At 44.4% G+C, this 142383-nt stretch overlaps 2 protein-coding genes and 1 long non-coding RNA gene across 9 annotated transcripts; 2 read left to right on the top strand and 1 right to left on the bottom strand.

The window, feature by feature from the left end:
* Positions 1–23278: 23278 nt before the first annotated feature.
* LOC128812897 (uncharacterized) lies at positions 23279–24492 on the bottom strand. The gene is made up of 2 exons (XR_008438871.1): positions 24376–24492; positions 23279–23547 (listed from the first exon to the last, which is right to left on the bottom strand). It is a non-coding gene; the product is annotated as an uncharacterized LOC128812897 (long non-coding RNA).
* A 34238-nt stretch (positions 24493–58730) lies between these two features.
* On the top strand, positions 58731–95920 carry CBFB (core-binding factor subunit beta). 4 transcript variants are annotated; one of them, XM_053987685.1, is made up of 6 exons: positions 58731–58831; positions 59053–59139; positions 63537–63617; positions 77161–77277; positions 81043–81138; positions 93629–95920. In XM_053987685.1, the coding sequence occupies exons 1-6, from the start codon at positions 58754–58756 to the stop codon at positions 93695–93697; spliced, it is 528 nt and encodes a 175-aa protein (XP_053843660.1). In that variant the 5' UTR covers positions 58731–58753; the 3' UTR covers positions 93698–95920. The 4 variants fall into 4 exon arrangements, with proteins under 4 accessions (XP_053843660.1, XP_053843656.1, XP_053843657.1 ...); XM_053987681.1 differs by having other exon boundaries at positions 63501–63617; XM_053987682.1 differs by having other exon boundaries at positions 63501–63617; positions 81043–81169.
* A 10330-nt stretch (positions 95921–106250) lies between these two features.
* PHAF1 (phagosome assembly factor 1) lies at positions 106251–140913 on the top strand. Of its 4 annotated transcripts, XM_053987401.1 has the most exons (18): positions 106253–106443; positions 111157–111239; positions 115037–115120; positions 119737–119780; positions 120073–120152; positions 124654–124748; positions 127220–127317; positions 128898–129010; positions 131004–131137; positions 131757–131840; positions 132539–132621; positions 133376–133419; positions 135349–135392; positions 136741–136799; positions 138372–138444; positions 138869–138954; positions 139213–139335; positions 140658–140913. In XM_053987401.1, exons 1-18 carry the CDS (start codon positions 106380–106382, stop codon positions 140671–140673), a joined length of 1407 nt encoding a protein of 468 aa, XP_053843376.1. In that variant the 5' UTR covers positions 106253–106379; the 3' UTR covers positions 140674–140913. The 4 variants fall into 4 exon arrangements, with proteins under 4 accessions (XP_053843379.1, XP_053843377.1, XP_053843376.1 ...); XM_053987402.1 differs by lacking the exon at positions 140658–140913 and having other exon boundaries at positions 106252–106443; positions 139077–139298; XM_053987403.1 differs by lacking the exon at positions 138869–138954.
* The last annotated feature ends 1470 nt before the right edge of the window (positions 140914–142383 follow it).

The following is a 142383-nucleotide window of genomic DNA, read 5'->3' as shown; positions in this document are numbered from 1 at the left end:
AGGAGGGTCCATGGGGTCTAAGCCACAGGGCTGGGCTCAGAGGGGGAAGGCACCCCTACATCCCTCTGCAGCTCAGCTCTCCCCAGAGGGCATTGCAGAGGAGGGAGAAGAGTGAGTGGAGAGACTCAGATTACAAATGTACAAGCATAGGAAGCAGAGATATATATTCCCTGGATATTAATTACCTCTAAAATGTCATCTCTTTTTCCGGTGAGTGGGTACTTTAGGCAACTGGATATATGATGGGAAGGAGACTGTGTCAGGCAGTGGGAGGACGGACAGGGCGGAGGCAGCTGGACACCACTGAGGGGCTGGGTGCTGCATGGAGCACTGGAGCATCCCAACAAGCCTCAGAGCCAGCCAGGGACATTGCCCTCACACACTGCCCCCTGCTATGATTGTGGTCTGGCTTGGTCCCTCACCGGGCACACTCAGCTTGAGAGCTCAGTTCAGAACAAAAACCTGCTGAGGGGAAAATCCTTGGGTTTAAATAAGAATAGGTTCAGAAAAAGTGTCATAAAGCATTGTGCTCTGCTCTGAACTGGGAAGGGGCACCTCTGATTCCAGCATGAGGCAGAGGCAGGGAATAGCCAGCATGATGTGAGTGGAGATGTTCTTCACATCATCAGCCTGTCAAATTAAAATACAGAAGTCACTGAGGAAGATATTTTGGGGACTACATTGAAAATAAGGGTTAGGATTTTTTTTCCCCAGTGGTTTGAAGTTAATTCTCCCCATGGATGTTACTAAAGGGCTCAGATGCCAGCAATTGGGCTTTGGGGATCAAAGCTGCCTTTTGGGAGGCTTAATATGGTGTAAACCTGCTTCTGCATGACAGCTAATGCACCAGCTGGATCCAGGCAATGCTGACACCTCCAGTGGGAGCTGCCTTGGCCTCTCCTGCCATCCAGAAGAGCAGGAAGAGGCAGTCCTGGTATGGGGGATTCTCACACTGATGCTTTAGCACAGAGCGGCAGCAAAACCAGTAAACAAGACTTTATTAAGTGTCAAAACCTTTTGTTTCACCATTTTCTAAGTGAAGCACTGCAAATGTTGGCTTTGAACTGACCTTTGGTCACAAAATTACCTTGCCTCAATTAAATATTAAAACCAAACAAAATGTCCTGAGTGTGGAATGAATTGTTTTGCTCCTCCTACAGGGATTTTTTATTTCACTTGAGTGGAAAAACTGAGAACCCAGTGTCACATTGTCTCACCCTGAAATGAATTTTTGTTCTGGCTTCCTATCATTAAATGTCAGCAAATGAAGAAAAGCAATTATTTGCAGAGTATTTTTATGACATGAGAATGTACCTCCCTTTCAACACCTCTGCTGGGATTTGGGTGGTTATTGCTTTTTGCTGGCTCCAGGGAAGACTCGTGCCTGATGCTGGGTTATAGTTGGACCCACAAAACCAGTTGGGCTGATGTGCTGGGGTCTCCTGCTGAGGCTGTAGAGCCTTGCTGTTCCCTGCTCTTTGCCTAAGTCAGTATATTCATCAGTATTATTGTCTTATTGTATTATTTATTCTACATAACTGCTTTGGTGATTTTTCTCATTGGAATGTTGAAAAATCAGCACATTTAAATGTCCTATGAAATAAACTTGAACTGCCTACTGACCTTCCAATCATCCTGACAGGAATCATTTCACGGAATCACAGAACAATAGAATGGTTTGGGTTGGAAGTGACCCTAAAGGAGCATTTTATTCCAACCCCCTGCCTTGGGCAGGGACACCTTCCAGACCTTCCTTCTAGACCAGGTTCCTCAAAGCCCCACCCAACCCAGAACTGAACACTCACAGGGATGGGGAATCCGCAGCTTCTCTGGGCAAACTGTGCCAGTACCTCACCACCCCCACAAGGAAGAATTTCACCCTAATATCCCATCTAACCTTGCCCTCTGTCAGTCTGAAGCCATTCCCCCTTGTCCTGTCAGTCCATGTCCTGTCAGCCCAGCCCCTTTCCAGCTCTCTTGGAGCCCCTTTAGGTACTGGAAGCTGCTTTGAGGTCTCCCAGGAGCCATCTCTTCCCAATTTCCATGAATTAGCCTCCAATAGCCCAGGCTATTCCTGGCATAGCTACTGACCTGGTATGTTGTTGATGCTGAGCAGTTGGCTTTCACAGAAAACTTTTCCTTTCCCTTCAGTCCTTCTGCTTTTGGGGATGGACAGAATGGATGGGTGGGGTGGCTGTGTCCATCTGCCTCATGCCCACCTGAGATAGGGATGTTATGCTCCAGCCTGGGTCACCCCAGGTTAAACCTCACAGAGCGAGCTGGCCTGAAGAGAGATTTACAGCCCCAAATCCCATCCTGAGCCTGAAGATGGATATTCATATTTCACTCAACAGGGATATTTACCTACTTAGGAAAAAAAAAAAATACAACACTAAGTGCTTTCTTCCCAGGCATGTTTTTGCCTGACAATGTGTGTAATCCTAATCCCCTGGCAGGGCTAAGCCAGCACTGGCATGGGCAGGTGCCTGGCACAGGGAGGGAAGCAGGGTCTGATGGGCACTGGGTCTGAAGAAGGGCTGGAAACATCGAGCAAAGTGGCTGTAACAGGAGAAGGAGAGGAAGAGTTGGCATAGCTCAGAGGAATCTGGGTTCTCCACCCTGCTCATGCCAAAGGCATCATTACGGACCATGAGTTTTGGGGCAGAGGCTGACATGTGGGGAAGCTCAGGTCTGGTTCTGAGGAAGACCACAGTGATTTGAAGGTGGGTGGAAAGGCCTGAAGGATGCCACTGTATCATGTCTGGGATCTGGACACAGGATCCTCCCCAGTACTGTCCTCCCCAGATTCTGAGCTTGTCCAATTTCTAATTTAGAAAAGGAATGCCAAAGGAAGAAGGAACTGGTTTATATTTTCCCGAGAAAAGCCAGTTCCTTGCACTCTTCCCCCAGGCAGGCAGGATTAAATTGCAGCTCTGGGTATGTACAAACATTCCCTTGTTTTCCCAGCACTGAGCTGGTCGAGGGGGCTCAAAGGTCATTACTGAAGTTTGGGTTGATTTGGTAGCAAAAGGGTGACTCAGAGAACAAGTTCAGGTTATGTTATCACAGGATTATGTAGAGTTTTAGAATAAAATCTTCTTTAGAGTCCTTGGGCCTTAGCCAGATGTCAGATTCCCCTCTGAGCATCCACCCGATGGGGCTCAGCTGTGATAAGGCACCTCTCCAACAAAATGGCTTTTACTGTGGACAAATGTGCTGAGCCCTGAATGCCAGAGAAATGTAAAAGACAGTAGCTGTGTGTAGCTCCTGACTCTGCTTGAGAGGTTCCAGGGCAGAGGGATTTTTTGTTTGAAAACCCATTAAAGTCCTCCAGTTTGAAGGGGTGTCATTTGGCCCCTAAATTGTTAAAACTTGCTGAAGGATGAGCAGCAACTGGTGGGAAATGTCTGCTCATGCTTAATGCAGTGTCTGGGAGCCTGGGAGCTGGGCTCTGTGCACTGTCACTCTAGTTTGGCAGCAAAAAGCATCCTTCACATCCCTGACAGTGCAAGGGTGGGGGGGAGGAGCACTGCTCTGCTTGATCAGGGCTCTCCTCCCAAAATCAACCAGATCAGCTTCCCGCTTTCATGCCCATCCTCTTTCTCTGCCTTCCTCCTTTTCCTGGAGCTGAAGCCTTCCAAGCCTTCTCTGAGATCAATAACCCCACGGGGATCATGAATAAATGTCTTTGCATTTATGCAGAGCACCCAAAATTTCTGCCTTTCCTGGCAGTGCTGTGATGGGGAGCTGAATCTCAGCAGTGGCTGTTGCCAGCATCCCCTGTGCTGTTGAATTCTTTAAAATGGCTTAATCTGGGAAATACTGTAATCCTCGTCTGACTTTGCACGCAGAGGGATCCAGGTGGCATTTTGCAGTGCCAGCAACAATCCTGTTATCCTGGCTGTGTGTTTTACACTCCCTTCAGTGTCCCTTGGAAAAATGAGCCCATCAGCTCAGCAACTAGCAGTGCTAAAGCAATAGGAACTTTTAGAAAATCAAACCCTTTGCAGGGAAGAAGGGAAAAAGCAGTGCACCAGCCGCTTTGTAAGGTCTGGAATGTGTTGGCCCAGGCACAGGGCAGCACCAGGGAGCTTCCTTTCCCTGGCTGCTTGTGGATCCTGGTGGGAAGCAACCTGTAAAAAATGAAATATCCATGTAATATCATGGCTGTTTTGGTGGGCGGAAAGCAAGCTAGCTCCTCAGCCCCCTGGGGAGATGAAAATAGCATCTCTGGATCTTTGCTCTGAAAAATATTTGAAATATTTTCAGAAAAAAAAAATAGGAAAATTCAGAGTTATGTTTAGTAACAGAAGCCAGTTGTGTCCTGAGCTAGAAGACAATGTGGGTTAAGATTTCAGGGCTCTGAAATCACACGTGCCATGCACCAGGATTTGTGTTTGAGCTCCACGAGGAAGGGTGTGAGGAAGAGAAACCTGCAGTGGATGGGGATTTGTGCTGGGCAGTCCAGCAAAGCCTGGGCCCAGGGGGGCTGCAGTGGGGGCGCACGGTGCTCCTGGCCCTGGCAGCAATCCCAGGACGTTTGAGTGAAAAGTGGGCAGTCACCAGTCAGGAGAACGTAGCCTATCCCTCCCCGGTAGCCAAGAGAGTTCTCAGCCCTTTGATTCTCGTTGCCATCATTTATATTTTATGCCTTTTTCAGGCCTAATGACACAGGAATGCAGGAGCCTCATAAATAATGCCTGTTGGTGTGAGGCTGTGTTAAAGCTTACCCAACTTCCTTCTGGGTCAAGTGAGAGGCCCCAGCCCTGGCCCTTGGTTGTTTCCCACTCAACTTTGCTCTCTCTTCATCACTGCCTTTTCCATCACTCATCATGCTCCTTCCCATTCTCCATATTCTCCTTCTCCATTCTCTATCATTGTCCTTCCCATCCTCTATTCCTACCCTCTCCATCCCCCATCATCATCCTTCCCATCCTGCATCATCTTCTCCATCCTTCATCACTGTCCATGTGGTGGTGGCTCTGCCAAATCCCAACATCCCCAACGAGCCAGCACAGAGCCTTGCGAGCCACCAGCCAAGCGCCTCTTTGCACATGATCTGAAATTCAGGGATTTCTTTTGGACTTCTTTAGGAAAAAAAGGAGTTGAGCAATCATGTTCGGTTCCCTAGCAACACTTCAATTCCTGGTTATTTTTCCTTTTGGGAGGATCCTTCACATGGTGTGCCCTGAGCCACAAAAACTCTCCATCCCCAGAGCAAGGAAGAATCCAGGCAGGAGGACAGTGCCAGAATGTCCATGGCATGGCCAGGGACAGAGAGGGCTTGGGGACAAACCCCACTGCGATGGGTTCCCTGACCCACAGCCCTCCTTTTGCCCCAAATCCTCAATTTTTTAAAACAAATGGCATTTGTGAGTGTAGGGAGATTCCTGCCAGTGCCCTCCCCGGTCCTGTGGGTGCTGGGTGCTGATGTCAAGCCATAAATACTGGCAAAATGATGATGGTGAATGGAGCAGCTCTCCACAACTAATGGATGGTTTTCCTCATGCACTGAAGTTATTCAATAAATCAGCCATGACCATCTCAGAGGAGATTACTGCAAGTAGAAACAATTATGTACTTAAACATGGAGGGAAATAATTTTAAAGGCATATTTGAAGTTAGTTTAAAGTGAGCCACTGCTTGGAGGAAAGTTTTCCTCCCACTGGTGGGGTAGGAATATGTGTCATCACCGGTTAAGGTGGCTTTTGGCTGAAAATTGAGACTTTAGGCTTTGTGGGTTTGGATCATGCTGATAATGCTTTCCACAGGGAAAATAAAAAATAAAGCCCTGACAAGGAAAAATGTTTTTTTGGGTCTTTTGGGTCAAACATTAGGAAAATTCTCCCAATATTGCTTAGAAGGGAATATTACAAAACCCAAAGTATTTCAGGGCTTTTCAGTGTGGCATTCACAGAAAACCCCATCTCTCACTGGGCAGGGAGAGGAGATGAACCTATCTCCCCATGGCCCTCACATCACTGCATTCACCAGCACCACTCCATCCCCTGAATTGCCTGAAAGTAAAATTAAATTGGCCTCAAATCAAGGGGCAAATGCAACATGCACATGCTGTAAAAGTCAATCCACAAATGTCAACTTGGGACCACTTTTCCGGCAGGGAACACTCCCAGGTCTGCCTGGTGCAGCTGCAGGATTAGGACATGTCTCAGGAAAAACACCCGGCTGCATTTTGCAGAGCTCCTTTGCTTTTCCATATCTTTTATATTTTTCTTCTAAACAACATAATGGAATTTAGTACAAAGCTATATCCATGCTGGAAATTTCTTTTGCAAGTAAAAGCCTGCCAAAAATGTATGATTTAGCTCTTTCAAATTTCTAAATATACATTTGCATGCAAATTTGTAACTTGAAATTATAAACTGAAATGTGCATTTCCCCTTTGCTGATGTTAGGAGTGTTTTCCTGAAGCCAGAAACATTATCCTCATTATTTGACCAAAATGTGTAAGAATTTTATCGCCTATAAAATAAATGTTCTTGTTATTTAAGGCGTATTTAAAAAAAACCTCTCAATACTACTCTCTTGGCTTCATTTCACAACAAATGTATCATTTCCAATGACTGACATGGAGCAGGAGATGAATTTAAAGTGTGTCTAAATCCAGCTGGTTTATTCCCAGCATTGGTGTGGACGTGGCCAGTCAAGCGGAGCGGAAGCGGCTGCTCCCCGTACTGGAGTCAGACCCTGGTGTAGGACAGATCCTACTCCTGGACCTCCTGGCTCAGGCTTTATATTTGAGACCAGAAGGGGTGAGGATGTCTGGCCCTTCATCCCCTGCTCCCATCCCACCATGGGAATGGTGCAGTTTGGCACCCACCTCTACCTGAGCACGTGATGAGTCGTTTATGCCCACGTGCAATTCTACGTGGCTTTAAAGAAAACCCACCCCCTCCAAAGCTTCTCCTTTTGCATTTAACATACCAGAAGCTCCCATTGACCCTTTTTGAGAGCAGGGGTATCCCACATCCCCAGGCTGTTCTGTGTGTCCAAGAGTGACGCTCCAACCCTCTGGGTCCCTGCCCCAGGGCTCTGAGCTATCATGGTTTGCAGTTCAGCTCTGTCTGTCCTAAAATCTCTCCTCAGCCTGTGTAAAATCATACATCCCCTGGGGCATATTGCCTGATCTCACCTGCTCTGTTCCCACCTACTCCTCCAGGAGCCAGGATCAACCCCTTGGGAAAGGAAAGTCTCCCCCTGTCCTAAGGGTGGTCGCTAGGCTTGCAGCAGCAGCAGCATAGACTCCTGTCTGGAGCTGTGCCAGGCAGCAAGCACAGAAGGATGCTCCAGGTGTTAAGCACAGCACTATTTTGATCCTTTCGTTGTGGGGAAATTGCTTCAACAATCTTTTTTTGGTGTAAGCAAAGCTAGAGTAATTACTGGGGAAAAAAAAATTAAAAATCAAATGTTAACATTTCTATGAGAAAGGTCTCATGATGATTAAATATTTCAATGGGTTCCTCTTTAGTAATGCAAAACTAATCAACTTCCAGATGATATTTAAAAAGCAGAGAATGGTGTATGGTTTAATATCCTAGTTTCAATAGGCCAGGGTTTAGAAGACAGCTAATTATAAAATAATCCTTTTATGTTGTATAAAACATCATTTAAAGCAGATACTCACTACAAACACAGGGTTTCCTTATTGCTGGAGGTAATTAGCTCTGTGCTGATTAAACATGTGAATGTGCATGTGGAGCAGCTCTCAGGATGTGCTGAGATGATGGAGATTATTTTGGGGTGAAACATCCCCTCTTTGGGCTTGTTACGCAGGTCACATTGGTCCCAAAGGATGCTTTGACAGCATGGTGTCTCACTGCTCAGTACACCCCCATCCCTCCTGGCTGAGGAGAGGAATGGAGAGGTACCTGAGCCTGGAGCTGGGGCACAGCTGGTGACAAGAGGCGTGATAAATGCCACCAGAACAGGCAGCACCATTGCCCAGCAGGACACACAGCCAGGCAGCACCTCTCGAACCACACAGCACCCCATGTTTGGGGCAGGAGATGCCTGGGTGAGGGGGTAGGTACCTCATTTCTGTGGTCTCACAGCCAAGGTCTCTCTCCCTTGGAGCCCCCTTCAACTCCAACAACAACAGACAAATAATTGGAGCCATAATTAAGGCCTGCTCAGGGGCATCCCTACTCTTCTCAAGGGCTTATCAGCAAGAAATTTTCATCAGATTCTTCAGCTTTGCAGCTCCAGTTTTGCTTCCTTAGAGTGGCAGAAAGCACTGGGAACCAGTGGCAGGAACAGCACCTAGCCAAAATAAATTAACCTGGAATTTTTCCTCTGGAACTGGTGTGAAAATATCCCCAAATGATGCCAAATATCAAGTCAATGCAGGGGTTTAAGGGTCTGGATGGGATTTGCACAGGGAAGAATTGTGAAGGGCGTTGCACACGGTAAGTGCAGCGGCAGAGCGGCTTCAACACGTGCCTGGAATATAAACACTGTGCAGTGCATTTAGGCACACTTGGCTCCTGCCAGCCTGATAAGCACCACAGCAGGACGTGTTGGCAGGGGGCTGCTCCCCAGGAGCACGAGGAGGGATTCCTTCTGCATCCTGGCACACAAAATGGGGCTGTCCCAGGGGCGAGGTGTCTGTCCAGGGCCTGTGGCAGAGGCTGCAGGGACACCACCCCTGCCCTTCCCATGCAGTTACAGCACATGTATATTTCATGGCCAATAATGGGATTTCGCTGTCGATACCACTCCCAGATTTCTTTCCACCCTGCTGCGTTTTCAGGTTAAATAAATGTAAGTCTTTAGGATCTCTCTAGCTCCAGGGGAAGGAGCTTTCCTGGTGAGTTGGCAACGTCCCAACGTAGTGGCCAGTACTGGCCAGAAGACAGGCATGTGGAGGCTAGGGCTTGCCCAGTGCAAAATCCAGTCCCAGCAACTCATCTCTGTGAGCCAGTGGAGGGCTCTGAGTGCCAGCTGCAGCCAGACCAGAGGTCTTTGCCCTGCACTTGTCCTCATCTCTGCAGGTGGCCTTTGGCTGAGAGGGATGGGGAACAGAGATGGGGAGCCTTGGGAGCACCCAAGATTCTGAGCATTCCTTTCTGAGGAGTAGGAGAGCAAATTTTTCCAAACATCCTCCCCACTGTCCCAATCCACTAATAGCCTGGTAATCCTCTTATGGGGGTCAGCCTGGGGCACCCACAGAGCCTTTGTGTAATGCCAGGGAGGAGAAATGTGTTTTCACTGCAGCAGTGAAAGGCTGGTGCCTGTTGGCTGCCACTGCCCCAGGACAGGGATGGGGCCCAACGCTGCCCCATGCCCATGGGTGCTCCCAACACATCACAGCTCCAGACATGCTGGTGCTGCTGTTGCCAGCCTTTTGGGGAGCTCCCTGACAGAGCAGCCCATTTGGGCATCCCCTCGCCTCAGCAGCCTATTTCGGGACCCGTAAGCGGTGGTTCCGCTTTGCCTCTATTAATATCCTGCCCAGCCTCTCTGGGTGGTTAAGCTCCCATTTAATGCTGGGCTGGAGCCAAGTGAGACTCCAGAAGGGTAAGGATGGTTTGGTCTCCAGCCTCAGTGCAGCCTCAGGACATGTCCAAGCCCCCTTGGTCCCCAGGGCTGGGTGCACATGGTCCTGCCATTTGCTCCCTGACTGTACTGCCAGCAGTACAGCATCCTGCAGGATTAGGATTGATGATCTGCATGTTAAAATATTTGTAATTTCCTCCAAAACTGGCTACTTTTCTCTGCAGGTAGTGGAAAATGAAGTGCAAACTCCAGAGCAACAAAGATTTTATGGCAACATCAGGCAGCAGTCTGGTGTTGAGTGCCATCAGATGAAAAAGAGCCATTTTCCACCGTATGTCAAACACTGCCAATTGGTGACGTTGCTGATGAGGCTCAAGGAGACACTCAAGGACCATGGTGGTGCTACCACAGCCATGGCCACGCTCTGAGGCATGATCCAAGCACATGGGCTCCCAGACACAAACCCATACCCAGCCAGACCTCTTCCCTGGGGCCAGGAATGTTTTTCTTGGGGCTCTTTTTTTAATCTCCAAGACCTTGCAAGTGCTAGCCTGAGGCCTTATTTACATATTTTGCAGGAGCTGTGCTGGTTACTTGTCCCTCCTCATGCCCTTGGGCCAGCAGACACAATGCTGCAGCCCAGGAGAGGGTCTGGGGAGTGTCAGCCCCCCAGGAGTGAACTGGGGTTGTCACCAGCTTGAACGTCCCCAGCAAATGAGCTACTTCATATCAACATATTTATTTCTTTTTGGTAATGAGACAACTTCATTTCCGCGGGTTGCTCGAACAGTGCACAGCATCTGATTATTAAAAATGCTGCTGGAAGCCAGCCCACAACCTACTTAGGCATTAATCTTCCCTGACAGATGCTGACGAGGAATCGCTCCAGCAGCCGGGACCAGCTCCCCTGCCCAACCCGCTTCATCCCTTAAAAGCCGGGTATTATCCCCGCTACCGCCGGCAGGAGCCACGGCTGATGCCACATTGCAGGAGAGGTTGAGCTGGGCAAGCAGCAGCACAGACATCCAGGGGGAGCTGCCCGCCTGTCCCATGGCTGCTGGAGATGCTCGGGGCTGGATGGAGCTGGGTGAGCTGGTGACAAGTGGCACAGGAGCTGCTCCGGTACCGGGCAGCGTTATTGAGTCACAGCATCACAGAGTTCCTATTTTTTTCTCACACAGAAATAAGCAGAGTCATGTCAAGTCAATCACTCAATGAATTCCTGTTTTGTTTATCACGTGTTTTTTAGGAGGGAAAAAAACCCAACAACATTTCTCTCCCAAGTCAGACTCTTTCACACTGGTTGTCTCAGAAGGATTTTACACTTTTTGTGCTGACATTTCCTCACCAAATGTACCCCAGTGCAGTTTAAAGAAGCAATTCAGGATCCAAAATTAAACATTTTACCCAATTCAATCACCATTTTCTCATACCAGTCTCTACTGAACTTTTTATATCTCCATTTACTCCAAAAAACTTCTTTCCTAATGTTTTTTCTTGGCTCATGGTTTGGAGAAACCCATCCTTGTTGCTGCTCTCCTGTAAACTCCACAGTACATATATTTGGGGTGCAAATATAATACATGAGCAGCCAAGTAATCACCCAGATAGAATTTTTCAAAAAAGCGTATTTCATATTTCTGGTGCTCGCTGGGACATTTGGACATTTTGAGTATTTGAGATGTCTCAGCAGTTTCAATAAGCTACTGTTAGAGGCAGAGGAAAACCCAAGGAATGTTATCCCATGTTTCAGCAGAGCTGTGACACCTCCCAGGGCAGGGAGGGGGGACCACACCAGGTGTGGGCAGGCATGAGCCGTGCTCCCAGATTGTGGGTGCTGGCATGAAGGCTCAAGCACGGATTTCCTCCTCCCACCTGCTTCCTGAGCCTTGATAAAAAACCCAAAACCATCCAAAAAAAAAAAAAAAAAAAAAACCAAAAGACAAAACAAAACCCACAAAGGAAACCAGGCAGGTATCAGGGCAGCACTTGCAGGGATCCTCACCTGCCAGGATTGAGCCAAGGGTTCCCTGGCTCGCGTGGGCAGAGGAGGTGCAGGGATGTGGCCAAGGCCACTGCGTGAGTTGGTGGCAGGACCAGCTCCATCCTTGTTCAGTGTCCCATTGCTGGGAAAGCTGATGGGAGGAAATCAGTCTGGGTCTGGCCCCTCGGTGGAGTTCTTTCTCCCTGATTGCAGGGTGGAGGAGGGAAGGCAGATCCCTCCTAGGACAGGAGAGTGGCCACATCAGCCCATTCAGCCCTTTCTGCCAAAATGCCCCAGCACTGTGAAGCGAAGCTGTGAAGGCTTGGGTGCTCATTGCATTCTCTTTGCTGCCTCTGAATTATTTTTAGCAGCTCAATACTGGGAGAATGGCAAGAAGCCAAGGTGGACACGTGGCGAGGTCGGGTCCATCCAGCCCGAGGGCTGCCAGTGCTGCCGTGCACCCAGGGGCGCTGAAGAAAACCCTGCCGGGGCTTGAGGGCCGGTGGCACCGGCAGGGGTGGCCTTGCTGAGGTACAGCAGGCGCCAGCCAGACCCAGTCTGGCAGATAGAGCTGGAGCGTCGTGTCCCCAGGGCTTATCAGACCTTGGGAAACTTCCCTCCCTCCAGCCGGCCGCTGGCTGGCTGCGGTTTTTCCAGCCAGCCCCTTCACCCGACACCCACATAAGGTTACAGGTCACTATAACCCCCTGGGTCTTAACTTCCCAACAGATGAGACTAAATTAAACCAGTTTTCCTGCTTCACCCTGAATTACTATGATGTCCTCACAACCTCAGCATTGTCTCTATGTGATTTTTCTCAGAGAAAAGATGAAAGAAAACCAAGTGTCCCACTCGTGGCAGGTCCTCACTGTCCCAGTGCCCCTCCCCACCACCTCTGCAGATGCTGGGTCCAGCAACTACTCCAGGATATCCTGCAGCCTGGCCGGATCCAGGGAACAATGAGCTGGGCATCTCCTGGCCATGAGCATCCGGCGAGGTGAGAAGTGCCAGCCAGCTCCTTCCTGTCTCCCAACCCTCGCCTCTGGCTCAGGCTCCTTCCCTGGCTATGGAGGCACCTGAGCCACAGCTGCAGCTCCTTCAGCAACCAAATTTCCATCCAGAGGCTCTTGCTTCCCACTTCACTGAGCAGAGGCAGCTCTCCCTCCCTCCCTCCTGCTTTGTCCAAAAACAATTGCAATTAATTAGGAGGATGGCTTTATCCTCAGCCAATCTCAGGGAAATTACCAGATGCATTGCTTTTCTTTCACTCTTTGCCCTGTTTGCAATGAAACCTTGGGTGCTGAGGGGATGCTCTGGTCTCCCCAGGTTCCTTCCTTGGCCATGCCTCTGCTTCCGGCCAGAGTTCCATCCCTTTGCAGGAAATCACTGCTTGGCTTCCAGTTTCTGTAGTCCAATTTCCTCCCTTTCTCCATTATCATGTGCCACACAATCACTGAGGTGATTATAACATCAAGTAAATGCCCTCTACCTGCCCTGGGAGCAAGGGAATGATAGAATCCTGGAATGGCTTGGGCCGGAGGGGACCTTGAAGCTCATCTTGTTCCAACACACTGCATCAGGGAGATCAGGTGGAAGGAGCATTTCTTGATGGAGGGCCAGGCTGGGGAGTGGAAGGCCCTTTTACAGATGAAACGGATGAATTTGGGGTGAGTGTGGAACTGCCCTTAGATCTGCTCCTGGTCCTCCCTGGCGAAGTGCCAGGGATGCTGCCAGCAGCAGGGCCCTGGGAAGTCACAGTGGGGCTGCACAGCCCATGGAGGAGCAGCGCCTTCCCAGGAACCTCCCCTCCAGCCAGCTTACCAGCAGATGGATGAACAAACCAAAACAGTAAAGCCATCCTTAGTTTTGGTAAGTGAGCACAGAAATGCAAGTGGGACCCTCCTTGCCCAGTCTCAGCCAGGGCTGTCCCCTGAGCACGGCCACTGCCTGGGCTGTGCTGGCCCCCAGAGGGGTGGAAGGTGTTAATCCAGGGGGAGCAGTGAATAGCAGCTCTAATGGAACTGTTGGCAATTAACAGCCTTTCTGTCCATCAACTCCTGTTGGGTCATGGCTCTCCCTACCCACGTAACTAAATCTGGTTTTACAGAATCCAGATTTTGCATCCTCATGGTTTTGCATCCTCAGGGATGAGGAAGCATCCATGCCTGTGACAGCCACAAGAAATCAGCACTGTGCATTGCAAGAGAGGCTCTCCTGAGGGAAAATCACTGACCTGCTGCTGCAGCCCTGTGTGCCAAGCACCAAACCCACCCTGCAGCGGCCCGTGGCACTTGCTGTGCCTGGGATGGCTCTGCTTCCCACCCATCCCTGCTCCTGGAGAAAGCCAGGTGAAACATCTCTAATGAGCTCCTGAAGCCCAGGCATTTGGAGCCACCTTGAAACTGCATATGAGGTGGTTAGAGATAGCTTTTGGTCAGGTTTGATTTCTTCTCCTGAATCCTTGCACTCTGCAGTTGGATTTTAGGGTGAGCTTCTGTTGACTGGTGTTTAACCTCTTGGTGTTCAATCTCTGCAAGTATTCTCCCTGTATATGTGGTGGTCAGGAGGTGTCCTGAGTGCCAGGAGGCTCAGAGCTGTCATAGATGGGCTACTTGAGGATTTTGCAGCACTTGGAAGAGCTGGGATTTGGGCATGTACACAGCTATGTCACACCAGAAATGGTGCCTCCCTCATAAGTTTTTGTGAGGCACATTTAATTTTTTCCATGTTCTGGGCATCTGTACAGCTTTGTTGCTACTTCCCTTGGGGTGCTGGGTCATTCCTCTTCCCGAGTCCTGGAGGATTTGATCAACAGCAAGAGCATTTTGTTCTGTGTAAGACAGAATGAAAAGTGAATGTGTCACCTCTGGAGCATTTAAAATAAGCTTCTGAAGAGACTATTTTTTGTCTTCATTTCAACTTTCTAAAGTGCCTTCACTTCTAATTTTCCTCCCCTTTAAAACGCCAAACATCTTTAAACATTTCAGAACTGAAAACAATTCTTTCTTAAATAAAGCACTACCCATCTGACAGAGCAAATCTACTGGGTTTGAACTTAACACTGTAAGGAAAAAAAAAGCCAATTCCACGCCCAAACCATATTCACCACAAATTTTGCAGCATGGACATTTTCCATTGGCCTGGCAGGAGGAATAAAACCACGACTTCACTGTGTACCTGGCTTCTTTGCTGATTCCTTGCAGATGGATTTATGGGCACTTCTTGTCACCCTCTGTCACCTCATCACCCACTGAGCTCAGCCAACAGCTCCCTGGTGGCATTGACTCTGTGGCTGTCCCCCTGTCCACTGGGATGTAGGGTGCTCTCCCTGGCTTTCCCTTTTGGGGACACTCCCATCACCCAAAATCTCTGCCCACAAGTCTTGTGCAAGGGAGGGAGCAGCTGGGTTGAGCAGGAGCTACCACAGTGTGGTACAGAGCAAAGCCTCTGAAAGTCGCCTGGATGAAACACTCCAAGCAAGAAGTATATCCAAAGAATATCCAAATATTTTCCTAGGAAGAGCAACATCAACACAAGCTCTGCACGTGGCTTGCTCCTGGCCTATAGCAAGATAAATTTTGAAGTCGGGATGTTTTTGTGCAGGGAGAAGAGGTTCGCTGCAGGCCGGGCCGCTTTTGCCGGTACATGCTGCCACCTTCAGCATCTCGCAGGAGGAGCCGCCTCTGCCTGAGCCCCGCCGGCCCCACCGCTCGCCTTCTCCAGCTGTAGGAGCGGCCTCTTCGGCTTCTTCTGATGCTCAGCACCACTCGCTGCTGGCATGTTAATTTAGTTATTGAAGAAGAAACCCCCTCTGGATGTACACTCAGCTGTGTGAGCTGGGGAGGGGCAGCGGGAGCAGCTGATGGTGGCTGGAATAGCAGGAGCCAAGGGTCAGTGTGTGACAAGCACAACACAGCCAGGGAATGAATTTTTTAAAATTCCCAGCAGATTACTGTGACATTTCTGGAGTATTATATATTAGACGGAACATCTTCTAAGCTAACCAAGCATCACAATGTCTACCCATGGGGCAAACCAAGGGGTTTTTATGATAGCAGGAGGACACAGGTGATGGTGTGGGACAGACTTGCGGTGTCCACAACAGCTCCAGACCCAAAGCTGCCATATCCCCAGCACCTCTCCATTGACTTCACAACCCTGGGAGCAAGCCATGGGGCTCTGTGGCTGGAAATTAATTTCAATTCCTTTGCTACTGAGAGCAGATCATGGAGTTGGGAAATCACCAGCAAGCTGGGATCCTACATCCATTCTCCCTGGTGATGTTCCACACTGCTGCTGCTGCTATTAATCACAGCTGCAGTAATGAAGTTAATGATCTGGGATCTCTTCTAATTATGTCTTCCCCAAACACAGGTCTGCCTTCACTGAGGGGACTCAGTGTGGGTGATTCAAACTCCACATGCTGCAGATGGCTCAGATTTCTAAATCAACTTCAATTTATAGGATGGCCTTAGCTGAACTCCTGTGTTTTCCCCAAGCTGGCTGACTGGGCAGCAGGACACCCTTGGTCACAGAGCATTTCAAGGGAGACTTGTATTTTGTCAAAGTTTTAATAGAGTGGATTTCAAAAAATAATTTCATATAAACTGGGTATCTGATTAAAACCCAGAGCCTTCTGCAGCTCCTTTCAGTCATAGTCTTGAGTAGGGCAGATCTACCCTGGTGTTGGGAAGATTTGGGGTTGCACTGCTCAGGAAACCTTGTCAGTTTAATAGCCTGGAGCCTGGCTGTGGGGTGCACTTGCTTTGCTAAGAGGTGACACTCAGGTTTCTAAAAGAAACCAAAGTAGGCTTCATTTTTATCTTTAGACACCAGCCCTGGGACTCCTTCCAAAGGATGTTTCATTTTTGTAGCCATAGGAGGTGAAAGGTAGTCACAGAGTGTTGCATTCCCCAGCAAGACCAGCTCTCACCAGATCCCAAACACACAATTTTTAGAAAAAAGCATGAGGATTTCAAAAGTTTCTGAGGGAGATGCTGGCCCACACTTCTGGAAGCTACCAGGTGCCTCAAATGACAAAAGCATCATGTCTTGTGGGGAAGAGCTGAATGGCGTCATGCTGAACGACGCTTTCATTTCCTTCACCCTCACCAGCCTCTTACAAAGCAACGTTGAGCTGCTCAGACGTTCAAGATGCCACAAGAGGTGGCTTTTAATAGAGCTGGGGACTTTGTTCCTGATTTGCCGGAACCAGGTGAATTGCAGCCCGGAACGGGTGCGGGGAGCAGCACTGTTTCCTCCTTGGGGTAAAAGCAGCGTGTTTGCACAAAGCACCTCTCTAAACTCCTGGGGGGTTGAGGTTGGTTTGGCATTATTTTCCTCCCTTTCCCCTATTCTTCATACTTGAGTACTAAACCAACACCATATGATGGCTGGTTCATTTTCTCATTAGAGCAGCTCTGTTGACTGTGTAATTTCCCAGCGTCACATTGCAGCACTGCTACTTCTCCAACAGCCAGAGCTTGTGTGCTTGGGCATCTGGGCTCTGCTTTACACAGGCAAAAGAAATAACTTGTCTCCTGGGGGTTTCTCTGGATCCCCAGAGGCTGAGGGAGCATGGCATAGAATCAGAGAATTCTAGAATGTTTTGTGTTGGAAGGGACCCTAAATCCCTAAATCATCCAGTCCACCCCCTGCCATGGGCACAGACACCTTCCACTAGACCAGCTTGCTCAGAGCCCTGTCCAGCCTGGCCTCGGACACTTCCAGGGATGGGACAGACACAGCTTGTCAGGGCAACCAGTGCCAGGGCCTCACCACCCTCACAGGGAAGAATTTCTTTCTAATACCCAATCTAATCCTGCCCTCTGTCAGTCTGAAGCCATTCTCCCTCATCCTGTCACTCCATGCCCCTGTCAAAAGTCCCTCTCCAGGTCTCTTGGAGCCCCTCTGGGTACTGGAACAGGCTCTAAGGCATCCCTTGAGCCTTCCTTTCTCCAGGCTGAACACCTGCAGCCCTCTCAGTCTGTCTCCAGAAGAAGAGGTGCTCCATTCCTCAGAGCATCTTTGTAGCTTCCTCTGGACTCACTCCAGCAGATCCCTGTGCTCCTTATGCTGGGGTCTCAGAGCTGGGCACAGCACTGCAGGTGGGGTCTCAGCAGAGCAGGGCTGAGTCTCCCCCTCTGAGGTGTCGGGGGCCATCCCAGCAGATGCTGAGGTGTAACACTGCACATACTGAGGCATAAGCAGTGCATGTGTTAAATCCAGAGGCAAACCCCTGTTCTGATTAAGGGCTGAAATCAGGATAGAACATAAGAAAACGGTGAATAAAATATTGAGACTGAGAGGATACAATGTTTTGTTTCTAAATGGCAGAGTTTCACTCTGAATATGGTAAATTAATTACAAAGATCAGCCATTGAATGCGGTCCAGAGCCCCAGCTGAGCTGCCGCCATCCGTGTCCAAGCCACATCCCTCTTTGGAAAAGAAGGCCCCAGTAACGTGTTAGGAAACAATATTCATGCTGGAAAAAATTATTTACAACTCAGCGGGGAGTAGCCCAGACATTAAAGAGCTTCTAAATGCTGATGGACGTGGCAGAAAACCTTTTCTGGAGGGCCGGCAGGAGCACTGCAGGCGCTCGGGGCTCACGGGCCGCGGGTCGGAGCCGCCGGGCCCGGGGCGCCGCCGCTCACGGACCGGGGCCGTTCCCCGCGCGGCCGCCAGGGGTCGCGGCGGGGCAGCGGCCGCCAGCGGGGCCCGGGGCAGCGGCGGGCACGGCCGGGCTGGGGGGTTAATTGATTTGGGGGGTTAATTGATTCGGGGGTTAATTGATTTGGGGGGTTAATTGATGTTGGGGTGTGTAATTAACCCCTCTGCCCCGAGGACTGTGCTCGGTGCGTGCTGCATGCGTGGGGCAGAGCCCGGCTCTGTCCGCGGTTCTCTCACTTGCCGGACGAGGGGTTAGGGTTTTTGGAAGCTGAGTTGTGCTGCTCTCGCACCGCAGATCGAGTCCAGTCCCGGAGCGGTGTGCCTCTCTCAGCCCCTGCAGCAGAAGCGCTGCTGGGTCCGTATTCCTGCCTGGAATCTCTTTCATAGCTTTATTCTTCCTCACTGTGACTTGTGAACATGCAGACCTTTGGAAATGAAACCTTCACTTTCGGACAGAAATGTCTTTGCAGGGATGAGCTCACTGAGGTTCTGCTGTTGTCATCAGAATTCTGGGCTAGAGGAACATGTTCCTTTTTGGAATTGCAATTTCCTATCAACAGGCTGTTAGTTCAAGGTCAGGGCTGCAGCTGCCCCATCATAATGTGGTGGCTGTCATTGTTGGATGGGATCATTTCTCATCCCAGGCTCAGATTTTGCTCCCAATGTGGTTTCCAGGCAGAAGCAGCAGCTGTGCCCAGGAAAGCCAGATGTGTGGTACCCACAGCTGCCTCATGTGATGGGTAAGGGCACAGGTCTGCAAGTCTGTCCCCAAATAAGAAAGATATGTGGCCTATAAATCCTGGATCAGGACAAAGTCCCAAAGTGAAGTCATCAACAGAACTTTATTTCTTCATCATTCTTTTTAATTCCTGGATAAATATTGCTTAGTTCACCTCTCAGCTGCTTTTATTCCTCCATATTTCTGACAGGATTTCCCACCTCATCGCTTTGAACTCATTTTTGGATTCTCTTCCCAAGCCCATAGATACCTGGGGTGTAAATCTCTGCTGTGGGATCAAATGTCAGGTTAATCCTCCCAGGAGACCTTTTCCCTTTCCTTCTTCAGCTCACTGATAATGTTCTCCAATTCCTTGGCCACTGTTCAGAAGTACAGAAGCTAATTTTCCCCTACCTGCAATGAGATCCCAGTGTGCTTACAGCCTGTGTGTCAGCCTGCATCCCAGTGCCACCCCAGTGCCATCCCAGTGCCACCCCTGTGCCATCCCAGTGCCACCTCAGTGCCACCCATCAAGGGCTGGCACATTCAGCTCTCACATTATTCTCTATCACAGCCTGACCGGCCACCTCTGGTGTCACTTGGCAGAGAGGTTGTGACTGCTGCAGGTTTATTCACTGGGATAAGTGCCGGCATGGCTGAAATCATCTTTTCTGGCCTTAGGGTGTGGGAACAGCCACAAGGTTTGGTTTTGGTGGAGGTCAATGATGAGTGAGCCTGTCAGATGCAGCGAGGGGGGTAAACCCCAGGAGAGGCCAACCATGGATAGTGGTGACAGGGACAGGGCTTGCAGATGTCACTACCCCAGATCTCATCTCTCTTTTATTCCTGATGCTGCTGCTGTGAGTCAAGGCCGTTGTTACCCTTGTGGCCATCCCCAGTGCTGCCAGGAACAGGTACCAGCTCCTTCCAGAGTGTGGGGCATTTCAACAACAATGAACACTGCCAAACCGAAATGAGAGAAGAGGACAGGCAAGGGGATGAGCCTCCTCTCAGGAAGTGCAGGGGCCAGCTCTCCTGCACACCTCCTATATTTATGGCATGTCTCTACTGCCTTTGAGCCATACATTTTGTCAGTGACTCTCCCTTGGTGCCTCCCTGAGATCCTCTGTCCAGGATTTACTGCTCAGCTTTGCCACGGAGAAATACAGCACTGGCCACAACTCACGGTGCCGCAGCTGCCAGCCCCGAGTGCTGCGGTGACTTCCCAGCTCGCCCTCCGCCGGAGCCTGGCCTCGGGCATCATCGCTTTTTATTTAGAACTCTGTTTGCTGCTTTGTCGCAGCTCTTGGGGTCAGTATCTCATGTCTTGGAGCTAAGCAAAGAGCTGGTGCAGTGCAGGCAGGCGGGATTGGCCTCTGGGGCTGCTGGCAGACGCCGCGGGCGAAGGAGCGTGTGATGGTATCGCGTGTTGCTGTTGGGTTTCATGCACCACGTACAGGTCCGGGCTTCCTGTTCTCCTTGATATCGCAGAGCCCATTAAAGTTTCACATCTCATGTTATGAAATATGGCACACGTCAGGGCTTTTTCCCCCCTTCCTGGGCTCGTCTCAGCTTTCAGCTGACAGCCTGTGAGAGCCAGCAGCCCTTCCGCTCAGCGTCCCACTCAGCATCGTCCTGGAAGGGCTGGTACCCACCCCATCATTCCTAGCCGATGGTCTGCTGGGAGCTGTCTGTCCTTTCCATCCCTTCTGCCTCTTCAAGATGCTGCTGAGCCTGGCTGAGGCCAAACAGCAGCTGAGGCCAAACTCTCTCACTACATGAGTGGCCACTCTTTTTGCATAACTGCTCTGCTTTTTCTCCCACGTTTAATCCAAGACGATTTTGCCTGTGGAGTGATCCACCCTCAGGGTTTTATGGGATCGGCCTGGCCCACTGCCACCCCCAAGCGGGGCAGGAGGGACTTTCCCAGCTTCTCCCCGGGAGCAGGACAGCCCCAGTGTCAGCGCAGTGGGCTCGGCGGGAGATAAGGCGCTCCCACGACACGCTCAGCCTGGCGCTATCGGCCTTGCCATCTCCAGGCGCGCCTTCCGTGGGGGATTTATCTCTGCCAGATCTGCAAATCGTAGCATGTAATTTTCCCTCTTTCTAGTCCGGGGGAGGCTTTGTGGCCGAAGTGGAACAGACAGATATTTGAGGCTGGGAGCAGGGAGCCTGCTGCGCCACGTTCGCAGCCAACCCCACAGGGCAGCCTTGCCAGTAACAGCCACGGTGAGATCAAAGATGCTGTTTGCCACCAGGATCTGTCCTTGACAGCAACGGCTTCCTGCGGCGAGCTGGGTATCTCATCTCAGAGGGGAGTCATCTGATGTCTGGATGGAGGGCAAAGATGAGTGCTGTGTTTCACCAGGCCTTCCCAGCCTGCTGCATCAGTGCAGTAATTTCAGGGCTAGACCCTTGCTGCCCACCTGGAGGCCCAGGTTTCTACACTGAAGTCCCTATTTTTCAGCAAAGCTTCAGCTTTCCACAGGCAGAAGAGGAGGTTGTTTTGTGCTGCCCAGACTGGTGTGCAGAGATGGGTTCATACTTGTAGTTTTTAGTGATTTCCCCCTTTTTCAGGTCTCACAAAATGGCAAGTTCAGAAGGTGACATTAACAGGTTGTGTCATGATTCTGTTTAGCTAGAAGTTATGGAAAATAACATTACGCCAGACACGGATAAAATAGGCTTCAGTATAACCAAAACTGTAAGTATCTGGCCTCAAATGCTCGGTCAGAGCATTTTTCAGAGTATTTTTCTTCTTCTTGCTGCTGAATCTTACCCCTCTCCGGAGCTGGAGCTGACAGTGAAGTATCACCTTGGTAGCTTACTTGCTACAGAACCTCCTTCGGGGAAGAGAGTAAATGCAAATCAGAAGCCCCTGGGGACAGGCAGCCCCAGCTCCACGGAGGAGGAGAATGACCCTTATCTGCTGACCTCCCCACTTTCCAGTCAACGCTACTTGGCAGCAACAGGGCCAATTAGTGCAGCTACCAATTGTCACCCCGCTGCAGCCAGGGTGGGCAGAGCGGGGCGCACATGGCCGGCACCGTGTCACTTCCCCCCGTCCTCCCGCGCCGCAGCTCCCGGCGGGATAAAGCCAGAGGTGGTTAATGAGTGTCCCGGGGGAGGGGAGGGCTGGGGCTCTAATTGCTGCTGCCAGCCGGGGGTCACCAATTAAGAGGCAAAGCGCCGGCGGTGCCGCACAGCCGAGCGCGCTGCAGCCGCGCCGTGATGAGCCGGAGAGGTGCCGGAGCTGCTCCCACCTGGCTGCCCCTTTCAACAAGTGCTTTTGTCTCGTCACCGCAGGCCCTCCTGCTGCCTGGGCGCCCGGGGGCTTCGTTAGCACCGAGCGCACGGGAAGCCGGTTCTCACTCCCAAGAAGAAGGCTGCTCGCCCAGCGCTGTGTGATGGGAATTGCAGTGTCAGCCCCGCGGTGCCAGGGAGCATCCGCCCCTCCGCAGTGGCCGTTTGGCGATGCTCAGTTTAATAACACTCTCCCAGTCTCGCAGGTATAAATAAATGCTCCCAGGCCATCAGCTGTGTGATGCCTCGATGCCTGCCCGTGGATGGGGCAGCAGGCGGGCACAGAGCGCGGCAAACCTGGGGGCGTCTCTCACCCCTCCGCTGGTGTCAAAGGAAGGATCTTTCAAGGGGAGGGCAGTCCCAGCGGCCCTCCAGCAGAGACCTGGCAAAGCCGGGCATCCCCAGCTCCCTGGCATTGCTCCTGCGTGCGGGGGTGCTCCCATCCATTCCCTCTGATGTGGATTCTCTGGTGTGTGCTCAGGGTTGGGTCCCCACTGTAGTTCCAGCGCCCTGGTCCCCGCGAGGAAGAGGAGAGGGCACGCAGGGTGCACATGGGGACAATCAGATACAGCCATAACAAGCCGCGGCCGCTCAGCCAGCAAGGCTCCTGGTGCGGCTGGGTGGGCCAGGGCCACCCAAACCACGGCGGGTGCCACGGCTGCCCGCGCCCCGGGGAGCAGAGCCGCATCGCCGCCTCCCTGCGGCCTCCTGCCGGCAATCGCCTCCGGGCGGGGGCGGGGGGCTTGGGGGGGGCCCACAATGCTGCCCGCGGCGGACGACGCCTTGGGCTGCCCCTCCACCTTGGGACACGTAGCTGGGGTGTCCCTGCCGCGGTGGACTGGGCTGCGTTACTCTGCACTGGGATTGATGGGGAGCGAGCACATCCCGGCTTGCAAGGGATGGGGGCAGCCTGGGGGAGCTGGGAACGGCTCTGGGTGCTGATGAAACTGCGGGGGGGAACAGGATCTTCTCTGGTCCTGCTCCGCCCTGGCTAGGCTTTTAACTCCTCATCGCCCAGCGCCGTGCCTTTTGGTGAGTATGGCTGCCCAGCCCTGCGTGCTCATCGCCTCTGGCACAGGCAGCATCAGGAGAAGGCTTTAATTCACCCTTCAACCCTCTCTTCCAGCAAAACGCTATAGATTACACAGGACAGAGGCTCAGGGCACTCCCGGGCTCCTCCCTGCCGGCTGTGCCGAGCCAGGGGCAGCACCACCAGCAGATAAACCCCTGGACGCTTCCCAGGGCTGGCAGCTTCTTGCTGCCGTGGGCCAGGGTGCGGCTGTGCTTCGGTGAGCGATGCAATTGGAGACCGGTGCGAGGGCCAGACTTACCAGCCAGTGACTTTGTCATTGCCTAAAATAAAATACACAGGGGGAAAAAAAAGAAAAAAAAAAAAAAAGAAAAAAAAAAGGAAAGAAAGAAAGAAAGAAGCCCGACTGGATTAATAATTCAGGCTGGCAAGAGAACAAACCCATCCAGAATCCACCTTCCATTATATGCCCACAAACCACATAAAATGGAAAAAGAAAGAACAACATAAAAGCCCAACGACCTTGAGTTTCAGTGGCAGCCCCAGATGTGCAGGGGCACAGGCAGAGGGACCAGGCTGCAGGGATGGTCCTTGGGTGTGCCTTCCTGCTGCTGGGGCTGGGCAGGATGGATGCTGGGGTGCCCCTGGTGAGGTGGGGTGTGGGATGCTGTGCTCGGGGGTGGCCAGACCACACAAAACACACTCCAGACAGCCCCAAGCCCTCTCTGCAAAAAAGCAGTGCAGCAAAAATGTGCTAAATCCTCAAACTCAAACAAGGTTTGCCTGCCACAAATTGCAGGGGAGATTTGGGAAGGAATTTGCTACCAGAAAAGTGGTAACAGGCTGGATGTTAAATATTTGGGGTGGAGATGTCCAGGTCCACAGTGGGGGAATGCTGAGCTGGGGCTGGGCTGCTAGGGACTGTAGGAAATAATTATAACCAGGTAATTATAGAATCCTTTCCAACAGAAAACCCCTTTGGAGAGTCTTTTCCCTCCATGGAAGCACAGATGCTTGACACCCTGCCCAGCCCACCCAATACCCAGCCCCATCCCTCCCTGCTGCTTCTCCAGCCTCCAACCTGTCCCAACCAGGGAACATCTGGCTGGCAAAGCAAATGGAGCAGCTCAGCCCATTTTTCTCCTCCTCACTTCTCTTTTGTGGCTGTTGCAATGAGAAATTGTTCAAAAGGAGCCCTCTGCTACCAGAAGTCTGCCTGGCATTTGGGAAAAATTCTGCCCATGTGAGCTTCTGCCAGGTGACTTCCTGCCATCTTTCCCTGTGGAGGAAAGGAAATATTTTATGTAATTGTCCTGGGGAGCTGTGGCAGAGCATCCCAAGAGAAGCCCCTGGGTTTTGGATCTTGCTAGGTCTTGTCTGGGCCACCAGCTCAGGGAGCAATGCCACCTCTAAAGCCATACCCAGTCCCCAGACCCAAACATCCTCTGCTAGTCAAACAGCAAAGCAATGCAGTTTAAACTTTAAATGTCCCATTACTCTGAGCCTGGGGCTAGTGTTTCCTTAGTCTCCCCAAACAGAAACAGGAAGCATGGCTGGAACAGTCCCCTTCTCCCTCACTCTGCTTTGCATGTTCAATATTATTATTATTCCTTTTATTCCTTTTTTTTTTTTTCCTTAAATAAACTGTCAGCACAGCATGGCCCCAAGCACTACCTCAGCTGCTGCTGTGCCAATTTAAACTTCTGATTTTCTATTAAAAGCTCCCAGCATCTCCCTGTGAAGGTGTTTTCCATGGAGGTGGGCAGGGGAAGGGGACTAGAGGGCTGTGGGACGGGAGCCCTGCACAGCCATGGTAGGCAGGGCCTCTGGTGGAATTGATTACATTTTAATCCCACCCTGGAAAAACTCTCCTGCTTGCCCAGTTTCCATCTCTTGTGGCATCAGAGCTGGTTCATGCCCCTGTGGCAGCACTAGGAGGATCTCCCCTGGGAAACAGGGTGGTGGTTGTGGGGTGAGCAACCCCATGTTCCTCACTTAGCCAGGGTATGTGTTTAAATGTGCTCTGAAGTCACAGGTAAAGCCAAGACAAAGGTTATGCGTCTCTGTTCTGCACCAGTGTTGCTCCAGCGACACATAAGAAATCCCTGCTCCCCAAACCTGAAAGGGAAAAATCTCCACAAAAACCCTTTTAACCCCAGAGAGGAGTAAGAGTCCTGGTACTCAGTACCAGACCAATGGAGCAGGGCGAGAAGGGACTGGGAATCCAATACCTTTGGACACCAGGGGAGGAAGCATTAATTGAGCTGTATTAATGAGCCAGCAGCCAGAAGGAAAGAGCTTTTAGTATGGGAGTGGGGCAGCCCTGGAATGCTGAACAGCATTGGGATGGGGACTCTACAAAACCCAGGGGCTGGTAAAGCAGCAGAACCCCCACCCTCCCCAAATCAAAATACATCTATATATTTAAAAGAAAGCACAGGCGTTGCAATGAAATAGCTATATGTGGTTTGAAATCCCCAGCTCAGCTCATGCCAAAGGAATTTCCAGGCCTGGTTTAGATCTGATTCAGCAAAGCTTTTATAACGGTGTGGGGGGTGTTCAGAGGACCCAGGGCTGTAGTGTGTGCTGGGGTACCACAGTCCCTGTCTGGCCAGGGCACTGAGGCTGGGCCCTCCATTGGGATCCCTGAGACAGGACAAGTGGGCATGTGAGCTGCGGGTTGCCTGTAGAGCTTTTGTTGCTTTTCTCCAGCCTCAGTCCTGGAGAAAAAGAAAGCTGGTGCCTTCCTGGGGAGGGATGTGTGCAGTACTTGTGGCCCTTGCCCCGACTTCAGCCCAAGTTATGGGCCCAGTGGGATCCAAAATCAGCCCCAGGGGTGATCATGGTCCCCCAGGTTTCATGAAATCACTGGATGGGGTGAAGGGAGAAATTTTGTCTGCCAACACAACCCTTTCTAGCCTCCAGAATCTGCACAGTGGGGTGGCTCCTCTGGGGACCAGGCACATCTCCAGCTGTGTCTGCTGCTGGGGGCTCTGGCAGCAAGAGAAACAACCCCCCCATACCCCATCCTCCCGGAGTGAATAATTCAGACAAAACAAAGGGAAATGGTGAAAGTTGTGGTGTCCCAGTGCCAGGCATTGGAGATGATGGTTTCTTTAGGCAGAAGTAGGAAGAAAAACAAGCAGTGTAGGCAATTATCTCCCCCATGAGTCACTCAGGACTGGGAATTTTTTTTTTTTTCCATGGCTAAGATTTCCCAGAAACTGGTGAGCTGTCTCTCTGGGGGGTGTCTGTCTGGGAGTGGGGGGAGTGTCTGTCCAGGGATGGTGAAACAAAGCCAGCTGTGGTCCAGGAGCTCCGTGGTTCCCCCCTGCTAGTGAAAGTCCTAAAGCTTTAGAGTCACAGAGGGGTCTGGGGGTGTTCTCTACAACCATACCCAGGGATGTGGAGACCCCCAAACCCTACAGATTCTCCTCCATCCTTCAGCCCCCAACACCGGCTGTATTTAATTGTCAGTTTAAAGAAACCATTTGCCTACAGGGATAAAAGATAGGGACAACATTGACAACAGGGGTTTCAGAATCAGCCCTAGCAAGGAAACTCTCTGTTGGATTTTAGGGTACTTCCACCCATGGATGGATTCTCCATGCTTTTCATAGAAGGTGTCCCTGTCCGTGGCAGAGGGGTAGAACAAGATGACCTTTAAGGTTCCTTCCAACCCAAACTATTCTGTGATTTTATGATCCCTGCATCCTGGCCTCAGATCCCTCCGGCTGGGAAGGGTTACCCAGGGACAACAGCACAGCTCCGTAACCTGGGGGAGTTCCGCAGACGGAGATGCTGCTGCTTTGATAAGGCTCTTCAGAAGCTTGATTTGAAGCTTGCAAGCCTCTTCTGAAACACTTTTGAGCCTAATTATTTTTCAAGATGAAAGGGAAAAGAAGAGTCCCAAACCCTCCTCTTTACTCCTCACTGTTAAGGTAAACACTTCAACCAGCTCCGCGTGGAGAAGATGCCCCAGAGCCTGTGGCCCTGACTGCATAACAGATCCCGACCACCACTGCACATTCTCCCCCCTCTTCCTTTCCTAATTGTATTCAATTTCGAGATTATTGAGGAATAATTGCATTACGAAAGACAGCTCCAATCTGGCATTAAGGAGCGCTCTCCCCGCCTGCACATCACTGAAGGTCCCGAGCCCCGGCGGTAATGGAGCTTACCACAAGCACTCAGGGAAAGAGCTCTCAGCACTTCAGCTAAAACACTTATTTGCTTTGAGCATTTCCTGAGCTCCTGAATCTCTTCCCTCCTTTCAAGGCTCACATTTGCCAAGAGTGCACCTGGGGCAATATCGAAGGGGATGGGAGTGCTGCAGGGGTGTTGGACATGCCGTGGGACAGCACCACGTGCCTATGGGATGTATGGCATTCCTCTCTCCATGCCTGAGCTGGACAGAACAAACCATTGCCAGAGATAAATTAGGTCTTTGCAAGAGGCAGAGCAAAGGGAATGAGTGCAGCAAAATATGTGCAAGGAGGATGCACAGCCATAGTGCAGCCTCACTTCCCCTCTCCCCCTCCACTCCCCTGCTCTGGAGAGAACACCCCCATCCCACCTCAAGCAGGAGCCAACCCTTCGGGACAGCCACCAAGGCCCTTTTGGTTTGGAGCCAGGTCTTCCTTTGCTACCTTGATCCCCGACCCTTTCAGCTGCCGCCGCTGTCTGCCTTGTGGTTCTTTATCAAAGGCTTTCTTGAAACCCAGATAAAGGGTGGCGTATGCAGTGAGGCTCCCACCCTCACATGTAACCACTCAGACAGGCTCTGGAGATTAGCCAGGGCCCAGCTCTCCCCGGCTCGCCCATCTCTGCCAAGAGCCAGCCCTACCCAAGGCAGCGATAGCAGCGTGCGTATCTCCCCGAGACTGAGCACTCGCTCGCGCACTAAAGCAGTGACTGCACAACGGTGCCACACAGACATTACCCTGGTAAGGTGCTTCACAGAGGAGCAACACATCTGTCTGAAACATGTGGTCCTCAGAGGTGGGTCAAACATGTGGCATTTGGAGCCAAATCTGGAATATATTTTGGCTGGTGGCTGGGCTTATCAGCATTGCAGATGGACGAGCTGTTGTCACAAGCCTTATGACAAATGTTCTCCTGAGGTTTTATGTGAAGGTCTGAAAAAGCTCCAAGAACAAGCTCACCTTCAAGCTAGGACAAGGTCTGGATTTGGCACCATCCCTCTTGTTCTTGTTGCAATGGGCTGAGCAAAAGCTAGGCAGTCCTTGGGGGCTCTGCACCAAGTGTGGTGTTTTTGCAGAGAAAAACTCTTCTGGACAGCGTAGGAGCAAATCCAAACTACCTTTGCAGCTGGGTAAACTGAGGCAGGAGCAGGCAGGGATTTGTCCCAGGTGTCTTCTCCTGTTGATGCTCCTGTCTACCACTCACCCTTTTAACTCTGCTAGAGCCATTTCACACCCTTGGGTCCCAGTACAGCTGCAATGCCAAGTGATAATGATTTATTATTATTGTTATTACTCCTGCTATTATTACTGCTGCCTAGATAATCCCCTGTCAGAATATAAATGTGCCTTCCCTTCCAGCATGAGAGTGTCCTGCTTAATGATGTTGTTTTCCTCTCACTGGTACCTTCAGCTCTGACATATCGAACGTTAATGGCACCAGGAGAGCTTTGGCTGTGCTGCTTCTTCAGAAGACAGGTCATTATACCATCAGCCATCCTAGTACGAGGACTGCTCTGCCCTCCTCCTTTATTAAGATTTGCCTTTCCTTGATTAGATTAGCTTGAACGGGCTGCTTCCGCGGGAGGGATGGATGCCTCCATTATCGCCTATTCCTTCTGAAAAGGACGTGGGGAAAAAAATACAACGTGGCCCGGGATAATTGAATGAAAATTTAATGAGCACTTGCGAGAATACGTTAAGAGAAATGCCAATCGATAGAAAACTGATTTCCTGTTTTTAGCACCAAATGGACTCGTGCTGGAGAAGTCATTCCCTTCCACCTGTAGCAGGAGTAAGAGGAAAGGCTGGAGCAGCCAGCCTGCCCCGCTGGCAAACACGGCTGAGAACCTGGGACACAGAGGCAGAATTAAGTTATTAACACACTGGTAATCACCTCCAAATGAGTACCCTGCCTGCTGCTGTACTCTGGGTAGAGCAGGTGGCTGTTGTAGGAGGAATAACAGCTACTGACTACAGAGGAACATAAATGGAGGCTGAGCAGCCCCTACCACCCAGCTGTGTTTCTCAGCTCGGTTTAACTCTTCAGCACTAACCAGCCGGTGATGTGGTGAGTCCAGGCTGTCTGGCTGGTGCAGCCATTCCACAGTGAGGATGCAGATGATCCCATCACTTTCAAAGCTCTCACATGAGCAACTCACTTCAGGGGTCTGGTGCCCGTATCATGCACATACCCCACCCCAGAGACACTATGGGGGAATGGCCTTTCCTGTGTCACAGTTGCCTCCCTGGCTGACCTGATACATCCCAGAGCGAGATTTTCAGAGGGGCACTATGCCAGGTTTGGAAAGATAGCACATGTCCCAGCCAGGTTTTCCCAAGGCACTGTAGTTTCCCCAGCCTGGGTTTTCCCAGAAGCTCAGCCCAGCACCTTCCCCAGTTGAAAGCCACGGCAGTTGAATCCTTGATGAGACGGCAATGCTTTTGCTCTTGGGGCCAAAGGCATCCTTGGTAGTGACCCACAAAGGTCACTGGAGCAGCTCCAATTCAGTCCTGTGGGCAATTTCTCAGTAAAACTGGTCAATAAAATACAGCTACCTGAGAAGAAGAGTGCAGTTTGCAGGTCTCTGCCTGCTGCTGTTGGAAAATGCTTTTTTGCTTTCTGCTGAAAAAGCAGGAGGTTGCACAAAAGCTGCACTTTATTAACTAAAAGAGTCCCCGTACGGGGCTCTTGGCATGCAGTGGGGGCATCTCCCTACCAGCCCCCCCCCCAGCAGCAGGGCACATGCCATGGCTCCTCACTCCTGTAAATCAAGATCCTGCAGACTCTGGCCACTTTTCCACTTGTTATTACCATCTTCCCACGAAGAAATGATCTGAGCAGCCATCGTGCCAGGAGAGTCACCCGGCTGCCCCACACCACGAGACTGTCCCCGTGTCCCCAGATGGCCCTGGAGCCCCGTGGAAAGGCCTTTGGACACACTGACACTCTCATGTGCACGTCCCACAGCCCATGTCCAGCTCATGTCTGAGCTCCACTGTGCCCTGGGAAGCTTTGGTTTCACCCCAGATGCCCTGAGCAGGAGGGCGGTGGGGGGACCCCCGGGAACCCCCACCCTCCCGCAGCTGCCCCGCACAAAGCAGCCCATTCTCGGCAGCCTCCAGCACTGCTCCGCAGCAGTAAATATTGCATTAGCTGCGGTGGGCCAGGGCTCCGGGCCCTCTTCCAGCTTGGCAGGCTCCTCTCAGCCGGCCAGCAGAAGAAGCAGGGATTATGTGAACTGGGCACAGAGCGAGAGGGGCAGAAAGCAGCCTGGAGGAGCAAGAAGTGCTGCCAGGGCAGCGTTGGGTCATCTCTGTCCTGCTTTCTGAGCCGTGATGGCTGACAATACCCTTGTGCCACATGTGGCTTTGGTGGAGTCACAGATTTCCCCTTGGGGGAAAAAAAAAGGAAAAATATAGTGATTTTTGGACTGAAGCATTTGGGAATCGGAGCCGAAAAGCTTCCAGTGTCGATCTGAAAAGGGCTTTTCCGCTCCCAGGCGATGCTCTGGGGTTTTGCCGCTGTGATTTTGAAACTTTCTGGAATTTGTCGGGTTTTGTTTCTGCTTGCTGGGAAAGGTCATGGCTTCCCAGGCAGGGAGGGAGAGCTCTGCTTTCTGGCACAGCCCTTTGCGCCCAGCCTGCCCTGGAGTGCCCTCTGTGGAAGTCTGGGGCAAGGGGAACCCAGGGAGACAAGACAGAGGCATTAATAGATCACTCCATGAACAAAACCTACATGCAAAATCCAGTTATAGTGGGGCAAAATAAATCCAAGGTGGTCCTTCCAAAACTGCCTGGCTAAGTGAGCTCCCGGTCCCGACTCTGGCGTTTCCCCTCCATCCTGTGCACAACAGGCCTTTTGTTAAATTTCACATCCTGAAAGAATTTAATAGCATTTTTATTTTTAATCCATCACATGTGTTTTGTTTGGACTAATCCAACGGGGCTCCGTTCACAAGCAGCTCTTTTCCAACATCACTAAATTTCTCAAGGCTTAACCTGTTGACAAGGACGGGATGTGTTCGGCCCGTGTTACACAAGCATCATTAGGTGCACAAGGACTCGAGCTGTGAGCAGATGGAGTGGTCAGGGAACTTTGCTGAGGATGGCAGGAGAAGGGGATCTCTGCATGGAGGGGAACCTGTCTCCCCTTTCTATTGAAGGCAACCTCAGGGCTGCTCAGCAGCTTGCAGGCATTTTGCATTGATTAGTGCTTCTGCAAACCAGACTATGGGGTTTTGCTGGGGAGGAACTGGTGTTTCCACTGCCCAGCTGAAGGACTGAGCTTGGAACTATGGAAAGCAGCAACACTGATGTCCCTTAATTGCTGTAATTTAATTAAGCTCTGCAGTGGGTGCAGCCAGGCAGGAAACCAGCCCATCTGCCCGTGAGCCCAGGGCTGCTATGTAGCCACAAGACATTCAAGCACAGGTTTAACTTTAAGCCTGGTTTGAAGATTATCTCTGCTTATAAAAGTGTTCATTCCTGAGGTGACGTGTCCTCAGGTCCTGTTGCTTTTCTGTGGCCCTCAGGCAGGGTAAGGTTCGTGTGCTGGGCAGCACAGCAGGCAGGAATGGCCTCAGCAGGGTTAGGAAAGGGCTGGGGAGCCTACGGGCTTACACACACTGCAGATGTGCCTTTGAGCACATCTGGATCCTGTAATAATTTGGGCCGTGAAGAAAACGCGCCGACGCGAGCTCACACCCCCGTGAAGCGCCTTTGTGTGATCCCTCAGAAGTGCCTGATGCCCAATCTGCGGATTGCTGCTCTAATGAACTCCAGACGTTGTTTTGAATGTCAGATAGATTTCAGTTGCTGCTGCAGAAGATGTTCCTCTCCTCATCCCTGTGCAGGAGCAGGAAGCAGGCAGGGCTGGGATGGCAGGGCTCCGAGATCCCTGCGGGCTGGATGCCAGGGCTGCCCGCTTCAGCGAGGCAGTGTCTGTGGGCTAAAGCTGGATGGTGGCTTCCAAAGGACAATAGCACAGTGAGAAACCCCACTTCAGACACTCCTTGCTCAAGAGAGGCCCAGCCAAAAAACCGCCAGCAAGTCGGGTTTTATCGCTGCAGGGCTCAGCCGTCAGCCTCCGGCACGGCTGCAGTCAGCACGCCTGGCTGCCCCTTGGGTCACGTCTGCATGCCGGGCTCTCCCAGGCTTGGATTTGAGCTGGGGGTTTTTAAGGGGCACCAGATTGTCCTATGATCATTGTTTCTATGTGCAGGTGACCATTTGGTTTAAATCCAAGCTAGAAAATGAGCTCATTACAACATATTCCCTCCTGGGCAGGCAGCCGGCTGCTGCTGAGGCCAGGAATGGAGTGAGTGCATTTTATACAAATCCATTTGTTTTGAGCTCCTCAGTGACAAGCAACCAAACTTCCCTCCTTGCAGCTGGTGCTGGCAGCATGGTGCTGGATGCAGGGATGTCCTGGCTGTGGGTGGACACAGCTCTATAGGAACTCCCTGGACTTGATGGCTGGTTGAGCTTCTGAGCATTGTGGCAAGTTTCCATCCCCAGCTCCAGGGTCTGGAGGCCTCTGAATATTTGCTTTGATCAAAATATGAAACCAAAGGCAGAATAAGCTCTCACATGCTCAAGTTTGGTCTGTAACGCAAGGCAAGTTCTGGGAGACCTTCTCAAAGCTATGAGACCCACTGAGGGCAAACCAAGGCCATCAGCACTCCCAGACATGCCTGCCAAAAGGGACAGCAGGATGTGTCCCTACCAGCAGCAAGGAACAAGGGACAGTAGCTTTGCTATTTACCAGTGCTTAAAGAGCAGATTCATGAGGCTTTCAGGAGGTCTGGAAGGATGCCTTGACCGTGAGGTCCTACAGCAGTCACCTGCTGACAGTTAGTGGGTGCCCTGCATTTATTTATCCCCCTCCACAAAATGCCTGAGCAGCTCACGCCAAACCACTGTGGCCCCCTCATTAAATCAACTTGTGCCTAGCATGGCAGGGCTTGGAGATCGCCTGGTAGATCACTCTGGGGTGAGTTCTGTGTTTGGGTTATGTTTGATACTGGGGTCAAAATTAATAATCTGATAAATCTAGGCTTTGTCACAGATTTGCAATAAGGCCCCAAACTGGAGGAAAATTCTATGCTGGGTGGAGTCCAAGGGTGCTGCATTGCACAGGGATCATGTTCAACTAATAGATTTATTTTGTCCCTGGGAACTGGATCCCTTCAGGCTAGCTCCTGGGCTGGGGCAGCACAAACCCCAGCCACTCCCTGAGAATAAACCTGGCTGGATAAACTGTGAAGAACCAAGAGACAAACATCTCATTCACCAGCTCTCCTGGAAAAGTCATTGGGGTAACAGTCGTTGCCAAAGCCACTGCAGCAAAGGCATTTCTCTTCAGCACACAGGAGCAGGCAAGGATGAGCCTGGGGGTGAGGGTGACCCGGGAAGAGATGGGAAGGATAGGGCTCAGTGGGGTGGTCTGCTTGCTGTGTGGCTGTGGGAAACCTCCCAGTGTGGTGCTCATCTCAATGGGGGAAATCTCTCTGCATGGTGCTTTGGCCGCTTGCCTGTAGGAAAGGACAGCAGCGCTTCTGCAGGGAGTTTCAGGGACAAACTGAGGCTTTGTGTGTGGAAGTAGACTTTAGTGTGGGGAAAAAGAGATTGAAGAATGGCCAGTGAAAGCAGGGAGCGGACTGAGGCCTCTTTGTGCCCTGGCAGGCCTGCCCAGATCGCACCGGGGACACGGTGCTGGGAACATATTGGGAGCACATTGGAGAGATGAGCTGTGCTGGCTGCTCTGGGACAGACCCTGCTCAGCCTTTTTCCTGCTTTGCAAGGGAGAACTGTTATCCATGCATGCACACCCCTGTGCCCCTCTGCCATGCTCACATGCACCTCTGCACCACGTGCAGCCCCCCTTGACCAGCCTGGCATGCCAGGACCCACCTCTTACCAACACAGTGCCCTCACACCTGCTTTTTGTGGGGTGATTTTTCACTTATACCACTTCTTCAGCCCAGATCCCAAAGTACTGCAGATTTAGGCCTGGCTAACTCAGGTCAGCCTGTCTAATTTAAAAGCACTCAGTTTAGGAAGAAAAGGGTTATTGTAAAATGTAGGTGAACTCAGTGGGAAGAAATTATGATGTCTAACTCTAGTTCAGAAGGCTGAATGATTTTTTTTATTATAACTATGTTATAATACATTAATATACTATATGAAGGAAGATACTAAAACTACAAACTTACTTGTTTTAACTACTATATCTATATCTACTAACAACTTGTGACTTTCTCGCGAGAGTCTAGACACAGGTGGATTTGATTTGCTATCAGGCTCAAACAATCCTCACCAGAATCCAATCAAGCAATTACCCTAGGTAAACAATTCTTCAAACACATTCCGCATAGGAAAAACAAGGAGCAGAAATAGAAATTGTTTTCTCTTTTTTTCTCTCTGTGCACCTCTATAAAAAATCCTGAGAGAGAGAGAGAGAGAAATGTGCTTACCACAAAGCGTCACATGCTGTCATGTAGGTGAGTCCAGAGCTGCCCCAGGGCAGAAGGGTCCACGTGAGACAAGAAGGGATTTGGTCCAGGATGGGACACTGCCAGGGATGCTGCACTCCAGTGCTCCCTGAGCTCTGTCCTCTGTTGTATCTGAAACAGTAACTTCCTCACGCAGGGAGAAGCATCCCCCAAAACATCTCATCTGCTGCTGTCTTTCCTACTGGGAAATCCCTGTCCTGTGAGTTGAGCCCACTCAGGTGCAGCCTCTGCAGCAAAGCATCCTGTGGAGGAAGTATGGGATCCAGATGCCAGGGGTAGGGTTTGATTTGCTTTCAATATAAGGCATAAGAAAAGGTCCAAGCAGAGACTATTTATGGATTTTAATGAAAATAATATGTTGCCTTGAAATGAGGATGTTAATTAAAAGGCACCCGCTGCTGTTTATCACTGGCTGGGTCTCTGGCAGCAGTAAAGAGAAAAACGAATGGGGGAGCTCATGCCAAAACCTCCCCGCAGGGAAGGTGGATGGTGCTGGGAGTGGGATGCAGGGCTGGAGCATTCCTGCTCTTCTCTGCTCTGAGAGAGCAACTCTGAAAAGAAACTCTTATGAAAGCTGGGCCTAGCAAGCAGTGTTGCTGGAGAAGGGGGACTTAAACCCAGGCTCCACTCCAGGCAGCCCTGCCACTCACAGCACATGAGTCTGGGCAAATCCCGCCCCAGCTCCCCTGTTTACTTAATAATTTCACACAATAGCATCCTTTAGAGAGATAGAATTTTTGTTTTCCTTCTCCTCGTTAGGAATGAGACCACTATGCAGACAAAGAGGCACCATGCACATAAAAACTTGCTACATCTTGCCTAGAGGCAGCAAATTTAAAAGCAAAATTGAATTCTTAAGGCCCCATGGAAAGTGACTGAACCTGCCATGCAAGGTCTGCTGGCACAAAGGCAGGGACGCTAAATAAAAACCCCTGGGTGAGTACTACAGTCTTCTGATATAGATCCAGCAAGCAAAGGCACTGGGCTTGGAGGCGGGGAAGAGCTTCTGAGGTATTTTTTCTTGTCTGGAAAAGAAGCATGATCATGGTTCAAGAAGCATTCAGCTGGTGAAGCATCCTGCTTGATTGCCAGTTGCTCCCCCTGTGCGCTGGCTTGCTGGGGTTTCTGCTCTTCCCTGATTCCTGGCCCTGCACAGCACTGACCCCCTCTGCAAAACCCTCCAGGTAGTTTGGAGGGTTTATCAGTTAACTTTTACCCCCAGGCTTTGAGCATTGCCTTTGCCTTCCTCCTCCAAAGTTGCTTTCTGGTGATGGATCAAACACTGTTCTTGGTGTGAGATTGACAGTCCACTTCCATCCATCAGAGCTTGGATTTCCTCTCCTTTCCACCCTCCTTTTCTCATACAACCCACTTAGACACCAAAAAACCCAACTTCCATTGCAGGGAAGTGGGTGTGTGAGCTCAGGACTGGGCTCCTCAGCTGCCCACAGAAGGGCTCACCCCACATGCCCCAGCACTCTCCAGGAACGTTGGCTGATGCTGAGAATGCAAAAATCTATAGAGAAAAGATATTGGGTTGCTTTTTTAAGAAATAATGCATTAAGAGAGCTTCTGTCGGCTTTGGCCTGCTTAATACGGAGCTTGGGGCTAAAAGCAATGTCAAAGCCAAGACCAACCTATTACTGGAGGTAATTCCTACAATGTTCTGTTCAATTGCTGGTATGAGATGTACAGAAGCCTTCCAGAGGCTTTTGAAATACCCAAGTTTTTTCTCCTCTCTCTTTCCATGTTAATTCTCATGCAGCCCATCTACGGCCGCTCTGTCCCGGCAGCGCCCTGGGTGTCCCCCCATGCTCAGGGAAGACAGGAGCAGGCAGGGACATGCCCAGCATGCCCGTGCAGAGGTGGAGCCCGGGTCCATATGGGCTAAGTCTAAATGATGCTCGGGGGACTTTGCAACCAACAATTAGACATGTTTACTCATGCATTTGCCAAAGGTGCCTCCCTGAGCTCCCAGTAAACAGCATCAAGAGCTACTTCTCCTCTACAGAGACTTCCCAGGGCAGATCCTGACTTCCCCGAGGCTTGTGGTGGGGAGGGCCATGTTACTGCAGCGTGTGGCAGCAGGATGGCCAGGTCCCACTCATGAGATGGTGGCAAGTTTGTATAGATGGTGAAGAAAGTGAAAGTGCAGCCATTCACCTGTATCGACCCCAGTTCTTGCCAGGATCAACCACATCAAACAGCTTGTGGGGATTACTCAAAATTCGAGTTGAGCTGCGTGAGGCGGCGGGTAGGCTTGGCAGGGCTGGTCTCGCAGCCTGCCCATGGGCACGCCAAAAACAAATGCATTCAAACATTTGGTTAGAAAATGGTTTGGGGATTTTTTTTTGGGGGGTTGTTTTCTCTTTTTTTAATTTTTTTTTTTCCTTGGTCTGGAAGCCATGGGTGAGTCATGTTCGAGCTTTCCTCAATGAGAGATCTAAAGCAGGTTAAAAAAAAAAAAATAAAAAAGCCAACCAAAACATGTCTGTTGTTTTAATCACGGCTTGGTTTCACAAGACATAGCTGGTCTGGGCTGTGATGCAACTGAGTCTCTTCTTCCAAGTCACATGCATGGATTTTTAAGTTTCCTCTGAGATCCTCTACCAGGCTGGCAAAGCTGGTACATGCACCCTCAGATTCCCCCAGGGACCTCTGTTGTGTACATTTGTGAGCTTGTAATGTCCCAACACGAAAAGTAGGATTTCTTACCTTAATTTGTTCCTCTCCAGGTCAAGGCAGTTGCTGTTCTAATTTGAAGTAGAAGCCACTGCAGACAGCTGCCCACCAAGGTTGCCATGCATTGGCAGCCAAATTGCCAAGGGATTTAGGAGCAAGGGCCCTGTGGCTGCACATGCTGGTGGTCAAATGCAGCTTGTCTCCTCCCTGGCTTAGTCCCTGTTGTGTGAAGCATCTGTGTGTGTGTGGGGAGGGTGAAAGAGTGATTTATTTTGCCTGTGGGAAGGTGGAGAGCTGCAGCCATGAGGATTTCTAATATAAAACAGCAATCGATTTTTATCTGGGTGTAAAACCCCGCCAGAAACCAGGGCACGCTGTGGTGTACAGGCACAGCCAGCAGGGTTTGCCTGCTCTGGGAGAGCTTGGGTGAATAATGCACCAGTGAGAGGCTGCAGGGCTGGCTGAGAGCCAGCACTGGAAGCCTGGCAAGAGGATGCTGGAGCAAAGGGCAGAGCTGGTTCCTCCTCCAGCAATGAAGCCCAGGCAGCTTCAGATGCAGAGCTGCTAGGTGGGTTTTCTTCTTTGCATTTAAGACAAATAAAAAGCTCACAATCCTGGCTTGCACCACTTCCCCCCTTCCCTCCAAGAAAAAATCCCCCCCCCAAACTGTGGAGTGAGTGGGAATATTTATGAACTGTGAGAACATCAACCACAATGTTATTTTTAAGTTTGTTTTTGATGAGCAGCTCTGGCTTTTCCACGACATAAATCAGCTGTTGAGTTGTGTTCGGCTGCAAGGTTCCTTTTTTGATCTGAAGGTGATATTTCCAGCGCAGGGAAACACCCGGAGAAGGCTTACATCCTGCGGAATGTCGTGCTGGGCTCTTCCCATCTGTAGTCAGGAGTATTTGCCACGTGTTATCATTTAGAAACGAGCTCTTCTCATTTGGCCAGGCAGGAAAAGTGGTTGGAAAACATCACAAACCCACACAGCCTTTTCCTCTGTACCCTGTATCTCCTGGGTGAAACAGGGCAGCAGACTAACACAGACTCTGTAACATTTGACAGCCCAGATCCAGCCCACAAGCCATCAGAGAGCTGCTACTGGTTGTCTAAAATGAGTGTGAGCTGCCCAGTTAGCTCCAGTGGGCACCAGTTCTGAACCTCCTGGGAAGTGTGAGGACAGCCTTGCTCCCTCTCCCTCCAACGGGCTCAAGCTCTTGTTGCACAGAGATTCCTGCCTTCACCAGAAAATCATTAACTTTTCAATGTCTCCAAACATCAGCTCTCAAAATCTGCCTCTCTACAATGCACGAAAAATGTATCCCTGGCCTTACTATGAAGGAAAATGTACAGCATAGAAAATACTAAACCTGGTTCTTGTATGATAGGTGTTTTCCAGAAAATGGCTTTCCTTCCAACACAAGGCTAACACTGCTCACATGGGCACCTACTTCCCTTGTACCAAACCCAGAACTTCCCTTACTCAAAGGGAAAATGAACTCTAGAATTCATTCCTGAGGGATGTGCAGCCCCAGGGATGTCCCCCCTCCCTTCCACCCAGCCCAGGGTCCCTGTGGGCAGGGGGAGCTGGGGTCTCATCAGCTGCAGGACTCACTTATAAATCTTGGAGCAGGGATTGTCTTTCTATTCCAGAAGCCTGGAAATAAACACAGAGCAGTCTAAGGAGTCTCTGGGGTTGTCTGTGGAGACTTCATTAGGAATCAAATGTACCTTTACCTTTACCCTGTGGAGTTTTAGAAATGTGCTGTTTGATTGCAGGGGTGAGCAGGGCCTGAAAGCACAAATGCAAGCACATGTGCTCATGTGTGTAGGAAGGTTTTTAATCCAGAGGGCAGCTCTTCCCAGACTGGTGTCACCCAGTGCTGAACCATGAGCTTTGAGGGAGCAGCTTTGAAGGGATACAAGAAGCTGCATGAGAGGGATAGTATCAAATCTTTAGGTCCTGAACCCAACACCAAAGTAAATGCACTGGCAGATTCTCAGCTGAGATTTGTGGGGGCTTTGAGAGTCACAAAACCCCATGGGTTATCAAACACCTCCTCACAGTCCCCTCCTGCCGTGGAGGAGGACCAGGCGTGCTGCATCCTCTTCATGTGGCAAGTCATGTGTTGCCACCGCGCCTCGAGCTCAGCACAGGCACTGAGATGAGAGAGTGTGGCTGTGCTGGAAGGCTGGGTGTTTCACTGTGAGGCAGGAGGATAAAGAGCACACACCTTTGTGCTCTCTCCTGCCAGACATCCTACACCCTGCAGAGGGGTGTGCTGCTGCTCGCTGCAGCTGATGCTTTGGGATGGGGGTAGTGAGCAGCCACTGCTACAGGAGGGCTTGTTTGGGATGGCTGGGGGCAAGCAAATGGAATATTTCCTTGCCAGGCTGCTTGAGAGTTAATTCAACTTGCTCTTTACATGCTGGAAAGGGAAAGGCACCAACTACATATGGCTGACATGACCCTGGAGGAGGATGCAGCAGTGCAGGGCAGGGTTTTCATGTAGACCCCAGCCCATAGGGCATAGGGAGGGATGTGGTCACTGCTGGATGAAACAGATCTGCTGAAAGGATGGAGGAGAACCAAGAGGCATTAGCCATGGCTATTTTTGACATCAGACTTGGATTTGAATACAACATCCACCACAGCAGCAGGAGGGTAAAGATGTAGTAGATCTAGAGAGCAATTATGGGCATCACTTCTCGTGCCTGCTGCCCACCAGAAGCTTGGGTGTCTTCTGCCCAGGCCTTGCAGTCCACTGCATTGCCCAAAAGGGTCGCGGCCCCATCCACTTGTGGCCACCACAATGAGATCTGCAGGGCTGATGCTGATGCCCAGATTTGCTGCCCAGTCCTTACCCTGCTGACAGCTGTGCCAGCACCCACCTAGAAAGCATGGGGTTTTCTAACTTGGAGTAAACTGTTACTGGTGTAAATCCTGCCCAGAGCTGGCACAGGATTAAGCATACACAGAGGGACCATGGCAGCCCTGATTGCCTGGGGAAAGTGACTTGAGTGTGAGGCTGTCCTCCCGTTAATCCCCACCATCATCCATGCAGGTGGGGAAGCTTGGGAAGGGCCAGGAGGAATGGCCTCAATGCTCCATGCTGTGCCCCAGTCAGGCTCTCCTCCAAATTTAAAACATTCTGTGAATGGTGGGATCTGGCCAGTGCCCTCCGAGAGGGGCAGGAGTGGTTGGGAAGCCCCACGGCGAGAGCAGTGGGGAGGAAGCAATGCAGGACGTGGTACATTGGCTCCGTGCCACGGGAGGATCATCCTTGGCCAGCTTTGCCACGCCTGGGGTCAGCCACGAGGAATTGTGGTGGCCTGGGCTCTGGGCACGCAGCTCCCGACCGCCGGCCTCGCCAGCAGCGCTGCGTGCCAAGGCGCCCATTCGAGGCAGAAGAGGAAGCAAAAGCGGATTTGCATGCCGCGGCTACACCCTGCCCCAACCAAATTACCAGCAGATGAGCCCCGGCGCACCTCCTGCCTGCTCCCTAATTTATGGCAGGAGAAGCAGGGAGGGGAAAATGAGGGGGAGTAGAGGAGGGAGCAACAAACATGGCTATTATACATGCAAATACAGCGCTTTGCGCTCCTTCAGTGCTCTCCCTCTCAGCACCCCCGTGTATTTTCCCATCACTAACAAACTGGTGCTGTCCTTCACGTTTCGGGGTGCAAAGGACTTCGGGGGGAGAAGGGCAGCCGGTGCCGTCTCGTCCTGCTGCGGGTGCAGCAGCGCTGCTAGTCTCCATCCCTGTGTCTGCCCGCCGGACCTGCCTGGCCCCCGGGGCTGTGCTCGGGCAGAGCCGCTGCCCTCACCTGCCTGCACGGCCGGGCGGGAGCCCCGGGGCTCGCGCGAGGCCCCGCGCTGTGTCTGGGACGGAGAACAAAGCCGGTGCTTCACCTCCCCACCGACCCGCGCAGACTTCCTCCTTGGAGTATTTACCAGTTTTCCACGGCAGCTTCCCATGGGGACAAGCCAAACAGAAACTGCTGTTTGAGGCTGTGTGAGGCTGGCCATGCCCGCTGGCTCAGAGACATCCTCCCCACGTGCCTGCCGGAGCTGCTGCCTCCAAGGGTCAGCTACGAAACGGGGATGTGCCGACACTGGAGCCCTTTCGAGCACCCCTCAGCTTTGGTACCTCTGGCCTTAGGTCGATGCTGTTGGAGAGGCTGAGGTTTGCCTACCCCTGCAAATAGGGAGTAAACCTGCTGAGCAACTTTGGTATTAAAAAAGCGAGTCCAGGATGAAGCAGTGGCAGAGCAGGATCAGTCCGTTTGCAGCTCCTCCAGCAAGGCTCTGAAATGGAGCAGTCCTTTGTGCATAGCAGGAATGGAAACAACAGCCCTCAAGTCTGACCCCAGACAATTGTTTTCAGTGAAGAGGGCTGAGGAGGCAATTAATAATGTTTAAACAAAAGAAATAAAAAAAGCAATACTGTATCTAGAAATTCTTCTGAGGGCCAGAACCGTGACAGAAAGATATATGCTTTAGCATTGCTGTCAGAATAAATGACCCTCCTGAGGACAGGAGTTTTCCAGGCTCTTTCTGCCCCACTGGACGCAATTTAAGAAATACATTGCCGCTAAAAATCACTAATTTTAGCCGGAAGATAAATTGCATAGGGTCATGTTTTAACTGGTGTGCTGGAAGGACAGGGGATATATTATTAGAGAGCCAGAATGCAAACGGTAGTTTCTGATTAGAAGAGAACATCGTCAGCATTTCTCCAATTAGGCGTGGGCATCAAGTTCCCCGGCACGCAGAGGGGCTGTTAGCAAACCTCTGGGAGCAGAGGAGCCGGCTGAGGAAACAGCCCAGCTCTTCAGAGCTGCTGTGGAGTTTCTCAGAAAGAGCCACCACCTCCTCGACTCCGGCTGTCAGAGTGCTGCAGCCCTGCCGCCAAGGGACTCCTCTACGAATGAGAAAAGGGGTGTTTTCCATATCTCCTTCCAGAGGGGTTCTGCAGTGCCGATTTTCTACGACGTGGATGCTCATCCCCTGAGACCTGAACCCAGATCACCAAATTCATTTTGCAGAGACCACCAAGCGGCCATCTGAGATCAATTAGCTTGTCATTACTCATCCCCATCAGATCTGAACTGCTGACCTACAAGTGAAAGTCCGTATATTTGTCTCCCAGCAATGTGCAGACTCATCCAGCTATCTAATGAGAAGAGCTTCCTCTGTAAACAAAGCCAAGGAGGTCGTGCTCTGGCTGTCCATCGCCTGCTCCAATTAGCTTGAACTCAAGGGCCAAGTTGAGCTCAATGTGATGGAGAGGTAGGAGTCTCTGGGGTGTCCAGCTCTGTGACAACAGGCTGCTGACTGGAGCAGAATGGCTCCCATTAGTGACAATTCCAAACAATTTTACCACTTGAAATGCCATCTTAGCTTTGCATTTGAATGGCTGCTTTGTTATTTTAAACTGCTATTCATAACTAGTCAGTAGTTGAAAGTATAGCCTTATTTGTTGAAGATACTGAATGTGCAATCTGGAGGCAGTATTCATCGGGTCATGTGCTTTGGAAGTTCATTATTTAGATGAGGATATGTAACGTGGAAGGAGATGCAGCTCTTTTAATTAAAGGAGCGTGAACTTGACTGAAGCATTTGCTGCCTGCAAAGGCTGTAATTATCACACATGATACAATTCTTCATTTAAATCTAAAAGATCCACAGCCCCTTTCCTCATTTAAATGTATGTGTTCTTGCATTATCTGTTTTCTGATATGGGGAGCCCTTTGAAACAGCATTAGTCCCAACTTTGAATTACTTCAGGATGCCTGGGAGGCACCAGTAGGTTTTAGACCATGTGGGATAGTTGGTCCAAGTTTCCAGATCTTTCTGGCATGTGTGGAAGTTGCTGTACAGGTGTGGTGGGTGGTGTTTAGGTGTCTCATTGTATGGGCTTGGGAACACAGATACAGAGAATCATTTAGGTTGGGAAAGACTTCTAAGACATGAAGTCCAGACTGGAGCATCATCAGGGGGAGCATTTATCTGCCCTTTGAAGGGTTGCACCTCCCTCCTCTCTGCTCCCTGCTCTGCAGGAGATGGTCTCCAGCAGCCAGCCCCAAACCAGCTCAGGCTGTAAATCATCCCATCCATGCCCCTGAATGCACGGCTGCAGCTGGATCAGTGTCTTTGTCGAGCAAGACGCTGCCAGCAGCACTAGGGCTGTAACTTGTGCCTTTCTGGTGTTGGAAATGCAGCTGGGGGCACCAGCCTGCTCAGGGACATCTTCATGACAGCAGCTACACAGGCAGGTCACTGGCATGACCCTTCCTCTGTGATCGTGTTGCTCTGAGCACAACTGTCAGCCTTGCTTAGAATTCACTGGGTTTATTACTGTTTAATTTTTTGACCAATTGTTTTTCCCTTAGAGTGATGGAGAATTTTATTGTGAGCTGCATTTTCCAAAACCTTTTCAAAAGTGTAAGGGCTATCAGGGAAGCAAGTATTGGCTCCAGTGGGTAATTTTGGATTTGTCTTAAGCTTCCCCTCTTTGGTGTGGGTAGGGGTCCATTGTTGGTTCCTCTGTTATTATTTTAATTAGAAAAACCCAAAGGCAAATGGCAGCTGGATATGACAGATGAGGCTAGTTTAGTGTTGGTGCTGTATGGCAGAAACCTAAACAGTGCTGCTTTTTTTCTTTTAGAAACAATATGCCTCTACCTAAAGTGTTGGTATAAAGAGAAAGCTGGAAATTGTCACAGCTTGGAAAATAATTAGTTCTTTTTTAAAAAATCCTAGAGTTTATCAAAACCATACTCTTCATGATTAAGACTCTTTGAATGTTTTCTTTACTGTATCTTTAAATTCCAAATAAATCAATGCCTCTATGGAATTTTCTATTGACACAAATTTGTTCCACCTAAAATGAATAGTAAGTCTGAGAAAGCAATAGGAAATTGTTAATTCATCACTGCCTGCCTTCCCCTGCTATATTTTTCTCCTAATCAAAATGCAACCTGATATTCAATCCAAGGAAAACATTTCAAGGAGTCCATCATATGCCACAAGCTTCCAAATTTTCTAAATCTGATAGCAAGAAAACATCATACATCTTAATCATTAATGCACACTATGAAAAGATAAATGTAATGTTCAGTTTTTACCACAGTTGCAGCAACCTGTAACTGATGGCCTTTCCACAAGATTCATGAGCTGATGGAACAGCAGCAGAGGGACATTTCAATATACTGTGTTACAGTCTTGGGTTTCAATGTTTAAATGAGCAGAAAAAATATCCTGTCTATCAGGCCTTGATTCAGAACAAATCTGAGGCACAAGCCTGAGGCTCATTCAGGTCAATGGCTTTTAGGCATGTGCTGAATAAATGTCTTCCTGAGCTGGGGCCGTACCCACGAGCACAGCGAGAGCACAAGTCATTGGAAACATATTGGCAATGTAAAGAAAGCAGCTGCTCTTGATCTTGTATTTCTGCCTTTACAAGTCAGGATAAAGCTGTGCCTGACAAGCCAACCCCTTGGAGTTAGGACAATACATCTTGCAGGAAAATCCCTCACAAGAGTAATGAAGCTTTGGAAGAAAGATTAGGCCGAGGCTTATGTTCCACTGCAATAGAAGCACCTCTGAGCTCTGTGCCAGGTGTGTGTACCTTGCCTGCACCAGGAGTGCCAGAAATGGACAAGTGGTCCCTTCCTTGCCTCACAAGCCATCAGCAGCTGGAGCACCTTCTCTGGCCCAGATGACTTTTAATAGCTGCTGCTGGCTTAGTACCCCAGGAGCTGTAATTGTCTCTTTGAACACGTGCATCTCACAGGTGCTTGGCACTATATTTAAGTTACAGATTCATCAGCAGAGAAACAGGAGCTTTGCTGGGGAGCGCTTGTCATAGCAAAGGCTTCACGTGCTCAAAATAGAAATTAGGAAATCAAAAAGACAAAGAAACTATTCAAATAGTTTCTGAGCAGATTAATGGGAAATGCAGGAAAGTAAAAGTGTGAACATTGCCTCTGCAAGGGTCCAAGACTTTCTGAAACACTTGGGGAGCAAGAGGGAGAATAAAGCAAGGGAGAGTTTAATGCTGGGCAGCTTTCACAGACCAGTAAGTGAATAGTTGATGAGAATATAACTAGCTGCTACTGCAGATGGGGGCTGTGACTTGAAATTGCAGTTGCTGCTTTGCTTAGCTCATTTTATGCAGCTGAGCTGGAAAATAAAACTACTCACTTTCTCTACCTTTGCTCTCAGGATCTGGGGTGTTCATTTAGCTGTGTATAAAGTATTTTCTGAAGTCTTTGAAGAGAAAGCTGGATGAAAAAAGCAAGTACTTAGTGCAACTGCTGATAAAGACAAAGTGCTGAATTTTAGGCTCCTTTTAATCTTTCAGCAGTCATGTGCTCCCTGGATACATGTGTTTTCTTACAGAGCAAATCATAATCAGCTTTACATCCTGCATTGCCATGAGCACTTCCTCTTCAGTTCAAAGGCAGTGCAGAGGAATTGAGATGGAGAGACCCATCTTCATGTCCATATTCATGCCCACCTCTGCTTTGACTCTATTTCAAATGTAGCACTTTGCACTTAGCAACTCATGATCCTGTTTTCTCACTTCTGTGTTGTGGCAATGTTGCTCTCCTTGGAGAAAAGTTCTTGTTTGTCATTAAATACCGGTGTTTGAGCAACAAAGCGGAGGAGGATGGTACTTCCAAACCAAGGACATCAGCATGTTTTTAACAGCCTGCCTCCATGCTTGGGACTGCAGCTAGTTACCCGAGGTACTCCCTTTTGCCTACGTAAACATAAAAAAAAAAAAGGTGGATTACAGGCAGCTCCAGAGGAAAACGTGCAGACCTGACTTTCAAAGCACTTTGCACGCCCTTCACATAAAGCAGAGGGAAAGCTGGTGCGCACACAGGAGCCGTGGGAGCAAGAAGCTCCCAGGCAGTGAGTTCAATCACTTCATGGTGCTCCTGGGCTTTTGTTAGATGTTTGCAGACAATCACACTCTTCCTAAATGCAGTGTTAGTGATAAATGCTGGGAAACAGACCCATTGAGAGCACAGCTAGAACTCTCTGTACTCCTGTGCCTGGGTGGGGACGGCAGTGGTGTGTGGCTTTGACGTTAAGCTCTAGTTACCTAAAGACCAGAATGACTCAACCAGCTTCAATTTCAGTATGTGCCAAAGGAATTCAGGGACTGCAACAACTTGAATTCAAAATTACTAGAGTGTATTTTTAGTGAGCAGAAAGTGGAGGCTTTTCCCAGCTTTGTGGTTGTCAAGGGGAGTTTGCTTCCTGGGGACACTTTCAGGTGTCTATGGCTTCTCCTGTGGGAGATGGAATTCCAGCCAGGGGAGAAAACCCACTGAAATTCAGCCTTTAGCAACCAAAATGCACAATGTGGTGGGTGACAGACTTTGAAACAGGGAAAGCTGGACCTTAGGGGTCTGCTCTGAAATGCTTTATTGGTGCTCTTACATGAAAGTTTAAGTGTTAGAATCTATATATTCTGCTAAGAACAATTTTCTTGGTCACTGTTTAATCCCCTCTCAGATGAGTGGTGCCCAGGAAGAACAGGCCTGCTCTGACAACTTACTAACTGATGAAGCTGCAAAGTAACAGTTACTTAGGCTTGGTTTCTCCTTCATAACAACCTGCAAGCTTTGCCTTGGAGGTGATGAAGGACTATACTGCCTGCAGGCAGAGCTCTCAGGAAGGTAATCCCTGAGTGCCATTGCAGGTTGTCTCTGGCACACTTTCATCCAGATTGTTACTGCTGAAGCCTAAGGTGTGAATCCGTTGAATCTGTACTTGGCATTTCCCAGAGACAGAAGCCTAAGGTGGGTGGCCAAACATACCCCGTCTTGACCCTAAAACAGTAGCATGAAGAGCACACCAGGTTTTCATCTTTGGAAATGCATGCTTCAGGTTCCTGCCAGATAAGAAGATACTAAAGGGCAAAGCTCTGCAATCACAGTAAGGCAGACTCCTTATAAGAGCAGAAAAGAACCATTAAGATGGCATGGTGGAAGATGATTTTGTTGCCAAACTTCATGAGAGCAGATGTGATGGGGGTCAGGATCCAACACCCTTTGAAATCAGTCTGCAGAGTGCAAAACAAAAACCTCTGGATCCTCTGGATCCCAGATCTGTGACACTCAAAATCGATACTCATAAATTTGTTATTACACAATAACATAAAGGAAGCTGCTGCTAAGAGCAAAAGAGAAGTTGTGGTGAAACAAGCCAAGATCACGAGCTGCCCGCCAGACATCCTCAGCTAGGCAGTGGTGGGATGTTCTGACATCTGTGGAATCTTCTGATATGCTCAAGTGGCTTCCTTTGATTCCCAAAGGATGCCTCTTTGACTTCCTACAATTAAAACAAAGCCTTGAACAAGAAAGAACAGAAACATCAAATAAAGAGGATTCCCCACTTTATGAATAGTTAGATATACAGTGAAGACCAGCCAGGTTGGAACTGAAGAGTATATGATGAAAATGGGGAGGAAAAGCTCCCATTCAGGATCTTTCCTCAGAAAGATGAAACACAGGAGACTGCTAGATAAAAGGGACATAAGCAACCTTGGATCTGACAGCAGAGTGGAAATCCCCTGGCTGGAGAAAAGAAGAGAGGATGAGCTCTAAGGAGATCCTAGGGTAATGCGCTCAAATAAACCCTAGAGCAGAAGAAGAAGCAGTCAAAAAAGGAACTCCATCAATCAGTGGCCATAAAAATGTGCATGTGAACTTCGAAGAAATTCCCAGGGAGAAGAACAATTTGGGTTGAGAAGTGATGAATGCAGAACTCTAAATACTGGTCGCTGGCCCTACCCAAACTACTTTACTATAAGCATAGAGAAGTCACACAGCTCCACGGGCCTCTGCTTCACCGCTCCTTTCAGATTGGGATAGAGATATTGTCTCTGTTAAAACACGGATGTAAAAGATAGATCACTTCAACATGTATAAAATCCTTTCACTAAGGGAAGAGAATTATTGCTCATTATTAGCATGTGTGGATAATTGTGTATAGAGCAAATAGAGTCTTGAAGTGTCACCCAGTTCACTTTTTAGCTGTTCTGTGCTGTATCAGGGATGATTGCACTCCATCTGCTTCTGACAACCTCCTGTGATGGAAGTTCAGTTCTCCTGGGAAACTTATTTCAGGACTCAAGTTATCTTCACAGTTAAACCTTCTCCTGTTACCTAATCTTGATCTTGCTGCTGCGACTTGAACCCATTCATTACTGCTCACCCTATCTGCTGTGGAGCACAGGTTTTTGTAGATATGAGAGGTGTCTGGGTTTTTGTGAGTGGGTTTGTACCCATCAAGTGCATCGTGTGGTTTTCACTCTAAGAAGCAGTCTGACTACTTACAGCTTTGCCAAAGCTCAGCTATTTAGGCTAAAGCCTTTCCATGCCAGGCATTTCCCTCAAGCTCTTTTCCACCCCCTGCTTTTTTTCTTCATCTCTGTCTTTTTGTTTTAAAATGCAGCCAAAAATCTCAGCTGTTTCTGAGAACAAGGTTAAGGAATGATACTGCTGCATTATGGCTGAACAGGAGAACTAGAGTGGGGACTATTTTTGGAAACCTTTAGTGCTCTGATCTGAAATCTCACAGAGGGTCTGTGACTTGAAGATCAACCAGTTAGGTGCTAACCCCCCCAAAATGACAGCTCCCCATGGTGGACATAGGTTGGTTGGCCTAGTTCATACTGAGATGTTCCTTGTGAGAGGTTCAAGAGTTACTCTTCTTGTCCTGAAAGGACTTTTCTTCCACAGCACAAGCTCATTTGGACACAGAACTTGTAGTAAAGCAAGTTGTGGGAGCTCACTACACCTGTGTGCATTTTTTCCCTCTTTTCTGTTCTCTTACACCACAAATTGTTCAGTCTGCAGGTAAAACTCAAGCAAATTTGAGTGTGGGAGGGAAAGCAGACTTCAGAAATTCCTTCAAAAGCCTTTAGATTACATGGTATGAGTGAAAAGGGAGAATGGAGGTGCAAATCCTGAGGAAGCCAGAGTACTTTTGCTTTATTGCTCTGCAGAGCAGACCGTGTTTGTGGAGAACACTGTCATTTGCTAATGTCCCTTTGACAAGATCCAACTTTGTATTTAAGATGTATTTTTCCTCCTTCAGCTTTCCAGGGTGGTTTTGTTTTGTGGTTTTTTTTTCCTTTACCCAAACAGTTAAGACTGTTTAAAATCCAGGATCTCTGATGAAACCAGATCTGCCTTCGATACACATTAATCATGGCTGGATTATGGGGTTGGAGTAGCCACTGGAATTTCTTTCTGGTGAAACTGGAAGTGACCTTTGTTTCTTCTTGTTCTCTGGGTCAGTCTCAAGCTCAACTGGACATCTACAAAGGCTGCAGCTGCTAACAGAGACCACAAAGGTGACTGAGGGGTGAAGAGCAACATCTGCCACTCTCGTGCCTTGCTTCTTTTGCTGCTGCTGTAGTGTTGGCTGTGGATGTCTTGCTGATCTCCTTCCTCTTGGTAACCATAGGTCTGGGCAGAGCGGGAAAGGAACAAAACTGCAAAAAATTACAATGCTAAGCACTTGAAAAGAGGGAAAATCCACATCTAATAGGAAAATCCTGTGGTAGAATGTGCTGAGAAATCTGTCTTGGGATGTAAAGAAGGCAGAGGAGCTGTTGTAAATAAACCCTTCAACTTGGAACATGCAACCAAATGTGCATGGGGAAATTCTTGTGCCCTTACGAAGTCAAGGCAGTCTATGAGGCTTCATTCTGACCCGGGGCGCGCCCGTTTGGATCAAGGTGGAGGACTGGGGCCATCTCAATTCCTAGTCAGTAAAAACAAATAGCTCTAGCAACAGAGGAGAAGCATGAAAACAAAGTTACTGTCAACACTCTGCCTTTTTGAAATCCCTTCCAAATTCTCCAAGGATAAGATCAATGTGAACAAAAACAATAACAGCTCTGTGTGGAAAGAAGGTGAAAAGGCAGCTCCCTCAGCAGCACACACCCAAGAAATGGGCTTTGCTTTGCTTTCTTGGAGCTGACATGAGCCTGGCACAATTCGGTAGCACCCCAGAGCATCAGCCAAGTGTTTTTTTAAAACTTTACGGGCTCTGTAATGAAAGCAGCGGTCGCCACCCCTTGTGCCAGAGCACTCCAAACCTGCCTGCGATGGAATGTGCTGATAAAGAGGAATATTTCCTTGTGGACTTTGTTTGAGACATAAATTTAAATATTGCTAATTTCCAGTATCAGCCTCAGCAAGAGATTCAACCCTTGGTAATCCATCTGTAAATGGTGGCAGCTCTTTCTAGTCTTGAGTGTTTAATTAGACAACATGTTTCATGACTTTGTCTCCCAGTCTCTCAGTTCTCCTAAGTGGACCAGTGTTTCCTCTGAAAGCACAATAAAACAGGCAACAATCAATTTGTTACAATGAGACATGGCAGCCTAGTGTGCTGGGTGTATGAAAATGTAAGGGCAGGTTCTGATGTGGTTACTGTGTAACAAACCAGCAGAACTCAGCTCAGTTCTGAAGTGCTCACCTTGAGAGTGAAATTAATTCTTTAAGTAAGAACAATATTTTTAGAATTATCTGATGGTTTAAAAGTCAACATTTTGTTGCCTTTTATGAGGCAAATTTAAAGTTGGGCATGTGGATAAATATAAGTGACCAAGATGACTGAATAGCAGGACTGAGTAGGGACTAGTAAGGACTAATAGCGACTGAGTTACAGTATCTTCAGGAAAACTTCATAGAAAGAGAAGGTTAAAAAAAAATTCACATTCACAAATGCAATTTCTTTCCACCACTGGATCTCTGAGGGGAAATAATTATATCTCAAAGCTTACAAGAATAATCTCTTTAGAATCTGAAAAGTCACTTGGACATTATCTGTACCAAGACTGAATCACCTCTGTTTTATTAAGTACAACCAAAAGTATAACAGACTGTAAGACAGCTTGCTCAGTAATAAACATTCACATGTGAAAGAAGAACAGAGCTTTGAGTCACTGTTTAGCTTTCTTCCCCATGATCTCAAATTAAACCCATGAACAGCTGTCCCTACAAGGGCCTTGCTTCCATGCTTTGAAACCTAACATCCCCTGTGCTGGTCATGCAGGAACAGACACTGATGCAGGATACAAGCCCCTCTCTCACATCAGCCACCAAATTAGTTTGTGTCAAACAATGTCTAACAGGAAGGGGAAAAACCCAAAACAAAACCAAAGCCCAAGACCCCCTGAAGACTGAAAAAAATATAATTAATCCAGAATGATGATGTTGCATTTAGCTTATCAGATTGATTCAAGTGGTGGAGGCTGCTAGAGCATGTGCATATTTTGACTGCCTTTTATACAGGGTCTCTGCTTGTGACCAGTCATCCTGATTCTTTCATTTGGAAGGAAACTTCAGATATCCTGGATGGGCAGGCTCACATGCACCCTGAGCTGCCTGAATACTACAGCTGGCTTGTGCTAGGCCTGAGGAACTGAAACTGTCTGCATTGTCCATTCTCATGTCTGGAAGCCCTTGAGATATGAAAATCGCAGGCACTCTCAGAACAGCTCCGGGATTATACATCTTATCTGGCCCTTTTATGTCTGATTATGCTTAATGCTTTTAAAATTTATAAAAGGCTCTCTACCATCGCGTGCCACCCCCCAGAATCATGCATGTGGTTTTGAAGAAGGTAAAGGGAGCCTTTAGTCTGCTTTGCTGAGACCCCATCTGGAGGACTACATTCAGCTCAGGGGATCCCAGAACAGGAAGGACATCGACCTGTTGGGGCTGGCTCAGAGAAGACTGTGAAGATGATCAGAGGCTGCAGCACCTCCCCTATGAAGAAAGGCTGAGAGCTAGGAGTATTCAGCCTGAAGAACAAAAGGCTCCAGGGAAACCTTATTGCAGTTTTTCAGTACTTGAAGGGAGCTCATAAGAAAGGTGGGGACAAATGTTTTAGCAGGGCCTGTTGAAATAGAACAAGAAGTAATGGTTTTAAACAAAGAGAAGGTTGATTTAGATTAGATGTAAGGAAGAAATTTTTTACAGTGAGGGTGGTGAGGCACTGACACTGGTTGCCCAGAGAGGTGGTGGATCCCTAATTCCCAGAAATATTCTAAGTCAGGCTTGCTAGGACTCTGAGCAACGTGGTCTAGTTGAAGATATCCCTGCTTGTTACAGGGGGATTAAATTAGGCAGCCTTTAAAGGTCCCTTCCACCCCAATCTATTCCATGATTTTAAGTTTTTAATGGATTATCAAATGCAATGTAAGGAGACAGTGTGGCTGATAGCAGTACAGTAGATGACACAGAAAAGGCTATGTCTGAACAACATACAGTTGAGTGCCATTAGCACTGTCTGTGTACTGATAAGAGCATCTTCAGGGCTATTTTCACAAAGGCAGTTCTTAAACACTTCCTTTTATGTATTTAGGCTTGCGTGAGTCACATTTTGTGCTCAGTTAAACTTTCTCCTCATTGCTCAACATCTGGGATAATGACAGTGCCTGGCTCTTTACATAGATATCTCAGTATCTTCATCTGGAGATCTCAGTCACTTGCTAGGTGGGCGAATTAAGGCATTAGAGGTGAAGCCATATGCCCAAAATCATCACTTAGAAGGCCAAAGGCAAAGCTGGAAGAGGCACCCAGTCCTGGCTTCTGCTTGCCAGACAAGGGAGACTCTGATTTCAGATAATATTTAACAGTTTGTGCTGTGATTGGCAAAATGAGAAAAAGAGGGGGTTTAAAATAAAAACTGCATACTTCCATTGCCAAAACATGTATGGATAGCACAGTATCATAGAAATATGTACCTACTGCAATCATCATCACTGTCTCAAATAGCCAGTATGAAAATCAAGTAGCCTTTTGGGATAGTCTGTTTTAATTCTCTAACAATTGTGTAACTCAGGCTCCATTGCATCATTTGGAGGAATAATTTGCTCTGATGTTCTCAAGTTTAATTTCATATTGTTTTTACTAGGAGAAAAAAAAAAAAAAACAACCAACTGTATTCCCCTGGTTAATGGAAAGAATTTAAACAGATTTTCAATTTATTAGGATGTTGTGTACCAAGGTCATTGATCAGAGGCAAGCCTTGCTACACCAGACTCCTGAACCTGATTTCACACTGCACTTTCATATTTACACATTTGTCACCTTTTTTTATGATTAAAAAGTGGCTATCAAGTGTCAGAAGGATGTATTCAGGTGGATGTCCCAGGCTGTACAGGTCATGCTTTTGGGGAGAAGCAGCACATGGATGTTATTGAAACAAAGGCTGTTCATATGTGAAGCACACTGTTGAACTGCCAGTGCTTACAAGCAGAGGCAGCCCAGGGTGTCCCAACCACACAGCTGGGAAAGGATGGCTGTATCTCCTGGCTTTTCATGTAGGCCTGCCCATGAAGACTTATGTATTTTGTTGCACTGTAGTAGTTACCCAGGCTGAAGCAGAGGTGTTGATAGAGCTTCTCCAGTGTGAGAATAGTTGTGACTGGGATGCTCACAGTGGAGGCTGGGAACTTGGGCTTCAACAGCCTCAGTGAAGGAAGGGTCCTGTCTCCTGGTGGAGTACTCCAAATGCTTCAAGTTATTTTGAGTAGCACCTGTAGGCATCTTCTTTTAGGAAAAAGGCTCCAGCTTTGGAATCTGGAATGAAGAGATGCATCTGTCTTGTAGCCTGGTTTAGAGAGAAGAGACATGAGATGATGTTTCCTCCCTCATACCTGCCATGCTTGGTGTTTTTTAAGTGGTAGGCAACTTCCCACTCATAATGCAAAATTGGATTGTTTTGTTTAACTGTTGTGGTATGGCTCTTATCTCTGTGTGCTAGGTAAGATATTTAGCTCTCAACTTTGGACTTGGCCAAGTCCTGAAAGCTGCACATGGTTGCCTCTGGAGTTCCTACATCCATCTCTGCATAAAGTGCTTCCACAGACATGAATTGATTCTGATGGCTCATGGTCCTTTTCATTGCCCATATCCTTCACTTGGATTATTTTGGGAGTCCTCAGATAAGATAGATCTTTATGCTGATGTATGCAGGCTAAACATGAAAGGCTGCTCTGGGGGTGAGCTACAGTATTTCAGGAAGATTTCTGCATGTGGGTCCATGAACTGATCAGCAATACCCCCCTACTGGTGGGGTGACTCCCATGAAGATATTCTGGCTGGAAGCATCAGTTATAGTAGCAGGGAAATGAAAATTAGTCTGAGCAAAAGAGCAATTAATTTGCTCAATTCCTCCCTCTTCCCCCCCCCACCCCCCAGTTTTGTAGTACCCATAAGCACAGACCTTGCATAAGTGGATTGCATTTCACACCTAATGTGCATAATTATATCTTGCAAACAGTTTGTTAATGGATCTATAATCACAGAGTAGCTTGTACATACATAATGCTGGTGTTTGATTATACTGCAGCTGCCATAGATCAATGGATACACAGGAGTCTGGCTTATTAGTGTCTCACACGTGTGAAGTCTAGAGAACAATATAACACCAGTGCCATGCAGTTGTTCATCAAATGCTGCTACCTAGGGGAAACCAGAGGTTCTAAAGATGTGGTATAGAAGGGTTATAGAAAGAACAGTACATAACAGGACTTGGAACTTGAAGAAAGCTCCCTTTCTCAAAAACATTCCATCTGTAAATCCTTCAGTGGTGTTCTGTCTCAATTATCAATGCACTGTAAACATGTTAGATCTTATTTTGGAAAGGGATCTGTTCTGAGAATTCACTCAGAAAGCAGCATGCCTACAAGCTTGACCATTTCTGTTTTCTGAAGGTGACTCACCCGGAGGACTGATGAACAACCTAAGTTCTTGTGAATTAACAAACCAGGGATTTGCAGACTGAGCTAAGCCTACTAAAATCTGAGCAGCCTGAACCACGGTGAAATGCTTGTGGAGATAACACCAAGATGCCTTTGGGAAGCAGTTGCATTTGGTTATGCACAAGGAAAAAGGTTCTAGCTTGTTTCGGTGTGTTGTGCTAAAAGCAAAAAAAAAAAAAAAAATTGGTGAGCTGCAGAATTCCCATGAGATTGTATCCCATCTCTCACACGTTAACCTCAGCTTTGCCTCTCATGTCCCCCAGCTACCACCTGCGAAGCTGCCTCTGATCTGTGTTGACTGTCTGGCTGGTGGCCAGTGACTCTGGCCAAACAGGGTAAATAACTGCAAATTATGCTCTAGCCTTTCTTGCAGCAAAGACATTATTAGTTTGTGTGCCTCTCCTCCATCTAGTTAGGAACAAAAAAAAATAAGAACTTCGCTGTCTTTAAGACCCTAATTGTCTTGTTAAATGTTAGGGGCTGAGAGAGGTAGAGAAAGGAAGAACTGCTGCAATTTTATAGCTTTTCTTGATGACAAAACATGTCTAAAATAATTGTTTTCTTTATATGAATATGAAATAATTGGTTCCCTTTGCTAAGAAGGTATTCATTATTCAGAGCAAAAGCTCTTAGCTAGCTTAGTGTAGAGAAACTGGATAAATTCAGAAGAATAATATGATCCTGTGCCACTGTGCTCTATCTCACCCCTTCCTGCTATCCTGTTTCTGCATCAACTAACTGAGGCAACAAGCATGGGCAGTGTCCGATCTCTTACAGACTTTCTGATAATATTGACTCACTTTATTTAAAATAAAAACTTTGGAAAGATGAAAACTCCAGGATGACAAATGTTAAACAAAGAGCTGCATGGGGGAAAGTAGTCAAACTTGGTATTGTTTCCAAAGTCTTGAAAAATATATGCTAAGGTCAAAACACAAAACTTGCTAGGTTATTACATCTCCTGTTTCTTATTTTAGGGCTTTACAACCACTCATCTCACTTTTGACCTTGGTTTTTTTTGCAAACTGTTGTTTGGAAAAGGGCAAAGTCAGTTTCGGGGCTGAGGAGGTAGAACTGGGTGAGGTAGTAGCAAGTAGTGAAAGATTATTGGAGGTCAAGAGAGCAGATTTCTACCTTATGAACTTGGCAGCTCTCCTGCAGGCCTATGCTCCTGGTATTGATCTTGTTGTAAGATGAATAGTTATATGGATTTTTTTTTAAATGTCTTATTTTGGGACCTTTTAAATGTGGCTGACATTCACGAAAATTTCACTTAAGGGTTGATATTAATCTAAATGAATCAAGACAATACACAATATTTTATGTTTTCAAGCTCAGTGTATTTTCTTTTCAGGTTGAAAAAACCCGTTTAAAACAGTTCTTTTAATGCTTTTAACTTCTGAATTTACCTATACGTCTGCAATACAGTAACATACCAAAAATCAGAAGAAACAGTTTAAACAGTTGTCTGCAGTTTTCCTATTGATCAGAAATGTATTAAGTTTCTCATAGCATATTTTCTACATTTAGAAGAAAAGGCCAAAGTTTTTTTTTTTCTGTGAAGTCTGTATACAATAAGTTAAGGGTTACTGTTACTTCACTCATTTTTTTATTATTTTGCTCATACTTGATTCAAATTATGTCTTTTGGCTCACCTTAGCATTGCTGGCTTCGATTTGCATGACTATGTGTAAAGTTAAGATTGTAATACTGAGAGGTTAGAAAACCTCATTTCTTTATCAAAAGATCTAATATGCTCTAATATTTTAATGTTGGCAATAGGTATCATAATTTGTTTTTTTGGCTCATGCTGCCATCCTTATGATGCTCCAGAGCTGCAAAAAAACCCTGGGGGAGTAGTTGTAGGAAAAAAAAAATCCCAGAATATTGAGTTGGAAGGGACCCACAAGGATCATAGAATCCAACTCTTACAACTGCACAGGACATCCCCAAGAGACACTTTATGTGCCTGAGAACATTGTCCAAATGCTTCTTGAACTCTGTCACTGTTGGTGATGTGACCACTTTGTCGGGCAGCCTGTTCCAGTGCCCAATCACCCTCTGGGTGAAGAATCTTTTTCTGACATCCAACCTAAACCTCCCCTGACACAACTTCAGGCCATTTCCTTGGGTACTGTCATTAATTGCCAGAGACAACAGATGGGTGCCTGCCCCTCCACTTCCCCTCATGAGAAAGTTGTAGACTGCAATGAAGAATTGAGGTATAAAGTAGGCATGTATGAAAAAACAGATTTAGGGGTAGGTGATGTATGTCCTGCAGTGCTCTTTGATTGAATTAGCTCCTGTAAAAAGCATGCTCATGAAGAATCAAGAGTTTAGGCTGCTGTGTTTCCAGCCTGAAAGTGAACTTTTCAAGCATTGCTGCAGCGAAGTGCTGGGTTTTGGTTTTGTTCTAGACTGACACCACGACTTCAAAGACACCGAGCCACATCCTGAGGAGGTGATGGGTGCTCCTGCTCCCCTCGGGAACAGGCCCCCGCCTCGGGCAGGCGGAGGCACTGACCGATGGATGCACCGCGTTTGGGGCGGCAGCCGGACAGCGGCGGGGCTCTGGGACCACCCTCGGGCTCCTCCAGGCGTCACCCTGGCCTGGGGGAGGGAGCCAGGCGAGGGGATGCGAGGCCAGCGCTGTCCCTTCCCACCTGCCCCATCCTCACCGCCACCCTCGATGCGGGGGGACGCGGCGCGGCCACCGCCTGCTCCCCACCCGAGCGGGCCGGCGCAGCAGGTGCGGGGCCCCTGCTGTGAGGGGAGCGCTCCCCATCGCCACCGGGGCGCGGGGGGCGGCGGCTCCCCGCCCGCCGCAGTGCTGGGGCTGCTCCTCCTCGCAGCGGGGAGGCGGAAAGCGCCGAGCCGCGGTGACGGGGGGAGCGAGCGGAGCGGCCCCGCCGCGGGCGAGACAGCGCCCGGCCAAGGGACGCGGAGGGGGCTCTGAGTCACCCCTCGCCCGCTTCCCGCCTCGGGCGGCGCATGCGCGGCGGCGGCGGCGGAGTTGTGAATGGCGCGGCTGTTCGGCCGAGTTTACGAGCCGGGAGGAAGTCGGAGGGGAGGGAGCGGGCTGGGGGCGGGAGCGGGCGGCGGCGGCGGCGGCAGCATCGAGCTCCGGCGGCGGCTGCGGCTGCTCTGCGTGCGCCGCGGGAGGAGGAGGGACGGGAGGAGGGAAGGGGGGGCGCCGCCGGCGGGGGCTAACAAAGGGCGAGGCGAGCGCTGGGGCTGGGACAGCGCGGGGCGGGCGGGAGGGAGGGAGGGAAGGAAGGAAGGAGGGCAGCCGGCGGCGGCGGCCCCACCACCATGCCGCGGGTTGTCCCCGACCAGCGGAGCAAGTTCGAGAACGAGGAGTTCTTCAGGAAGCTGAGCCGCGAGTGCGAGGTAAGGCGGCGGTGGCGGCGGGGCTCCCCCTTGTCCCTCCCGCCGCCCGCCCGCCGTAGGGAAAGTTTCCGCGGGCCGCGGAGGGGCCGGGGCAGCCCCGCACCTCCCCTTAGCTGCGGCGGGAGCCGAGCCGGCGGCGCGGAGAGGCGCAGTCAGTGCACTCCGCTGTCCCCTTATCGCTGGGATTGGCCCCTCCTGATTGCGCGCCCTGTTCCCCGCAGATTAAATACACCGGCTTCAGGGACCGGCCGCACGAGGAGAGGCAGGCCCGCTTCCAGAACGCCTGCCGCGACGGCCGCTCCGAGATCGTAAGTGGCGCCGCGCTCCCCTCGGTGCCCGCCGGCACCGGGCCGGGCCGCGCTTGGCTCGTCAAATAAAAGTTTGGGGGAAGCCGTCGGGCAGCGAGCGCTGCGCGGAGCCCAAGCCCAAAGGCTCGGTGCCGGCCGTGCCGGGACGGTGCCTGGGGCCGGTCGGGGCCGCGCCGTGAAGGAGAGTTTTCCATGAGGAGGGGAATGACATCGGCAGCCTTTCGAACGCCGAGGGAAAGGAGGTTCTGGTGAACGGGCAGCGTTTCTGTCCGCCTTAGGAATAGCGCTTTTTCAGTCGAAGGTGTCGGCTGGCTGCCGAGCGGTTGTCTGGAGCGCCGGAGTGACAGGGAAGGGAGGAAAACCCCCGGCAGTGGGAACGGGCTGCGCTCCTTCCCTGGGCACGTGCTACAGCTACGAGCTGCTTATTTAAATATTCAGCTTTTTTTTCTTTTCTTTCTTATTTTTTTCTTTCCGGAAACAGTAGTTTTGAGAAATGAGTGACATTGTTCAGAAGGCGCTAGCTTAAAGTCCTGAATGAGCTGTTTGATGTATTTGCGAACTAAATCAAACGCTTTTAAAATTAGGCTTTGAAACTTGCAACTTCAGCTCCGTTTTTCTCATTCATTAAGGTTAGTTACAGACTACTGTCTGCCTCTGAAATAAGAAGTGAGGTGAAGTATGGCTCAGAGTAGTCAAGAACTGACTATTTCCTGGTTTGATTTCTGCTCCAGGTTGCTTCTATAGGATTAGTATTTCGTAGCATTGTTAAGTTTGTAACTTTACTGTTAAAATGCAGAAGTAATCTCTTTTTCATTTACAGTATACAGTGAAAGACGAGGTAAAATAGAAAATAAACCCCACTTCCACCAAATTTGGTTTATGAACATTCTTTAATTTCACGTGGTATACATACTGATAGTCAGTTCACAATGAAATTATTCTTATGCACAATGCAATTACTTATGCACATCCAAAAATACTTGAATGCCAGTTACTATTACTGATCTTGTTCTTTTGCTTTTGCCAGTAAAAGGATATACACTCAAGAACACAGTTACCTTTTACTGAATAACTTTATTTTAGCTGAATCTTATCCCTGCTTGTTATCTCTTGTTTTAGAACCTGTAATATTATTTTGCAAGAGGCCTCCTGTAGACGGGTTCTTAATTTTACTATTTTTTAACGTTCATTTTTCTTTGTGCATGCTTGCTTACTTTAAGAAAATACCAGGGAAACAATGGGTAGGTAAGGAAAACGTAGTTTGCTAGCATTGGAAGTTCCTGTACAGGTGAAAGTGCATTATCTACCCAAATCCCTGCCTAAAGAAAAAAAGGGCCATGTAGTTTATAACTAGCTTTCTAATGCAGCCTATGCAGTTATTTATATAAGTGGGAAATTGCTGTAGTTTCACCTTTGTACTTCTGTGCCTGCTGCTGCCTTTTTTTTTTTGCCAGAGCTTCATCCCTTGGAAGCAAGCAGTGATGCATGTTCTACATATTTTCACTCTACTTAATTATAAAACGGGCTCTATATTTCTTCATCTGAAACATCTGGTTTTGTTTTGTGAACAGGGCATGAGTAGTCAGGTTTATTTAGAAATGTAGTGTATGTAATGACTGATGTTAAAAAGAGCTAGTAATTTTACTTCTTTCTTTTTAGTCTTGAATGTTTTTCCAGACATCAAGGATTTATTCTTTTATCTCCAAAGGGAGCCTTTGCAAATGACCTTACATATTTTGAAGCAGAAAAAAAAACCCAGAGAACAGCTCAGGCATTTAATCTAGAACCAGCAGTAAGTTGTTGGTTATGTGTGTCAAATAGCTCTTGATTGAATAAAGGAAATAATTAGCAGTATTACTGAGAAGTAAGTGTGAAGTGTATTAAATAAGAATTCACATTTACTAGTAATGCTTTGATAACTTAAATAACCTCACGTGTTTGGTTTGCTTTGGAAGGTGCTTGTATTTACGTTGTCCATGTGTGGGTCAGGTTGCCCTTGTATTACCTGATAAGCTTTTCACAAAATTTGTGACATAAATGTCTGATAGCTTTTCAGACTGGGCTTTAAAAGGCTCTGCAGACAAAACTAGAGTTTTCTTACTTTCAAGTTTAAAACCAAACTAGTGGTGTGATTTTTTTTTTTTTAATTTAGTTTGTTTGTTATTTGATGGAAATTAATGGCTTCCATGTAGTCTTGTGTGGTTATTAACGGGACTGTTCTCAAGTTTTTCAGTATTGACTTGTGATTTGATTTGAGAAGCATATGGATACTGGATGGTTTTGTCCCTTCTAAAGGAGGGAACAGGCTTAAAAAATCCAGAGAACAAATATCTACATAGCTTTTTATAGTTTAAATGGTGCCTGCCTGACTGTATGGGGATGTGAAATTTGTGTACTTTTATCTTCTTTTCTCTGATATTTTTCCCCTGTTTTCATGGCCTTCTAGCACACACTGGGGGTGGAAGCAGGAAGGCATGGGCACTTCACTGTCTTGCTGGCTTTCCCAGAAAGCAAGTACAGTTCTTTTGACCCAGTACCCAGAACTGGACTGGTCTATAAGGCTTCAGTGGTCAGCTGGTTTACTCTCAAAGATCTCACTCCCTGATATTTTAAATGTATAAATTAAGGAGTATAACACACACTAAAGATGCTGGAGGGTAGGAATACAGTTCTTGAGCAGACTAAGTGGTGAAGACTCAGAGTCACAAATATTTGGAGCTAGGTATAGTTTTTTTGTTGATATGTAAATAGCATCATCCCTTGCAAAAGCAAAGAAATTATAGAAGGTAGTGAGCCTGATACTGATGGTCTGCAGCTCTGACAGATTTGATGCCTCCTATTTGTGCAAGTGTATCCTTGGTGAAACTTCTGTTACATCGATTGAAATGTTTGTCTTTGCAAACAAGTATTAATGCACCAATACAGCATTCTTGTGGCATTACTAGGACTGATTTGTTAATTTTAATGACATTGAGAATGTGCTTACAGGAGAGAAAACAAGTAAACAAAAACAACAACAACAACGATTTAAAAATCTGTTTTTAAGGATAGCGTGGAACCAAAACTGATTGCAGAGCATTAGTCTCTCTTGGTGGAGGGGAAGAGCCAAGACAAAGCACTTCTACTTTCAAAATGGGAGGTATTAATCCTGTGGCAGTGTTGCAGTCCATGACTGGAACAATCTTAAATAACGTGTAACTATAGTGTCACAGGTAGCAGTACAGTTATGCCATGAAGTGGCTGGATTCTGGGTTGCTTGAAAGAAATCTGCTTGTCAGAAAATTCCAACTGTTAAAGTAGTAGTTGTGTAGCTTTTAAGAAAAACTGTATTCTAGATTAATGACCATTTAAATCAAAGTGATCATGGTAATAAATACTGTCATTTGATTGCAACAAATTATGTTTAACCCTGGGATTTTGATAGGAGTGATATGCTGTGAGCCTGTGTGAGTATTCACATGCTTACAGGACAATATGCTCACCTGTACCAGAAAAGAGTATATATACTGTGAATCTGACTTCTGCTTGCAAAAATAATTTATTTCATGTCTAGGAATTGCTTGGAGTTAAGATATACTAACAAGTACAGAGAGTTTGTAAGGAAAACTGAATCCCATTTTCATTTGAAATCGTAGAGAATTGTTTGCTTGAAAGCAATGTGTGCCTTTTCTTATGGGTTTAAACCAGTCCCTTTAATGATTTTACAAAGGGCTGTAGAGAGAGGAATTCCTACAGTTGCCTTTTTCTCACTGACACAGCATCTGATCTGGGTATCACTGGTGTCTTAATGTGGCATGAGGACTTTGTCCTGTGCAGCTTGATTGAACTGTGTATTGATGCTGCATGCCAGTAGATGATAAAGTAGGAATATTTATCCTTCAGTTAAGTGTCTCTCTAGGTATAAGTAGATTGTGAAAGGAAACAAATCCTTTTCTTTAGAAAAAAGTTGTCTTTAGTAATGGGTCTAAGGAGTTAATTTTCCTTCAGCAGTACTTCTTTTAGAGATAGGCAGCCTCTTTGAAAAGCATGGGCAGTTTTTAATGTTGCAGGTACTAAGTTGGTGCAGGGTATCCATACAGAACTGAAAGGACAGATTCTAATGTCAGCAAAACTGATTTGAAAGAAGTATTGATTCCATGTTGTATTTTATATCTGAAGCAGCCAATGGCAAATGTTGTCAAAATGGAATCAGATGTTTGTAACTTAATACTTAAGAAAAATGATGAGTGCATGTTTTTGACTTTAAGTATTCTCTATGCTGCCTGGCTTAAGACATAAACTGATGTAAAAATAAATGACTGCCTGCATAATTTATGTAATGTCTTGCTCCCTGATCCTGTTTGTATTGATTTTTCTAAAAGGCTTTTGTGGCCACAGGAACCAATCTGTCTCTCCAGTTTTTTCCGGCCAGCTGGCAGGGGGAGCAGCGACAGACACCGACCCGGGAATATGTTGACTTTGAAAGAGAAGGAGGCAAGGTAAGGAGGAAATTGTTGAAACTGAAAGAATTTTTTTTTTGTTGTGCTTATGGTCTTACTGGCATGGACTATATGTATGATGTGAGATTTCTAATATTTCACACCTCCATGCAGGTAGGTAGTGATGTGAGTACAAGTGAAAGCTGGTAAGATAAAATATTTCTTTGTTTTAAAGCATGCTGATGTTTAGGCAAATGGAAGAACTGGGAAACTGGGCAGTACTGGTGGCTTTGCATTATTTTGAAAAAGATAAATATTTCTACTGTCATGCTATGAAAAAATTTTGGGGAACAGTCTAAATTTGGTGTTGTGTAGGTGCTCCTAAAGAAATTAGACTTTGGGCAATGAATTGTGGTAGATTAATAAAAATTTGCAGGTTATTTCATTGTGTCTTTGGCTGCCAGTTGGTACAGCAAGCAATCAGTGTGGAATGAATCTTTTTCTCAGTTTCACCATCAGCTACAATATAGAAGCAGCATTGCTTTCAGAATTGATTTCTGAATCTCTTTTTCTGAGGTGGTTGTCCCATAGGCTGATATTGAATGCTCAAATTCCCTAGTGACAGTGATGGCTACTGTGAAGCTGTATTAGATTTAAAGTCAGAAACCTTGCTTAGTCTCATCAGACTAAAGTTACTGAAATCACCTACAGCTGGTTTTGTTTTGTAGGAAAAACATACCTTTAAAATATAGATGCTGTCTCTTATCTGTGCTCCTGTGGGTGCTTTGGGACTGATCCAAGGATCACTGAATTCAGTAGAAGACTTTCTTCAGAACTTTCTTCAGTGGGTTTAGACCAGCACTTAAGCCCTCATAGTTTCTCTGTTTCAGGCTAATTTTTTTTTTTTTTTTTTTTTTTTACTTGATTTTTTTTTATTTTTAAAAACTTTTAATGGACTACAAAATCCTTCCTTTTGCCTAAATTTTTTTACCTACCCTTGTAAAAAGAAACAGCTAATGCTACCAAACCTACCAGGCTGGAGGAAATACTTGAAGCATATTCAGGTTTAATGGCATATTGGGTTCTTTTAAATGCTACTAGGTGGAAGATAAATATTTCCTATAGTGGGAAAACTTGATTGGAAGAAAAAAAAATTCCTGAGGGCAGTTATGGTATGTGGAATTCAAGTTAATGAGTTTTTTTGGAAAAAATTGTTTTCCATTTAGTCCTGTGGGGCTTGCAGAAGTTTGACAAATTGGGGTAGAAGTGAAGTTGGCTGTCTGGGTACTGACTGCTTTGCTAAGGAAACTGAATTGAATCTGGCTCTTACTGAAAAATATTGATTCTGGCTCACAATTGAATGAGGAATTTTTCTTGTAATGTGTAAGAAGACTGAAGTCTCTCTTCTTGCCAGTTCAAAACTAATTTTATTTACTCCTATGATTTTTTTTAACTTTGTTTTCTCTGAATGAATTCTTAAAGTACTAAACTACTTCATCCATTTTCTTGTGTTGTCTTAATCATGTGAGAGCATGGTAGGTATGCTGTATATTAAAGTAGAACATGAACCTCATTAATGAATGCCACTCCTTCTTTTATGTGTGTTTACAGTAAATTCTAGACTGCTTCACTGAAATGTTGAGAAGCATTCCTCTGAATGAGGCTAGAGGTGGGCAAACAGATAAATAGGAATGTTATCCTCTGGTATGAACAAATCACAAATTCACTGTTGTAATCAGCCCTTACTTGTGTAAATCACTGTGCTCTGCACAGAATTAAACTTCTCTGAAAGTCAGCCACTCCCATGATTGGAGCAGAGGAATGAGCAGAGTGGGAGAGTATTTTATGTTATCAACGGAAACAGTTAAAGCGTTTCGTGTGAATTGTCTGAGATTGTTCTCTCTAGATTTTTGTCATTTGGTTTAATTAAGAATTTCTTTCACAGGCTTCAGCAGTCTCTTAAAACCATGTGATTTTTGTAGCTCTGTGCAACATTGTTTTATGAGCTTTGATTCTTGAGGCAGTGCATAATGTGTGTTTGTTCATCACTGGATTTATGCCAGTAAGGCATGTTTTTAATTATATGAATAAAAAAAGGCTATGGGGGAAGCTGTCAGTTAATAATTATCTTAGGCATTAGTTTGAGATCTAGAATGTAGATAAACTTACCAACATTAGAATATTTTTATTCTGGAATTCTGCTTCGGTGTTTGGCTAAACAATGATGGCCCAAAATAGTTTATCCAGATTTGAAGAATGTCACTATTGTACTAAAGCAGTTTTGTACACAGATTGACAAAGCTACCAGTGCAGCATCTGCTGGAATTGCTGCTTAAATGACTGAATTTTAGAAAGAGCAACACTCTTGTGGAAGTTGAGATCCTGCAAATACATACCTCATAGGCTTGAGGTTTTTCAATCTGGTATTTAAGTGAGGGGATTTTTTTATATGCTTAATTTGCCTTTTAATTTGATGCATCTGATGTTCACAATGGGTGGGTAGGCCTCTGGTGGATTACCCTGTCTTCATTAATCTAAGAATTGGATGGCTCAGTGTATACTTAATGTTTCTGCTCATTTTAAACTCAAGTTTAACTTTTTTTTTGAGATAGCTTTAACATTCTGTGCTGCCTTTGACCTGCAGCAAATTTAATTGTGTATTTGAGCAATTTTTCAGGTTTGTCACAGCAGAAGAAAAAGCAGCACTAAAAATAGGTCCCTAGATCATAAAAATGATAGAACATTGTATTTCATTGTGACTGTGGGTGTGTGTGGGGTGCGTCAGATGCAGTGTGTCCTGTTTCTGGGGAGTTGAACCATACCAAGGCTTTCTCATTCTGTGTTGTCAGCTAATGTCCAGAGTTTTTTTAATTTGTGTTTTGGTAAAGAATAAATGAATAGATGTTAAGAAATTGAAAGATAGGTCATGTAGTAGTCTAATGTATTGCCAGAAATATTGGATAATTAAACCTTGCAATTAAATGGAGAGCTTTATTTTCACCTTGGTTTTCTGGTATCGTTGATGACTTTGGCTAGTTTTACTGTGGTTAATGAAGTTCTGTAATTTTTATTTCAGTTTTGTACTGATGGCATACAAACTTAAGGCTGAGCTGTGTATAAACTTCAGTGCTTCTTAAAATCTAATCTTTTTCGAAGTCCCTTTGTTCTGTTAAGAACTGTCTGGTCAACTTTATTTGCACAATTCATTTTGTATACTTCTTAGTGTAAGATAATGTCCCCAATTTTCATTTCTCATTCAAGATGTTTCTATAGCTCCACTCTTTCTTACTTGAGAGAACATTAGTTTTCAGATATTCTTCTTTACTGTTTAAATACCAGTCACTGATGAAGTCTGTGAAGTTGTTTTACTTCCCCTCCCCTTTACAATAAATTCTCCATCTCATTCTAGTGCAGCTTTACTTCCTGTCTGTGCTTTGGTGGCAGCTGCTTGTAAACCAGAGTCTTCCACACGGGTTTATTTTGCTCTAATATGCCATCAACTCTGCAGCTTTGGAGGAAAGCACATCAGACATGATTTAAATTGATTCAGAGTGCCTGCTGTGCCACATGTGATGTAGTTAGGATTTCTACTCATTAACCATTAACTTTGTTCTAGCCAGAACTAAAGATTTTCAGTTTTCTTCCTAAAGATGCTGAGTTTCTACTTGCACAGTCTTTTGTCATAACTAGATTTTATTTTGTGCTAAGTTGGTGTTAACTGCTTGGATAAATATTTAAAAAAACAGAAACAGAAGTGTAATGAGAAATAGCTTTTATTAAAATACAGCACTTATTCAAAAGGCAGACAATAGAACCAGCTTTCCACTTTTCCTGAGCAGCCTTAAACAATTGTTACCATCCTACTCATATCTTCTGGGGGTGTGATGACCCCAAAACCTTGTGGTAGCTGGGAAAGATTCTTCTGTGAGGAGCAGCAGGTGGTCAGAGAAGGGACATCAGCTGCTGGGCTGTCTGTGTGCTCAGAGCCTTCAAGGTACTTTTGCCTGCTCCAGCCAAGGGAAGTGGTGTTGTCCTGATGAAACCCACATCACTGTTCTTGCTTTAGATCTTCCTCAGACTTTTCTGTGAGCTTTAAACAAGGAGGTCAGTGTGTGGTTATTCTCATAGCAGACAAATGGGTTTGGTGGTGTATCCAGTTTGTACCCAGCCTGGCTAAACAGCTTGATTTTTTTTTTTTTTTTTTTTTTTCCCATTGCATTGCTTGGTGGGAGTCCTGTAAAGGCTTGGTGGATGAGAAGAATCCACTTTTCTTGATGATCCCCTTGATCAGTTTTCATCCAGGATCATCTATATGGTTTGAGTAAAATACTGGTTTTCTATAGATTGTGATTCTAGAATTTATAATTGTCTTTGTGCCTAAGAGTCCTTTAGCTGGCAGAGACTTCAGTTTCTTTTTCATTCCAGTCTTTTCTTTTTCCCAGCAACATCCTTTGTTTATGCTCCTAAAACCATTTTTGCTTTAGAGAGTGAAACTTTTTCTCTTTTTTTTTGTCTAGATACTTGAAAGCATTCTTCATTATGACTGCTGTTGCATAGAGGAGAGCTGTTTAATCCAAACTCCATTTGAAGCCGCAGTCATAGTGTACCCGTGCTTCTTCACTTTACTTCACAGTTAGGAGATGCCTCTGTGTGCATACAGTTTATATGCTATGAACAGTTAGAGCTCGGATTTTGGGGGGAGGAATCTTTAGAGGATGTAGACTGGACACGTTGTCCTGGCAGGCAGCCACTGGCTGGGATTGGACAGTTGTTCCTGCAGAGTGATTTATCATCGGGTGCCCTCTGCCACTGGAGCATGAGTCACCCCAGGCACCTCTCGTGTGACAAGGACCCACAGCCTTTTCCCTGGAATCCTTTCACCCCCCCCAGTCCTCTAAATCCTTCTGGGACTGCCCACAGCCTTGTCCCTGCGTTACGGTGCCAGCAGTGACGATGCCATTTTGGAACAATGCTTGGGAGCAGTACTTGCAGCACAGCTGTGGAAGTACTTAAGGGCTACTGTCAGTAAACCTGCTTCTGCTTAGCCTTTATTATGTATTCTAAAAGCAGTTATTCAGTCAAACTACCTTGAACTCTTTCCAGCGGCTTAAATGCACTCGTTAGAGTTGTATAGACAAGATTTCAAATATACCCATGTCATCATCCTAAAGTTTCCCAGAAGAGGAACAAAACTGGAGTTAGTGAGCTAAATTTTGCATTTGGGAAGCAGCTATATATAAGGACAGATGAGTGTTGTGTGGATGAAAGCAGTACTTGAGATCTCTGCAGCATAGATACTGGAAGAAATCCAGACATTTGGATTGTTGAATTCTCTTGTTTGCATATCAGTCTCCACTTACTAAGGAAAGTTGCTAATATTATGCTTCTTTCCTCTTATAAATGAATGAGAAAAGTAAGAGAGTCATTGTTGAGAATGTCTGCTTCTTTCTGAAAATCACTTAATTTGTATTAAAAATAAGAAAAATTCAATAAGATTATGAAACATTTGCTTCAAGAAAGTGTCATTTTCTGAAAGTTACTGAAATGGTTCTTCAAGCTTTATTGTCCAAAGCACAAGTAACGAAATGAGCTCATTAGCTTGCATAATTGCAAGTTTGATGTTACTCTGTTAAAGACAATTTCCAGTCATTGCTAAGGATGTTCTCTGCAGAAGCTGATAGTTTTCTACAGAATAATTATGACACTATGAAATTTTATTGAATGATGAAAGCTGAATAGTTGTTATAGTGTACAAAAGACAGAAAACTACTAACATTATTTTAAGCCTTGATGCAGCACTACTTGTTGAGAAAATGTTTGAACAGTTTTTTCCAGACTTGAATCCTGCTTAAGGGGAAGGTGAGGCTGTTGGAGTGCTCAAGAAGGCAATGAAAGCTAAAGGGTAGAAGAAGCAGCAGCTTTTCTTGCCCCTCTCTTACTTGGGTCAGTTCCTGGCTGCTTTTATTACCTGCTTGCCCATATTGTCAAAATCAGGTAATTTCTTTTTTGTATAGTTGAGTATATTTGCATTTTATGTTTTGAATTTTCAGTCCAAAAGTAGAGGATTAGCAGGCTGTCTATTTGCACCCAGGTAGCATGGTGTGCAGGTGACGTGTTTTAGATAAACCTCTCTTTCTAATCCTCTGTTGCAGTTGCTAGTTGTAACTGATTTTTGCTATGTGATTTTCTGAAAGCTTGAAAAGAACAAATTTCACAACCAATTTTGAAATTTGTCTGGAAAATATTCTGTCAACGTGGCAGAAAACTGTGTGTCTGTTAGTTACTGGGTTTGTGAGCAGAAGCATGCATGTGTACTTGGAGCAGCAAAACCAGCAGCAATTTCTTGGCAATATTTTGTTGCAAAAGCATTATTCTTTTTAATTGCTGCAAGAAAAAAATGGGTCTTTTTTAAAGGCATGCCGTCTCCATTAAAAGGGAGTATAGGTTTAAAATCCAGCCATCTTTCTCATGCAGAATCTAGTGTAAAGATAGGCTGATAAAAGACCCTGTAAAGTTTCACAGGGGAAAACCTCAACATATATTTGCCTTTCGGATTTTTCTTGTTATGCTCCTTGCATTTTTGTTGATTTTCAGTTCCAGCTCTGTGGTTGGTTTTGTGTTCTGAAGGCAAATGGATTGAGCTTGAGCATGACGTGCATTTCTCTTTGGGAGTCCCTTCTGTAGTGGCAATGTGAAAACTTGAAGCTGTCTACTTTTTGCTTTATATTGGGGCTTTTTTGGTGGTTTTGGTCAAGTCTGGTTCATGTTTTCTGCTTAGTCGAGAAATTGCAGTATTTTGGAATGATGAACTGTATCTGGAGACTTGGTTATTAGATGATGAGTATAATTTCTGTGCAGTAGCATTTTAGTATTTTTCTATGTGAGCTTCTAAGCATAAGTACTGACCAGTGATCTTAATCCAGGAATAAAATGCTCCACAGATTTTAATCACATTTGTTCTGACATCCTTACTGCTTCATATCTGTTCTTAGTTAAGTGAAATAGCAACCTGCATAATTTAATGAAACATTGATCTGCTTTCAAAAAGGAGTCATGATTACATAGTTGAGCTAACTATGCAGAGAAAAACCTAACAAATGCAACCAACCAAAAAACCATAAAAATACCAGGTTTTATGCAAGGGCCTTTTAAATTCTGACTGTCCAATAAGGTTAGGAAAAGTCTTCAGCTCTTCCTTTTTTTGACGTTTTTGAAACCAACCCTCATCACTGTAGTATTTCAGTAGTACACAAAGCATGTTGAGAGAGGTTTTGTCACAGCTCTGATATTATTTACAAAGATATTTTTGAAATGAGTGTGTACATGGGTATTTCTGCTACATAGAATTGTAAAAATGGACTATGTTGCATCTCAGTGTTTACTGATATTTGTAATAAAACCTGGAGACTTATATAAGCATATTTGAAAATTGAACAAAGTAATATCTGACCATCAGGTTTTGCTATGAAGATGAAAATTGTAGTATGTTCTGAGATGTTTTTCTAGTTGTGAATTGGATTCACAACTAGAAAAACTTGCATTCTTTCCTCAGCTGCAAGTGAAATGTCTGTGTGTGAAGACCAGGAAGCAGAGCTGGAGGAACAGGTCCCAGGCAGAGAAAGGGTGGTGCTGGGCCCAAGGAGGTGTCTCTGGGCAGTGCTCCTGCCCTGGCCAGCGCTGTTCCAGGAGTGCCACCTTGGCAGCTGCTCAGGAAACAGCAAGGGCCTGTTGGTGGTGGTGTGGTACAGCTGTGCCATGGGTGCCACTCTTGAGGAACTTGAAGCTGTATTCATCTTGAAAGCCACAATGGGGTCATTTATGCACAAGTGTTTAGGAAAGGCTTTTGTTTGGTCAGAAAGTATTAATTCCCATACGTTTTTGCAGAAGAGTGTAAGGTTTGAATTTTAACAAAACCTCATTCTCATATAATGGAAGAAATTCCAAATATGTTTTAAGGGATGAGACGGGAAAGATTGATACAAATTAAAAGCACTAAAAAGTCTTATTTTACTCATAGTCACTTTCTAAATGGGATTATTTTCAGCTGTTTCTATTTATATTTCATTCCAGTTTAAATTATGTTGCATTGTTAGGGTATGGGATTCAAATTTAGGAAGTCAGATAAATGCTGTAACCTCTGTTCATGACTTGGTTGCTTGTCATTAGTTTCTTTTAAACTAATGATATCGATATCTGAAAGAGTAGTGTGAAGTCTTGCATGAAGTTATCAGCCTTTGCTGTAACTTTAGTTGGTGTTATACAAGTGAAGTTACTGTTCTGTTTTGTTCTCCAAATAGTTGAGGATTTTAGTGTGTAAGTTCTGTTGCAAAGTTTTAGAAAAGCTTTTTTACTTTTTTTTTTTTTTCTATGTCATAGATTGCTTCCTCTCTCATGTTTTGCCCCCTCTTTGAAACCCAGGCTAGATACCCTTCTCTGTAATGTGAAAGTAAGTCTTTGTATTTTGGGGGGAACACAGGGATGGGACTGATGCAACTTTACATTTCAGAGCAGTCGTGCCACATCTCTATGCCAAGATTACAGCATTTTATTTATGAAATTGTATATATAACCATATACTGTTGCTGTTAAAGGAAACAGTTGAATACATAATTTCTCATGTGAACATTTTGTTCAGGTTGTTTCCTTTCACTTGCTAGTGTATACAAATAATGTTAAGCTGAAATGATGAGGTTGGCCGTACCCCATTTAACACTTTTCTTTCTTGGTGTGAGTGTTCAAAGCTGTTTCTTTCTTAGTGGTCAGTGTTTCAAATATGAAATGCTGTTTAAGTATTTAAAAGTGGAGTATGATTCAGGGGAAGGTGGGATCAGGAGTGGGATTGATGGATGGACGTGGCTCAGCGAGAGGGGCAGCCCGTTATGAATGGGCAGATGTGTGCGTGATGAGGCACAGGGTGAGTCAGAACTGAGCCTCTTCTGAAAGAATGCCTTTTGCTCCAGTGTGCTGGGAAAATGAAAACAGAAGGGAGGGGACTGCACCACTTCACTGGGGACTGGTGTTTCCTGGGGGGTGAAGTCGATCTCCTCGGCGCTGGCTGTTGTGAGCCTGCTGATTCATTAGTTGGTGGGTGGTGAGAACTGTGCAATCGCTGGGGGAGGAAATGGCTTGGTTGCTGTAGGGAGAAGGAGCACTTTCTGTAACTGCAGGATGTGTGGATGGAGCACACAGATAGCATTCCTCCAGCAGATCAGTTAAATACCCTGCTGTTGTGAGATAAAGGTTTACTAGATGACTAAAATAGGATGTGAAACCGAGGTTTTTTGTCTTGTGCTAAAACACAGTAGCTTTTAAAAAAGTAATTAGTTTGGATTTTAAAATATGAATGAATGGTGTTACAGGACCCATGTTCCTGCCTGTTCTTAACAGAAATAATTCCCAGTTAATTGGAGTTGGGGGGGAGGGTTGTTCATTTAAATGCAGATGAAAAGAAAGAACTGACTAGTTAAAAGAATACAAAAGGGAAGGTGAGAAACACTAAATGTTGAAGGTGTGGCACGGAGGTCTTTGAGAACAAGCCAGCAGGGAGGCCGAGGAAGCACAAACACAGCTCGACAACTTAGAGCCCAGCTAAGCCTATTCATGCAGCACCTTCTCAAGTTTGTGTGTGTTTATGGGGCTGTTTGTCCACATAATCTGCCAGGAGATAAGAGTGTTTGCTCTTGCTGCTTGTTCAATCAGCAAGCAGAATATTTGTTCTAATACTAAAAGCCTGTTTCCAATGTAAAAGTAACATGTCTATGTTTCTCATTTAAAAATTCTAATGCTACTTTGATCTGTAGTGGGAGTTTGAAATGGAAGACGTCATTTGAGATGAAATTAGCTCTGTAATAGCCACCCAAACAAAAATTCAGCTGCTATAAACTAGTGAAAATGGCATATTTCAGTATTTGACAGTTTACCTAGGTCTCCTGGTCCAACAAAGCTTTGGCTGTGCTGGTGTTTGGAAAATGAGGATGCAAAATGAGAGAGAACTTACTCTCATTCTTCAGCGTGTGTACAAAAATTCTTAACTTAGCTACACATCTGTCCACTGTCAGTGGCAGAAAAACCATACTTCCTTTGGTTTGTAGGATGGACTGTATTCTGAAAAGAGGCTGCTGCATAATTTAGCTTTTTCTCTGATATGTCCCTATAATGGTGGTTTTTTATGTAGCATTAATTTTGTACACTGAATATGAATTTGGTTATTGCCTGACTTCCAGATTCTCCTTCATTCTGTTCTGTAGTGCTTTTCACCTGTCTCTTGAATTTTACAGCACTGACTGCCAGGCATTATTACAAAAAGTACCCATAGGTATGTGGAGGATTTATAAAATTATTTAAATGCAGGTAATCTGGGGTTAGCAATAAAACTTTGAAAGAGTTGTTCCAACAAAGACGTGTTTTTATCTACTTCTATAATATTAGGAAGGGGGAGGGAATTTTGGGTCTTTTTAGAAATAATGCAGCTTTTTCACTTGGTCTTCTACCATGACTGTCTTGAGGCAATTTTCAGAGCAGACAATTCAGAATTTTTTTAGAAGACCACTTTACTGGATTTTGGGATGCCATAATAGATAATGTGTTCACAGACAGAGCAGTAATTTATTAATAATTCTGTTAAGTTCAGAAGTTGAAAGGGAACCAACATAGCTTTATCTGAAAAGAAGGAAATATGCGGTTAAACGTTTTTGGCTATAATCTTAGGTGGTTTCCATTTTCCTGAAAGAGGAGAGGGGGGAAAAGGAGTTCAAATTCCTTTCTCTAAAATAAATTAAAAAGTACCAGTATGCATTATTGTGTTTTAATGAGAGAAAAGTTCCTGCATAAGCTCGTGGGGTTTCAAGATGAATGATTACTACGTTTGAATGATTGTGTGGTAATTTCAAAACTCAGGGTATCTTGAGAAAGAATTCATGCTTCCAGTAGTGAAAAATGTTTATCAGAGTTTTGAAGACCTCCTGAATCCGGTGGTGTAAGGCTTCCAGGGTGTGATTCAGGAGCAAAGGCAGACTGCTTCATCTGGAAAGGTCAGGCTGCGTGCCAGAGGTTCCCAAGCTGCTGTGTCAGCAGCTCAGCTGTTGGCTGGCGCGCTCAGGGCAGATTGTTGGAATCAGGAATCACATCAGCTCTGTCAACTTGTTTCCCCTTTGACTTCTGAAGGCTTTCATAGAATTTGCAGCACTGCTTGAGTTCCAGGTGATGCATGAGGCATTTGAAGCATTGAGCCCTCAGCAGCTGTGTCTGAGCTACCTGCTGTTTGCACTGAGGAGGAAGTTTGTGTGTAAGGCACTGGCAGCTGCAGGGACCAAGGCAGTTGAACGGCCACTGAAAAGGGTTAGTGGCACCATAATATTCCTTATCAAAGAAACAAACAAAGTATTCCTGGACAACTTGGAAAGCTGGGTTTTGACATCTGTGGGAAGGCCTGTGTAACTTTTGATGTCCCAGGCTGCTGTTGTGGGCCAGAAGGATAGGGGAGGTTGAGTGAGAGGTAAACCCTAAGTGAAAGTCAGCAAAGTGCTTGTTTGCTCCTGTAAAACATAACCAACATTAGAGTACAGGCTTTTTTGTCTTTACAGACCCATGGTTAGCTTATACTGCCTTTTTATTTCCCCTTTTGAATTATTCTTGATGTGCCTTAGGAGAGAATGGCAGTCCTAATAGCCTCTTTTAACTGTCTTTCACTTCTCAACTAATTAAATGCATCTATTAAATGGATGCTGCATCCTTCATTTCTTGTGAGATGAATGGGTGAAGACTGTGCTGAAGGGCTCCAGTGTACTTTGTATGTTTGAAATGTTTAATCTTGAAATGAGGGCTATGGGAGGTGGTTTCCTGGTAGTCCACATCTTACTCACGGTGGTTCTGACACCTCTGCTTGCAGAGGCTGTTGGCTGGTGGATGTGCCTGGTGTGCTGTCCCCACGGTGTGCTGTCCCCACGCAAGGCTGGGCTGTGATGACTCTCTCAGATGGGCTGTGAGTGCAGGCACAGAAAACCAGGCTGTGCTTTTAGCAGAGACCCTGCAGTAGAAGTGCTGGTGGGAAGAAGATATGCTCGAACAAATAACATTTATTGCTTCATTATTGAGCTGCTGCATGTTGTACTAATTAAAAGGTCTAAAGCTGTGTCATTTCATACCAAAGTGTGATAAGTTGTAAAAATCAGGTTTGGAGATCAAGTGTTTGTTTTCTTTGGCAAATAACATTGTTTGTCAGTTTGATTCATGTTATTTCCTCCCTGTTTTCCACTCATGGGTTGCCTTTCATGTTGTTTCGTGCTTAATTCTGCCAGCACAGCCTTTGCATGGGGGGGCTTCCCTTCCTCTGTGCTTCCTGCTTCTGAGCCCTTTCTTTTTTTACTTGAGTGACCTTAGCTGGTAAGTGTGGAACTGAGCAAGTAGGCACAGTGGGGGCGCTTTGAAATGCGTTATAGTGCTAAACATCAATTACGCTTTGATGAGGATTTGCCAGAGGATTAATTTAGACCCGTTAGAGGAGGCACTGTCTGAAAGTTCCCCTACCTAGCTGACCCCCAGCTGCTCCTGAAGGCTGAAAATCCTCAAATGGAACTGGAATGTCTAAGCAGTCTTGTCAATTACCAAATTCATATTCAGTGGACAAAGTCTGAGGTGGGTGCAGGCATGTGTGCAGGTTTGCCTCGCTGGTGATTCAACATAGACAAACTCCTGTTCCATGAGAGGTTTTGACTTGCCAAGTAAGCTGAAATAACTACTGAAGGTTGATTTTCTAATTTTTTTTTCTTTTCTGTACAATTCAGGTAATTTTACTGTGACTGTTTTGTTTAAGAGGCATATTCCTAAGTATAACATGTCAAACTCATTTAGTGTTGTATTTGCTTCTTTTTAAGTTCCCTCGTGACTCGCTTTATTGTGTACTGTTATCTAGATGTAGGACCTTAAGAGCACACATTATTCTGTGCTGCAGCACAAGGCACAGTGCACGTTGGTGCTGTACTTGGATTTTCATCAGCTGGTGTTGCTTCTTTTGAAAAGCCTTTCACACATGCTAGAATTGACACAGGAAGAATTCCTTATTTTTAGCACGATGTGTGTGTTGTGTATTTTACTGAACTTTTGAGTAGTTTGCAAACTTGAGAAGGACTGAAACCAGTGCTTGGTCTTTGTTGAAATCACTCATTTTTGGGGATAAAATACAGTGTTTCTTGGGAGTAGGAAGGAGAGTGCCCGTTTAACTATTTAGATGTACTGTAGGATCTTCCCTGACTGGCAGCTTGCCACTTCTTTGTGACACAAAGGTAAGCTGACAAGAAAAATTCCTAGTTTAACTGCAAGCATAAGAATTCTAACTAAATCCTGGTGCATGCCAGTTTATAAAATGAGAACACAGCTTAAATTTATTCCATCCAGTGTGGTAGGCAAAAGTTAAAGCACTCACTTGATTAAAATGAGTTCTTGGAAAGGAAGCAGTAGAAGCTGTTAAATGGAGTCTCATGTTACCAGCTGGTTTGGATGTTCTTCTAAGAATACATATAGAAGCTTCCTGGATCCATATTTTCATTGTGCAGGCACATGTGTAAGAGCTTGCAAATTCATAACATGTGTTTTGCTTTTATTCCAGGTGTACTTGAAGGCACCTATGATTCTCAATGGTGTCTGTGTAATTTGGAAAGGCTGGATAGATCTCCAGAGACTGGATGGTATGGGCTGCCTGGAATTTGATGAAGAGAGGGCGCAGGTAAGACAGTCTGCCCTTGGCTACTTACATATTTGTTTGTTCTTCTAGAGGGAAACAGTTTTTGCCTTCACTCTGAGTACAAACTCCAAAGGAAACTTGCAGTATGGGAAGTTCAGAAACATATGCTTGTAGCAAAATACTACTTTAGCTACATTAGGTCAAAATGTTAGGGGCAGGAATCATTTGTAATTTACAACTTTGAGTGGCTTTGCACTGTTACTATGCTACAGTGTAATACAGTATTTTAAAACTTTGATTCCTCCAAAATACCAAGAACACTCCTCTATTGTGCCTTGCCTTTCCCTAACTTAAGAAACTAATTTGCACATTAATGAGGTGATATTAATGTGACTACATTTGGGATTAAATAGAAACATTTTGTGTCAAAGTCACAGCCCTGTACACTTCCTCCATGATGCCTAGAAAGAGAGAATAGTCCTGCCACCCTTTGTGAATCCATGAGAAAAGCCACAGACCAAAGCTTTTACTCAAAATCTGCTCTTTGCTGTGCATTCACCTCTTTCAAGGCTGTGTCAGTGACTTGGGCAAGCTCAGTTCCAGCTGCAGCAGAGTCACTGCTGTGGACTCCATGGATTAGGAGACCTTCAGGCTGTAATGCCTTACACAGCCAGGACAAGTGTATAGCCCTGAGGAATGTAACATAAATCCCAAGGTTCTTGATCTGTAGTTACTAAGTTTGGTACATAATTTTAAGTCAGACTTCTGAACTGAGAGCAGGCTGATGGGAATGTGCACTCAGGAGACAACAGTGTCACCCTTTCCAAAACTGGAGAGTACCTGAAGAAAGTGAGCACCCTTCCAAAAAGGAGAGGGGTCCGGTGACCTGTGGGTTTAATTTTTCTCCTCTTAATTTCCCAATAAATGTTTTTGCAAGTTCTTGGATTACTTTAGTTTCCCAGTGTGTGTATACTATCTTAACAACACTTAACAATTCCCTTTTGTTGTCTTCAGAAAGTGTTTGTTCACTGAGGTTGTGATTTACTCTTTGTGTGTGTGAGGGGATGTGTGCATGCTCTCAGGTGTCAGTGCTTTCCTGAGTTGTGAGTACAGGGTGCTGAGATAGAGATGTTGCACTGTGTGGATCTACAGAGATGTTTGCACTCAGTTACAGATGTGCAACTTGTTTTTAGTTTGTGATTCTTGACGACTATGAGGCTGTCTGTTTGTTACAGTAGTAGTACCTAAGGGTGCCCACTGTCATAAAGAACTATACAGACACAGGAGTAGCTGCACCCTTATATGTGTTAGTATTGTAAACATTTGGGCAATCTTGCACATTCTTCGGTTTCCTTTTTCCTGTATCTGTCACTGCTTCCTTGTTTAAAACTGTTGTAATATTGCTAGTGGCAGTTGACTGAACTGCTGACTTTGATCCCAAAATAACACTGATGTCAGAGGGGGCTTACGTGCCTCATGTGGTATTGCCTGTGTACCTACTGTCCTTTGTAAGAGGTCCAGCTGCTCTTCACACCCCCCTCATTTTCTGGAAGCTTGTCTTAAGCAAATGTAGTGCTCTTGCATTTTGCTGTCCCTTACCACTTCATACTAATGCTGGATCAGATAAAATTTTTCTTTGCTGTCATACTTTGGAAAACATACTACCTTTCACCAGGTCAACAAATACTTTAGGAAGAGAATTCACGTGTTAACATTGAAATATTTTAATTGTACGTGTTAAGCTTTTTTCCCACTTAATCCACAGCCTATCCATGTCTTGCTACTAAGTGGTCTTACTTTTTGCTATTGAAGGCTCTGGTTCTACTGCTTGCTCAGACTTTGATGGAGCAACGCACACAAAGCCATACATGCATGCTTGAGTGTCTTCCCTCTTTGGGGCTGAAATTTCCCTGGTGACATTTTAAAAAAATCTTTGTTAAATTCCTGTTGTATAAAGTTGAATTGCTGGTTGATTTGTTATAATGTATCACCAAGAATAGAGCAGAATTTTGTTTTACTAAAAACGTTCTGATGCTTTTATCCCCTTTCTCAGACACGAGCAAAACAGTGTTTCAGCTGTCAACACGTCTTCATTCTGGATGTCAACGTACTGATTTTTTTCCCCATGAATTTCTAATTTTGTTTCTTTTGGTTATGACCATTTCTTTAAAATATTCCATCCACAGCTGTATGTCAGCTTTTTCTTTCATGACCACTCTAAATGATGGTAAAATGCAAAAACCTTCAATAAAAAAAAATCTTCTATTTAAGTGTGATTTAAAATAGAAAGTAATAAAGACATACATCTCTTTTCTAAACTAAAGCTAAGGCAGATTTTCTGGAGTCATCTGGGAGACAAGCTTATCTGTTCTCTCTCTAACCTTCTGCATTATTAAGAACAAACTTACTTTCCACTCTCTGATCCTGGTTTCTATGCCTTTTATGAACATTAAATGGCTGTAAAGGGCAAAATTCTAGTCTTAAAAAGATATATGGTGTTCAAGCATTATCTTGTTGGCAGCTTTAAACGTTGCACACGCATCCCCAGAAAGCGGCGGCTGAAGGCAGAGCCTGGGACTGGCAGCTGTTTGTGTTTCCCTGCCTTGGGCCACGAGGGAGCCCCTTCACAGCATTTCACAGAGCAGCTCCAGGGCCCACGACTGTGCCCGCGGCAAAAAAGGCAATTTAACATTTTCTCAGGCTGGGGATGCTTTATCTTAAATTGAAAAATTTATGCACTTAGTCCCCAGGTATATTAAAACTTACTTGTGCTCCCTACATGTTTATGTCCTCTAACAGGCAAGGTCAGCTTTTAAAATTATCAACTTTAAAATAACATTTGCATGTATGTGGGAATTGTAAGCAGAGTTAGTAGTAATTATGGTTGAAGAGCTAGAAGAAAGGAGAACCAATACAGTTTATCCCTTCCTGGTTTGTGGGGCCTCTTCAGATGGGACTCTTCCATTCTGATGGGGAACGGTAAATGTGTTAAAAGGTCTCTTTAAGAAAAATAACTTCCAACCCAATTAATAATGGCTCCACATATTACTAACACTTTATTTAAAACATTTCCTAATAGAAAATACAGTTTGAAGGATTTTTTTTGAGTGTTAGTTTATTAAATCTGTTCCTGTGCATAAGCCATTATTGAAAATTAGCAAAAGGGCTGTTGAAGACCTGCAGGTTTCTCCTCCATTATATAGGAATGTGTGCAAATTGGTGGAGGAATAATTTCTGCTTTGCACTTTCCTATGCCTCTACATTTAAATAATATAAATGATACACAAGTTGTAAGAATGTTCATACTGATGCACCTGCAGCAGCTTTTGATAAAATGAAGGATTTATTTGGTTTGTAACTTTGGTAATACTTACTTTTAAATGCAAGAGAATTAAATTACAACTGTTTGTGTAGTGGACTCCATCGAGCTATACCTGTGAATACTGTCTTCAAAATGGCTTTTATAAGGAGAATAAAATGTATTGCCTTTTACATAGAACTTCTGATAATTCCTAGCCTTAAAAAAAACCCAGCAGCATTTAAAATACTTTGGAACAGCAGTTCTCCTTTGAAAATGTATTTTAGTTGTAGCTGCATTCCAGCTTTGGTTATCTCTACTGCTGTAGTGAAGGTGAGTAATATTTCATGAACCTGTATTGACATTTGCTGGAGCTCGCCTGAGTTCTAGCAGGTTCTGCAGGACATACTTGACTTTGCTGCCAAGGGGTAGTTAATATTCGAAAGAAATGTGATGTGGTGGAAATGAGGGTCACCTTTTGTGTCACTGTGTGTCATCTGCTTTGGTAGCAGGAGGATGCATTGGCACAACAAGCCTTTGAAGAGGCTCGACGAAGAACTCGTGAATTCGAGGATAGAGACAGGTCTCATCGGGAGGAAATGGAGGTGAGGGTTTCACAGCTGCTGTCAGTAACTGGTTAGTACTTTCCCAAAACTTTAGATTGTTTCCATTTATTTGTCTGTTTGTACATTGTCATGTATTGTGTTTGTTCAGTGATGTTATATAAAAATTGCAAAATGCATTGTTTTTTACTCTTGTAAAATAGATTTCAAGTTTTTTAAAGTTTTGATAAGAATTCTCTGATTATTTACTTTTTTCCTTTCTGTAGATGGTCTTTTCTGTGGGTACTTAAGCTGTAAAGACATTTATTCAGAGAGTTGCCATTTCTCTCTGAAATGATACTTTAATAGCTGAGAGAGGGATCTTTTGCCTTGTGCATTTCTCATGAGCACAGAAAAGGCTTTGGGAGCTTCAGGGGCAAAATTTTGGAGCTTGTTATCCCATGTTTCGGGAAAAATTACCAGACAATTTAATCAGATGCCACAGTCTGCTTTCTTGTACAGGCTAGTTTTATTGTCTTCTCACCTTTTTCTTACTGGTGGGAAGTCTCTTTTTTTTTTTTTTTTTTTTCACTGGCTTAGTTTCCCTATTTTGTTCTTTGCTTCTTCAGGGCCCCACAGTCTTGAATCTTGTTCTTTCTTGATGAAAGCAGAAATTACTGGGATTGAGAAAAGAAGAGCCAGGAAAGGGAATGGAAACCAGCTGCTCTGAGATGTCAGAAAGGCAAGAGCTGTAAGAGGACAAGTAATAATACATAAGGGGAGTTGGCAAGTTAAGGCAGGCTGCAGGTCAGGAGAGAATAAGGCGAACACAGAAAGGCTTTGAATTTCTTTCCCTTACTAATGCTGTTTCTTACTTCCTGCTTCATCAGTACAGCCTCACTTAACTGTAATCAAATATGATCAATCTGCTGGTTCTATGGTTTTTAGAAAATTTGATTATTGTTATTGCTAAGCTACTTTTCTTTTGGCATTCTTTTGGATAATTGGGATGATCAGACTTTGTTCCCTTCCAACTACAACTGGAAGGCACTGAGCTGAGAATGAGAGGGAACAGATAGGCACAGAGGATAATATCTCTCTTTGAAGTGGCTGGAGTGTGTCTCTTTGCAAACACTGCTGCAGCCAGGTCATATGTTGGCTGTAACAAAGGTAAAATCCTTGCCTTGGAGGCCCTGCTGCCACTGGATTCTTGGAGCAGCAGCTGGATTGCCTGAATAATTCTGTCACAGCATAGTTACAACCTAATTGTAAGTTCACTTCAGAAGGAAGGTAGAATTAGCTTTAAGCTGTTCATGAAGACCTGTGCCAGCCTGCTTTACTGTTAACAACACAGTAGGAACTTCAGGTCCAATCTTATGTCTTTAACCTCAGTGTACTTAAAACTTCTCTTTATATATTCTCCTTGCACTGTGCCCTTCATCCCCATTCCTCTTATCACAGAGAAGCCATGTGCATGCTGAAGGTTAAAAAAGAATGAGGCTTCCTGAAATAACTTCTGTAGTTCTGAGACAGTTAATTTTCCTCCAAGTGTAGAAAACACTTACTTGCATATAGGCTGTGCAAAAACACTATTTCAATTAACAGTGAGATTGAGGTAATATTGAGCATCTGGGGCTTCGTGACAGACATCAAAACTCATGATTCTGAGACACAAAAAGCAACATTCTTGGCTGTTTTTAGGAGCTTGATTCAATAACTTCTGAAAACACTCTTGCTTTTAATAAGGCAGAAGGCAGTTGCTATTAAGTGATCTCCTTATTAACTGTTAGTACCCATTTTCTCTTGAAACAATAGTTGTTGTCCCAGCTCCAAAGCACTGGTGTAGGTCACCTACAGAAAGGAAGAAAAGAAAAAATTACTGATTTGAAATACATTTAAGTAGAATGAAAAGTATTGTCAAAGGTTGTTTTAAATTTGGGTTCAAATACAAATCTTTAAGAATTGTAATACATTATTTTGCATACTTTCCTATTTATTTTACTGTGCCTCTTCGATATGTCTAACCAACAGATTTTTTTCCTCCAGTACTCGTAGGTCTATAACTGATTTTTACCTTTCAGTTTTCATTCCTGTGTTTGGGGTAAGATGTCCTGAACATATATCTGGAATGTTTACAGACAAGCTTTTTTACTCTTGACTGTATAAAAATCAGGATCTTTGGGATGAGATGGGAGTGAGCAGAAATAGACGTACAATGCATTCCTAAAGAGGAATCATGTTTCCAAATCATTCCTTGTTACCCTTCTTTTCAATCTAATGCAGCATTTGGGCAGAATCAAATGAACTTTAATCAGTAAGCACTTGCTGTTCATATCCTTGTACAGAATTCTCAACAGAAAGTGATGCATGAAAGTGCATTCCTGTGTTTGTTGTATTTGTAGCCTGTATTGAATTTTCCATTGCTGACATGCTCAGTCAGCTTGGAAATACAGTTTGTCAGTGGCACCCTTCTGATGATTGCATTGCTGACAGCTGCAGAAACCTTAATCCAGACTGCCTTATGTTCTGCTTCTGTAATTTCAATGGGGCCAACAGTATCTTTGGTTTCACTACAGAGATGGAACTTGAAGGTTTTTATATGGGAAAGGCCAGTTCTAAGTATGCTGAGTGAATTTTTATGTATGTTATGCTACACACAAATGAAGATACTTTCCTCGTGATTGTTTTAATATTATTTCTATACAGCTTTCATCCTTATGAAAGTTTTAGATTTTTCTTTTCTGCCATGCTTGGCATGGACAGTAAAACTCAGAATTGGCAGATGTGGAACAGGATCTCATCAGTGTTAATGATGGTTTTAAGAATTGCAACACTGTAGAAAATCAGGATATTTCTGACAGTAGAATTACAGTAAAAATGCCTTTAATAGAGACCAGATTCTGCTTCAGTGGGGGAGAGAAGGGGAATCCTGCAATACTCCACCCACTCCTACCCAAAACAGAGGCGCCAGCTCTTTGGAAATATTTATCCATCCAAAGCCTGGCAGCATATGAAAATGATCAGATTCAATTCTTTATTTATACAGCTTTCTGAGTAAAAAAGATTCCCTATTCTAAGTCTTTCTGTAGACTTAACATAAAGTCTGTAGACTTCAAACTCCCCACATAGGAGTGGTCAGTGATAACTCATTGAAAACAATGTTAAAGCATTTTTTGTGTGGCAGTTGGATTTTAGAATGGTGACGCTTTGCAGGGAGAAAAAAATTGCAAGAGCCATAGCAATTTAGAAATTATCACTTTGCCAATTTTCATTTTTAAGTATCCTAAAAAACTCCCAACCAATTAAAAAAATTTTCGCATAAAAAAAAAAAAAGAGGCAAAAACCCCTTCAGGGTGTTGTGAGGTTTGTTTGCTGTCTTTTCATCTATAAAATCCCTTCCATTCTAGTTTAGCACACCAGATCTTTATTTAAATGAGCATATTCTTTGCATCTGAGGGGCATCTGAGGTGTGTTGGGCTTGAATTTTCAAAGGTGATCATGTTTTTGTGCAATTACAGCACTCTGATGTAAATAGGGTGGGAGTGGATTTAGGAATTTTCATTGAAGTTTTTAAGCACCTCTGAGTTGAATGGCATTCTGTTACATTTTTAGCATAGTTTGTTTTGAATACAAGATGCTTTTGAGTTTATATAAAAACTTGTATCGCTCAGTTACATCAGATACTGCAAATCCAGCCCTGCTGTCCAGGATTCTTTTGTTTCAAAGATGCTTTTGAAGTCAGTGAGTGTTCTTAGTACCTTCAAAATTAATAAGATATCCCAATGGCTTTTACTTCTACAAAAATGTTGGAATGCTGAGACAGAGAATGTTTAATAATACACATTAAGAAAGACTTCATCCCCATTTAAAGATTGTTTAAAAAAATGAGGTGTATGAACTTGAAGTATTTGAATGTTCCTCTTTGCCAAACTAGAAGAGCGAGGAGACTAAAGGGATGTTGGTGATGCAGATGTTTAATTTTCACTGTCTTTATCTCCTTGTGTCGTGGTTGGGAGAGTCAGTCTGAGTGTCTCTGCTGTGGTTTCAGTATGAACGACCAGAGTTAGTGTCAGGATAAGAAGCGTTCTGCAGAAATTACTGTGAAGTTGCTGTCTAGATGTGAATTTCCAGGAAGAACTTTTGCTTGTTTTTCAGTCTTCTAGCATAGTGGCATGATGCAAAAATGTATTACATTGTCCAGAATGGCTTGGAAAGATTTAAACTGCCCCTAGTTGGTGAAATTAGAATTTATTGGAGGTAATGGCTCGAGTTCAGTGCAGAAAAGCCATGAGCAGGTGCCTCCTGACAGCTCTTTGCTGGAGCAGATGGCACAAAACGATGGCTTTTCAAGGGGTGGGTAAAGAGAAGAGGCTCTCTGGTGTGTTGCTGTGTGCAGGTGGGGGTATTTTGTGAAGGTTTGTTTTGTACAGACAAACTGTAATTTGAGACTTGCAGTGATCTGTGTGAGTACACAGTTTGTCCAGCTGTGTTCCTCCAGAGCCTGGCTGAGGATGTCCCCATGGCTTTCCTTGGGGATGGGTTGGATCTGTTTAGTTTTCCAATGCCATTTCTTCAACCAGTATTTTTGAAATATCATATTTTTCTACTTTGTGTTCCTTTCCTATGTTGCTGCCATGCTCTTTATTTTAGCAACACTGTGAGTAAAGAGACAGAGTGGTTTGCTCTCCCTAAAACAGTCTAGTCTAGCAATCTGTCTGTTTGTGGTCTTGTGCTAAATATAAATTACATTAATGGCTAAGCAGAGCCATTTTGGGAAACTACATGAAATTCCCATTTTAAAAACCTTCATTTTGCTGAAAAAACAACAACCTGTTTTGGAACTTTTGTTTCTTCCAGAAGCAATCTCTCTCAATACAAAGCACCAAAAACCCCCCACCAACCCCACCCTTTAAAAAGTGCTGGAGTAAAAATTTACCTAAATTTTAAATACTGTGTCCTGCCCTAGGTTTTTACATATTCTTGTTGTTTGTTGGGAATTACCAGTTGAAATGGGCACGATAGATTTAATTTAATTTTGCTGAAGTTGGGAACTATCAAAAAAAAAAGGATTTTGTTACAGAAATGTAAACAGTTTACAGTTGAAAGAAAATAAAGTAGTAGGACTGACTTTCATGTTCTTCCCAAGGTTCTAGACAGTGAAATTATTCTCCTTTTCTTAATTTTTTCTAAGATGAAACTCTCAGTGTAAATAAATGCTCTAACTAATTATATTTTTCTCAAATACAACTGGCTTCAAAAGAAAGTATAGTATTACAATAAGTATGTGGGGACTTTTTGTTTTTAATTTTGGCTTGGGGTTTTTTAAAAGAAATTTTCTCATCAGATTCTCAGATTTTAAAGGTTTTCTTTCTTATTAATCTGTAATTAATGTAATTAGTGTTTATTTTATGTACTCTCCAAACTGATGATGATAGAAAAATAGTATAACCATTAACACAGGTTTTTGGCTAGGAAAGAAACCCATTGATTTTTTCATATACAGTGGGTAGTGTAGACTTTTTATATGCTTGTATGCAATCAGAAATAATTTGTTTAGATGCAGGATGGATACAACATAACTTGGAAAGAGTTGTTTGAGTGGGAATGTGTTGCCTCAAAAGGTTCTGCAGTGCCAGTCCAGTACAAGTAGGCCAGTTAAGTGATGACTGGTTTACTTCACAAGAACTTAAATAGCTGATGCTTGTGCCAAAGTGCTATGGAATGCATAGATCAGAAAAACAATTTGTGCTGTACAGAATCAATGCTGACTGTAGGACGGAGGAGATCAATCTTGCAAATCAGGGAATACTGTAATATAAGCGTCTTCTTTCAGTCAATGAAGGTTAGAAAGGGGCTGAGCAACAGAGGAATACTGTCTGGAGGCAATCAATATTAATTATAAATTTATAACCTTTAGACCGGCTTTCAAACAGTACTTTCTAAAAGGGAGCACTTCAAGCTTTTTTCCCTTGGAAAATAAGTTTTAATATGTAAGTAAAAATTTCAGTCTCTACTGGAAGCTCTTCAGAGCTACCCATTCCTGCTGTGCTTTTTCCTTCCTTGGCTTGCAGTGACCTTGTTCCAGTTTGGGGCAGCAGAATTGTTACCTCCATAATAGCTTTTAAACAAAGATGCAACCATTGCAAAGATTTCAGGTGAGGGGGTGCATGGGGGTCAGAAAACGGATGTGCTTCTTGGCCTGGTCATGCACTGGAGCTCTCTCATAGCCTGTGGGAGAGCAGGCTCTGCAGGCAACACAGTTCATGTGTGTTTTCAGTCTGTTTCTAGGAAGTAGATAGTAGTTTGAAATGAAGTCTTGATGGAGGTAAGTGCTAAGTAACTCTTATCAATGGCCTTTGTCAGGAAAGTATTTTATTTTGACTTTCAGTGAGCTTGAAAGACAATCGGAATGGAAGCAGGAATAAAAAAAGAGCATTGGGTATAGAATTCATGGCATTAATAGTTCTACAGTTACTTCAGTCTAACATCCAGATCTCTTGCCAAGTTTTAGAGCCTGTTTTCCATTATTTGCATAATTTAAGTGGTGCTTGGCATTATAATTAAGAAAGATCAAGACTACTTCTTCCCAGGTTCAGTGAAAAGGAGAGCTGATAGCAAAATAAATGTTATGGGCAGCCAACAAAGCAACTGCAGAGACTGGATCCAGGCCATGAAGTCTAATGCTGATAGCTGTGCCTGCTAGGAATGTGGTAAAGATCATATCCCCTCTGTCTGCCAGTGGCTCATGGATGCAGTGTGTAGTGGTGCTGCTGTGGCTAAAGTTTTGAGAAGTGAAGATTGAGACTCTCTGTGCAAGGCCCCTGGAGACTAGGAAGCACATGGACTGCTTCATCAAGCTGTGACCAGAGAAGTTCTATTATATATAAGTTGACATTCTCACTATGCTGTAGGGCCCCAGCTTTGCTGACTGCAGCTCTGAAGGCTGACTTTCTCCTGCCCTTATGTCGAGTAAAGGTTACTGGAGGCAGGGCCAGCATTTTGAACCATGATCTCAAATCTCCGTGGGAGAGGCTGTTATTAACCAGCATCTCAAAGAGTTTTCAGTTCATTGCTTTTCTTGATGTGGGTCTGCCTCACGTACCAGGACTAATGGTATCTGTGTGCTTGATTGTTACTGGTCATTTCTCTGAATTATTTCAGGTTGTTTTTTGTTTTGTTGGTTTTTTTTGGGTTTTTTTGGGTTTTTTTGGTTTTTTTTTGTTTTTTTTTTGTTTTTTTTTGTTTTTTTTTTCATTTGGGTGGTTTTTATCCTGTGGTTGTATACTTTTTAGAAAAGTATCTGCAAAGTATTCTCAGGTTTGGTTGGTTGGGGTTTTTTATCCCTTTTCAGGAGGTTGGCAGTCCTAAGAGAATCCAAATGTTCACTGTTTAGTTTTTCATAGCATAGCCTGATTTTTCACTTATTTAGTAAATTATAGATGGCAGATGCCAAGGCACATAATGCATTTGCTCTGTCTGTTTCAACAGGACAGAGCTGCCAGAATCCAATTAAAGAATTGCAGTGGAGTTGTCCATGGAGAGACTTTATTTTGGCTATTCTTTTTGTGACAGTGCTTTGTCAAATTAGCTCCCTCTTCCTTCCCTCCTCTTCACCAATGTCTCAAGTTGTATATGAGTGGGTATGGTTGTATTTGTCATTTCACTGTGTGGTATTCAGAGGTCCCAATTTTCCCTACTGCTTTTTGTAAGTGATTCATAGAAAGGGAGGGCCATCTTCATGGCAGCCCTGTCCATCCTTACTAAATTTGCTTCCCACTTTCTCAGTTCTGCTTTCCCAGAGCTATCATGTAACCCACACAGTGGGACTGCATTATCTTCTCCCGATGAGCTCATGTGGTATGAGGAGTTGGTTTCCTTAGGTATGTTTGAGGCCTCAGAACATGCACAGGAAGGGGCTTGTTAGAGATGCTTTCTTAAAGTCAGTTTAAGGAGTTTTGTGGGCACAGCTGGAAGCACAATAGGCTGCAGCATGAGGCAGGATTGAGTGGCTGGAGGAGGTGGATGTGTTTTGACTGTCTTGGTTGCTGGAGGAGCTGCTGATGTGCCACCTTCCTTATTGCCCATTTGTTTTTCCTTTGTGCTCCAGTAACAGATGTAAAGCCTCCAATGTGGTTCTTGTTCAGAAAAGTAAATAATAAAACTTACTGATTTAATGATTCCAAGCTATCTAGTTTATTGAGAAGAAAAATAATATACAGATATTACTGCATCTTACTTTTGATAGGACTTTCAGTCCATTCCCCTTAGCCTATATTTAGGCTTGGGAAAAGCTCAGACATCAGAGGTTAAAGAGAGCATAGGTGTAAGAAGTACTGTAGGGCACGCTTTTTATGTCTGTTTACTCTCAAGTCAAAATGCTTTTGTTAGTAACTCTTCTCTTTTTTGTCAGTCATTACCCCCATGGTACCAGCATTATGAGTTCAGCATAATAAGTCTAGAGTAGCATTTGATAGGAGGCTTTGAAATGGTCTTTTGCCAAATACTGCAATTCTTTCAGTTGGTCATCACACCCTCTCCAGGGTTAGAGGTTTTCAATGGCTTGTGGCCAGTTACAATTCCTTCTGCGCAGCAGAAGATTTGCATGGCTTCGTGTTCTGAAAGCTGAGTGCAAAGCATTTTTCAGTGCTGAAACTCCTGATGTGTCCATCAGGTTAACTCTTCTGTTCCTGGATATTTGGAAGAAAACTGGCAATTTTGGTTAAAATACATTCATTTTTAGGGTAATTGCAACTCTGGTGGGATCTGTGTACGAATTACAAGTTTTTCACAAGCAAATATTTGTTATCCTTTCACTAAATAACAGATGAAGAACATGTGAAGTAGTGCTCCTTCAAACTTAAAATCAGCGTTTGACTGAAAAAATGAAATACACAGAGAAAAGATGAATAACTGCTGTTTTCTCATGGCTCATTAAGCATGACTCATAGCAGTGTATTCCATTTCCCAATGGCAAAGATAGATGCATCTTTCTTAATTGAAGCAAGTCTCCTTAATCCTTGAGAAGCTGAGCCCATTATTCACTGAGAGTAATAGTGGTGCTTTTGTGTGGCAGAAAAAGATATGCATTTCAAAAAATACAGCAAAAATTGCAGTTTAGAGGATTGATTAGCTATGCTGAGGAGTATAGGACCCCCAGTGGTGAGAAGTCTGGAAATTGCTGGTTTACATCTATAAAAGGGACATTTTAGCTTCCTGGAATAGACTGAGGAGAACTAGCAGATACTACCCTGCTTGTGTAGGGTACTCGTGTGATAGTCACACTCCTCCTACAAGGCAGTGTTAAGGATCTCGTGGCATTTCTTATGGAAGTTGTATTTTGCCAATTGTCAGAGGACAAAAATAGCACCCAGTGCTCCTTGCTCCATAGTGTGCTTCCTGTCTTCATACAAAGTGATTTTTCTTGTCTTTACCAAGCATCTTTTAATTTTTGTATTCTTCTTTCAGCGTCTGAAGCACAGTTGTAGCTGCTGTATACTGAGCACGTTGTGCCCTGGCAGAATGGCTGTGACTGATAGAACAAGCCTGCTTCACATGTTTGTCTTTTTGCAAAGTAGTAGCACAAGGAGAGGAGGGTGCCTGTGTCAGAGCTGTCATTCCAACGTGTTGCAGTTGCTTGTGTAAATCCCCACTTACTGAATTGCAAAATTACACCTTTATCCACATACACTGTTGTAAGATATTGTAATGAGTGTTTTTGGTATATTTGAGGGTCATCTGTCATGCCTTTTGCATATCACTTGAAAGGGCAAATCTGGTAGTTGTTCGCTAGCGGCTTCTGCACACTCTACAAGTAGCAATGAGGTCATGAATCATGCAAATTCTTTCATATGCTTTGAAAGAAAAGGCCACTTTAAGCAAAGCATAAATGCAACCATATGCTCCCATCTTGGAGCCTTCACTGAAATTTGACAATAAAATTGCTGTGCATATGATTTGTTTTCTGAAGAAGAAACACTGTTGTTTTTAGAGCAGTAGTATAGCAACAATTAACTTGCCGGTCTTTTCTAGTTAAGTGTAAAAATGTTTATCGAGTGCAAAACTGGTAGAAGTAAGATTTTGATAATTCTTAAAAGACAGTGCATGTCTTTGTTTCCTTTTAGAAGAAAGAAGCAGCAGTAAAACCAGAAGAAACCTTGTTACAGTCTGTTCAATAGAAGAGTATGCAAAGTAGAACTGTTGCTGTTTTGTTAATCTTGGTACAACTCTTAAATTAGCCTGGGAGTATCTATTCAGACTTCATGAACAACCATTTCATATTAAGAAAATATTTACAGCGCAGCTTACTTTTCTGTTGAAGGAAAAAGGAAGTGTGGGGTTTCCTTCAGTGATTTTGATAGTCAAAGCTGAATGATTTGGCCTTTGGAAGTAATGTAAAAAGCATAATTAAATGCCATCTTGTAATACTTTGTATCTCTACAAAGAGGACGGTGTGCAGAAGTTGTTTCAGGGCCTGAAGGAATACGCCCTTAAACTCTCAAAATGATCAGTGCTGTGTGGTGATTAGAGCAGTTTGCTTTAATGTGATTCCTCAGAAAGATTACTGAGAAATCTGTGGGTTTGTACACCAGAAGTGGTGTTGGTTGTCACCTTCAGATTTCTTCTGCAAGCAGGAGAAGCAGATTGTTCCTTCAGAGTACAACTAGTTCAGATAGAACAGAGCAAAAAGATTGGCTCACTCCTAATTATCTAAAGTGCAACCAACACTGAATACATAAATGTAGTAGGTAGCAATTGTGACATTTAAGTTAATGGAGCTGTTTCCAAAGGAATAGTGGCAGCAGGACCACTAAGGAGAGTGCAGGTGGGGATTGTCTGCTCTGGAAACATGCTGATTACTAGAGGGATTTATTGAATGAACTCCATGTGCATCAGAAAGGGACCATTGCACGTGAAAGGAAAATGTAACTTTAAATTGGCTTTTAAATAGGAGAAGGAGGCAGTAGTTCTCTGTTTGGGTGCAGCTAACCTAGTGCACTGGGAGCATACAATTGGGCAGACAAGAAGAATGGTAGATAAGGGAGGAAGAAGTGAACAAAGAAAGAAGAGTCTAAGTTGGAGAAAGTGGTGTCAGCAGTGCATGCCAGAGGGTCTGGAGTGAGCAGGCTGTGCTTGCTCACCCTTTGTAATGGGATTGCAGCAGCAGCACACCGTGAGCTGGGGCAGCTGCTGTGCTGTGGGGAGGCTTCCTCTCTGTCAGTAAATGGGGCTCAGAAGAGCCCAGGGAACACCCAAGAGCAGCACTTTGCCCCTGTTGGTCACAGCTCTGTTCAAGTGCTCCTGTTGTTGAGTGTGATGGTACCGACACGGTAATTGCTTGAAGGGTATTTCAGTGGCACAATGTCTGTGTTCCAGTCTTTCAGGAACATAGGAAGAGTCTTTCAGAACAGGGAAATTGCCACTGGTTTGCACTTGTTTAAAGCCCTGAATATAGCAGGTTATTGCAGCTGATGGAGGCACTCAGAATAAAGCCTGTGTAGTGACACCTTCCACCAGCTGAGAATGTGGCCTGAGACTGTTTGAGTCATGTGGCAGTTACAGGCCATGGTGCCAGCTATTCACTCTGTAAGCCTTAAATGGTACTAAAATGTCTTAAAATCCAGCTAGCATGTGTTAGATGTTCTCAGAGTCAAAGTGTGGCTTTACAATTTTAAGAAAATCAATGTTTTAAAGTATTTACATACAGCATTTGCATGTGCTGTACCTGTGTACAGGTAGAGAAAGTAGATAGCCATGTCTTTTACTGTTACTGACCATGCTTAATTACCTCTTTACAATGTCATTAACTCAAACTGTTTAACAGAATAATTTATTTAAACGAGAACTTACATTACTTTTGTTTTAATACAGGGGTGTACTCTAATGTCACAGAGTTTTCTCGGTTTGTTAACTTTGCAGGTGCACCGAAGAAGAAAGCAGTAAAACCCCAGCTTTTATGAGGTGTTAAAATGTGTGTCCATCTATAGATTAAATTGTACTCATGTGTTACTATAAGTCTCTTGATTCTAAAGAAGCTAAAGTAAATGTTTCCCTCATAAAATTATCTGGAAATGATGTGATGTGTTCTATCTCATATTGTAGTCTTTCTCCCTAAAACTGAGAGAAGGAAATTTCACAGCAAAGAAAATTTATTTTTGGAAGAAGAGACACAAAATTGTTACCTAACTATTGTGGGAGTCTCTTGCTGATTGCTAAAGCAATGTTTGAAGCCTGGCAGCGCGAGTGTGTGAGCACGAGCACACAGTCCCTGCTGGGAGCTCCGGGCTGGGTGGGGAGGCACAGCAGGCTCTGAGCCCCCCGGGGACAGGGCAGTGCTGGCTGCCAGACCCACAGCCCTCCTCTGAGGCTGCTCGGGGGGCAAACTGAACTCGGGGGGGAAGAATGATTTTGATGTTAAAAGGTGCTGCTTTGCTCACTGCTTGAATTGTAAAGTTTCTGCCTTATATTGGTTGTGGTCTTAGCTGTGTTAATGTGCTGAATAAGAGAACTGATCATTTCCTGGTCGCTGATCCTCAGCGTGTGTTTGTTCATGCAGGCAAGAAGACAGCAAGACCCTAGTCCTGGCTCTAACCTGGGCAGTGGTGATGATCTCAAACTACGTTAATCAGCGGCAGCAGGCGTCCCACGGGTCTGCACACATGCATTGCTTCTACTTGGCAAAGGATTGAATAAAAGACCAGAAACTGTGATAACTGGGTATATTATGGTCTGTTTCCTGACCTGCGGCAGTCGAAGTCACCACGAACTGCCATGGTTTGCACTATGTTTATGTTACAATACCTGCATTTCCCATTTTAAGCATGTAGCCAGTGGCAATTCGAAATTTTGTTTTTCTATGCAAACTTATTTTTGTTGGCACTATTTTAGTGAAATGGAAACTTATGCAGCTATAAAACCATTTTTCTCAACTGTAATAAAAATTGTCACTTAAAAATAGGTCAAGATATTAGAGATTTAGAACAACTTTTGGTTTTGTTTTTGGCTTTTTTTGGTGGTTTTTTTTTTTGTAAACTGCTGGAAGCCAATGCATTCCAAGCTTAATTTTTTAATATGGGCTTTTGGAATTCTGATTGTCCTTCTTATGTTCCTGCTTTGTTTTAGATAATGCATTCTTATCTTTCTTTCAGTTTTCTTTTTTCTAAATTTGCAAGACCTTATTAAAACTGCTGACATTATTTTGCATTTTTTCCAAGCTAAACCCAGTGAATCAGAGCTGTTGGAATCAGTTGTAAACCCACAGTTACAGTTGCAGTATTTGTTTAACTGCTAACAATTCATTGGTTTGACTTTTAAAATGATAAAAATCTTAAAGTGTATATTCTCATGCATTAATGCATTCTGCCCCATTATCTGTCTTAGATTTTATTCTGTTCCAAGTGAGTTTGGGTGGCTGTTATACCCTGTATATAGTGCTTTACTGAAACTCAGAGGAAGTCGCAGGCTGGCTTCTGTTTTATTCAGGGATTTTTTTAACTAGTTCTTCAAAGGGATACTGCAACTCCACAATCAGATTCAACAGCATTTAAACTGGGAACAAAAGTGATCAGCTGCCAAGGTGATATATATTAAATCATGTTTAAGATAACTGCTTTAAGTATATTTTATATCTTAGGCTTTTTGTAAAGTTGTGCTGAATGGTGAAAAGCTGAGATGAGCTTGTGTGCAGGAGCCTCATACTGCACATAGGCCCCTTCTATTAAATCTTATGCAAATTAAGACTGTTGCAGTATATATTGCATTTTCTAACAGGGTAAGATTTGGGATGAATTAATGTATGAATTAATCTTGTTTGATTTGGGGTGATGGTGAATGGACTTGCTCCAAAGATTTCATTGCATCCAGTATTTGAAGAAAATGGATTAGAAATGTGATGTCATTTGGCTTTGTTAAAATGTGGTGCTTCTTGTACAGCCTGATTGATTAAAATGTCACTTAAATACCTTTTTAAAATAAGGGATCTGAATCCAGTATTTTAAGAATTATTTTAAAGGTAGAAACTCTATATGGTTAAAACAGTATGGTTAAATCTTAATTAAATTCTATAATTAAAACAATTGTACATTCCTCATTAATGGCAAAAGAATTGATGCAAAAGAGGTCTTGCAAAAATGTAAGCAGATGTCAATGTGAAGGAGAATCTTTGTATGTTAATAATATGAATATTTAACATTCACTTAAAAATGTCATTAACTGTAAACTGTGAGAATGTCATCAAATAGAAATATTTTGATACTTCAATTTAAATGTGATTCACCTGAAAGATAATCTTTTTCACTCTGTGGCCACATATTCTTCTTGCTCTTCTTCCCCCAAAGAAATAATTTTTCTAAAGTGTTTCTGCAAAGAGTTATTTAAGGGACACACGCATGCATCCGCACGCATCCCTAGCCTTGGATCTTCTCTGCCATCTGTGTATTTTTGATGGAATAGTCTGAAGATTTATTTTAAAAGGTTTTCCTAACGTTTCAGACAGTGGTTTTAAACCATAAGTACACAGGAAATGACGCTATCAGATATTAACGTTGCTATCTCTATGTAAATACTGAACTTCCCCTATCATCATTTAGCATTCTGCTGCTTTCCATATCTTAATGCTGGCATTAAGATCACAGCCCTTACCCTCTGCTGGTTAGTGCAGACTTTTTAAAGTGCATTTTAAGTTATTGATGCAATTTGATATTTTTCATAATTTCTATTTAAACTGAAGTTGCATCATCTTTCTTGAATTCATCTCCTGTAAGAGTTGCCTTAAGCTACAGGATTGCTTTTGCTACTTTTTGTGTTGTATGTTTAACTTTCATAATAAACTTCTGTGTAGTGAAAACAAGGTGCTGTAAGTTTATTTGACTCCCTGGTAGTCCCTGCTGACATATTTTGTTTAGGTGCAAGGCTGCCTTGATGTCCGTGGCTAAAGCAGTGGTGACATCCAGTGGTCATTATCTAACTGACCTCTCTCCTCCGTGTTCAGCTGCTGCCTGGGAGCAGCCTTTAATAGAAGGGTCTGCACTGGGGAAAATGTGGATTTTGCTGCTCTAAAACTCTTGTTTCTTAAAACTGATACGCCCTGCTTACTCTGAAAACATGGATCTGCTCCAGGGGCCCCAAGCAAGGGGCTGTGTGTGCTTACAGAGTGCTGTTTGTGAGCACATTGTGAGAGCAGCCACCAGACCTTGGTAATTGTGCTGCTTTGGGTGAGGGGGGAACCAGGGGAGTTACATGTGTAAGTTCAGGAAATGTGGTAAAGTTCTGTGGGGAAAATATGAATGTTGTATGCTACACCTGAAAACCTTGTGGACCTGCTAAAATTTTAGGTGATATAACTTCAAATAGCTAACACTGACTGACTGACAGTGCTTAAGTCCTGAAATCAGGTAGAGGATTGCTTGTTTCCTAACAATGCTTTAGGAATGTTTACATGCAAAAGGATAACAAGTGACCTTATTTTAGACTTCTAGCACCTGGCTGTGAGCAGACCAGAGAGCACCAAAGAAAAACAGCAGTGCTGTGACCTGTGGCTTTCCAGGAGATATTCTTCAGTGTGAAAGGGAGGTAGCTTTTGAAAGAGACAAAGGACAAGCCATGATGCTCTGCTTCTCTTGCTGAGGGCACTGGTGTCTGCCAGTTCTGCTGTCCAGGGGGTTTTAAAGGCATCTGGAAACAGCTGTTCACAAGGCCATTGGGTAATTTGTCCATTTACCTGCAAGCTCATGGAGGGGCTCACTTTTCTGCCCAAGGTACATCACAAGTGGATGAGTCTAGTACTTGTACAGCCTTTTCTTGGCTGAAGGTAAAGGACAGAGGTACTTTGTCCTCTGGCTCTTCCTAGATGGAATTTACCTCTCAAGTCTGTGACTAGCAAAGGGAATCTGAAAATCTCCCTGCATGAGGCACACAGAGCAGAAAATAATTTTAAAAGCATTACAATCCAGTGCCTTAACTAGCATGGTTTAGAGATGGCTGTCCTTGATGTTGGAGTGAAAGACCACTGGAAATGCTGGAACTTACTGGAATTGAGAAGGATGTCAGCATCTGGAGCCCAAAGACATCACATGAGGTATGGTCACTTCCAGCTGGGCTTTTTAACCTCCTGCTCTGGAGGGTTGAAAGGACCAACCTCCCACTACACCACCTTGCTCAGAGCCCCATCCAATTTGACCTTGAACACTTCCAGGGATGGGGCATCCACAGCTGCTCTGGGCAACCTGTGCCAGCGCGTCACCACCCTCACAGGGAAGAATTTCCTCCTGATACCTAATTTAAATGTCTCATCTGTTAGTTTAAAGGTGTTTCCCCTTGTCTTGTCAGTCCATGCCCTTGTCAAAAGTCTCTCTGAAGCCTCTTTGCTTACTGGGAGAGCTCTAAGGTTTCCCTGGAGCTGTCTCCAGGCTGAGCTCCTGTCTACACAGGAGAGGTGCTCCAGCCCTCAGAGCTTCTTTGTAGTCTCCTCTGCGCTTGCTCCAGCAGGTCCATATCCTTGTGTCAAGGACCCCAGGGCTGGAGGCAGCATTGCGGGTGGGTTTCTCAATGTTAGTCCCTTTACTGAAGTCCTCAAAACGTGGAGAAGCAGGTTTCCTAGTTTCTTTTGAGGGAAACAGCAGCTGTCCTGGGCTCGTGCTCCCCTTTCTGAAAGCAGAAAACTGAGAAAATGAACTGTGAGTGAAAACAGCAGCTTTTCTGTTCCTGCAGATCTGTGATGGTTTGTCTAATAACAAGCCTCGTTCAGGTAAGGGCTGGGAAGTTAGATGAAGATGTGGTTTCAGAGAACTCCAGAACTGCATGGCCTGGGATAATCTTGGCAGGACTTCTACATATTTTTTTGTTTGCTGTTAGTTCAAGACTCTGCTCTGTCATAGATGTATTAAAGAATCCATCCTGTCTGCACAGAACTAGGACCAATTTCTGTGAAGTTGCATTATTTTGTTACTACATTTCCAATGCAAATAAGAGAATGACAGAAATGGCTTTAAGGATGGGAATTGCAGTGAGAAGTTAGAGCAGAGTGAACATTTGCATGGGCAACATTTCTCATAGCTCATTTGCCTGACATCCTGTCTTCACACTGCCACCAAATGTAAATCCCAGGCCATGCATATTCATCAACTGCTGCAGCTCAGAGCTACTCAGGGTTTAAGTAACTATTAAATAGGTTTCTCAATTACAGGTTGAGATAAGTGAATTTTCAGAATTGCCTTGGGCTCATTTCTTAAAGCTCAGGAGTGAGAGGGGTGGAAAAGTAGCACAGAAGAGCAGAGTGCTGCCTCTCTGGTGCTGTCACCTGGCACAGAGGATGGCTGGGGAAAGGAGTGGGGAACCAGAACACTTCTTGCTCAGTTTTGTGCCTCTTACTGGGCCTGCTCCACAGTTTATCACAGCTGGTGAGACTTCTGCCAAGTCTTTGTTCCTTCCCACAACCCTTCTGTTTCCTACCCTGTTGACTTGATGATGGGGTCTTGGAGGACATGGGTTTTCCTGGGGCTCCACTTTCTCTTGTTCTACAGGCTGTGATTCTCTGCTTTTCATGGGAACTGGTGGCTTTGCCCCTTTCTCCCTTTTCAGTCTTCTTTCTTCCCTGGAGCAGGTCATGTGTTTAACTTGAAAACAGAAAGACCTTTCAGAGATGGAGCAAAATTTACACCTGAAAACTCCTGGCTTTTCCAGCTGCTATCCAGGCTTGCTGGGAGAGTCTGTCCCTCTGAGCCTTTCCCCCACCTGCTTGTCCAACCCTTTCAGCTTTTGTTACTCATACCTTACAAAAACCCAACAATGCCTAGGCATAGAGAAACAAGCTGTGCAAGGGAACCAAAGCTTTTTGTCTGTGGGATGCACTTGTCCCTGATCACTTCCCATGTCACTGTTACTGCAGCAGATGATGGGGGTGGTTCTGCTGCTGTTGCAGGATTTTGGAAGAATTTCAGGGCTTTGGCCCCTCACAGCAGTGGTGCACAGGGGCAGTTGACATCCTGATGAAACCCCAGGAGCTCTAAGCTTGGAGGACAGCAGAGAGGTTGGTGGAGGGAATGTGGTTTTGCTGCTGGATTGCAAACAAAGCTGTAGGGGGGACAACTCTGACCAGAAGACAATTCTTAATAAAGGGGCAGCTCTACCCAGAAACACCAGATTTGCCATCACCTCAGGGCCAGGAAGGCTGCTGAGTATCTCACTTCCCAGAATTATGTGTCACCTACCCAGAGGAAGCAACAGGTTCCCTCCTACCCCACCAAGAACAGCCTGTTCTTCACTCCAGCCCCTGCTCCCCTGTGGCCCCTGCATGGGGCAGCACTGCAATGAGACACCTGCTCTAGAGGCGAGATACTGCAACCCCCTTCCAGCACCATCCAGCCCCTCACTGGCCTTCCCCAGTTGCCCCAGCCAACCAGAGGGTTGCCACCAGCCTGCAGACACCGGGGCAGCCTGTCCATGGAGCCAGGAGCCTGTGCCCACAGCTGCTGTGGCCCAGGAGGATGAGGATAGGGAGGATGGGGATGCTCAGACCTGCATGAGAGCCAGCTGTGGTCCAGCTCCAGGTCACAGAATCGTACAATGCTCAGGGCTGCAAGAAATCTTGGAGAGCATTTAGTCCACCCCGCTGTGATGGACAGGGAACATTCCAGGTCATGTGTCCTGGCTGTGCTTGAGGTCTGGGGACCAGGGTGAGGAGGGAAGGGAGGGACAGGCAGAGCTGCATGCACAGACTGTCCCTGAGCTGCCCGGTGATTGCCTTGTGCTCAGGTCAGAACTGCTGCTGAGGAACCCCCAAACACTTCCTTGGCAGCGACAGCCCCGGCCCAGAGCCGCTTGGCGGATGCTCCCACAGAGATGAGAGGACAGATCCTCTTTTTGGTTCTGCTTTCAGTTCTGCTCTGCAGAGCACATCTGGTGTATGACTGCCGGGACCCGGTGCTGGTGGTCCCGTTGGCCGCGTGACTTTCTGAAACCACCAACCCCAACAAGGTGCCTCATCACCAGCTCCTTCAAACCCTCTCCACATCCAGACCTCTGCCTCCGGGGCAGGATGTGCCAGCGGGACCACGGGGCACTGCACTGGGAGGAGGTTCAGGGAGCGTCTCTGTTGTTGGTTCTATCTACCACAGCCCATGAGTGAGATCCAAGTCACACCCTCGCTGCTCGTTCGCCAGAATTCAGTGACAAAATGGGCAGAGATCTTCAGGGGCTCTGAGAGCGCCCCTGCAGCTCTGACTCATCTTCTTTTAAATGATGAAACCCCAAGCACCAGGGCTGGAGCAGGCTGGTGTAGGGGGCTGACCCCCCTCCCTCTGTCTCATACCATGCCCCATGGCCCTTTCGCTTCATCAGCTGTGACATTCAAACATCGCTTTTGGAAACATATCTGGAGGTAAAACTGAGCCCAGGTAAAAGCCCTGCCACATGTGCAGCACTCCTGGGTCCATAAACCCTTGCAATAAGGGGTTTGGGAATTCTGTAGAATTCCCCAAATCCATCTTTTACCTTTTTAACAGAATCACTTTTCCCCAGGGTAAATTTTCCCACCAGTTTTCAACACATGATTAAAACCCCAGGTGCCCGGCTGGGCGGCAGCCGAAGGCCCGATGCAGTGGCCAGTGGCTCCTGGAAGGACGGATGGTCCCTCGCAGCAGCTGCTGACGCCGCTGGCTCCGTGCTGAGCGGCCCGGGAAGGAGCGGGTGACATCCCCTGTGCCGCTGCCCCGGTCCTGCCGCACCCCGGCTCCCTGCCCGGCACCGCGGTGAGCTGGGCTTCGCACCCTGCCCACGCCTGGCAGAAAGAGAAACCAGCGCATCTGTTTCTAATGAAGCCGAAGCCAGTTTAGATCTAGCCCTGCACGAATCAGAACTTTTGAAATATATCTGGAGTTCTGTGAAATGCGCATAAAGTGTGCCGGGCGGGAGGCGCTGCCCTGGGGCGATGCAGGGGAGCCGCTGCCTTGTGGTGAACAGCCCCTCCGTGGCCAGCTTGTACAGCAGCTCCCTTTCTTTCTCGGGAATGCTCCATGCCCATCCACCGGCCCTCGCCCCAGCTCTGTGAAAAGCCCTGTGTGGTGGGGCAGGGGCTGTGCCGGCTGTGCCTCTGCCTGGTCAGTGTTTCAAGTACCTTATCTCATCAGCACCCTCGGGTGAGCGCTGGGACCCTCCCGTTTCTGCCCATCTCCAGACACCAAGCATGGTGCAAAAATTCAGGAGAGCTTTTGCAGCTGCCAGAAGCCCAAATCTGGGATGTGAGAAGTGATGCTGGTGACCACCGTGGTCCTGGTTGAGGACAAACTGTAGCCCTCACAGCCCGTGCCAGGCACATATCACCTCCCTAACCCTGGCCAAACACAGAATCACCTCCAAAATCTTTATTTGATTTGTGGATGTGCTGCACAGCTGCCAGCCCAGCACACCCAACAGGGAGGAGGATGCTGCCCTGGCGCAGGTGAACCGCAGCCCAGGGAGGCTCCGGACCAGGCTCAGGACAGGCTGGAAGTTCGGTGTGCCCGGTAGGAAAAGGCACTTCTCCCCCAGCAGCCCTCGGGTGCACGGCAGCGGGGCAGCTCCCCGCAGCACGCTGGGCGCTGATCCCGCCCGTGTTAACCTTGGCCGCCGCTCCAGAGGGTGTCAGGGCGACTGAAAACCATCCCGGCAGGGCAGGGCAGGGCAGGGCAGGGCAGGGCAGGGCAGGGCAGGGCAGGGCAGGGCAGGGCATGCTCAGCGCACGCGAGGAGGGGAAAAGCGCTGAGGCAGGGAAGAACGGAGCCAGGGGTCTCCTGGGGAACGTCCGGGCTCGGTGCTGCCAGCAGCCCCTGCCCGCCCGGAGACCCCAGCCTGGCACTGATGGGGCACTCCGCTGGAACCCGAAACCCTTGGCTGTGGGATAAATCCCCCTGAAGAGGTGGGATAATCCCCGCTTCGGAGAGTGCAAGGTTCTCTCTTGGAGCTGACATCCCTGTTTGGATCCACTCCCAAGTGCCAACCCAGAGCCTCGCAGCAGGAGATGCACCTCCAAAAACTCAGAGCAACTTCAGAGCTTTACAGCAAATATCTTTCCTCCAACTGAATCAGAGCTGCCAAGGCTGGGATCTGCTTCCAACCCGTTTTTACGAGCAGCCACGGGGCAGATTTCCTTACAGACCTGATGTGTGCTGCTCTTGAATCCGATCGGGAGAGGGCAGCTCTCCTCCGCTCTGCGCACGGCTGCATCCCACGCCTGCTGGCTTGGGGGAGTTTTTGTCCCTCCTGGTGACTTCTGCAATTATCTGCTTTCTTCTAACCGGCTGGGTTGAAAATCCCAGCTCTTCTCAGCCAACATCTCCCCACAGACGTGTAGAATTAAAAAAAAAAAAAAAAAAAAAAAGTTAAAAAATTCTGAAAAATTTTAGAAAAAATCAGTAAAAATCCATTAATCCCCTATAGCTGCTGATCTCACCCCAAAATGTGATGGCATCGCAAGGCTTTGGTAGAAGCATCTCCGATGGATGCACCCATTGCCATTCATTCAGTCAGAAACATTAACAACAGAGCCAGCCTTTAAAAATTGATTATGATTTTCAGAAAGCTGTGCATTGCTTCCTGAGCCCTGGGGCCGAATTTTTCAAGAAGTGCTCCATAATCTGGAGAGTAAGAAGGGTAATTTTATCCTTCTAAAATTTAAGTTTTGCCTGTCACAAGCAGTTGCCAAAATGATGATGCTTTGTCCAATCTGCCTCAAAAGTGCCACCCTGTCTGGAGTCACTGGGGAGTCTGGGTGGCTCCCCCAGTCACTCTGGGGGATTTGATTTCTGCTGCCCATGTTGGTCCCCAGTTGGGACCTTTGGCAGTCTGGTTTTGTGGTGGAGACACACAAAGAACCTCCATCCCAACACCTCTGTGGATACTGGCTGATCCTGACCCCTGTGTCCAAGGGGGAAAACATCCCCATGAGCAGCTCGCGGTGCCTGCTGGGCTTGGGCGAGAAGAGGTGTTGGGGGATCTGGGAATTTTCATGATGAGAATTTTCATAACTGCTGGCTCAGCTGTGTAAAAAACCCCAACTTACCTAACCCAGTTTGCAGCTGGATTTGCAGGTGGGAGAGGTTCTGCAGGAGACAGGAGCAAGCCAGTGCTCAGTGGGGATGGGGCTGACCCTGGGGGTTCCCAGCTTCTCTCTGGAGTTGGTCATCACCTCTGCAAAGCACCATTGAAGCCATTGGAGCCAGGGGCTCAAAAGCAGCCCTGGAACTGCTCTCCTTTGGTACAAGCAGACAGCAGCCATGCAAACAGCCTGGGCTGGGTTTTCTGCCTTCTGTGACTCGGGATATGGTTTCTTCTTTACTTGTCTTGGCTGACAGAATGAAGAATGTGATCTGAAAGGAAACCAGCTGCTCTGGGAACCTAGGGAGGATGCCTTAGGTGCATGGGGGAGTTCTGCACCCAGAGAAGGGGGAGGGCTTTGGCTCCATGGTGGGCATGGGTGCAAGGAGCTGCTCCATCTCAGCCGTGCCTGGATTTTCAGCCAGCTGGGATTTTTTGTTGGGCTGAGCTCCTGCCTGGGACCTCCCTCCTCACCCTGGGGATCACTGCACTTCACCAGAAAACACCCAGCCCTGCAGGGTGCCACTGCCCTTTCCTGCCCAGGCTCTGCCCTCCCAGTAATGTCAGGGCTGTGTTTGAAGCTCGGGGAGGAGGTGGCAGCCCCTTGTTAATGCATTGGTGAATGTTTTGAAGGACAAAGCCCAGATCTGGCAGTGGCCATCCCTTCTCCACTTATCCTGGGGTTTGGGTTGATGTGTGAAAACGAGTGGCAGTGGAGAGGCACATTCAGAAATAATTTCTTTTTTTTCTGCCATTGTATTTGGCCTTTCTTCTCCTTGGTGAATTCACCTTGTACTTGTGATACTGTCCTACAAAGGATGCTGAATCTTTTTGAATGAAAGCCCAGACTGTTGCATCCCCCAATCTGCAGCACTGGGCATTCAAAGGGCATCACCAAACACAGGAATGAGGTGGAGAAGGGTTTCTGCAAAGCCCAGCTGATCTGCAGCCACCTATTTTCCACCAGCACCTCAACCTGAGAGCTGCACTTGCCATGGACCTGCTTTAAAGTAGGTGCTGTGCTTTGTATCCTGTTAAATGAATACAAGAATCAAAGTTTCCAGCTACATATTTATTCTCTCAAGTACATTCCTTATGGGTGTCACATTATGAACTTACATATAAAAACACACAAATACTGTATATATACAAATATATATATATATATATATATTTCATACATCTACAGTGAGCTGGAGAGAAGCAAGTGGCTCATAAGGATTAGCCCTGCTCCCAGGAGAGGAAAGGCTAATTTCTGGTTTTGACCCAATAAAAATGTGTCAGAGGGCTGGAGTGAAGGGGAAACATTGGCAGCACCTCTGTGCTTTTCAGCACATTAAGATGTCACCATGCCTGGATTGAAAAAAAAAAAAAAAAAAAAAAAAAGGCAAACAAGGCATGAATAATAAGTAGAGCAACATGCAGCTGACTTCAAGGGAAAACTAATTTCCCTGGGGCTTGCTCCACTCCATATACATTAAAATCTCACCTGCTTTGACAGCTCTGTGACCTGAAGAGAGATGCTGAGAAATGTGGTGTTCAGAGCAGAGCCTGGCCAAGGTCCTGCTCCCAAACATGGCTGGGGTTTCTTTTCAATGCTTTGATCCCCCCTGCCAGCCATGGCTTGCTCTGCCCATGGGAAGGAGCCGCAGTGCAAACCTAGCTGAAATTATATTTGGCTTTTTTTTTTTTTTTTTTTTTTTTTAATATGCAGCCCTCAGATTCCTGTTGGGCTGCCTGAAGGGTGTGCTTTACTGGTGTTTTCTGTCCTGCTGTGGGACAGTCCATGTGACAGAGCTGCCCTGCTGCAGACCTTGCTGGGACATGGTGGGCACAGGGATGGGGTGGGGGGTCAGGCTAGGACTGAGCAGCAGACGCAGCAGAGGAGAGGGGACAGAAGATGGGTATCACCTAAGGAGATGTTTTTCTACCATCCTCAAATAAATATGGAATAAATGCATCTCCCCTCACTTTCTGCTCCCCCCAGAGCCTCAACCTGCCAGCAGAAGGAGTTACAGCTGCTTCCACACCCTCTGCACCCTCTTGAATTTCCATCACTCGTGCTGCCCTACTCCAGAAGAGCTGTCACTTTGTGTGAGTGTGGCACGGGTCCATATCCTTGGTTTTTCTCTTTTAGTTCTCTGCTTATTTGGGCAATGCTTGACCTGATGCCTTTCATCTTGGATCAAGTTTCCACCATAAAAACGAGGGCTGGTCTGATGTGGGTTGTCCCAGGTGGTGGCACATCCCGGCACACTGGGAGAGGTCAGTTTCCTCCTCAGCTCTGTGGATGTTTCTGGCACCTGGGGGCTTTGGGTGTAACCAAAGCAGGTGCTGAGCCCCATCCCAAGGGAAATGTGGGCTTTCCAGGGGTCAGCACTCTTGGGTGGCACTACCCTTGTTTGCTCAGACAACACTGCAAAGCCAATGACCTCGTTAATCCTTTCTTCCTTAGTGAGTCACTCTCAGGCTCATTTCAGTAACTTTGCTCGTGCCACTGACTAATTTCTCCCCAACTCTTCTTGCCTCCACTCTGGCCTTTCAACTGGAAAAACGGGACGGCCCTGGGTAGTGGTTGGGGTTGGTTATTCCGTTTTGGATCCGAGGTTATCGTGTCCGGTGTAGCCGGGGCTGCTGCTGCAGGTCCGAACCCCGCCTGCCGGGGCGGGACTCGAACCCGCGCTTCCCGCTCTCCAAGCCGACGCCTTCCCCCCTCGCCCACGGCCGGGGGGCGGGGCGCACCCCCTGCCCCGCCCTCGCCCCGCCCCGGCGCGGGCGCGCCTGACGACAGCTGCAAAGCAGTTTTTCAGCAGCCGCAAGTGAGGTGAGTCGCGGCCCCGCGGCGCGGGGGGGGTCGGAGCCCCCCCGGCCCCTCAGGCCGGGCCGGGACGAGCGGCGGGGCCGCGGCCGCTCCCCCGCCCCGCCGGGGCCGCGCCGCCCGCGCTCCGCGACCGGGCGGGGCGGGGGGCGCGGGCGGCGGGGCCGCGGGGCGGGGAGGGGCGGCGCGGCCGGCGGCCGCAGCGGCGGAGCCCGCGCCTTCCCCCCCGCGGCAGCCCGGCGCGGTGAGCCGGCGCTGCCCCCGGGGGCTGGGGGCGGCGAGTCCCCTCAGGGGGCGGTGGCGGGGCCGGGCTCGGGCCGCGAGCTTCCCTCCCGCTTCCCTCCCGCGTCCCTCCGCAGGGTCCGGCGCAGCGACCCGGTGACCGCCGTGCCAGCCCGCGGCCTCCGCGCTACCTGAGCCAATGCTAGATCTGGAGGTGGTGCCCGAGCGCTCTCTGGGGAACGAGCAATGGGAGTTCACCTTAGGTAAGTGCGCTCCTTCCCCCGGCCCTGGGCTGAGCGGGTCCCCTCGGCATCCGGCGTCCAGAAGGGCTCTCCCAGCGCTCTCGGGGAGTTGGAGAGAGAAAGGGAGCGAGAGCCAAAGCTCGCCTTTCGCTGTCGCTAAAAATACTAAAGGACGAGCTTTAAGGATTTCCTTGTAGTTCATAGTTTCACCTTTAGCTTTTGCGTGTCGACTTGTGCTTTGTTTATCTGGTTGTGTGCTTTCATGCGCTCGTTTGCTTTCTTTTGTCTTGCCGTGTAAGACTCGTCATTCTTTTAAATAACTCCGAAAAGAGGAAGCATGAATGTGCTGATTGTCACCTGAATATGTGTCAGGTGATACTGGCAGCTTCAACTGTGCGCTGATACTTGCTACAACTGCTGTGCTTTTCTGTACAAACCCTTCATAAACATGAGTCGAGTTTCACAATTTCTTTGTGTCGCTGTTGGGTTGCGAAATAGTGGAGAAAGTAAACTTTGGAGATATTTTCTCAGGGTTGGATAACAAGTGTTTTTTTCCTCCCAATCATTTATATTTTTTCATCGTGCTGAGTAGTCCTTCCCTACCAGTTATTGCTCCAGTTACTGTGATGAGAAAGAACTTTCCCCAGCTGATGCAAATTTGGCTGGTGCCAGTGTCAGGCAGGACACTTAAATGAGCAGTTGAAATGAGATGATGTGACCTGTGTTTTCAAGCAGATATTGGTAGTTGTTAAAACTCTCAGAAGGTACTGTCGATGTCACTTTTCTGAGTGGCTGTGTGACATGTCAGTGTTGGTCTCTCTTATTTCTGTTTTCTGTCATTGCTGCGGCTCTGTGTGAAGTTAATGGTGATGGGAATTTGGTAGATGTAAACTGTGTGTCACCCTCTGTGTGTGTCTGCCTGAGCTGGAGTTACACTCGGGCTGCTGCTCTTGTCACCTGTGACAGCGAGGGGACAGACTGTTCCTAAAGACACTGTTACACAGTTGCCCTGACCTGGGTTGGACCTAAGGAGTGGTGCTGTGCTCTGCCTTGGGGTTATTTGTATGAAACCCATCAAACACAAAGGGCTGTCTGTGCTGCTGTGACTTCAGTCAAGTACAACTTGATGGTTACCGACAGGGCTCAGTGGCTTTTGGAGGCTAATTATAGCACCTCAGGTCCCACCCTGGAAATCTTGGTGAACTCCTTGTACCCTAAACGTTCTGTGCTCTCAGCTTTGTGTGACCTTCTGCCATCCTTTAGTGCCTGTGTTACCTGGGGAAAAGCAACCTCCAGCTGCATACCCTGACTGTCTTCATAAATACAGAGTACCAGCTCCCCTCCATTCTCTGTATCAAAACAAGCAAAGGAAAGAGAAAATGTTTTTCCTGTTCCCAAGGAAAGCCTGTTAAAGCAGTCTCATGGTTAAAGTTTCCCAGTGTCTCTGTGTATGTGCACGCACACGCACATGCAAAGATGTGAGAGGGAGGAAACTCAGCTGTATTTCTTGCAGTAAACATAGCCACCACGTGATGTGTCTAATATATAATTAGCATGACCTGCTGGTGCAGAGCAGGAGGCTGACTAGGTATTAGGATACTTGACTTTGTCCTGCACCAGCGATGGTGTGTGAAGATTGTCCCTGCTGACAGAGCTGTGGTAGTGCTGGTGTAAATGGGGCTCTCCCTGCCAGCGCTGTTCTACTCATTATTTGTTTAGCTCTGCTCTTAGCAGAACTAATGGCAGTATTCCTGAACTGCTGCTGACTCTGGCTTCCAGTACTGTGCCCACAATGGAGATGACTGAGGGGAAATGCCAGGAAAATTTTGTACATGACTTTTTGGATTCTGTTTCTGGCTCCAGTGTTGACTCACTATGTGACTAGAGCATAAAAAATTTACCCGAGACTGAGCTAGATACCTGTGCCACTGCACCTCTTGGGCTGCGTTCCTGCTGTTTTAAAGGAGAACAATTAAATACTTACTCTGTAGTGCCTACAGCTATATTATTCCTGTTTGAGATGTATAATTTCTAAGGCATACTTGCATTTCTCTTGGGCTTTATACTTTCTTTTTCCCACTGAGTTTCACGTATCTTTATTTAATGCGTTATGATTCATCATAGATTTTCTTGTATTTTTCTCCTAATTTTTATTCACTTCTCTGTCCCCATCCCTTCAGGCCCTACAGTCTTAGCATAGGCTGATGCTTCAAGCCATGATGTTCCTGACCAGTGTATGTGAGAGAACTGTCTTGTGCTGCTTGTATCACCCCAGCATTTAGAAGAGGGAAAGGTCTGTGGCAGAGGAACCCTAGCACTGGTCTTTGTGGGCATTACTGCCATGGCTCAGTTTGGTTGGCTGTCTGATGTGCTGGAAACCATGTTTGCTTCCCCATTCCTCCTGACTGATGAGCAAGGGAAAAAGAATTCTTTGTTTTCCTCTTTGACTGCAAAGGCTGACGAATGTTGAGGAAAAAGGGGATGTTGTGTGTGAGAACACTGGAGAAAAATAACCCATTTTTTTATTCCTCCTTTGACTTTCTAGAAGCAAATGGAGGCAAAGGGAGGGTACTGGCTGTTCAACACATTTTGGGTCCTGTAAACTGTTCCTGGAGAACTTGGGTTGCTCACTGTAGCTCTGCTAAGCAGCTGCATGGCCAAATCTGTTTGATTCTCAGTGACTGAAAACTGAACCAAGCCAGTCCATGTCCATTTGCTTGCAGCCTGAGAAAGCTGTGAGTAAGAGAGTCACATGAGCCATCTGTTTGCACACTTAGCAGCCCAGCATTGCATCAGTTTACGTCGGACTCGGTGTTTCTGCACTTCTGGAGCCAGGTGCTTTTTGAGTGAATCCTCACAGGCTGCTGGCACCATTGGCCTATGGGTCCTGTCAGCTGTGCTGGCTGCGCTTCAGCCTGTGCCACAGGTTTATTTTTTAACTGAACCCATGGGCTTAGCTCTGCAGGTCTTTTATGAATACTGACTTAGAACATGGGATTTGTACTCTTCAGTCAACCTTACTTTTTTTTCTGGATTCATACTTTTTGCTAGGTTGAGAAATGTGGAACTTTTACAGCAGCATCTTTGATCTTAGCTTCTTGCTGCTATTCATGTTTCTATTCCATTTTGAAAATATTATCTAATACATAGTAACTGTCAACTTCAAACTCTGCTGCCTAGACTACAAAGTAACTGCTATTTCCTAGATAATAGGAAACAGTGCTGCTTTATTGTGTGGCTCTGCATTTTAATTTCATTACCGTTATTAAAATAACTCTTTTTTTACTTAATATCATCTACTGATGTATAATTTCTAGCTGCAAACCAAATTGTCCCCAAGATTATGCGCTAAGGTGCAAACCAGTTTTGCAGACAGGTTTGTATATGGTATTTGCAAATTGAATCACTATAGTTCTAATCTGTACATCTCTTCTACCAAAACTTGATTTCATCATTTCAGCAAAGCTGCAATACATGGACACAACAATGAGAATTATATTTTTGGGGTTTGTTTTTTCAGTGTTATGCCATTATTACTTTAAAGCAGTACCCATGGTGAGCTAGATGTGTATGTTATAAATATATATCTATGGAAAGAGAGAGAGACTTTTCTCACTTTGATCCTGTGGATAGTGTTTAAAAGGTGCTTTAAAACATGACATATTATCTGAGTTTGATTGGTGTAGCAAGTAACTAAAAGTTTTGAATGTAATAAAGGTAGGTTCTGAGGTAAATTATGCCTTATCAGACCAACTTTCTGAACATATAAAAACTAGAAATAGAAAAGGACAGGGCAAGGAATGGAAATAAAATGTTAGATAACTAATCTAAATTGGGTTGCAGCAGTTAGTAGGAAAATAAAACTTCACAATTATGAGCTCATAACCTTGCTTTATAAATGCCTGCTTTGAATCCAGGAATGTAATCACATTTCATTTGGAAAGGCAACAGAGGTTTTTAGTGTGATAAATGATGAGGTGGTGTGATGCTATTTTTTCTGCAGACTCACCTGTTACATTCTGCTTTCAAAAAGATGTAATTGTAAAGATATACACTAAGGAAAGAAAAAAAAGCCCTTGAAACTGTGAGAGGCTGAGTGACTCGAAGTGTATTGCCTCAATTGAACCAAATTTTTAGTATGTATATCCTGTCTGTAAACTGAGAAGATAAAGTTTCCTCCTTGACACAAGTAGAGCCATATCAGCAGCTCATGTGGCCTCTTAGGTTTGAGAAGAATCATTGCTCTGTGCTAGTATTTGTATGTGTCTGGTATGAATACCCAGTGCTCCATCAAGGTTAATAAAGTGTGTAATAAAAGGTGTTTCAGGGGCCTATTGAATGTGTATGGGAGTGCCCTAGCCAGCTCTAGTGGAGTTTGGTATGGGCTATTTTATCAGTTATTGGACTGATGACCCCAAAAAGAAGAAATTTTTTTTGCACAGGTTGTGGCAAGCTCTTTGCTTTTTCTGCTTGAACTTTGCTGTTTAATTTTGTGTCTAGAGATACTTTTTTCCTATATGCCTAACAATTGGTAGGTAAACAATGACTGTTCTGTTTCCAAACACCAGGTCTGTGCTGATACCATGAGTCAAGTCAGCTTGTTTGTTGACCACATACCTTTCTGTTGTAACTCAGTGTTTGCTGATGGTGGTTTGGTTACCTCATGTAACCTTGCTGTTAAAAATCTTTGTTAACTGGTTTCTGCACTGAAGAAATACCTGTTTTTATTTCCAGGAATGCCGTTGGCTCAGGCTGTAGCAATTCTTCAGAAACACTGTCGCATTATCAAAAACGTCCAGGTTCTCTACAGCGAGCAGGTGAGCAGGGCATGGGCTGGCCTGGAAAGGCACCTCTTGGTGAATGAAAACATGCTTTGTGCTCATGGACATACTGTGAGAGTTGTGGGGCTATTTGAAATTGATCTACACCAAATTATTGCCATCACGTGAGAGTTGCAGCTTTTATAAGTGTCTTGTCAGATGTAATAATCCTCAGCATAGCAGTACAGTGATTTAACAACTGTCAGTTTTGTATATGCAGTGGAGGAGTGCCATTGTTTTTCCTTTAAGAAGTGAAATGTTATGTAATTAGCTGGACAATTTAATTCTAGTCTATTTACTTTATCATTGTGAAGTGGTGCTGCAGTTTAAAGAACTGAATCAATCATTACTTTCTGCTTTTGTGTTTGGTCCAGTGGTGATGAGCCACTTCTGCACCTTTTCTCTGCATCTGCAAATTTGTCTGCAGAAAGTAGGTGCAGTGATTTAAGCCAGCTATAAATGTCTTAATCATTCTTCATAATGAGCATTAAGTTCCTGATATGTTTGACTTCCATCAAAAAGGGGACTAGAAGTAAAACCCTTCTGCTAGATCAAGTAAAATGTGTTACTCTGATGAAAGTGTAAGGGGACAAAGGAGTCTCAGATGTCTCAAAGGACTCTCCAGATGTTTTATGTGCAATGCCCTTTAATAAGAAGATGATATTCATATGTTGCAAATTACAGCTCTTTGCATCAGGAAAAAGGCAGAGTCTGTACAATGTTAGTTTGTTTCAAAATAAGGATTCAGGCCTTGTGCATTTGCAGTGAGTACTGAATGGCTAAGAACAACCTTGACTCTGGTGTTCAGTGCTGGATACGTATTTCATGTTATTAAATGAATTACTTTTTTTTTTTTTTTTTCCCTTTATGTGGATTTATGAGTTTTCTGATGACTGAATTGCAAATCTGACTCCTTGTGATTAATGCATGGGAGCATCTGTCTGGCAGTGAACACATTCCTTGTTTTTTGTGTTCTTTGGAGGGTTTTAGTTTTTTTTACCACAGTGCAATTGATTTTTTTCTAGAGTTGTTTAGATAAAGGATGAGATTCCTGTTCCACTCAGATTGTAGAATCATGGAAGGTATTAGTTCAGTGCTAGTAAGCAGAGGTGTATCACTCTTTGGTTTTTTACACCTCTTGGAAAGTTACATTGTTCTTGCTTGTGTACAGTAAGCTTCTGTTCTGGCTGCAGAGGGCAGATTTAGTGGTTTGGGTTTTTTTTTTCCCAAAATGTAATAAATGTAAAGATGTTTTAGTACCTGCATAGTCTAACAAAATAGTTCTTCCCATCTTTCTGGAATAGTTCTGATGATTTTTTTTTTCCCCTGTATATTACTGCAATTCAGTGCTGATATTTTTTTTCACATACCACTCAGGGCCTGCATTTGACTGTCTGGCTCTGTCCTCACCCTTGTGCAGAGTGTCATGCATTTCATTAGCAGCTGAGCACAAAGAGCTCAGTTCTTAGAAGATTCAAAGCTTTAAATTAACTTTGCCTTGCACAACTTTTATCTAGAAAAACTGTACCTGAACAGCCTTCATATTTTTCTTCTTTGCCTTGTAAAAGAATGCCTTTGAGCACTGTGATCAAATGTTATTTAAAGCTGTTGCGTCTCTAAATTTGAATTTCTGATCCTGGAACTCCAGCAGTGAGTATTTCCTTTCAAAAATTTATATGGCAATTAAATGCAATTAGATCTGCCCATGGTGCTCTCTTTAACTTGACATAAATGGGATGCCCAAACTGTGCCAAAAAAGCTTGATGAATCCTTTTCTGTGAATAAAAAAAAAATTAACTCATTTTTGGTCAGTTTAAGTGGGGTACTAATTTGCCTTTGTTTTCCTGAGCTTTTTCCTGTGGGTTGTGGTTGATGGGATTGTTCAGTGATAAGTTTTTGATGTATCTTTGTGTAGATTAGCAATATAACTGCAGATCTGTGGTGCTTCCTTCAGGAATAGCTCTCCTGTTGCTTCTTGACATCATCTTTCATATTTGAGGTTCTGTTTTGTGTATTAAAAGTCACATGAACTAAATTTGTGCCCTTGAATCTTTCCATGTATTAGAAAATATGCCAGCATAGAACAGAAGCTATTTGCTGTGCTAATTATCAAGCTTTTCCTCAGATGTTTAGGGGTTTTTTTCCATCCACTCAAAAGTACTTTTAATGTTCTCGTTAATTTTGGAATAACCTTATGAAAACTATTGAGAAACCAATGAAATGCAGATAATATCCCATAGCGGAACAACGCAGCTGGTGTATTTGAATGCCAGATTACAAGGCTTTTTTGCTCTCTCTGTAGCCTTTCTAAATTAGATTTATAAGGGATTAGAAAATGACTGTCATGATCAACATTAGGCCTTTTTATCTCAAGATTGTAGTTCTGTTGCAATGCTGCTCCAGTTCTACACAGAGCCATAAAAGTTTGTCAGCAAGAGTGAGGTGCCATCAGTTGATGGCATTGTGTGAAATGTTGTGAAAGTCTCATTTAGAACAGAGTTGACACAGCAGATCACTGGTGTTCAGGAAAGATGGGCTCCAACTAGACCAACTTCAGGAAAAGTGACCGCAGTGATCCAGAGGAGCAGGAAACCTGTGTCACAGGGGGTGGAAAGCCCCATGGCTTGTTTTAACTTGGTGATGTGAAGACTAGGACCTGATTACTTGGCTATATGGTTTGGGAAGGGGTGGGACATGCACATGGAGATGCTCAGAAAGTATCAAGGCTAGAAGACAGTGTGATGTGAGAAAATTGAGGATGAGAATTGGGCTTTTGACAGTCAAACCCCAGAGCTCCTCTCAGTAGAGCAAAGTAAGATAGCTTATGCTTAATTCATGAAAGGGCTGTATGTGTGGCTGTCCACTTAGAAGCCTTTATTTGCCCCAGTTGTCCATCCCCATTCTGTCTTTTGCTAGGAAACTGCCTGGTGCAGTTCTAGGGCATGAATCTTGCTGCCTGCCTGCCATTCAACCTTTTTTCTCCTCTGATGAGACAGCTGTGGGAGATAGAGCATTTTGAAGCAAATGTGCTTTAGATGGTACATGATCAAAAAGCTGAACTGGGGCCAAGTGACTGTGTCTGTGTGGATTGCACTGGTAGAGCAGGGAGCAGCTTTCCCAGTGGCCCAGCAGACTGAGAGGGTGTAGAGCCTATACAGACACCAGGAATGTCTCCTATTGACTCCAGCAGACTGCAAATTAAGCCTTTAGTTGTTATGATTCACAGTAACTAAGGAAACCTAAATTCACAACATGAGAGTCTGAAGCCTTCCTTTTGAGGCCTAAAAAAGACTGTGACAGTTTGATTTTTGAAGTGGAAAGCCATCTCTTTGTCAAGCACAGGCCTGGTTCTCATGTGAGACTTGGTATTTTTATGCACCAAGAATGCAACAGAGGCCGTCCCTTGATGATGTCTCTGATGCTAAACTGGGAATGTTAATTTTCAAGGTGGGTTTTTTTTTTTTGTTTTGCTTTTTTTTTAATGTGGTTGGGGGTTATATTGTTTTGAGTTTTCTTTTTGTTTTTTCCTCCACTTACAGTAATGGACAAAGTACTCTCAGAAGTTTTTGCAGGACACAGATATTATACAGGCATTTCTGTTTCTTAAGGAAACTGAAGGGTTTGAGGGGTTTGGCCAAATGTATTTTAGTTATGCTTATTAATTGAACAAGTCATTGCTTTCTGAGGCAGTTTTTTTTTTCGAAAGTAACCAATTTATACTTTTACAGTGATGTATATCTTAACAAAGAAGTCTTGAAATTAAAAGCCTAACAGCTTTTTTCTTTGTTTTACAGTCACCTCTTAGCCATGACCTCATCCTTAACCTGACTCAGGATGGAATCAAACTGCTGTTTGATGCTTTCAATCAGAGACTTAAGGTAATAAAACGCCCCTCCTGCAAACAGACAATGCACACCAAAACCCTGGGATGTCTTGACACTTAACAGAGCATAAGTGGCTCCTGTAGACATTTAATTTGTCTTACATAGAGTGCTCTCATGTGATTACGAGTTTTCAGTTTGGGATTTAAATCTTTGTTTATGGAAGTAAGACACCTTACCTGTGCTTTGGGGATGTACAAGTGCCACATGATGGTGCAGTGTGGTCTCACTCATCTTGTCTCAAGTGGCACAGAAAGTGCACAAGGCCCTTACTAAAGCTAAGCCTTGGGTTTGAAATCAGAACATCATTATTGCAAACCAGACAGTGTTGTTTTCTGCCCAGGTTGTTCCTTTATCTGGGCTGCCATTTTATTTATGAAGTTAAACTTCCTCCTATTCATAGTTTTCATTTAAGCTAGCTTTGCAGAGTACATGTGTGGCTGTGAGCGTGTGATTCCCCCCAGAAAGCCACATCCATGCCTCTGGTGAGCAGCTGGCTCCTGCACTCACTTCAGTTTGTTCTGGATGAGTTTTGATTGTTGCAATTGGTGTCTTCAGTTCTACTTTTGTGCTTTTAGGTTACCAAGAGTTGATGTGCATCTCTCAAGGATGATTAGTGTAGTTAAGATGCAAAATACAAGGCAGGCTGGTCACTGCCTTCTCACGCCATTTATCCTTACAAAGTATCTGTAATGGAAGTGGTGTTTTTTATCCATATAAAGTGGGCAACTGTGGGACTGTAGAGGTATGACTACATGGGTAGAAAATTTTGAAAACCTCTTAAGTGAAGCCTTTAAAATATCTGTGTAACTCCTTAGTTATTCAGAGTGGTCCTTTCAGCCAGACCAGCTGTGCTGAACAGTTGTCACTGATTCTCACCTGGCAGGTGTAAATTTCTCTGTGACAGAAGGGTTTAGGTGTTGATTTGGTTAATTGGGTGAGAATGAGCTGCTCTAACGGCTGTGCTGCTTGACATGTGAAAGCAGAAGTGTGGAGTTAAGTGTGATATTAAAAAATTGAATGCTTACGGTTTAGGTAAGTCTGGAATATGGTGCTCCATCCATATTGCAGGGTTTGGAGCAGTGCTAGGTTGAGCCCTCTGCCCTTTACTCACATCTAAAATAAAACCAGCAGAAAAATACCACTCTCCAAAGTTCAGCCATTGCTTTATCCCAAAAATTAATGTAGGAGAGAAGCACGTGCTGTCAGCTGAAACTCAAGCTCTTTGTGTATATATGAAATGATTGATCAGCAACCGAGATTATTTCTCTAAGAATAGGCTGTAACACCATGGTATGCTTGTATTTTTCTAAAAATGTTTATATTATAAAAATACACATTTTGAAGAAAATTTTCAGTTCAAATTGAGCTCAGCTAAGGGACAACTGAGCACTTTTCCTCCCAGATCTCTGTTTGTAATTGCCTTATGGTAATTTCTGCTCATGAAGTAATTTTATAGTAATGGTATTCTTGTTTTTAACAAGGTTTTGAATTTGCTTATTCAGAGTGTGTATGTGGATTCACAATTTTTAAAAGCATATCTTGAAAATTCTTTGTCAGCTGTATGAAATCTTTCTAACTAGATGTAATTCTGCAGGAGACTGAATTCAAAGTGGGCATTATCATTTCAAGTACATGGCTTGCTGACTGGCTTTTTTTGGGGGATGTTGCAATCCTGTAGTGTTTTTGAGGTGCTGTAAGTAATGTATACCATGTCTCTTCATCTCCAGTTTTGGAGGGTCTGATTTTATTGCACCCAGTGGGCTAAGAACCAAGCAAGAGCTTTTCTTGCCTTTCTGGATTTCTTGCCTTTTTTTTTTTCTCCTTGCTTTTCTGTACTTAAAAACTAATTTTAAAGAAAAAATAGAAAGCCCAAACTCTTCTGGTATGTATTTCTAGGTTTGTTTCAAAAATAAAAATAATACAGGAGAAACAATCTCTTCTGTTTTGTTGTGGTTCAGTGGTCTAGTGATACTTCTGTTTGTTTGAACTATGAATAGTCAAGCTGTGTAAATGCATACAGTGCTATGAAAACTTATACTTGTAAAAGTGTTCAGAAAGCTTTCTACAAGAAATCCAATGGGATCAGTTCAGAAGTGAGCAACAGCACTTGTTAAAAGACACAGTAGGTGTAAAGTAAGTAATGCCTGTTTTTAGGATGGTGACTGTGTTTTCAGTGTTGCTCAGCAGCAGCAAAACTGGAAAAATCAGGAGGCCTTTATTCTTTGTGTGTGTGTGTGTTTTTTTTTTTTTAGATGCACACTTGCTAATAAATTTGTCTGTGAAAGAGATTGAAATACAGGGTACTAAGATGGAGTATCTTGGCAATTCCAAGGAAGCTGGTGCAGGAATAAAGTCAGCAATATTCTTAAGAAGTTTCCTCCCTTTTTTCAGGGAGAAGGGGGAAAGACTCGCCTTCAGTAGCCAAAACATTGCAGGAGATGTTGCTGATGTGAATTGGTAGATCCAGGACCAGGTCCTGAAAGCAATTTTAGCATTAAGGTCTCTCTTGTGTCCTCCCTTTGAGGTGGAGGAAGAGTTGGCTTTCATAGCATTGGACTGTTATTGCTGGTAATAGACATCTGAACATTTTTGTAAGTCTTCATAGTGAGTTCCTCACACTCACAGTGAGTGTGAGGAAACATCTGCTTTTACTCATTTACAGCAACTGTCTTCTGACTTTGTAGTAAACCCATCACTGAACAGTCCTTGGTCTTCTCAGTTTGTTCTTTGCACATAGAATCACACTGATCCTTTTGTCAGTGTGGCTGCTGTAATTTAGAAAATAATTTTTTCTCAAGTGCTCTGGCCTGTTCTTCATTATGACATTCATGACTTATGAGATCCTTTGACTACCATTAATTTTTGCTAAGTTTTACTCATTTATTCCTCTGCTGTTGGTGAAAAGAAATGTTGACCTGAGTTGGTCTGAGTCTTGGGAAGAGGACTGTTGGCTGCTGTCAGGGTGTTTCTCTTGGGGGGAACCACATTTGTGCCACTGCAATTCTTTGTGCACTGCTCCTGGTGGTTCAGCTCATCCTTTTGTCTTGCACCATGCAGTCTTGGTAGAACTTCAGGAGGGTGCCCAGTGCACACAGCAGTGGCTGCAAAACAAGATCTGGGGTGGGGCTGGTTCTCTCTGTTTTCAGAAAAAAATTTGTGGAGGGAAAAGATGTGCAAGAGCACAAAAAAAAAAGTAAAATCAGTCCTAACTTTTCATAAAAGTAGCCTTTGTTTTTTAATAGGCTTTAACAGTAAAGAAAATCTGGACATGTCAACTGCACTTGAATTAAAATACTAGATAACTAAGTTTTTCCAAAAAGCATAATTCCAAGTGTATTTTATTAAGAAGAAGAATGTTTGTTGTCTTGTTAGTTCTGCCAAAATGTTAATTTGTTACTTGCTTTGTGCTGTACTTGTTGCTTATATTTTGAAATGCCATTAAATGTTATTTTTTTTTCTAAATATATATATAGAGGTAGTGGTTTAAACATGGCAAGTTGTTTTATTTAGGGTTATTTGCTGGGCATCTCCCAAAACCAAGACTTCCTTCTCAGCTGGTGATATTTTTAGGTTTTAAAGCCACACTTGGTAGCAAGCTCCCTGGGAAATTCTGCTTTATTCTCTTGCTGAAGAGTGCGTCCTGCCAGAATGTGCCAATGATTTGTTGGGGGATTATACAAAACAAAAAACGTGGTTTACCTTTGCTTTACGGCAGTTATGAGCTGTATGTGTTTTCTTTTCCTGCTGTCACAGGAACACGTATGTAAGGTGGAAGCAGCTTGTGTTTTTCCATGGCTACTTGCCAAAATTCATCTGCTTAAAGCCCAGTATAGCCTCAAAATACAGTGGCAGTCATGAAAATCATATGACATCAGGCTCAGATGCATGTTTGCAGTAATGTATTCAGAACAAAGGATCCGTATCTAATGTTTTCTGCAGAGAGGAAATCTCCTTGGAATATTCAGTAAGGTTTAAAGCATTTACTGAATATCAGAACTGGATATTACTGCTTGCCCTGATTCCTCATGGGCTGTTCTTCTGATTATCTTCTGTAATGCTTGGCGAGGTTGCAAGATGTCTTAAGTATAATTGAAATGGGATATTACTGCTAAGCCTTGCTGTGTTCATCTTTTACTTTAGAAGAGCTGGAAAGTTACAGCAGTGCAGTCAGTGTAAGGACTTTGTGCCCTGCACAGGCATTCTTCAGGGTAATAGGAGCAACCCAAGGAATGACCCATTGACATTCATCAGAGGATTCCCTAATTAGCTAATCCTTGCTGTTGCTTTCCTTTGAATTTGCTTGAGTAAACTTTGTAGAAATCAAGATGCTGATGTGTCAGTGATAGTATTTCTTCCTGCAGGCAGTACTGATACACATGGAATATAGGGGTTCTCTCCTGAGCCCAGAGTTGTTCAGTCCTTATTTCTGATGTGCACTTGTTGAGTCAGTTTTTGAAGCTTGATCTCTGACACTGTGGTTTATCTTGGCAGAGTTCTGTAAGAAGGGGAGCAAGCAGCACTAGTTAGTCTTGCCTTTTGACAAGGATTTACCTCTGTAATGATTTGCAAGTGTCTGAACTATGGCAATGTTTCTGTTTCCTGTGTTTTAGGTGATTGAAGTTTATGACTTGACTAAGGTGAAGTTAAAATATTGGTAAGTAGTTTAAGGCCTCCCATGATTTCCTCTTGCTTAGAGCGGCTGGTTTTACTCATTTTTTTAAAATCCCGAATTATTTTTTTTCAATTATTCATTTTAAAAATCAAAAATAACTGTCATAAAGGAGTGTGCATAATCATCCTTTCTTGAACATGGCACTCAGTTAATTACCGGTTTACTCTTCAGTCTTGGAGACTTCTTACAATTTAGATGTGGTATTGCCATTACTAAATGTTTGTAGCATCTGTTTGGTTTCCTTCAGGCAGATTAATTTTGTTTTCTTTTTCAGTGGTGTCCATTTTAACTCTCAGGCAATTGCTCCAACCATAGAACAAATTGATCAGTCATTTGGAGCAACACATCCAGGAGGTAAGCCAAAAAATTTCTGAGAAGCACACCTAGCCTGACAGACTTCTTTCTAGGAAACCTTTCCAGTGTGTCTGCCTAGAGCAATGTGTAGGCAGTTCTGTTGTCATATGATCTGGAGCTGTGTTCCAGAATGGTCATATTCTTACAGCTGGGAAATCATGTAAAATGTATTGTCAGTGCACTTGTGACTCTTTTTGAAAGTGAAATGGTGAGGCAGAGAGTCACTGGCACAGAGTGGTTTATTCAGATGTCATTAATGATCTGTTTTGAACTGCCAGTACCAAAAAACTGTGATCTTTGTTGTTGATGCTGTTGTTGTTACATGTCCTTATGCATGGTCAGCTCTCAAGCATCCTTAGGGATTGTGTATACCATGGGCACAGACATTTGAGCTGCTCTCTGTGCAGTGTCAGCCAGGGCTGTTTGCTCAGTCTCCATGCTCTGTGAATGTGGTAATACCCCTTCTAGGCAGGAGCAAACATGAGCTTACACCTCCCTGGGCCCCCTCCTCTACTGGGGGCACTGGGGAGGTGTGCAGCCAGTCTACGTGCAGCATGAGCAGAAGCAGGACAAGTTTGTTTAAGCTGGCTGAACCCACTCTGACTCTTGCACAGCCACTTGGCTGTTCACCATCTCTGCAGCAGGAAAAAAGACTATCTTTAAGCTCCTTGTTTATGTAGGAAAACGAAGAGTGTATTTCAGGGGGTTGTTAGGCTATGAAAATAAGCCGGTGGAGAAACTTTTGAACTTTATAATTAAACTGGCCGGGAACTTTCAAGAAATGGAGCCGCAAACTGGCACAACAAGGAAGAACTTTACCTCCATATAGTCAAGATACCATTTTCAGAGCCTCATTTTCTATTTTTAGCTTAAGCCAGTCCATTTGCAGTAGTCAGGCTGATCCCAAACAGGCGAATGTTCTTTGTGATGGATGGTGATTGCAGATCCAGCCTTTGTCTCTGCTCTCTGCAGACAATCTCTTGCACATTACAGAATGGGATTTATTAACTGGGGAGGGTCATGTGGGTAGAACAGTATTATTGCATAAAAGCCTGCAGTAGTAGATGAATATCAGATTGAGATAAATGAAGCTTGGAACATTTCTAGCTGTAATACTCCAAGGACCAGAATTAACATTTCTAAATTTTGGTCCTGACATTAACAGTTCCTCTTAGACAGAAGCTCTGAAATCTATGGTTAGATCTATTATGGAAATGGTATGTACAAGAAACTGTAGAAATAAAGAAGTGTAAAAGTGGTTCCATGTCCTGCGTGGCTTATCATTTTTATTTGTTCTGTGATGATGGTTTATTTGCAAATATGTAGAAGTGGAGCACTTCCAAAATTGTGGCATTATGAACTGTAGAAGTACATATCTAGACATAAGCATCGCCTGTGGTAGTGATAGCATATTTTATTACTGCATAAAATCATACACAAGCACTTAAAAGCATAGTTTGGCACCACGTGTCCTTGTGCTGAATTTGCAGATCTTGTGCATCTGTCATATTCAATTAAAAAGACTTGCACACTTGCTTCATCTGGTGATAGTTTTTCATGACATCTTTTCATCTAGTGACATGTAAATAAGAAAATATATTTATTAAAATGCTGGCCTCTATTACCATTTCACTAGTCCATTTGCTTATTCAAGTTTCCTCATTGGAGAAATACTTCTACCATTAATAGCCTACTTTCCTGTCACAAACAGTTTGAACTGTATTATCCAACATAAGTTTTTGATAACTCTTTTTTTCCTTAGTGTTTTCTGAAACAGAAAAGGTGAAGAAACAGAATGGTTTTCAGCATGGGGGGGGGAGGGTGATGGTGTTTTCATGTCCCACAAAAATTGGAACTGGGGTGGGAGGAGAAACCTTCCTCTTAATGTGATCAAAGCACCAAATGCTAGCTTTCATGAATGAAAGGAACATAACTTTACTTCTTCCCTTTACTTCTCTGTGCTAATACTCCTCCAAACCCCCAATGCAAGCACTTCAAACACATTTTGTTTTTTTACCTCTGTTAACTAACCTGCACTAGAATTTCACTCAAAATGTTGTTTTTCACTTATAACCAAGGTGGTTGCAGCAGAACTTTCCTGCAACAGGATACAGTGCTAGTTTCAAAATAAATTTCAAAAGGTTAGCAACAGTTTTGTGTTGAAACTGACCTTCACTGAGCATTTTTGGTTTTGCCAAATCAGTGGTTTTAAAAAAGAAGAGTCATCAGAAAAGTCAATCAGCTTCATTACTTTTGGCTAATGTTAGTTTGAAACATTGCAGTACCTTTGTCATGGGGCTTATTGAAATACAACCACTTTGGAGGTCAACAGCTTCATCAAAGCCAAGATTTTTATCCCACATTTCCATGATTCTGACCTGACCTCCTCCTGGGAAGGGCTAGCTTTTGCCAGTACCTCTATTGAAACCATATCCTGTCCCGAGTCCTCATGGATGTGGCTTTGTGCCAAAGTACCATTCAGCAAGGATCAGGGCTGTGGGGTTGAACTCAAGTCATAAGGTAGAAGAAAAAGTCCTCCTTCCCACAGTGGCCTTGCAAGGATGGAGGGGGCTGCTGTGTTCTGGCTCTCTAACTCTTGGACTTCACCTTCCCCTAAGGTGCCAAAAAAGTCTTGTGCTTGATACCAGTAAGAATTGACTTTTGGATCTGCCTCTGCTTTTACTAAAGCTGTGTCCATTTTGCAGCCTTACTGGTGTTGGTGGCTTTGTCCTGTCAGCTCTACAGAAATATTTCCCAGCTGGTCACACTCTGCTGCCTTCCTGGAAGACAAACCTCCTCCCTTTCCCCCACCTAGAGTGCAGCAGCAAATAAGGAATCTTTTTTGCTTCTATCAGCAATTTTGAATGGAATTAGCAGGGTACCTATGTGATTAAAATTTTTTAAAAATAATAATACAAAAAATCCTTAACTTGTTCAGTCATGTGGTTGTGATCTATGGTTTTATAGATCTATGGTTTTATCTAGTTCTTGTGAGAGAACTTCCCAAGAATAAAAAAATTCCTTGCCCTTTAAACCTAAGCATCAACAAACATTGCAGGGGATGGGAACTGATGCAATTTGTATAATCAGATATCACACTTGGCATGACTGGGGGAAAAATAGTTCTCCAGCTGGCTGTGGGCTTTGGAAAAGATGTATCATAATTTATCACATGAGAGAGATTTGTATAATTTTCCTGCCGATCAAAACATTTCCCTCTCTCCACACGTTTTCCTTTCAGTGACAAGCGTGGAAAAGACTCTTAGCCAGCACATTCTGTAGAAAAGGCAAATGATAACTTTTGGAAGTTTAATGCTTATTGCTCAACTATTATTTTTCTATCCTGAGTGGCCTCACATTGTTCAGATACCCTGTGATATGTCTTTCAAGTTGAACATTTGAAAGACACTGTGGGAGGGAGCGAATAAAATATTTCTTTATATGCATTTTTTCTCTATGCTATGTCATTTTAAATATAACATCATACGAAAAAAGGGAATATTGAGCCTTTGGTATTCCTTTGGTAAAGTGGAAGAAAGCAGCTTCTCTTGTTAGAGGGTTTCTTTATTGTTTTAAGCCTCTGGTGTTTTCAAGCTGTCAGCTCCTGTATGTTAAGTAGAACACTCTGTTCCCCCAGTGGCTACTGGGCATAGGTTGAAATTTGTAAAATCAATCCCAAAACAGTTCCCAAGCTCTCAGTCTTCTGGGATTGTTTTTTAATCTTTCCACAGTCTCAGAAAACAGTATGTCTTGTTAAAGTAAGCACTGGGATGACATTTATTGTTTTTGTAGTTGATGTTGTGCAATTGATTGCAATGAATCAGGACATCTCGTGATGTGGTGACAGCTGGAAGTCTGTGCCTGCTGTAATTTATTAGTGCTCTTTGTGTGAGCTGACTGGTTGGCTGCTGTTTCTGGTGATGCTATTTTTAATTATCATTGTAAATGGCCTAGGACCTGTGTGTCTGAAGCATTTCCTCCTGTGCCGTGTCGAGTGCACGGAGCTGACTGGGCACGGGAGCTCCTCCTCGGAGTAGAGGTGGAAGTGCAGGTCGCAGGGTGAGCTCTCCTTTGAACTGACCATGTGTGAAAGAGGGAATTATCCGTGTTCTGTGCACATCTCTCTCAAAGACTTTCTGGTTAATACTGTACAATGTTTTACGTAACAATGAACAGAATTGTTTTGTACCAATCGTGGCTATTTAACTACTTTAGAGATATTAAGGTATAATTGTGTCATGTTGTATAATTGTATTGTTAGGGATAGGTTAGTGCCTGCAGGCTTGCAGAGGCAGCTGTAATGAATCTATGGTTTCTCTTATTGCTGTATTTTTACTGCATGAAATTAAAAGCAAAGCTGTTACGGTCCACTATAATTGTGTTCCTCCTGCATTCTGAGATGTAACAAATTCATTGAGGTGATGAAGGTGCTGTTAGATATGAACTGGAGAATTCTTAGATTATTTTGGTAACTCTGTTTCTACTTTCTTTTCCCTTTTAGTGTATAACTCAGCTGAGCAACTCTTTCACCTCAATTTCAGAGGACTGTCGTTTTCTTTTCAATTAGACTCCTGGACTGAAACTCCAAAGTATGAGGTCAGCAATCATTCTTAATTAATGGATGGTCTTTTTGCCTCTATGGTACTTGCAAAGTATCACCTACATTGTGTCTTGCTGTCTTTGTAAGCAAAAGAAACCAGTAATTTGGAAGGAATTGAACTCCTCTGTGTTCTTATTAATGCTATGTAACCATCTCAAAGTTAAAAATCTACTTGCTGTTGACAAAAGGTGTGTGATTAGGGGTTTTGCTTGCATCATGAACTGGGGCTAGCAATTCTGTTGGTGAAAGGAGTCTTCTAAAAATATGAGTGCTGTCTGTGCAAATACATTAATATTAAGCAATCTACTGGGAGGCTGTTCTTTTATCAGATCTTTTTGAATCTCATTGAAGTGATTATGCAACTAAAGTAGGATAGACTTCATAAACTACATTTTCATCTGAAGTGTCCTTCACTTCAGATGAGTGCCTTCATATGAGTGCTTCTAGCAAGCCAAATGAATGAGTTTTATTCATAATGCCTGTTTGCATATTCGCCAAATGTTTGGATGAGTTGCTGAATAATTAAATGCATTACTGCATTCTCTGAAATCTTTGGAAATTCCCATCTAAAGTGGAAACAAGATCAGGTCCTCTGTGGTTTCCTTCTGTGCTAACATGTATGTGTAACTTGTTTTGCGTGAAGATGGAAACGCTCTCAGTTGTGAGAGATAATCTGTGTTTACCAGTTAAAAAAGCATTAAAATAAAGGAGCATATAAAGAGCCAAAACAAAGAGGAAATCAACCAACATGATGACACATGTTCTTTTCACAGCTTAGTGCTTTAGTGGTTGTGGTTGACATGTCACAGGGGGTAACCAGGGGAGGTTATTGTTCAGCAGTAGTGAAGGTCAGTAGGGTTTCAGATTGGAAGGTGAATAGAAACCTAATAAGGCAAACAAAAAGAATACCCCAACAAAGAGTAGTTTCTTTTCATGCAAGAGTTCCCAGGGCATTGATGAATGAAATAGCCAAACTACAGAGGAAGTAAATTATTTCACCAAAGATTTGAAAAGATCATAAAATATCTCAAGTTGGAAGGAACCTGTAGGGGCATCGAGACCAACTCCCTGCTCCTTGCAGGACTATCTAAAAGATGTTAAAATCAAACTGATAGAACTGTGGATAAAGTAATTTTGCATTCTCTGTCCCATTTAGTTGCTCTAGTAAGGTTAGTAAAATGTTCTTTGTGAAGAGTGTAATGCCAAAGTCTCCCCAGGAACAGATAGAAGTAGGATTGTTTTGAAAACAGAGTAATATGAAACAGTCCACAGAGAAGACAAGTCTTTGTGGAAATTTTTAGAGAGGAGCATTAGAAAATTGCAGAGTGAAGTCAAATTTGAATCTGTCAAAATCTGTCAAGTTTAGGGAAGATCATATAGGAATGCTAAGCTACTTAGCAAAGCAGTGTAATCTTCTGCTTATGGAAATGGAAAAACTATGAAGAAAACTTAGGAGTTTATTGTATAGCTGCAAACAAGCTGCAAGTGAGGAGAACATGAAAACCTTTTCTCACTTCAGTTATCTGAAGTCTGACTACTTTAAGAAGCAGAAGGTATTATTGTTCTAGGCAAATTCGGGATGAGAACTGAAATCGGGACATTTGCTAAATAACGGAAGTTCCTTTCTTAATATCTACAGCAGTGAAAGTTATTGTTCTAGGTTAATTTTTTTCCTAAGAATTTTTTTTGTATGTGTGTTTACCTTATGTGATGCCCTGCTAAAGTAGACCAGGTAGTATTTTGCATATTGTGCATCTTGTCTTTGTTGACTGCTTGTGACAAAGATAGGGTTTTTTTCTGTCTGGTGACAGCAAAGTATGTTGCTGGTCTTGAATGTCGTGTCACATTCAGAATTGAAAGAAATTCCTTCTTCTAGTGCAGTAAGAGTCAGTCTGACTTCCTTAATGTGCTTTCTATTTGATGAGAGCACTCAAATCCCTGTCAAAACAGTATGTGTAAGAGTGTGGTGGTAAGGAGAGCAGAAAATCTATTTAATGAACAAGTTTCCGTTCATCAGATACGGCATCTTGGAAACCAGCAAAAATGTTAAAAGGCTGAAATTAATGCAGTGGGAGACAAAAAAGGGACATTTTCCTTTAAGAGAGATGATTTTTTTTAGACCTCATGATACAGTGTATCAGTACAAATACTTGGAAATTGCTAGCTGCTAGTGCTCAAACCAAGGAAAAACAAATTCTCAGTACAGACAGAGGCTAATTGTCAGACTAATGGCATCTTTTGATGAATAAACATGCCGAGTGTTTCACCCCAGCTCAGGAATCCAGGAGTGGTGGAATATAAAGAAACACCACCTGGAAGGTTGGGTTTTCTGTTATTTTGCCCCCTTGTCTTTTGCTGGAGACTTGCTTGAATTGGTAAGCATATACAGCATCTCTAAAGCAATTTCTGCCCTTAAGCTGAAGTGTCTGCTGTGTTGTGTAACAAGAATGATTTTGTGTTTCCCCAGCCTAATTTTGCCCATGGTCTGGCCTCTCTGCAAATTCCGCATGGCGCGACTGTGAAACGCATGTACATCTACAACGGAAACAGTCTGCAGGATACCAAGTATGTACAGCTGCTCGTGCTCTTGCCATCATTTATTTAGTGCTTTGCATTGCTAAATAGAATAGTATGATTTTTTTAGTTCAGTTTGGATGTTCTATTAATTTGGTAATGTGCAGAATGCCTTGAGGTGCCAACTTCAGTCAGATTTCTGTAGGTGTCGTCCTCAGACCTTACAATCAAATATTGGTTTGATTTATGTTGCTGTAAAATGAGTTTGGTTCAGCTGTAGTAGGCAAGTTCAATTGACCTGTAAATGAATTAAAGTAGGGAACATTGTGAATGTAGTAACACATTTTTAGGCTGTTCTTCCTTCTAGATTTTGTTTGTGCTGATGACCTTTTCCTAAGCAAATCAAACTCAATGAAGGCAATCTGTAAGGTTGTAGGATATTGATAATATATATGTCATGGCAGGGCCCTGACATAGGTCTCAAACTCTCCTGCTAAACAAAACTAATAAAATATGCCATATGCATAATTCTGCATGTGTTCAATGTATTTGCAGATACCTGACTGAGCTTATTGTCTTAAAGGCCAGGCTGGATGGGGCTTTGAGCAACCTGGCCTAGTGGAAGGAGTCTCTGCCCATGGCAGTGGGGCTGGAATTTGGGAATTCCAACCCAAATAATTCTAGGATTTTGCGATACCTAATCTTAGAAATTCCCAAGCTGATAAGATGGTATTTTTTGCAGAGACAGTTGAGTTTTAAGGCCAGGAGATAAACACATCCTTGGATTGCTGCTCAGAAGGGAGGGAGTCTGGTTTATACAGACATTGTCTCCTAATTAGAAATAAGTGCTCTTGAGAAAAGTGCTGTTGTCTGTACCCATCTGTGACATGGTGAGCTTTAGTGAAAGCACTGATTGTTGTGTGGGGCTCTGTTGTGTGTGAGAGAGAGCTCAAAGCCCAACTTTTAGCTTGTGATGCACCCAGAGGAGGAGCATAAGAACAGGAAATTTTAGGGAGCATATATAAGCTGATACACAGAAAAATATGCCTTTCCATTAAAAATATCTCACATGGGACTGTTACTATTTTCTATAATAGTACTGGTGTTGAATTAAATTGAGAACTTCCCCAGTAAAGCAGCACAGTTGCCTTTGGTGTACCTGCATATACTGATTTCATGTTCTGGGCTATGAAGTACCTTTCCAAGAGCAGTGAGAGCATCACAGAGAAAGCTCTTCTGCTGCATTTGGGTGATATGCCTAGTTCAAGGATTTAGTTAGCTCTAAAAACTCCACAACTTCATTTTCCCTGAGAGACAGCTGACATTTCCTCTTTGGCCACATCCAAAGGCTAGATACAGTTTCTATAATTCTTTAATTCCTGGAGTCTTTGAAACTTGCTGGTTTTTTCATTAATGGTAAAGATCTTGCATTTTAGTGCTGTCTTCTTCCTCTTCCTTTTCTCCCACGCTTTCTGATCCTTCTGTTTAATATAACTTTTAATCTTCAGTCTCAGTTACATGCAGCTTTGTCAAAATTAATGTGCTCTGTTCCAGTGAACTGGTACCAGCTTGTTACAGGAAAATCTGAAGGTGAGGCAAATCCTCTGCACATTTTGTGTGCTTGGTTTCAGGGCTCCCTTGATGCCTCTCAGCTGTTTCCTTGGGAATGTGTATGCTGAGAACGTCGATGTTCTGCGAGATGGAACTGGACCCTCAGGTTTACGGCTTCGCCTACTCACTGCAGGTATTGGAGACACTCAGGGCATTGCACTGGTTGTTCCCCTCAGGGAGAGAAGGGTAAACCTGTGTAAAAGAAGCACTGGTTATTTTTGCTGGTTTAGTAAGCGATTTCAAAGTGTTCTGCCTACCTTATTTTGAATTATTGGAAACAAAACCCAGTTAAATCCTTTTGAAGATGAGCCTGCCCAATGCTGCGTTTTTCTAACCCTGGAGAAATTACTAAGAACTGGAGCCCTCACATGTTCCAAGTCCTTAGAATATGTTTGCAGAAATAGAACTTGTCTCCAGATGCATGTAGAAGAAAACAGATCACTGTTCTCAGTACATCACTAAAAAAACCCATGACAAACCAAGAAACCTTGTGTATGTGTGCATACACATGTATGTATTTTCTGACATTCCAGGGAGCTATATGGTCTTGGTATTTTTGTGATTAAATCTGGAAGGCTTTTAAAAACATTAGCAAGTAACTCCATTAATGCTGCAGCATTAAAGTGCACTTCCAATTCAGTTCTGTTTTCATTTACTGTGGGAGGCAGTGGTGAAAGTGAAGAGAGGCTGATGAGTCTCTCTTAATGTGCTTTCAGAGATGGGAGGGTGCTTAGAAATTAGGGCAAGTTTTAACAGCTGCAAATCTTGTTCAGTAACCATAACTTGAGACTTGACAATGTTTTTAAGAAAAATAATTTTTAACAATTTTCATTAGGAGGCTCAGCTTTTCACCTGTCCTGATTGCTGGAAACATTCGGAATACATTCAGAATATGCAAAAGATGAAAAAAAGAAAATTATAGATGATGAATAAAAAACTATGAATAAAAATAGAGCAGATATTTTCAACTTACTTTGCTTCTCTTATTACGCAGGAATATAAGGTAGAGCTGTCTAGTACAGAGAACATATATCCTTATATACTGGGGAAGGAGTTAGCTAAAGCATCATAATTACGTAAATGATTTTGAAAAATTGGACACTTATAGTGTCAAGTTTTGTTAAAAATGTATATGCATGCAGTTCAAAGGAAATGTCAATGAGTAAAATAATTATTAAAATATCTTTGATGTTCAGACAATCTTGCAGAGAGGCAATCTGGACATATGTTGTTTCTATCTTGCAAAGTTTGTAGAAACTCCTGTAAAACATTACACATCTGTTCTAGCTGAAGTTTCTCTGCCTGTGTATTAATATGGAGTTACTGCTGCTTAAGAAATCAAGGATGACCAGATTGGATTTTTCTGATTTATTTTAGTGGGTAACTAGCTACATAAATAATGCATAGTGAGGAAAGCTAAGGGTGTATTTAGAGCACATCCTGTGTTTTGCAGTAACTGCTGCAAACGTGGACTTGCATTCTTGTAAATGTAAGATGCTGGTTTCCTGAAAGCAAGTGGGCTCACAAACTGCAACATCTTTCCATTTCCTAACATCTGGTAACATGTCAGCAATTCATCTCTGTAATGGCTATTCAATAAGATCTGCTTTAATGTTGTTTGCACAGGGATGTACTTGCTATTGATTTAGTAAGTTATGGGAATCTTGAGTAAAGAATGTGTGTTTTGTGATACAATTAATGTGGATGAGGGATTTCACTTTATATGCTTGACGTTTTTAGCTGGAGATAAATCTCTAGCTGCTAAAGTAGAATATTCTAGGGATAGAAATAATTCCTTGTATTTACTGCTAATAGCCAGCTGATCAAATTGACATGGGCTGGGAAACCAAGTCATGTCCATGTGAATGGCAAGGAAGTGAAGGTAGTATGGCTGAAATTGGAGGTGGAAATGGGGAAACCATGCAACAATCAGTGCATGTACTGCTCTGATAAGAAATGCTTACACTGGTGCAAAGTAAATGGTTAAATTTAGTTTGGCACTGTTGTCTGAGGAATGCAGCCGTTGGGTTTGTGATAAATAGAGGAATGCTAACCTTTTGGTGTTGATTTACTGATGTATTCTGTGGTCAGGAAGGATGCATGTAGAGTTGTTTTCCATTCCTCAGGCTGTGGCCCAGGTGTTTTAGCTGATGCCAAGATGCGGGTATTTGAGCGCTGTGTGTACTTCGGTGATTCCTGCCAGGATGTGCTCAGCACCTTGGGCTCTCCACACAAAGTCTTCTACAAGTCTGAAGACAAGGTGAGGGAATTCATTCAGGCACAGACTTTATTCATTGGTATCTCAGTCTCATCATAGTGCTTGTGTTTGGCAAGGTCAGTGAAGTTGAACTGCCATGTAGCACAAATTACAAGTGCTCAACATATTACTTGACAGAATAGACCAGGCTGAACCATTATCTAATAATGTTTTAAGAAGCTTTTCCAAAATCTAAATTGATGCAAATATGTTTAAATTTATTTTAAAAATCAAATTTTTAATGTTAACTGGTTTAAGAATTGTTACAAATGGGAGTGCTTTTGTATCCCAAATGGGCCTTAGCAAGTGTGTGCTGCCTATTTTTTTTTTCACTTATAGTGTATGTAAAATAACCTCAGCATATACTTTGATCTTTTCCTAATGTTTTTACACAGCATAATGTAAGTAAACCTTTTAATTATGATAACTGAAAAAGCTGATGTGTCACTGTGCTGCTGCAAGCAGGTGATGGTCCTGTCATGAAGCATGAAGCACAGTATCTTCCTTAATTGAACAAAGGCTTCAAATGAAATTATAGCAATTTGTTTGAATGTAGACTTGTTATTAAAGGCATTCATCTTTAAGCTTTATTGAATGCATCTGAAAAGTGTATTTCTTGCAGATGAAAATCCATTCGCCCTCGCCCCATAAGCAGGTCCCATCAAAGTGCAATGACTACTTCTTCAATTATTTCACACTTGGAGTGGTGAGTGGAAAGCTTCCCTAAACAATTCATGTAAACTTCTGATTTAGTTACACAGCAGTCCTTTCAGGAGGCTAAAGGCTGTGGGATATGAGAGGCTGCAAAACTCTTGATTGCTGCCTTAGGAATCTCTGGATGTGAAAAGCTACACTTTACTTTCCTTTAACACTTAGAAATTTAATGAGCAGCATTTTATCTCCACCAGTTGATGGAGGGCTCTTTGCACTTTGGCAATCTCTTAGGTTTTCTCCTTTTTCTGTAGTACCTGATGCATAGGTAACTAGTTCTTGTTCCTGAGATCCATGCCCCTGTCCCACAGAACTGAGGCAAGTGTGCCATAGCATCAGTTGTGAAAGCTTGCTGAGCTGTGAGGTGTAGTTAAATCTTCATTCTCCTTCTTGCAGCTGTTTTGCTTTAGTTTACATTACTGTAAATAATATGCAGAAAAACAGGACCTCCTGAGAAAACTTGCCAACATTAGCAAATGAAGCTGCAGTTGTGATTGAGTGCTGGAGGAAATGTGTTATTTGAATTTACAAATAGTTTTATTTTCAAATACTGCTTTTCATAATTTGATTCAATTTCAGTGAGATAAATGTATGTCACTCTATACAGGGGCTATTTTAAGTAATCTCAGCTTAGTTTAGGGAACGCCTCCTTCCTACCCAAATTGCTTCATCTGTGTTTTTTGTCTTCAACAGGATATTCTGTTTGATGCAAACACTCACAAGGTGAAGAAATTTGTCCTGCATACAAATTATCCTGGTCATTACAACTTTAACATGTGAGTGTACAGAACTCATGTATTAAAGAGTACATTAAAACAACTGAAAAAGAAATCTTATGTTCTCTTTTATAGAATTACAGTATTTTTTCGTAAGTCTCTTTGGTGTATCTAGTAACCTGTGGAGGTTGCAGACATCGTTAGTAACATTTTTTGGTAGTATTTTCTTCTACTTTTAAATGCCTTTATATATACTGGCAAGTATGTCTTAAAGCAGTAAATGAGGTGAGGTAGTTCTTGGGCCAGGTATGATGTACAAACTCTTGATAGAGGCAAACTTTGTATGAGCAAGAGTGCCCATTTTCTGGTAGCTACATTGCTGTTTTCTTCCTAGCATGATTTAAATTAGTGATTAAAAAATCTCATCTTCTGAACATGTTTCCAATACTTTCTAAGTGTAAACTCTTTAGAGGAGGAGTATGAGTTAGTGATTGGATAGCTGATTAAAGCAGTTAGTGACAGAGAAATCTGTAGTCTGTTCCATAGCTAAATATTTCTCCATCCACTCTGTGTAACGATAGAGTCATTTGTGCTGAAGGACTTCTTGTATTCTCTAAAGAATTGTATTAGGACATTCCCAGGCTGCTGCCTTTTTTGATGTAGAAAATCTGAGAACTTAATCTGCTATCATAGATTCTCACTTTGATTTTATTATTGATGTGACTTTTCATGAAAAGGATTATTAAGAGCTGTAAGTCTGTGGCTGTGCAGTTTATCTCTGTTTTCTAATAGCTTTATGATTTGCACTTTCTAGTTACCATCGCTGTGAATTCAAGATTCCACTTGTCATTAAGAGAGGTGAGCATTTCCCTGCTGTCCTGCTGCAGAAAGCTCCATGGGGAGCTGGGATCAGTTCTTGTCTATAACTGTCCTTCATTATCAGAGGATGCTAACAGTCACAGTCATTGAGACAGAGAAGAAATTTTGTGATTAGCTTTCTATTTAAGTGGAAAAGACACTTCAGGGCAAGGTAGCAGTTCTCTGATTTTACTTACACTACCTCTTCACTTATTTGGATCATGCAAATATTTAGCTACACATCGCAATATCCTGTAATGCTACTGCTCTCCTGATATCAATTACCTTGTACCTGGAGGCTCAAAATCTGTAAGTCAGTGTTAGTTTGAGCTCATCTGTCCAGTTCACTGGTATTTAATATAATCTGGTTTATCTGGGAATGAAAATAAACATCCAGATACGTTGGCTCTGTGTGCTACAGACAAAGTATGTCTGTTTGTGTTCACCTGAAAATAAATTGATAAAAAATAAATCTATAATCAGTAGTGCTGATTTGGCAAGGTACTAAGATATTCCCAGCTTTGTGCTTGTAACTAATCTCAACAAAGTAGGGGAACGCTGTCTGAAGATCACTGTGATTGAAGTAGACTTCTTCAACATAAGAAGAAATGTGTACTGGGAAGGTGTTTGGATTATCCAGGGAATGCCAGATGCTGCCTAGTTTTTGGCCAGGGATGTTTTCCTCATTCTGATTGGTATTTACTGCAAGCACTTTGCTGTGTGAAGTGCAATCCTCCTGTGGCTGCCACAGCAGTTTGAGCATATGGAGGATTAAAAACCTGGAAAAACAATGTTTGTGTATACAGGCTTATATGAAAGTTGATTTGTACTTCAGCCAAGAGAATGAGCATGAGAATTCTCACTTCTAAAATTATTTTCCCTTAGGTTATTGTACTTCAAAGCATTAATTTGTGATTTTATTTGCCTCAAGTAGCATTATAAATATATTCTTAATGTGTCTGGTTTTTTATTTGGCATTTCTGACCAGCTTTTCTGGCCTCTAGCTTATGTCCAGGTCATGCAACAAGTTGTGAACAGATATTATAACAGCTTTGAAGAGCCTATCTTCTTCCCTCTGGTGGCAATGCCTGATGCAGTTTTATTAGTTTCCTTTTATACTTCAAGTTCAGATGATAAATTAAGAGCCAGAGTTCAAGTTGCACAGACACTGAACTCTCAGCACAAAGAGAGCATGTTTAGAGAGGGAAAAATCCAGAGGAGCAAATGGTCTTTAACTTGACTGAAAGCTCTGTTTGACATGTTTCGTGTCTAGGCCCATTCCTACTGCTTTGGGAATATGCTTTCAGTATTTAGGAGTACCCAAATATATGTAAGTAAGATATGTATGACAGTACTTGAAACCACCAGCAAACAGTTTCTGTTTAAAGGCTGTAATTGTGAATACAATGCTGTCCCTTTATTTTTAATAGGTAGGCTGTGATTCCCAAGCTCTCTGCCATCTTTATTTTGGAAGAGTGATGTTTTAACTGATTTCAGGCCTGCCAGCTCCTGAGTCTCCAGACGTCAGTTTTAGCCAGATTTCCTTCCAAGTGCAGTGGAGTGCTTTGGACTTAATGAGTGGCACATCATGTTACCTCCTGGAGTGGCTGTGCTAGGCCTGTTAGCTCAGTGCAAAGAGATGGAGTTTCTTCTACAGTGGTGTTCTTCCATCTAAGATTAAAGCTTAAGCTTTTATATTCTTAAAGTTGCGACTTGCCGTAAATAGGGAGGTTTGCTTTGTCACCTTAACTGGCATTTAGTCAGTGTTACTGACAATTCTGATTGCTAGTGAATGCTGTTAAATTTGTATATGACCTGATCTAAAGCTCCTGTGTCTCCTGCTATCTGAATTAACATGCCAAAATAAAGGATTATGTAGGGGACTGTTCAAGCTTAAGCTATAAAAGCTTTTCTGTTTTTGTTTCATAGATAGTGCTGATTCACAAACAGAAACATGTACAACATACAGCAAGGTAAGCCTGTGCAGAGCTGAGTGTTTCCCTAATTTTCTTAAACCATCTAAATGATTTCATGCCAACTTTACAATGCACTTCAAAGAAATTACAGCAGTGGTATCATGCTGTTTTAAAGTGGAATAGTAGAAGGCCAAAAGTTAGTGTGTATCTTGTGTTTTAAATATTTTGGTGTGTTAAATGATTGAAGAGTGCTATTACAAATGAATTTAAGTAAACTAAATTACTGCATTTATGGCATGGCTTGCATTTTAACACAGCTGCAGGTAGAAATAGTGACATAAGTGATAGGGGAAAACAACAGCTGGTGGTGGCTGGAGACATGTTCCTAAACAAAATTCTCACAGAGCTATTGTACTAAGCATAGCTCTTGAAGACATGTACTATTTAACAAGAGAGTCTAGTGCCCTTCCACTTTCTTCTGAAGGGCACCAGTAATAGGATGTTTCTTAGGCAGCAGCCTTTCAAAAATGTCACTGCCAGTGTGACATCTCCTGATGACAGCAGAGTCCTTGAAGATTCCACAGCCTTACCACCTAAATGAACTTCCCAGCTGGGCACTTGCTGCTGCATATTTGACAGCTGTATTAAGTTGAAAAACTTCTCAAAAACTGTTCGTGAATGTCTCTGCAGTCAACATTCAGCCAGGGTCACTGCTGCTCTCTTGATTCCTGGGGTGCCAAATTAAGGCTTTCCTTGGTGAATTTTGGGTCCCATACTGGGAAGAAAAAATTGAGTCAGTAATTTGGAAGATGCCATTCTATGCTTTTTGATTTGAATTAACTTACTCCCTTCAGTGCTTTGACTCATTTCAGTCTTGTGTGTGAAACTGCAGCTACTTGAAGTCTGGTTCAAGTGAGGAAAACTGTTGGACACTTCCCAATCATTAAACAGTGCAGCTTTCTTCTGCAATATTGTTGCTTAAATCAAGTAAAGATTTTTGGGAGAGGTAGCAGTGGGGCTATTTTTCCTCTCTGCAAAGGTATGAGGATATTTTGTTGAAGTTTCCCACAGCTGCTTTGGTCTCTGAGGTGCCTCTAAAATGCCACAAGACTTTCCAGCAACATTTTATCCATAAGACCAATAGAAAATTTTATATTAATGATTCAAATTCCAAACTATTTTTAGACAAAAATGAGAATGTACCTTAAGAGAATATACTAGCCCTAGCAATGGATAGTTCCATTACTGAGTATGGCTCCAGTCACAAAATACTTCTGTAAATACAACCTCAGGTTTATTTGACAAATAGGCTTGGCACTAACAAATGTGCATGGCACTCTTCCTAGATAAAAAGAAGAGTTTTCTTGTGCCTCATTTTAACACACATTCATTGATGTATTTGCAGTGGGACAGTATTCAGGATCTACTGGGGCACCCTGTAGAGAAGCCAGTGGTACTGCACAGGTAAAAATACCTCTTTTTATTTTGCTTGACAACAGAGAACAAGGAAGAGTGTTTATGGCACTGGTTACTTTTGTACTGCTTTGCTGGTTAAACTTTCAGGGTTTTTTTGGCCACTAACAAGATAGCTGCTCTCAGAAGAAATAAACTGACATGCTGAGTGAAAGCATTTCCGAAATTCCTCGAAATGCAAAATCCAGAGATCTCAGAGAAGACAGTGCATTAAAAAGTATCTTTCTTTATGAGTAATAAATAGTGTAGAGTTTTTGTACTTCTTATAAAGTATTTCAATAACATGACATTATATAGCACAGTATATATGCACGTGATAACATATATAACAGCAGTCTGTCTAAAGAAACTTGTCTTTTATGAACATAATTGGTTCTACAGTTCCTTTAGGCTGACTGAAGATAGAATAGCCCTTAAATTTGCTGTGTTTTGTAGGCATTGAGGTGGATACTGGGTTAAATGGGTATTATCTGTTTGTAGAGTTATCATTTTATGATGTGAAACCATGATTTATATCTCGGGACAAGTGTAAGTGATGGGTACTGTGCAAATACCACAGCAATTTCAGATAAATTAATGTATTTTTATCAAGCTTTCACATAATTTTGACTTTGATTTTTTTCTTTCCTCCCCCTCCTTAATCGTTGTGCCCTTTGTTCCCCTTTACTCCTGTGTTATGCCAGTGAGATGATTAGAGCAGAAGCCATGTGAATGAAGTAAAGCTAAGGTGAAATAGTGATGACATAGAGCCCTTCTATTTCTTCCATCTGTGTTGTAGAGAGTAGTTCAACCAGAGAGCGCTTTACTGAGCACATCTCAAATGGCTCAGACTTGCAATTTGAAAAACTGACCACTTTACAAGAAAGGACAAAAGGTAAATAAATATTCATTAGGGTTTTTTTTTGGCTGTAATCTAAAATTCATTGCAGTCAACAGAAATTGTCAGTGTACAATCAAAAAATACCAGAAATAACTGGAAGAAAATGGTACATTGATCTTGAAAAATACTGTTTAATAAAACTTGGATTATTCTATTTCAGCATTATATAGGTTAATCTTCTTAACATGCTAAATCCAGTTGATTAATAGATAGTATATATTAAATATAAATAATAGACTATATATAGTATTATTAAATATAAATAATAGACTGTATATAGTAAATACATATGGTAGAGGTTGAGACACAAAGGGAAGGATTTTGCACAAAAATAAGGTGTAGTAACATGGTGCCTCTCTCTGTGTATCTGGGGGTTTTCTTAGGGTTCTTTCTGTTCAAGTTAAGTGCAGGAGACTTTTCCTGTAGAGGTCACTAGTGGCTTTTTTTTTTTTTTTTACTTTATCCCCAAGTGTTGTTGATGGTTCTGTGGCAGCAAACACAGAGTTTCCTTTGGCTCACTTGGAGTCTAGCAGTGGTGTGCATAATGTAGAGGTACTTTCTTTTGATGAAAGCCATGATAAAGATGCTGTAATTTACCTTATGTTGCTGAGTAGTTTCCCTCCTTAAGATGCTCCTGATTCTCACATTCCCATTTTAAAATCTTTCCCCTCTTTTCTGTTCAGGTCATCATCTCCGAACAACACTAACCCATTTGGGTCAACCTTTTGCTTTGGACTGCAGCGAATGATCTTTGAGGTTAGGAAAAAACCCTTTGACTTTGAGCAGGGGAAGATGAGTCTGCTATTACTATGAGTGGCTTCTTACTTCCTATTGCAATAAAAGCCAGAGCTTGGGAGTGGTATAATTTTAGTGCCTGTTGGCAGAAAGAGGGAACTTTGCAACCTCTTCTCTGAGGTTGTACATTTGCATGTTAAAGCTGAAACTTCAAGTTTGTCACCTGGAACGCGTCCTAGCAGGAGATACAGTCACATGACTGGTTGTGTCATGGAAATTGAAGAGACTGTTTTTAGGAACTAGCTAAGGGTTTGTTGCTGTCATTTGTTGTTGGGATTTCTTCCTTCAGGCAGATCACTTCTGTATTCACCATTTTAAAACTTCTGATTTTCTGTTTAGTATAGCACTTTGTTTAATTTCCCTTTTCCCTGCTGTGCTTTTGCAGGTGATGCAGAATAATCACATAGCTTCTGTTACTCTGTATGGCCCCACACGGCCCAGCAGCCAGTTGAGAACGTCGGAGCTTCCCCAGTGAGCATCCCCTGCAGAGTCAGCTAATCTCAATGCTACAGAATTAGTACAGCGTGCCTTGATTTGCTGCCACTTATAATATGGAAAGCACGTTATGATTTAATTTTTTTTTTTTCAATAAGCCTTTCCACCCAGGAGTGGTGTGGAGAGGAAATTCTCTCAACCCTTCATCATGGGGCATGGAACTGTTGATGGAGGAAAGCAGCTTAGGTGCCTGTGCCGTCATTTATTCCTCTCCGTTGCCCTCATCCTATGCAGCACAGACGTGAAGAGACTGTCCCTCCTTCTCAGCTGGCAGAAGGGGGAAATGGAAGAGGGGCACGTAATGACTGCAAGAATTAGAAGCACAAACTTTCTGAGCCTTGGAGCATCTGGAAGCAGGTATTGATTTTAGTCTGTTTGTGTTACTGTATTGATGTGGTGGTCACATTTTAAGAAAATGTGTGTGTATATATATATAGATCTAAACACCTCGGTATTTCTGTGGCTTAGGACATTGTACCAAGTGTGACAAGGATGTATATATGTCCATGATTTCAGGCACCACATCTTTGTGTAACTTTAAACCAAGCAAGTAGCATGTGCATAATACTTGGTTGTAACATTTGCACTACATACACTTTAATTACTTGATAAACGTTTATCTTCACTGAGGAGCATCTGTGTACTGGGTGTGAGTGGGGTGTGGTGGTTATTTAATGTACACTGCGCATAAAGCTTATTTATACAGTGGATCAAATTTATCCACCTTCCTGCACTAATATGTACTTGATATGCTGATACAATTTTTTTCTGTCATGGCTGGTTTACTAATTTTTTTCATATGCAATTTCGAAAGAAAAAATTCTGGAAGGGGTTATTTCTATGATTGAATTATGTTTTAATGAAAAGATTTGATACAATTTTTCATACTAGTGAAAAATGTAACAAAGAAATAATGTTGCCTCATTTGCCTCTGTTCCAAAATCCTTTATTCCTACTCTATTTCCTCAGAGAAAGAAAAGCTGTATATAATGGTATCTCAGAAAGAAATTCTGGAGTTCCGCCATCACCAAGATAACCTTTTCTGTAACTTTTGATGTATGATTTTAATTTATGCCAAAGGTTTAGCCAAAGACATCCTCGCTGTAGTTTCACCGTTTCTGTACATACATGCTAACTGCACACCCCACCCCAGCAGACAGGATATAGGCTTCTTTCTAGTTGGGAGATGCTGCTCGCGACATTTTATCCCAGGAGGATACTTTAGGTTTCTAGTTCTCTTACCAGTCTTATTTGGGAGAAATAGGTGGTCTGTCTTTGAAATAATGAACCCTTTTTAAAAATGGACAAGAGAAATGTATAATTTTATCCCATTTTTAATATTTTGGTGTCGCAACTTGTGATACATAGATGACAATTTTGTGAGTTTTACTATGTGTGTACAGATTTTTGTAAATATGACATTTTTGTAATTTTAACTCCATGTACAGTGTAATCCTGTATAGTTTATCAATGAATGAGAGATAGGAAATCGAATGTTAAGTGAAGTTTGGGATCCTGGACCAGTAGCAGGGATAAATGTGTGTGTGTGTGAGACGTTCTTTGCCATTTAGTCTTCCTGTATACTGTGATACTCTAAACTGTTTTGCTAAAACAAACAAAAAAGCCCCATGGAGAATCTAATGGATAAGGAAAAAGTTACTGTTTACCTTTATCCCTAGGTGTCACTCCTGTTGAATCCCTGTTCAATCTGTGCTGTCTCCTGTGATCGTTGCTTGCTAAGAAAATTCTATGCCTCAATCTTCCTTTTTGTTTCCTCTCTAATTTTAATTTCATTTTACATAGCCCTTCTGTAAATTAAATGGAATAATAATGAGCATGTACACTGAAAGAAAAATAAAAAGAGACTCTCAGTTACTGTTTTTGTGTTAAATACAGATGCTGGGTGTTTTTGTAATAAAATCATGGATGTTCTTGCTTTTTCTTTTCTTATCAATTACTTCTTTTTATTTTACTGGTTTTCAGACATTGTATTTGAAGTACCTGATTAGTGTATAGTGACTTTATAGCCAGTTCAGTATGTTCTCCAAAGAAACAGTAACTAACATAACTTGATAGGTACATTAAAGCATTTTGTAAGTTTGGCCCTGAAGTGGAGAAGTCTTCAGACTGTGGTCGATAGCACCGTGGACTCTGCATTGTGTTCAGAAATGAGATTGTTATGCTTCTGTGGGCCCTTGGGGATCATGGAAATCAATTGAGCTTCAAAGAGGGGGAATGTTGCACAGCAGAAGGGAGGAAATGCCTGCAGTGAAAGCTGCAAATGTGGATTCTCCTGCTGCCCCAAGTTTGTGTGCCCCAAGGGACTTCACAGAAAAGCTTTGGGACTCTCCCTGCCCTGAAGCAGCTCAAAGGTTGATGCAAGGCACAGGGAAGGGAACTCCTGCACTGGCTGTGTGGGCAGGCAGAGCACTCAGCTCCTCCTGCAGCCTCCCTCAGTGCTGCAGTGCACCCTGACCCTGCCTGCTGCTCAGCTCAGTGTGCTCTCACAGAATTTTATGGTCTCTCAACTGAGATGCTGTGCGTGCTGATTCTTGTTACTAAAATGTGACAGCAGTCCTGATGCTAACTTCAATTAATTTTTATCCATCCTTTTCTAAGAAAGGCTCCAGAGAAGCTGCAAGAGGAGATAACGGCTATGCAGATGCCACCAATATCCTCCTCTCAAGCATATTAAGTTGAATTTCTTCAACTCAAGAGTGAGGTCAGGCCTGCTGCTGTAGCATGAGCCCTGAGACTTAGGACAGGAGCAGCAGCTGACCTATGGTGTTTAATAACTACAGTGGTCCCAGCTTCACTTTTAATGCTCTGGTGAAACCTAGTGACTAAAATAGTATTGGTAATTAACAGTTCTCTCTTAACAACCCATATACTTCTCTACATCAGCCCCTTGATACTGAAAAATTCTCTGCACAGACAAAAAATTAAAGGCAGTTTTGCGTCTTGGCTGTTGCTGCTGGGCTGAGCTCAAAGCATTTGACTTTTGGGAGAGGCAGACATGAAGAAGCACCAGGAGAGAGAATATGGAGCTGCTTTTATGGATTTCCTCACCCACCCTTTGTGAATGCAGCTGTTCACAACTCTCTTGTCTGAGATGTCTGATTTGTTTGCTCCTCTTTGGACTAAGCCAAGCCAAGCTGTTCCTGAGCTGATGCATTAGAGAAGCATTGTGGAGCATTTAAGGACTTGCTGGCATGAGAAGCTCAGCCATGGGTAGGGGGAACTGATGGTGGGTTTGAATCAGAAAGAAGAGAGGAAGGAGTAGAGGAGCTCTGGGAGACAAGGCAAGGATGGCAGTGTGGCAGGAAGGGAGGCTGGGACGAGGCAGTTTATCTGAACCAAGAGCTCTTCTGGGCAAAGGGCTGCTCAGGGGGGAGCAAGGGGCCA

This window comes from Vidua macroura, chromosome 11 (genome assembly GCF_024509145.1).
Source record: "Vidua macroura isolate BioBank_ID:100142 chromosome 11, ASM2450914v1, whole genome shotgun sequence".
Lineage (NCBI taxonomy): Eukaryota > Metazoa > Chordata > Aves > Passeriformes > Viduidae > Vidua > Vidua macroura.
Note: the sequence above shows the minus strand (reverse complement) of the source record. Positions and strands in the feature narration are given on the sequence as shown.

What these genes read in the sequence shown, in the direction of transcription:
- PHAF1 (XM_053987401.1), top strand. Translation starts at nt 106,380, where the DNA reads ATGCTAGATCTGGAGGTGGTGCCCGAGCGCTCTCTGGGGAACGAGCAA. An exon ending in TGGAGCAACACATCCAGGAG is followed by an intron (nt 120,153 to 124,653) that starts GTAAGCCAAAAA and finishes TTTCCCTTTTAG; the next exon opens with TGTATAACTCAGCTGAGCAA. An exon ending in CTGAAACTCCAAAGTATGAG is followed by an intron (nt 124,749 to 127,219) that starts GTCAGCAATCAT and finishes GTGTTTCCCCAG; the next exon opens with CCTAATTTTGCCCATGGTCT.
- CBFB (XM_053987681.1), top strand. Translation starts at nt 58,754, where the DNA reads ATGCCGCGGGTTGTCCCCGACCAGCGGAGCAAGTTCGAGAACGAGGAG. An exon ending in GCGACGGCCGCTCCGAGATC is followed by an intron (nt 59,140 to 63,500) that starts GTAAGTGGCGCC and finishes TTTTTCTAAAAG; the next exon opens with GCTTTTGTGGCCACAGGAAC. An exon ending in CTCATCGGGAGGAAATGGAG is followed by an intron (nt 81,139 to 93,628) that starts GTGAGGGTTTCA and finishes TTGTTCATGCAG; the next exon opens with GCAAGAAGACAGCAAGACCC.